General features: G+C 37.3%; 1 protein-coding gene across 1 annotated transcript; it reads right to left on the bottom strand.

Annotated features, from left to right (window-relative positions):
• Positions 1 to 25,265: 25,265 nt before the first annotated feature.
• RFX3 (regulatory factor X3) lies at positions 25,266 to 100,037 on the bottom strand. Its single transcript, XM_058826902.1, has 17 exons — positions 99,947 to 100,037; positions 82,850 to 82,974; positions 74,768 to 74,865; positions 64,782 to 65,040; positions 53,145 to 53,219; positions 48,792 to 48,973; positions 48,137 to 48,256; positions 45,524 to 45,645; positions 44,228 to 44,340; positions 43,349 to 43,464; positions 42,619 to 42,773; positions 38,335 to 38,432; positions 37,932 to 38,081; positions 36,250 to 36,458; positions 35,130 to 35,283; positions 33,014 to 33,056; positions 25,266 to 32,110 (listed from the first exon to the last, which is right to left on the bottom strand). Exons 1-17 carry the CDS (start codon positions 100,014 to 100,016, stop codon positions 31,872 to 31,874), a joined length of 2,328 nt encoding a protein of 775 aa, XP_058682885.1. The 5' UTR covers positions 100,017 to 100,037; the 3' UTR covers positions 25,266 to 31,871.
• Between the last annotated feature and the right edge of the window lie 23,907 nt (positions 100,038 to 123,944).

Below are 123,944 nucleotides of genomic sequence, written 5' to 3'. Positions count from 1 at the left end.
GTCGGAATAGACCTTTGAGATCATCGAGTCCAACCTATGATTAAACACTACTTTGTCCACTACACAATAGTACTAATTGCCATATCCAGTCTTTCCTTAAACACCTCCATGGATGGTGACTCCCCCATGTCCCTGGGCAGCCCATTTTGATGCCCAATCATCCTTTCTGTGAAGAAATGCCTCCTAATATCCTCCCTCCATAAACTAAACCTCCCCGGCACAGCGTAACACTGTGTCCTCTTATCCTGTCACTGTTTGCTTCGGAGAAGAGCCCAACACTCACCTGGCTACACACTCCCTTCAGGGAATTGTTGAGAGGGATGAGGTCTCCCCTCAGTCTCCTGAACAACCTCAGCTCCCTCAGCTTTGCATAGCACTCATGCTCCAGACCCTTCACCAGCCCTGTCTGACCTTCTGTGGACATGCTCCAGCACTTCAATGTCCTTCTTAAATTGAGGGGCCCAGAACTGAACACAGGATTTGAGGCACAGCTTTACCAATGGCAAGTACAGGGGGACAGACAATCCCTGCCCTGCTCCTGCTGGCCACACTATTGCTGGCACAGGCCATGATGCCATTGGCCTTCTTGGCCACCTGGGCACTGCTGGCTCATGTTCAGCTGCTGTCACCAGCAGATTTGGTTCATCAATCCAACCTGTCCAGGTCCTTCTGCAGAGCCCTACTATGCTCCAGCAGATCAACACTCCACTCCAACTTGGTGTCATCTGAAAATTTGCCAGTAGCAGACTTAACAATTAACAATTCAGCAGCTATGATCCTTGTCTTGTATCCTTACAGAGGAGCTGTGATGATACCTTGTAATATTGTCAAGGGGGAATCCCTTTAAACCAAAACAGAGTAGGTCTAGATTAGACATTAGGAAGAAGTTCTTTACTGTGAAGGTGGTGAAGCACTGGAACAGGTTGCCAACAGAAGCTGTGGATGTCCCAACCCTGAAAGCATTAAAGGCCCCGACGGATGAGCCTTTGAGCAACCTGGTCTAGTGGGAGTGGGGGTGGACTAGATGGCTCCCTTCCAACCCAAGTAATTTTATGATTCTGTGAATCATAATTGTGACTAAAACTTTCAACAGTTCTCATTTCCTCCTATCTAAATAGTAATAAATATTAACATATTAAAAAAAAAAAAATCTTTTCTAGCCAAATTTCTAGCCAATTTCTAGCCAAAGGGAATGACATTATGGAATGACATCAGGGAAGCAGAATATTTTGAGATTGTTGTGATCTCAAAAGGTAATTTAGGTAATTTAGATAATTTAATCTTTCCTACTTTTACTAATTCTTTTCCAGAAGGGAAATCTTGGCAACAAGATAGAGAAGGATGTGGGTGTTGGGGCTTAGGAGGTGCAGGGAAAGGAGCAGGTAGGAAGTCCAGGTGCTGCAGAGTGATTTCAGACAATGATGGATTCTCTTTGGGGACACAAACCAAAGTGAAAGCAAACGCCAGCAAACTGAAAAACAGGCTACCTAGGGAATGGGTCTTTGGGTGGCAGCTGGACAAGCTGCCTCCTGAGTGTCTTGGAATGGCATTGACTCAGCAGGGAGCTGAGGAAGTTGCAGGGAGGACAGGCACACCAAGGATGACTGAAGCAGTTGGCACTGGGAGGGTGCTTGCCTGGGACAGAAGGGGGAACCCTCATGCTAAGGACCTGCATCCCTTTCAGGGACAGGGTGACCACATCTATTGAGGGGACAGGGTTGACAGGAGTGCTGGAGTCCCATGGCCCTGAGGGTCCCACCAGGCCCTGTTTCCCCAAAAGTGGAGGTTGTCACAGCCCTGGGGCTCCAGCAAAGCTCAGGAGTCCCCTCTCTGGTCCCAAAGAGGATATCCCAGAGAGAAGGATGAGGAGTCACAGACCTGAGGGTCCTGATGAGCCCAGCCATCCCCCTTAAAAGACGTCATTACCCTGGTTGTCCCATGGAGAGAGGGTGTCACCACAGCACAGTGTGCGGCAATGTGGGTTAGTCATTGTTCCCGAAGTCCCACCAAACCCAGTATCCACAGGAAGACAGTTCTCATGGAGTGGCGTGTTCAGGGACATGCTGCTGCCATCCCACCACACGAAGGCAGCAGTCAGTGGACCAACACTTGCAACACCTGTCCCTGCCTCAGACACCATCCCCTGAAGGTGTCTCCAGGTCTGCAGGGAAGTAATCACTCCAGCCCTCTCCCAGGCCAACTGGTCTCCCATCTCTCAAGCCTGCACATCCTTCCAGCCCAGCCTGGCATCTACCTTACAACCCTAGATCAGAGAGCACCCACCCCCAGCAGCCAGCATTGTGTTGTAGTACAGCATTGTGTTGTAGTACAGGTCAGGATCCAGGCTTGTTCTCTCTCCAGAAGGAGTTCCACTTACCTTTTTACTTTACTTTTATGTAAAAAAACCAATCATAATAAACAAGACAAAACCAAGATGCATTCCCATACTGAGGAAACACTTCCCACCCTCCAAGCTTCAGGGTTAAGATAGTCCCTCCTGTCCCCTGAGGTCAGCCATAGTGGGAGGTAGAACAGTTCCCCCCATAACCTCAGCAGTCCTTGAGGTGGCTGTAAAAATCCCACTTGCTGAGCTTGCCCTCACAGCTGAAGCTCTTAAAGTGGAACTTGCACAGCTCCTCCTTGAAGTCCATGCGGTCCATGGGCTGTAGTCTTGGGGTCTGCAGCAAGACACCCATGGCCCTGTCAGTATCTGCAGCACAGCCCTCAGCCCCAACCCACCTGGGGCACCTGTTGTGTTCCACTGTAGGGAACTGCGAGGAGTTCTAGTAATGGATGATCAGGAATGAAATTAAGCCAAACAAGGCAAATGTTATGCCTGTGAACTGTATATTGGAAGGAAAAGGAAAAAGGAAAAAGGAAAAAGGAAAAAGGAAAAAGGAAAAAGGAAAAAGGAAAAAGGAAAAAGGAAAAAGGAAAAAGGAAAAAGGAAAAGGAGTTGCCCAAAAGAAAGAGGGCTAGAAGAGACAGAAAAGGAGGAAACAAAGTGGAGCAGGAATGGGGGAGAGGGGAGAGAGTGAAAGAAGACAGGAAAAGAGTGCGTTACCACCGGCAAGCCAGGGAAGTGCTGTCCAAGTGGCGGGGGTGTGCTGGCTGCCTGCCCCTGCACGGCCCAGGTCTGAACGAGCCCGCGCAGCTCTCGGACAGGCGCAGCTCCCCCGGCCATCGACTGCATCGGGGCGGCACGGTTGGACGCAGGGATGCAGAGAAGCAGGAAGGGCAGGACATTGGTCAGGGACACAGGGAGGCAGCATAGGTGTGGGGGTGAGCAAAAGCCGTCGAGAGCAGAACCAAAAGGCAGGCTGGGGCAAAAGGCATAAGACTCAAAAAGCCCCGACTCAAAAGCAAGTTTCGAAAAGCAAGTCTCAAAAAGCCAAGCCGCAAAAGCACACTCAAAAAGCCACAAGCCAAAGACCCACACTCAAAGGGCAAGTTTTGAAAAGCCGCGGGCGATGGTTACGAAGTTGCTGTTTACACCCCGGTTCCCCCCAAAGCCTTTCTGCTGACAAGCGACCACTGGCCCAATCCAACCTTTCACCATTGGATTGGAGAAGCCCCTCCAGGGAGTTCAGCGTCTCTTTCTGCCGGTCCCATGCAAGGTGTTGTCACAGAAAGTTCAGACAAGGTTTCTTCTAAATGCCTGCTGCACGTGGCACATGTGCAACCTCTCCCCCATGTGCCTTTGACATCCATTGTTGAGGCGTAACAAAACTAAATTGGCTCCTCACAGCACCCTTGATGTCTTATTCTGTCTTCCGTCTTTCGATTACAGGGCAACAGCTCTCAATATGTGTATGCCTTTTTGCCTGTTCATTCAGAGCCTTTGTGACCTCTGCTCTGGGTTAGGACTTCACTAGTGTTACTGTGCAACTAACAGCTTCAGCAATGGAGTAAATTTACAATGTAGGTTGCATTATAAGACTTAATTTTTAGTTGCTTGAAAAATATTAAACTTTTTGTTCTGGAAAGTTCTTTGTTTTTTGTTCTCTGGCTGTGTACACAGACTGGGGATTCCAAATGCTCTCTATTCTTCTTCTCATAAATATCTTTAAACCCCATAGATAAAATATCCCTTCCCACTCATATTCTGCTCCAACACGGTATGGCAGTGGCCTACTGCCTTCCAATCTGTATCCAGTTCTGGCAAAGATGATCACGAACTATTTTCCTTGCTGTGATTTTTTTAGGCTTCTTTAAGCAGTGAGATGGATTTTTCTTCCAGTGTTTTTCTTGAATGCAAACTTTCACTGCACAAATTTCAAGATGCCTTCAAATTCTCAGAAGCTGACTTTGCAATTTGAAATGATATTATTTTAGTGTAGGGGCTGAACATAATCAAATGTTTGCAGTAAAACAGATAAAATGTCCAATAGAGATGGCTTTCCTCATACATCACCTTTAAACTTTACTTGCTGCACTGTTTTACAGAGCCATTAAGAAGTGTGGTTAAAAATGGCTTTCTGTTCCCACTCTGTTAGTTGTGAGTATTTATCCTTTATTTTTCTACTCATAATGGTGATAAATAAATGTAATGACAGATTTATAAAGACAATAGTTAACTAAATTACACTAAGGTATCACAGGTGCAATAACAGAAAATTCACATAACTGAAGCAAAAGCACCAACAGAAATAAGATCTGTGCAGTCCAGTGGTGCATACTAATGAATAAAGGAAAAAAATGGCACGATTTCAACAGAATTATTTGAAATATTGATTAAGATGCTAAACAGTATTGATTTAAAGCTAATGGACAATTCCAAATTCCAATTTGGAATTTCAAATGTGTTCCTCAGAAACAAAACCTGCTGTTGTGATTTTTTACATTTCATAAAATAAACGACAGTGTCATTATGCTTTATTTTCAAGTGGGATGGTCAACTCTTGGGGAAAGTCTATTCTCCTTTTGTCACCAGGAACATCATGACATAGTTATATTCCTTCCACCAGCTGGATTCCATGGCACTTTTATTAATGTCATGCACACATGGCCATGAAAACACTAAGCAGTCCAACAATTTAAAGAGTTGTATTTAATAAATGATTTATAAATTGTTTACAGGTTGAAGGTGAGAATTAAACCTTTTTGAGGCTGGTAGCATTTTGACCACTGACCTCAAGTAGAGCCAAAATGTCACTGAGACCATTTTCAAGCACCATTCTCTGCTGTAAGTCTGCCTACGACAAATGGACCTGCAGCAGACAGGTCACCAACAGGATGTTCAATAAGTTGGGTACATACCAACTTCTTCTCTGGCACTTAAGGATGTTTCGTCATGTTGCTCTTTTCCCTGCTGGCAATTTGTCTAAACTAAGAAGCCTTGCCTGTAACAGACGTCCAGGTGAGAGTTTTGCTTCTGCTCCTTTACGATGTGGTGTGCAGGTATGTCGCTGCTTCTTCCTCTGCAGGCCTGATAAACTCCTCCTGACTTCCCTTGTCTTTCTGTCTTGTTGCTCATCCAACTTATGTCTCTTTTTTCCAGAGAGAATGTATGACCACACATCAGCTTGGCCACTGGAAATGTCCTGCACAGAGATTACCAAAGAGTCAAGTTCTTTATCGACAAGCACTTACTGCCTACCTTTTGATTCTTGCTCCTGGGAGGTAGAAAACCTGAAACAGTGTATATTGTACACTAGCTAGTTTGGGGTTTGTAAATGTCTTAATTCAAATACAGAATATAGATTAAATAATGTTTCCAGTGCAATACTATGACTGCCTCATGAAAAAACAAAAAAAATACCTGAATGTTTTATGTTCTTAGGTATCTAGGTTTTCTAAACTTGGCAAGTTTGGCAACAGTTTTCTGGCCACACCAGTTGTTTTTTATAATCTCTCACTAGTATTTTCCTTTTCCTTAAGCTAGATTTTCAGCTTTTTGTAAAGAAATAATTGGAACTGCAACAGTTGATGGCACCAAAGAACAATCCCTTTCTTTTAAAATATAGACTAATGTCTCAGAGTTTTTCTTCCTTGCCCCTGCATTTTGTCAGAAGTTTCTTGAGATGGTACAGTATGCTTTTACAGGACTTCAGTGTGCTGGAATAATGCTGTTAGTGATGGAGAAAAGATGGAGAAAACATTCTATTCATTCTTCCATCCATCCATCCATCCATCCATCCATCCATCCATCCATCCATCCATCCCTTGGGTTATTTACCTATTAGCCTACTTTTAGATCTGCAGGGTTTTTTTAGATCTCTAGTTTGAGGGTACACTATTACTCAGAAGTAGCTGACCTTTAAGAAGCTGAAAGTAATTTAAATCAGCCAACAAAACTTGAATTTGGCACTGAATGAGCCGTTGTGCGTCTGCTTCTCAGTATCTTCATAGATCAGTGGCAAACACGACTTTTTATGCCACACAGATGCCATGCTGTTTGACTTAGCAGCGGTATAAATACATCACAATATGCAGTGAGAAGTACTATGTGGGATCTCATTATGTGGAACAAGAGGCAGGGACATTGCATCATCCCTAAGCAACTTGGTTCCACAGTAGGTGACAGGCCAAAGTGAACTCTGCTCACTCTGCTGTATTACAGGGACTCGATGAATCAAAGACAGGAATGTCACAGCACTGACAGTGACATTGGCTTCAGGAAAAGAGGCACACCATACGTGGCAGATAGTGAGAGCAGAACTTTTGTTGGATAGTTGCAGTCCTAGACACAGTGTAGGGCCACCAATGTATCTTTACATTTATTTTCAATTCAGATAAGCATTTCATCTTGTATGTGTCTGATTTGCCTCAATTTTTAGAAGATGCTTTCCTTCCCAGTCTTCTGGTGTTTTTGGAGCCTGGCCATTGTATTTACCCCTCTTCTAGCACTGGCTGTGCTCATTCTATTGTGCCTGTTGTCATGTCATGATGCTTCTGCCCACTAATCAGACAGCGAAGGTGTTTCCTGTGGCTGTAAGCCGTCCCCTACACAGTGGGCTTCCAAGATTCACTGATAATATTACACTTAAAATCTTCTGAGAGACTAGTGGTTTTTATTTTTAAACACGCTTCTACTTGCCAGTTGCTGTTCCCACTTGCAGCATGAAGTAAGATGATATGTATTAGGTGAGATGACAGTATGCAGCATTTGTCATTTTGCATTTTTCTTTAGACAACTCTCTTTTGTGTGCTTTTTAAAAGATTGAGAAACCCTCCCATTCCTTCACTTTCTCTCTACTTTAGAAAATATGTTTGCATTAACTATAATTAAGACCTGAGTGACTCCCCCAAAAGAGTCTTTAAGAATGCAGTTTAAATGCTTCACCATGTCAGAGGCATGTTAACTGTGGTTCACGATAATTTCATTAATTATTCTTCTTCATGCAGGGAGTTTGCCATGGGTACTCAAGATAAAATGCAGAAAGAATAGACAGACAGTGTTGGTCAGAAATTTTTCATTTATGTCCACTATGAGGACATTGGGGGAAAAAACCCCAAAACAAGTCAGTAACTTACAACCAATGAACTGTATGTTGAAACAACTAGACGTCTAAATCTGTATTTAAAAAACCTCATATGATTTTTGGCTCTGGTTCAGAGGAGCTGAGCCCAGAAACCAGCGTTATGCTCATCTAATCTGAAACCCAGAATCGCAAAAGCCATAGAATCTCCTCTTAAAGTATCTGCCCTGAAGACATTAAGTTTTACACAAGTTGCTCCAGCTTTTCTTTCCACATATGGCACAGCAACTGTGAGATCTGAAGGGCCCATGGTATTCCTAGGTAGCATCAGGACTCTGTGATTTGCAACAGTAAACTCAGGACAACTCAGGCTGTGAATTAGGTCCCTGCTTGGGTAGTGTACTTAAACTTCTAAAAAAGCCTTGCAGGTTTGAGGTGCTGTGTCTTTATTTCTCTTAGTTTCATTTGCTCCTCACCATTATAAAATGGTTTTACAGGAGAGAAATGACAACCCAGACTGAAGATTTGGGTAGGAACTGTCTATTCATGTGGAGCAGAGAGCATTGAGGCAGCACTGGCCACAGCCAGTCTGTACACATTACAGAGAAATAGCTTCCTTCATTATGTGAATCAGACACAGCCTTTTGCACAAGCTTTACAAAAATTAGGCTCTCTGAGCTCATTCCCATTCCAAAATTAGGATGATCTGGATTAGCTCATTTGTTTCCCCTTGTGCTAATGCAGGGCACGAACTGTCACATTGGTCTCGGCTGGGCTGCACGATCAGTATCCTGCCCATCCTCAGCCATCCCAGTTTTGGTCCAGGTAATTGTGCTACTGTTTGAGATACCCTGGGCTGGGGAACTTTTCTTTGGAAGAAAGGTGAAAAAGGTCTTTCAGATATCTAAGGCAGGCCTCAGGTTAGCACATATTAGTGTTATCAGAAAATCAACATGGCCAAGAGCTATGCAATGTGAGTGATGTGAAATAAGATCAGAAGCTAATTTCAAACAAAATAAACAAAAAAGAGAGAGCCTGATGAAATATTTTTTGTAGGAAATGATAAGATTTTGAAGTTTATGCAGTATCCATGCATATATTTTCAGTTCATGTGAATGAGTGTTACTTAACAATACATATTTTAGAAAACTATGATTTGTGTATATGCTGAATAATAGCTCTTAGCATACTGCATCAAGCAACATTTTACTGAGATAACTGACTTTTCTATTAACTTTTTTCCTGAACTTGAGTACATTGAAAATTACTCAATTTGTGTGTGCCTAAAGCAGATCTCAAAGTCTTCCTTTCTCCTTTCCACTCTTCTCTATGTTGTATACGGTTTCCCACAGCTGAAAATAACAAGATGCAAAAAGCAGAACTAGAACTGCTGCAGTATTTTCTTTTGACTGGCCTCTTCATTTTCAAAGCACACTGAACTTGTGTTTTGGGCACCTTTTTTTTTTATTATGAAGATTTTAAACATACCGAAGGATGCATGTTACACCTTTTATCTATGGACAATTTGGCATGTTTATTAGTTTTAGGTCCTTGCTAGCAGTCTACAGGCACACTGAAACACATACAGACCATGTCATTCATTGTAGATAATCAAAGCAGGAGCTGTGAGTTACACAGTGAGAGGTATATAGATATTCAAATACATATACTGATATTTGTGTATTTATATATAGGCAGCACGGTCGTAGCAGTCTGCAATTACATTCCCTGTGAAGACAGCAGATCTACCTTCCCGAAGAACAACCCTTTTCTTACACCGTGTGAACAGAGCAGACACCAGCAAGGGCAGGTGACTCACTGCCCCCCAGGGCGGTGCCAATTTTCTAAGCCCATGCCACCCGCAACCCGCCCGTCTCACCGGTCCTTCCGACCTCGCCGAGGGACATGGGCGAGAGCAGCAAATCCCCTTCCAGAAATGTGCTGCAAGTCGTCGGGCAGGCGGCTGGTCACCTCGAGGCCAGCGTCCAGCTTCTCCTTGTTGGCCTTGGTCAGTCTCTTGATCTTTACGAGGAGGTCGGGGCGGCCGTAGCGAAAAAGCGGGTTCCAGAAGTGGTGCAGGGGCCCATCGGCGTAGCTGGTATCACCCCCTGATGTGGCCGGCCTCGGCCTGGACTGGACCGCGCTGCTGGCCGGACTCACCGTCAGCTTGTGGAACCCGTATAGGTTGAGCTGGCGGACGATGCTGCCGAAGTTTTTGGTTTTGAAAAGCTCCTCCTCCCCGGCGGCGCTGGGTCCCAAGCTCAGCAGCTCCTGCTCGAAGAGGCCCTGGTCGATGAATAGCCCTTCGCCGCGGGCGTCCCAGCGCACCGAGTGCACGCACGGGCTATTGACCAGCAGCCAGAGCTTCATGGGGAAGGTGCGGGGCCGGGGGATGACAGGGTGGGAGCGGGGCCAGGGGGCGGCGGAGGAGGGCCGGAAACCAGCCGGCAGCGGTAGCTTCGCCATCGCGCCGGGCGGCAACTGTCGCGACACGTGGCGGCGCGCGCCCAACGCCCCGGCACAGACAACGAGCGCCGCGCGAGGGCGGTGCCGCCCCCGCCGTGCCCCGGCACCTGCCCGACGCGCGACGCTCAGCTCGTGCCGGTGTCGGGCCGACCCCGCGGGCTCCCTCAGCCTCGCGTCCCTCGGCACCCGGACCGCGCCTCGCACCCCCGGTGCCCTCAGACTCACTGCCCTCAGCGTCCCTGAAAGGTCGGGAAGAATACAACTCTCTAACACTGTAATTTCAGTATTAGAAATCAGGCGTTACTTTATTTCAGTGCTGGGTGAACGGGGCACCACCCCTCCTAACACATGCCAGCACAGTTCCAGAATTCTCATTCCTTTTCTCAGAACTCATTTACATATACAAGCTGTGCACGTTATAGTTGGGCATGTGTATACGACCCAACCGTCTCAAAAGGGTCTCTGGTGGTTATCTGGGGGATGGCCCCCACAGCACTTTATCCTTTCATGGCCACAAGTCTACCTGAGGACATCACTTACAAGTTGGCTCAGCCCCGCTGTCTTGGTTAAGCAATGTCTCTCCTTGGTAAGAAAACTTTTTTATGTTTCAAGAAACTTTAAACAATGACTTGTCACAACTGAGATACTGCAAACAATATGCTTTTTGATTTATGTCATCAGTTTAATCGTGTCCTCTCAGTGCCCCCAGCCCACATCCTAATGTCCTCGGGTCTCTGCCCCTGCCATCCCTCAGCCTTTCAACCCTTCAGCCTCTGCCATCCCTGGCTACCGCAGATGCCTCATCCCCACCACTTCCTCTCAGTTCCCTCAGTCCCACCATCCCCTCAGCTGCCCCCGGCCCCCACAGCCTCCTGTCCCTTCAGCAGGGTTCCTTCAGACCTGACGTCCTGAGGAAGACTGTGTCCTGGTGCCACTAGCAGCTCCCATTCCTGTGAGTTACCTGGCTGAGGGGAGCCAGGCGGGAAGGGGTTCAGAGCTGATGGGACATGGAAAACAACCCTGGTGCCAGTGAGAGGGCATCCCTGCCTGGCCATGGACCATGGGCATGACAGACTGGCTGTGCTCACTCCAGAGAGGTGCTGGGTGTTGCCTGGATCAATGGTAGCACAGACCATGAACCACGCCTCAGACCCAAACGTCACCTATGCCATGTGCATCAGAGCATCACCTCTGTCTGGGGAACCCATAATGAGCAGTGCAGAGCAGTGACTCCAGATCCTCAGTAGCAGCAGGGAAAAAAAAAAGAGGAATGCTACATGGCAGAACAAAGGGAATAAGAGTGATGTAGTCTCCCTAAAATGGGGTAAGGGACTTTTGCAAAAGCCTCAGACACTTATGCTCTTGACTCAAAATGTGAGAGCGAAGTGGTGAAACATAAACCAGAATCTGGTTGCAATGTCCTGGGCACAATTATGTTAATAAAAAGCAGCACAATTGCTGGAATGTGATATAGTGACCACCTGTCACCATGTGGTATATACTTGCTAGGTGCTGCACATTTAACTATCAAAAACTACACAGGACCCACAATTATGAAATGCTGTAGAAAGGCTCATAGACGCAATTTTTAATGCAATTGCTGTGGGTTGATAATCAGAATCTGTTTGGGGTTTTTTTTGCCTTTATCCCCCATAGGGTCCTTAAATGATTTTCTTTTGTAGTTGGTTTTTTTGGGGTTTTTTTGCATGCATGCATGCATGCTGACTATGGGATTGAAGGTAAATTCCTTCTATAATGGGGTATGAAGGAGACTGGTTTTCAGTCAGCAGTACATCAGAGAGAGACAGCTCAGCCATTATTTGTCAAAAGAGAAACAGTCTTGTAATATGTGGGCAATCTCTGGCTGAAATCCTATAGAACCAGATTATCCAGCCAAGAAGGTACTGAGGAGTAAAGGGATTAATCCTCTGGTGCAGTATTGTATAGACTTTGGGATCACTGTCATTGCAAATAGGTTGCTTTTCCAGCAAAAGAGGCCTGTGTGCAAAATAGCATGAGTAGTGGAGGCAGTACTCCATCACCTGCAAATATTGTGGCTGTCTACTCCATTTAACCTTAGCTATGGATACCTGTGCTGGCTGTGTGATTAAAGCTTACAGAGAAATACTTACCAGTCTGCCTGGGCCAGCACTTTGACTCTTGCCGTGAAAAAAACTAATTGTTCCTTGGATTCACAGCACGAAAATCAGACAAACCTGAATAAACACTACTGACTGCTGACTTTGGTCAAGGTTGCAGCCAGAGAGAGAGAGGGTGGAGGCTGAATAAACTCACAGACCGATGCTGGGAAAACTGTGTATGATGATTTTGCCTGCATGTGGAACAGGAAGTACAATGGCTCTGCAGTTGGCAGGAGTGAAGTGGAGCAGCAGCCAAGACTAGATCTGGCAATTAAATTTTACTAGGAGTAGTTACTCCTAGGATACAAAGCAGGTGGCCTGTCACTGGGCCAGCAGAGATACAGCTTTGCTGTCCTCGCCCTAAGAGACGTTCACAATTCAGAGTCCAGCCAGTGATCTCCGTGAAGTCGATCAGAGAGAGGAGTTCAACTTGCTTTGTAAGAAATAGGCCCAACAAATTGTCAGAGGTCAAAAACCACAATTTTGTCATGCTGGAGTTCTCACATATGAGGGGCTTTTTATCTTTAATAAAATACTCAAATAAAATAAGTGAACCATGTAAGCTCAGTCTGCTCAGGCACAAGCTCATATTTTCCAATGTATTGAAGCATCCAGTGCAATAGTCTGGAAGCAATGTCTGAGACTTTTTCTACTGGCTAATCAAAAAATCTCTGATTTGCAAACTATCTCAGACAAATTGCTGTTTACTCAGGCAAAAGGTTGAAAACTGATTGCACATTCCTGTGGTATAGCTATATTCAGATTTACCTGTGGGGGTCATTTATCTCCTCAACTAAAGCTGCAGAATCAGAACAGATGTCTGGAATTCTAAAGTCATATTAACTTTACCTATACCGTATTTCACAGCCTTTCAACAGTTCTTTCATCCCATGTGCCCTGGTGCCCTTTCTTTGACATTTCACAAGCAAAATCAGAGTCACTGGTCTAGTGGCAGAAGGGTCCCAAAACCAACCTTCTTATTATATGAGTAGTAACTCAGAGCTGTACCACCCCTCAGTTTCTTCTATAAGACAGGTGTGGTGGCATTTTCTTATTTCTTAAGGCAGTTGAGTACAGGAAGAGGTAGAAATACTCAGATGTTGTTACAAGACTGCACAAGACAAATATTTTATTGCTGCTATACCAGACAAAGTCTACATTTCAGAAATCTGCAAAACTCTGAAAATCCCCTACTTCCATGAAGAACTTCCACCCGGAAAATCTCTGTGGTTAGCCACATTTGCTCTAGATGAGATAACATCTCTTTAAAGATATGATATTTACAAACTTCAAGAGGTCAAGTTAATGCCTAGAGGAATCTGGAGGATCTAGATAAGGCTTTGATTTATCTAACTTTAATCATGGATTGCAAGATGTGGTTACTCACAAGCCACAAGTCCACAGTTTTCCACAGGCAGTTAAAGAATCTCCAAATAACCAGATTGAAGTTACCCACTCTGAGAGCCCACTCTGAGAGCAAAGCAAGCAAACGTTATATATATTCCCTGATAGGTCAAAAGGCAAATGCTGCACTGTCTGTGATAAGGGGTAGTCATTTACCTGAAACACAGTTTTGGAAGAAGTAGAAATAGCCCAAAAACTCAATGATCTGATGCTTGAATAGAAAAGAAGAATAGAAGCAAGCAGAATTCTGTCTAGCTGCTTTGGTGAGCAATATTTGTTTATAAAAGCCTTTTTTTTTTCAGGCCACAGTAAGAGAAGAGAGTAATTAATGAGATGATTTCTGGTACTTTCTCCACTGTGAGCATCTGATTCATTGTACAGCTATCAATGCTTCATTGAGCACCAGAAAACACATTTCTGAAGGTGGGGGAGGGCAGTATCTACTGTCAAAGATGTAATTTCAAGTGCCACCTGTTCCAACTGTATGCACTAGAAATGCTTCCTTGCAGTACTGCAAGAGGGCCTTAATCTTTCACTAATCATTCTAGTGTGATTTAGAGCAGGATTTTTCCTTTTCTTCTATTTTGAATAATTTGTTTGCCATGTAGTAGTATACTTACTTGTCTTGCTTGCTTCTTGGTAAAATTGGAAATTTCACCCTTCCAGTGAATTTTTAATATTGAGAGACCCTTGAAGCCCAATGTAAGCTAAAACTGCTCTGGCAACAACAAGAAGCTCTGCACCTCAGCCAATTTATTGTATACAATTATAACTTCTGCAAAACCTCATACTGCTATTTGAAAATTGATTTTATGCTGTTCCTGTCTACTTGAGTTGGCATTTAATGAGTCAGCGCACTTCCTTCTGTATACAAAAAATCTTGGAGAGCATGAGCCTGGTGTAAAGTTACCAGATTTGCAGAAAGAGAAGGCCACACTCCTTTTCTGATTACAGGTATATTTATTTTTACTTTATTTTTGCTAATTCTATGTCCACACCCCTCTGAGAATATAATTACATTTCAACTATAGTTTTATGTGAATAAGACTTAAAGAGAATGAGCTACATAAATAAAACAGTGAAGAAAAGGTTGTGATGATACATGAATTCTGATCCTTTAGATTTCAACCATAACAACAAGAAGACTGAAATGAACAGATCATCATAACCTCAGCACATATAGTTTGCTTTCCAGATATCTGTATTAAAAAGCTGCAATTTGCTTTCAGCACAAAAGAACCTAATCCTATAAACACATGCAAGTGTAATGCCACCCATGCACCGTCCAGGTATAAACTTGAAGTCAGCTGAAGCTGACTGAAGTCAATGGCAATAGAGTTAACTGATGATGTTGTTGGACACAAAAAATTCAATATATCCGCACTATACCATCGAACATTTCACTTGCATCCTATGTGAGCGCTTCCATTAATATTAAAAAAATCCCCAGACTAAGAAATTTTTAATTTTGAATTTTTCTCTGCTTCCAGAAGGTCTTTCACGTGCAAGAATGTGTGGATAAAAGGAAACACCAAGAGAACAGTAGCTACAGATCAGTCTTCTAAGTAATACAATGCAAGACAGAAGCCCATATCAGCTGTGATTAGTGGTCAGTTTATGTCACTCATGCCTTCTTAAATGACATGTTAGATGACTGAAAACACAAGTCCATATGCCAACACTAATATTGATTCATTTACATTGCTGACCAAAAACCAAGCACAACTGTAAAACATCTATTCCATCAATCCTTTCAGAAGTTACTGAGATCCATTTTGAAAAACCAAAGAAAGCAACAACAGGCACTGTATGTCTAGAACAGCTCCAGATTGGTGTCATTCATTCACCTCACTAAGTACTTTCTATACATACACCAATTTCAGTTGGGTTTTTTTTTTCACCATCTTCTGCTCACCTAGATTCAAGCAGTTGGTTTTATTTTAAAATTTCAGCTGTGCTGTTGCCCTGTAAAGGCACGAATTTGAAAGATAGATTGCTTTCAAGAAAGTCAGTAAAGGTGTCCATGCAGACATCACTTGAGCATCTTAATCCAGTCTACCTAAAAATAGCAAAGCCAGAGAGAATTTCTTCAGGGCTAACCAGTACCCTTCTGGACAAATTTGGATTTTCTCAGCAGCACAGTACATCCGAAGGCACTGCTGTGCTCTGCTGCGGTCTCAGAACAGCAGCCCAACTAGCAGCAGCAGGAAAACAAACGTATAATGTTCGTGCAACTACAGATTGGCTTCCGTTACTTCCCTTCCAGATGGTTATTTTGTCTCTCCTATTTGGCTTCATAGCAAGAACAGACCCTGTCCTTCAGGTAAGGGGGAAAGAGCTCTTCTGATGATCCCTGCCTGAAGTTGCGAACTCAAGAACAGGGAAGAGAAACGACCCTGACACGCCAGTCTGCGTTTCCCTGACGGAGCAGCTTCCGACAGCCGAGAAGCGCTTCCCCGCTGCTGGACTCGCTGGTAGCCGAGACACCTGTGCCGGGGCAGCGCTCCCAGCGGCTGCCGGCTGACCCTCCCCTGGAGTGCCAGAAGATCCTCCAGGATGTTCGCCAGCATCACCAACGTCCTCGCACAGCCAGTGCTCCAAGGGCTGAAGTGACCGCGGCCTGGCCAGGGCTGCCGCTGCCGAGCCCGGCATCCTCCGGCGCAGCGTCGAGCTCCAAGCCACCGCACACCGGGAGAAACGCGACCCCGGCGCCCGCCGGCCCCACTTCACAGCCACCGCCAGCACTTGGGGAAGGCGAGGGAAGACGGCGGGAGCCTCTCGCACCGCACCGGGGCTGCGTGCAGTGCTGACAGCCCCTGAGCCACAGCACCTCTGCCAGCCGAGCCGTCAGCAGGAAGTGCCCAGTGACCGAAGGGACCAGCTGCTTCCCAGCGGAGTGGGATGCGGAGTCCGCCCTGAGAGGCGATTCGTGGGAGAAAAAGCTGAGAGGCTTCGGTACCTACCTACCGAATGTTACAGTCACGTCCGCGCCCCCCTCTCTCTAGCTGCAGGACGTTCTGGCCGGGGCTGGCGAACTGCAGTTCCGTCGGCAGCTCCCCCCTAGCGCGGAGCATCCTCACGCTTCAAGGCTGCTGCTGCGGAGACAGCACAGCCGCGATCCCGCGCCTCCCGCCCGTCACCCCTGTCCGTGTCGCTGCGCCCAGGGGAGGAAGCGGGGCACGCGAGGCGAGGAGGCGGTGACACCGTGAGACCCCTCCTCCCTCCCTCCGTGTATCCCTGCTGAATGAGCACTGCCCTTGCGGGCAGCCCTGTGTTAAGACCGGAACTTGAGGTTCGCAGCACCCCTTGGGAGCTCGGCTTCCCTCTCCCTGGCGTTTTTCCCTTTGCTTTATTTTCGAGGAGCGTAAGGGTGCAACTGTGACGTCCAGCAGTGGATGTCGCTGTTTTGCTATAAAGTTTTTCCTGGATTATGTGGGGTTTTTTTGGAGTTCGGTAGTGCCACCCCCGCCCCGTCGTGGCAAAAGCAGGAAAAAACCAAACAAACAAAACCCCAGTTAATTAATTTCGTTTACACGCCTCTGTGTCAAAAATACACTAGGAAGGTTAATTAATCAATATTTGAGAAGTGCTCTTGGGTTTAAAATTACCGTGTGAATTCTGAGTTGGCCTCAGCTCACTGTATTTCCAGACATTTGTAGCATGCATGTCAGTAATGTCTGGGCCCAAATGGTTACTTGGGCTATCCTGTCTGGAAAGGAAGCAGATATACCCATCCTGACTGCATTCAAAGGACTGTGTGGTTGTACGAAGTGATGATATGCAGCTACATAGAGAACTGTTCATCAGAGAATTGTTCCTCTGAGCTTCTTTAGCCACAAAATGTACAGAAGTGGCACACACGTTGCTGAACCTCTGTTGCACTAATTACTGAGAGGTTTCATCTATAACAATTACCTCTTGATTGTTCTGTGAGGGAATTTGATGTTAGCCCTGTATGGAGGAGGAACCAGGCTGTCTGCATGTGCCATCAGGTGCATAGTGCACTACACACAGTACTTCAGCACTCAGCAGGATTATTTACACCCAAAGCCAATTTCACAGCCTCTTAATTAACATCTAGTCCAAATAACAGAGATTTCTGGGCTGTCAAATTTATTATTGCAGTGAAAGGTTGAATAAAGACAGGTAAGGCAACACTGCATTTGTTTAGCACAGAAGAAGGCATCTACAGGTAGCTGAAAAACAGGGCAAATGCCAGCTAAGAGTTGTAGAATTCCAGTGGATAAGCAGGAAAGTGACATGCAGAGAGATTTTACCTCTCCTAGATGTGAGAACTTAATGACACACCAGTAATAAAATGGAGCAACAGGCAAGATGTTTTTATTGCTCACAGTGCTCTGAAAAAGATGGTGGCAAGGCTGTTTTGGAGTTTTTTCACACGTACAAGGAGACAGAAGAGTATCTTTTCTTACTAGGATCTTTACTGGATGACTACCTCACCTCAGCAGAAATGTGACATTGATCACCTAGTCCTTGGCAGCTTCTCACACACCTTAAAGATAACCAGTGTCCCGCAGAAGAGGCCAACTTCTGGCAATGGCTGTCACTGCTTTTACTGCCTCAGCTTCAGCTTGCAGCCTCGGTTCCAGCTTCAGGCACCACCACTAAACCACTGAACAGCTATATGCCTGTAGCTCCAGTACACTAGTTTTTAGCTTCAGGAGTGAGTGTAACGTAACAAACTTGCTTCCTGAACCAAATATATGTGTTTTTGAGGAAGGAAGTGGGGAACGGGGACATGTGGGGAAGAGTTACAAGATAATTTCTGTATTGCAGCCCTTTATCAAACATACAGTGGGCAAATGTGTTTTCTGAAGGCATAAATTATTTTTAATTATCAAACAAATTATGAGGGCAACGTGTCTGAAAAACCCTCCTGTATTCCTAAAATTTTGAAGAACACCACCTAGGGTGAACTTGGACTACTGAAGAGAGGAAATTTTGATCATTCCTTTTAGCCTTTAACGCACATGTTGAATTCTTTGGCAAATCAGAAAAAAACCAAACCAAAACAACACTAGTGATAATCAATTAATGTTCTGCCTTTTTAATTTATTATCATTTTCCTATCCAGATTTACATCAGTCTCTTTAAACTATGGAGTTATTCAAAATTGTGAGGGAATAACTTCAAGCGTTATTGCTCAAACAAGTCACTACAATATCCTTCATATGGTGAATTCCATCACAATTTGCCTGTAAACACTATACAAGATGTTGCTCACCTGAAACTGCTACCTTGTTGTGAATGCTTTTTTTGTGTGTGCACCATTTTGGTTTCAAAACTGATCTGTGGAAGTAATAGGAAAACAGTTTTTAATTCAGTTTTGTCTTTCATTGGCCATCAACAAAGTCAGCAGTATCTGTAGTATCAAATTAATGCTACCAACAAGCTCATCACTAATCCTATAAACACTAGATTTTTAGTGTCTCTTGCTAAATCAAATATTTTGTACTTAAAACCAAATACAGGTCCAGAGGTGCAACAATATGTTCTATTAAACATTATTGTTGACCTGCTGCTTTGACATTGAAGGCTAGAACAGATCAACCAGCATTTGTTCTGTAGGCATACTCTGTGCTGTAACAAAGAACTGGGTTTGAATGTCATAGTCTTTCCCATCTGGACTGTTGTCCACAGAGACCCACTGCTTTTAAAGTTGAGAGCAACTGCAGTTACAATCATGTTTAGTGGGTTTAAAGGTATCAGATCTGGTGGTACTAAATGAGACCAGTTATTTCCCCTTCAGGCACCACAACAGGATTTGGATTACCTGTTTGACCACTTTTTAATTTTTAACAGAAAGAGAAGTCCACACACACTTTAAGGACATTTAAATCAATTAAATTCTCTTTAACAGGATTGATTGATCAGTAAAGCTTGATTGGGGTATGTTATTCAGCATGGATGTTGTTAGTTATTCTGTCAGGTTTGTTAGCAGAAACCAAGGCTTTTTTTGTCTACTTGTTGGTGTAGTAAAGCATGGATTTGAATTTGCCATAATAAATGAAATGAGGTAAAGTGTGTAGATAGAAGAATTATGCTTCCCAAAGACACACAAAATAGTCCAAGTTCACAGGAAGGGAATGTGGTAATTTATGTGGTGATGATTACAGCTGTCCCATTTTCTCGCAGTTTTAATTATTGCACCTTTTGATTTTGGCTATTTGTCTTTCTTGGGTGAAACTGGAGGAAGAAGGGAAGACTAAATTTTTCTTTGGCATTGGAAACCTGTTCCTAAAGGACACAAAATTATTCACATGAACACTTTTCAGTGTTAGAACAGGAAAGAAGTAACCTTTATTCTCTGACTCCAGTATTTATAGATTCTCAATAATGACCAGGGATTGGATAATTAAGTTACCGCCTTCCCAAGCACACTGGTCATGCGAAACATCCATCAAAAGACATTTCTTAGAAGGAATGTGATCAACAACCTATGTTTATAAAACTTTCATGGGAAAGTAACTAAAACTATGAAAACATTATCAGAAGGCTTTAGTTTTCAGGGCAACAGGAAACCATGTAAGACCCGGGAAATAAATTGGTGAAGTGATTGCTACTGTTCTGAGCAAGTCACCTTGTCACTCACATGGACCAGTAAATTCAGTGCCTGTGTTGCAATGACACAATTTGTGATCCTAACTTCAACATGTTATTGCAGCTTTTTTAGCTGTTTCTGACACACTCTGCCAGGACACCATTTATTGGGGGGAAAGGTAACATCCAACTGCAGATCATTGTGACAGCAGTCTTGTAATATCTCTTCCATCTAGATCTCTGAAAATATGTCTGTTTTACTAACAAGTAGGTTACTAAGTAAGTACTGACCAACTACATCTGCCATAAACTCTAAGCATAAAAGCAGCGGCAACTCTTGTGTACAGTGTGCCTGTGGCAAATACATAGAGTTACTCTTACTAGAACAGTTCTGCTTATAAAACATTTCAAATAAAATGTAAGCAGTAGCACACTTGGGTCAAGAAGGGATTGTTTAGGTTTTTGCACAGGAAAGTCCTACATGTTAGGTTAGTTAATGTATTGGAAAGTACATGTACAATGCAATTTAGCAAAATTTGAAATGAGACCAGTAGAACCAAGTCAGAATAAAAACTCTCTAGTATTCTGTTAACAGTGCCAAAAATAGATCTAGGTTTCTGCTTCTTCCATGCCTTGGTCAGATGCTTTTGTGGAAAAATAACTAGCTCACATTTCATGTGGTTTTTGGCACCTTGATACAGGATTAAACAACTGATGCACACTGGATTGCTGCAGGCTTTATGTGATTTTACATAATAAAGTGAATGTTTTAGGTAAGTCAAATTATAAATATATGTTATAAAATAACTCGATGTAGAATGTATCTTACTTATTTGACAATAACATTGTGCAGAAAATTACCATTCAGAAGTAATAGAAAAAATTTATTACCTTTCTTACACTTCTGTTTTCTTACAGTACTCAGTATTTTCAAGTGTCTCCTACATTTTACCTGTACTTCATGCTTAGAGGTATGGATCTGTGGATCTGTGTTACTGTGAGCAAAACTTACATAGTAAAATCAGTTCAATTATTATGAATAGCAGAGGTTGAATTTTGCAAGCTCTTCCTGGTAGCATTATCAGTGGAAAAGAGCTGAGCAATGTAGGTTGTTGGCTATATCAAGAGTTGGTTGGTGTGTAGATGATCTAGGTCCCTCTACAGATTGTTTTCCCATGTATGTGTTAGAGAAGAACCTATTTAGTCTAAGCAAGGCACCTGCTAGAAAAGAAAGCCTCATCTCAATTAGCAAACCAATTAGGAGTATTCTGTAAACATAGAATAACATGAGGTAGCACTCTTAAGAAGTGATTTGATTGTTCTGAAATTGATGATTATGATGAAGATGACAAGGTTGAGTGCCTACAGTAAGACAGGGGGAAGATCAGTGGGGTGAAGTCATGGTGGGAGTCTATTAGAGACAGCCCAACCAGGAGGAACAGGCATGATGAAATGTTCTTCAAGTGGCTGGCAGAAGTCTTGTGGTTGCTCTTTTATGTGTATATAACTTCAGCTTGCCCAGTGTCTGCCAGAATTAGAACACAGCAGGGAGGAAGCAGACCAGGGTGTTCTTGGAGTGTGTGGAAGGTAACTTCTTGACACAGTTGGTGAAAGAGCCTACCAGAAGAGATGCCTTTCTAGACCTGCTTTTTTGTGTTTATGCTCTTTCTGGCAGGGGTAGAGTTAACTTTCTTTATAATGGCTGGTAGGGGCTGTGTTTCGGATTTGTGCTGAACACAGGGTTGGTAACACAGAGATATTTTTGTTATTGCTGAGCAGGGTTTGCTCAGAGCCAAGGCCTTTTCTGCTTTCAGAACTGGTGTGGGGACTGGGGGTGCTTGGAAGGCTGTGAGGAGACAGAGCCAGGAGAGGTGACCCCAACTGACCAAAGGGAGATTCCAGGCCATGTGGCGCCATGTTTAAATGCAAGTGGTTCTTATTGGATTGTGTGCATGGCTTTTGCTTTCCCTATTAAATTGCCTTTATCTCCACAAGTTTTCTTACCCTGGAAAAGGCATTTACTCTTCCAGTTCTCTCCCTGATCCTGCTAGTGGGGGAGTGAGCAAGTGGCTGCCCAGGTTTGGCTGATGGCTGGGCTTAAACCATGACAATGAGCAAAGAAGGACTGGTGGGTGATGCAGTGGTTAGTGGCTGTCTTGGGCAGAGAGACCATGAAATACTAGAATTTTCAGTTCTGGGTGGAGTAAGGAGGAGCACCAGCAGAATTTCCACCTTGGACTTCCATCTAGCAGACCTTGGCCTGTTTAGGACATTCACAGAGTCTCTTTCGAGTCAGTCCTGAAGGACAGAGGAGTCCAGAAAGGCTGGATGTGCTTTAAAGATGAATTATTAAATATGCAGGATCAGGCTGTCCCCTTGTCTAGAAAGACAAAACATCAGGAAAAAAGACCAGCCTGGTTGAAGAGAACTTGGGGAAAAAATAAAGAGAATCTATCATTTCTGGAAGGAGAGTCAAATAACTTGGGAGGACTGCAAGGATGTTGCAAGATCATGTAGGGAGAAAATTACAGGGGCCAAAGCCCTACTAGAACTTGATTTGGCCAGATCAGTTAAAGACAGCAAAAAAAGTTTGTATAAATACAGTGATAGCAAAAGGAGTGTCAAGGAGTGTCTTCATTATTTGTGGAATGCAGAGGGTATAGTGAGTGACAGGGCATAAGAAGGCTTTTTTTGCCTTGGTCTTTAATATAATTCTCAGTTGTCCCTGGGATACCCAGCTTGAGAAATTACCAGAGCTGGAAATTTGTTGATAGGAAGACGAGTGATGTCCCCATTATCCGGGAAGAAATGGTTAGTAACCTGCTGTGCCAATTAGACACTCACAAGTCTATGGGCCCTGGTGAGATCCACCCCAGAGTAATGAGGGAACTGGTAAAACAACTTGCCAAACCACTCTCAATCATCTATCAGCAGTCCTCGTTACTGTAAAAGTTCTAGGAGACTGGAAATTAGCAAATGTAATGCCCATCTGCAAGAAGGCTTGGAAGGATGATTCTGGGAACTACAGGGCTGTCACTGTCAGTCTTACCTCAGTTCTGGGCAAGACTATGGAAGAGATCCATGAAGACCATTACATGGCACATGCAGGGCAACTAGGGCATCAAGCCCAGCAAACATGGATTTACAAAAGGCAGGTCCTTGACCAACCCATCTCCTTCTATGACACAGCGATCTGCTTAGTAGATGAGGGGAAGACTCATCTACTAAGATGGGTGTTATCTATCTAGATTTCAGTAAAGCATTTGATACCATTTCCCACAGAATCCTAGAAAAAATGCTTGTGGCTTGGATAAGTGGACTATTTGATGGGTGAAAAACTGCCAGGACAGCTGGGCCCAGAGAATGGTGGTGAATGGAATTAAATCAAGCTGATGACCTTTCACCAATGATGTTTCCCAGGGCTCTTTTTGGGGATGATTTAAAGATGTTTAACATCTTCATCAATTATCTGGGTGTTGCAATTGAGTGCCCCCTCAGTCTGTTCACAGACAACACCAAGCTGCATGGGAGTGTTGATCAGCTGGAGGGCAGGCAGGCTCTGCAGAGGGATCTGGACAGGATGGATCATGGGCCAAGGCCGTGCTGTGAGGTTCAACAAGGCCCAGAGCTGGGTCCTGCCCTTGGGTCACAAAAGCCCCAGGCAGTGCCACAGGCTGGGGCAGAGTGGCTGGAAAGCTGCCCAGAGGAAAAGGACCTGGGGGTGCTGGTGACAGCAGCTGAACATGAGCCAGCAGTGCCCAGGTGGCCAAGGAGGCCAGTGGCATCCTGGCCTGTGCCAGCAATGGTGTGGCCAGCAGGAGCAGGGCAGGGATTGTCCCCTGTACTCAGCACTGGTGAGGCTTGAATCCTGTGTTCAGTTTTTGGTCCCTCACCTTAAAAAGGACATTGAGGTGCTGAAGCTTGTTCACAGAAGGGCAACACAGTTCATGAGAGCTTTAGAACACATCATATGAGGAACACTTTTGAGAGCTGGGTTTGATTAGACTTGAGGAGGCTCAGGGTGGACCTCGCTGCTCTCTACAGCTGCCTGAAAGGAGGCTGCAGTGAGGTGAGGGTTGGTCTCTTCTGCTGTGCTTGCAGTGAGGGGACAAGAAGAAATAACCTTAAGCAGAAAAAGGGGAGATTCAGATACTAGAAATAATTTTTTGCTGTTAGGGTTGTCAGAGATCAGACCAGTTTGCCCACAGAGGTGGTGGAGTGACTATCCCTAGAAGTGTTCAAGAGGCATCTGGGTGTGGTAATGTGGTTTGGTGGCTTATGGATCACAAGGATAGTGCAGAGTGAACGGTTGGACTGGATGATCTTGAAGGTTTTTTTCAACCTTGGCAATTCCATGACTCTTTAGTTGCAACTGGTCACTGGTGTAGTTGTAGTCTTGTAAGGTATGATGCAATGCAGGGATCGCTACTGTACTATACCAAGCTTTTGGCCCTTATTTGAAATTAAAGATTAGGCAATATGAGTGTACCATAATTGATGGCTGAACATCCTGAGGAAAGTAAGCTTTAAGGTGAATTCTTCTACTTTTACCACAGTTTTGTGTAAAATGCCTGTTTTAATCTTGGTAGCCAATAGTTATTTTGATGTTCTGGCTTCTATCACTTGGTGGGTCCTCCCTGTTAAAATAAAATTCAGCATTTCTTTACATGAAATATAATATGAAACATATATGGTGCCTGCAACACATACTAGAGATCCATAGAATATATGAACCGGTAAGATTAGGCCTTCAACTATATTTTTTGGAATTGTCAAAATATCTAACACATTAGCATATTGCAGAATATTTACAGCAAAAATCGCAGAAGTAGGTTCTGCTGGTGCCAAACTGACACCACTAATTCCTGGAGGCCAAAGTCTGCATGCCTCTCACTGTTAGCTGTTAACTACATAAATTTGTAATGAAAAATTACTGTTAACATTGAAATTAATAAATATATTACAGTCTCTATTTACTGGGAATATGACAGCAACTCAATTGAAATTGCACTTCATAGGTGATCCTGCCTTGGCAGGGTAGGATGGATTAGATGATCTTTACAAGGTTCCTTCCAACCCTAGCAGTTCTGTGATTCTGTGATTCAAAATTTTTGCCATCTGAGACACACTTGTTACTTAGTTTTGTTGTTGTTAAATAAAAAAAAGTGATCTTATTTCAAAGGTGTAAGTGAAATAATTTTTCTCTCAAAATCAACAGTACGACAGTCCAAAATATCTAGCTATATAAAAACTGAAGCCATTCAGATATGTTTGTAACAAGAAAACAAATTTATTGATTTTAAAAGACAAGACACAATTTTGTTTTGAAAAACACAAGAAAGCTAGCCTGAGTTCAAGTCTGAAATATTCAGAAAAATCCTACTGTCTTTAGTATGTTCCAGTCATTTTTTATACAACACACTAAAAGTTAATATATATTTTTATAATTATAAAAGGTCCCCAGTTATTGTACAGTACACAATACAAATTGCCAACAAACTATTATTTAGCTCCTGCCAGTTTTGAGAGGACATTATATACTAAAAGATTTAGCATTTGTCACAAAAATCACATCAGGAAATACGTATTTACAAAATCAAATACATTATACAAAAAAAACCATCACGTTATTCTGTAAAGATGTCTTCTTTAAATAATTAAAAAGTATATTCAACTGTAGCCCAAAAACTGGAAAAGAACATTACATTATCTCACACATACAATCTACAAAAAGTTGCTTACCTCATTTACATAATATATTCAGTCAACTGGAAAATAAGAGTTTGAATATGTCCTAGTGTTATGATGTTTCTGTGCTGTGGGACTGGATAATGTAATCTGCCACTTACTAAGTGAAATTTTAATGATGGCACTTAAAAAAAATACAGTATAAAATAAATGCAACAAGGGAAGTTTCCTAGAAGGTAAGAAAGCCCTGAGTGATGATAAAATTACTGATTGGTAGCTCTAGAATTAACCTAATTAAAGTTTACCACCTCAGGCACAATTTTCCAAGTTTTTAAAAGGCACTCGAAGTTTCTTTAACAGCCTCATTGGTTATTAACTGTAAATCCAAATTTTCAGTGGATATGAGTGGAAATGGGCAACTTGCTTTGGTACAAAGTGGTATTTTCCCAACATATTTTAAATTGCTTAACTGGGTTACTTTAAGATGGGTATTTAATGTTTAAATACAAGGCAGTCACTTTAATATTGTATGGAAAGAAACTTTACTTGGGGAACCCATTAAATATTCTTTGTGTAAAAAGCTTTTGCTGGTATCAGTGAGTCAAAAAGAATTGAACTGAGTTCCTGTTAAAAACCAATCCATTCAAGGTTGTTCCTCTGAAGTCTAAATTCCTCCTAAAATAACATTTATTATTTCAGAGCAATATTAATCTAGAACTGAAAATTCCTGTAAGATGTTTGCACCATAACCAAGAAAGTGCTTAAGAACATACAAAGAACTTCTTCCTGAATTAGTGTTAAGTGAGGCTCATTTGATGTCCACAGTTTTTTTCTGGGCCTTGTTTTCTACAGTGAATTTCAGCCTTAATGAGCAATCTCCAAGAACAATTCTTACCAAATATTTAACTACTCAGGGCTTCCAATCCCAAAATGCCAATTTATTTTTCTTTCAACAGGAAAAGGAGAAAAAAATCAGAATAAAACAAGAGTTAAAATGATCATTTTCAAACTAAGGCATATTTTACTTCAAACAAACACTAGGCAGTCACTTTGTAAGTGGCTTTTACTATTTCTTAGTTAAACTGGTAAATTAAACTCAGGTCTACTGGCACATAAAATCACTAGCAGCAATGATCAAGGCATGCAAACTCAGAAGCATTTACAGTAAATTATGAATAAAAAAAGTTGTTAAATTAAAACCCTTTGAGTATTGCATTTATGTTAATTAATTATGCATTAATTTGCATGAACTGACTAAAAATGTTTACAACTTACTTGCACTATACTACTGACGCAATTCCCTTAAATAACTTTAAATGATACCCTTTTTATTTGCCCTCAGCTAGACTTAAATAAGTACAGCTGCTTTAGTGTTTGCTGACTGATATTGCAAGAAACCAGTAGAAAATGTACTCTATTCTCATTTAGTAAGGTGGCATCAGTATCTCTAAGTTAAAAGAATCTTTACTTGCTAACACTTGTTCCCTTGTTCCTGTAAGCAGTCATTTTAAGAACAAAGGGGCTTTTAAAAATATTAGCTCGTGCAATTTCTAGGTTGCTTTTAAAATTCTGACATTCAATAAGGGCCATCCAAACTATACCCTTGTATGTGAAATTTAATTAAATACCTTCATCTTCTAGCTAGTCATTATTGCAGTGACTGAGTTTTAAAAGGAATATTAACATAATTGTGCACTTTTTGTTCCTGTTTCTCACAAACACTGCCAAAAATTTCAATGCAAACACATCAAATATTCTGCAAAATTTATTATTACTAAACCTTCTTTTAGTCCTAAAGATTTCTCTTTTACAGTACCAGAGTATTCCAACACTAATCTATCTCAGGAAATTTTCAAAATAGCTGAATATATTTTCTAAACCTTTATCTTCTAAAGGCATCTTAAAGTAGACAACTTCATATCTGTAGAATCATGTTTGATTTTCTTTGTATATATATGCAGTTACGAAAACCAGGGAGCTGAGGTACTGCTTTATATTACACAGTACGTATCAATGGCAATGAATATTTTGCCTACATCTACCGAGCCCCCTATTAATAAAAATCCCCATGTTGTATGCAAGTATTTACTTTAGACATAATAAAAAAAAATTTACAACACTATAAACTATTTCAGAGTATATGCTCAGTGGACTAGTTAAATTATCTAAAAATCTTTGTTCCCATCATGTTACTTACAATGCTCAAAGGGTTAATGCAAGGCATTATATCAAATTAATTTCCTAATTCTAGAACTAAGCACTGTGTGTTTATGCTTCCATTCCAGTTTTTATTGTCAGTGTTAAATCACCAAAGAAATTAGCAGAGATACTAGAATTCCATGTATCAATTTGCTTTAAACCGTATACAAAGAGCATGTCCTGTTAGTGTGACAAGGGCCCAATTTTCAGAAATTCATCTTGCTCTCTCAAATTTGTATTTTAAACTCTGAAATGATTATTGTATACTTATATTACTAATAAATCTGGGGTTTTTGTCAGCACATTTATGGCTCTCAGTGGTTGGTTTTGTTTCGTAAAAGCATTCTGAACTAAATTGGATTGCAGTGCATCTCTAACATGGATTTTTTTTCTAAACAGTGCAGATGTCAATGGTGAGAATGGTAAAGATATCAGATCATTTCTTCTAGGGAAAACAAGATAAAACAAAAAGTGTTACAGATATTTAAAAATACCTCGCTTTAACTTAAATTGGTATATAGACCTATGAATTCCTGAATGACAGAACATTATTTTCTTATTTTTTTGAACTAAAGGCAGTAATGCTGTAAATAATCATTTTATAGGTAAATTATTTAACATCTATTTCCCAAATTTTTATGGAACTTTTTAAAAATGAAGGTGCTTAGAGCATGCTACAGTACAAGCAAAAAAAAAACGGAAAAAAAAGAAAAAAATATGTTGAAAACTGATTTACCACAAGAAAGATGAAAATGTAACAAAACACTTTAACAAATACAAAACTTTTGAAAATTGGGCCCTATGCTTTGAAAAGGTAGTTCAACAAGACCTCTTCCCCCACACTGTTCACTGTGCTATTTTGTGCTAACGGGGGAAATGCCTCTAAAATAATTATTCTGGATTCCATTTCAAGGTTAGATAAAACACACAAATCATGTCAACTCTCATAATGCCTACCCTGTGGACACATGCTACACCGCTCCATAGCATTGACAACAGACTTCAGAGCTGGTGTGGCAATGCAGCCGCACGCTACACATTGCAGAATACACACTGAGGTATTCATATCTCTCTACTTCAACGATTACTAAAATCCAGCTATTAAACAGCAAGAGTGTGCAAAAGGTTTTATCTAAGTGTTTGATTGAAATTTCAGTAAAAACAAAACAAAAGACACCCAAATCTGTAAGTCTACAACATAATAAGATAGTCGCTCTAAAAATATCTGGTAAAATCTTTAGAATTTAAGCATAAGAATACAGACTCCAGTCAGTTTTCTGAACCTGTGAAAGTTTCAATTTGTCTTGATAATTCCTTGTTTTCAGAAGCTATGAAATACATTCCATTTCATGCATTCAGATCTTTGTTCAGTTTTGTTTTTTCACTTTATGACAGTTAACAACTGAGTGGAGTGGAGAGCTAAATAATGAAAGAAGACTTGAGTCCCAACATATTTAGCGATCTAATTTACCTTTTACAGTTGTACTCTTTTCTCAGCAACAACAAATTCAACATTAAAGCAAGAAACAATAAGAATAAGAGAACACAAACAAACACAAAAATTAAAACAACTACTACAGTATTAAAAAAAAGTTGAAAATTAAAAAAATGTTGAATTATTTTACTTTATTTTATGTGTAAACATCTTATAATGCACAATGAAGGGGAGTAAATATTTATCACAGCTTAGTTTTAGCATTTTTGGTGAAGGGTACAGATGTGCTGATTTCTAAGGAAAAATCAGGACACACTGAGCGATATATGTGACAACAAAATCTATAATGAGATTCAGTGCATTTATGAGTTTAGAAATAATGAATATAAACCTCACTTTTACTTTTTACTGAGGCAAAAGCCATCTACTGACATTAGTAGGAATTATGCCAACACAGAATGAGCTGGATGGGTTCACAATTCTGCAAAGGAATTAAAATTTATTTTTGTGCATCAATAGTGTTAGGACATTTTAGTTTATGTGCAGCTGTATTTGGAGCATATGTAAACTCTAGCAACAAACTTGTTTGCTATAAATACACTTCCATTTTACATGCTCTTCTCCCATTTGGTATATATGACTTTAAAGTCATTTTCAGACACACTAGATAAACCAGAATAAAAGAATCCTAATTTTTTTACAAAGTCTTTCCTGTAAAGTTGATCTTTTTGTGTTCTCATTCACTTTTTGGCTTTTTTTTTCTTATGTAATTTCACTACATTAGTGTAGCAAATTCATGTGTCTGCATAATGAAATGTTTGTGAAGAAAAACTTGAGTTCTTTTATGTTAATTAATATGGTTTCTATAAACTGATATTATTTAACCATTAAAATGTAATATCTGGCTGATACACCACAAAATATAGAAATTGAAAACATGCACTGCATTATGTACCTGCTCATTTATTTCTTTTTAGTTTTTAAAATTAAAAGTAGGCAAGGGTTTAGAAAATATATAATCATGCTTGGGACTATGGTCAATCTATTTTGACATTTGAAGTTGGTATTAAAGCTAGTTTTGCTTTCCAAATTCCCAAGCAAATTTTATTTCTATTAAAGTGAAATCCAGCTAGAAACGAGAAAAAAATAGGTCTATTGTCATTCTAAGAGGGATATTAAAATCATTTAATAATAAAAAAATCATTTTATTCTTTTGAAGGCTGTGTAACCTGTCCTTACTTCTTAGGGAATTTGAAAATGACAGGCACACCTTGTTGAATTAATTTAAGAGTTAAGAATAACAAAAAGTACTAAGTCTTAGCTTCAGTTCTGTTTAAGGCACCATGTAATAGCCGAGGTACAATGATCCCTGATGTACATTCTTAAATGGCAATGGTCCATCTAGCCACCTATTCAAATTCTACACAATTGGGAATAAGTACAAGTGAGGTGTGCCAGTTACACTGCCTTGTCTAATTTTTGTAAAAATTTAAATCCACTTTGACAACAAGGAAATGTTTTTGAAAGGAAAATGATGCAGGTTGCTACATTCCTTGCATTCTATAAATCATCTTTTCTAAGAGCAGCAGATTGAACCACTAGTAGGAAAAGACCTGGAATAGAAGAAAGTCATCCAAATGGAATGTTTTCCTGTATGTCCAGTTCAGCATAAGTAGCACATACACTTAAAATTAACAATAATCAAGTCACTTCTTTTTAGCTTCAGTTTCTAACAACTGCAGTGCCACTGAACAATCAAAAGTTCAGTGGCCTCACATACAGAATCAGTAGTCTTCAAAACAGAGGAACTGGTATGCAAATAATATCTGAAACTGTTGATTTTAAATGAAGCTTGCATTGTTTACATCATGTTCAGATAATTAGGTACATTTATGCCATTCAGATTACCACATTCTGATACAATTCTGTCTTTTAAACAGCTTCTTCCTCACAGGAAGAAACTAGGAGATCTTCTCAACCCTCCAGCATTATTACAAAAAAATCCCCCTGAATACTCACAATTTTATCAAAATAGTGTCTTCTCGTAGTACGATGAAAAGCACCTTTTATAACAAATTTGATACATCTGCTGTCAAATAAGTATGCCTCCAGTGTAAATCAAAGAAAATAGTTCTTTTGATATTTCACAGAAGTGCATCTAATTAAAAACCTATCTATATGAAATCAGCATAACTAATAATTAACATTAAAATATTTTTTAAACTATGAAAAAAATTAAATTATTATAAGAGGACAAAACATTAACATTAAACTTTGCAAAAATCTTCCTTGCATTTGATACAAAGAAACCTCTTCATATTGAGTGGCCAATGTAAAATGATTTCGTTTACAAAAATTTTTTCTAAATTTTTCTAAACAGACCTGGCAAAATACATACACCCATTCCATTTAACAACTCCAACAAAATAATGATCAGAACAGTTACATTTGACAACAGTCAACCTTCGGACTTATTCTCTTTTTTTTTCTTTTTCATATTAAACCTAAACAGCTAATGCAATGGGGCATGTGTTGGAGGCCAGGGGAAGTTTCACATTAGACTGCAGTATATGTATTTCCAGTAGCACTGCATTGTCTGATAGTCTGAGTAGTTGCAACAATGTGCTCATTATGAATTGGGTTCAGGAGGTTCTGCTGGACTCCACTCTCAAGCACTGGCTGCATGCAGCCCACCTGGAATGCCTGGTTTAGCTCAGTTTTCTCTCTCTTAGCTTGTGGCTCTCCACTTTCATCCAGCTCTTCATCTATTTCACTTTCAACTTCGCTGCCCTCATCTGCACAAACAAACCAGCATGTAACTACCACAAAGTGAGAAGTTTCTAATACAAGGCTCTTTATTTTAGAAATAATAGTTGAAATACAGGGGAGCAATCTGATAAAGCACGAACTAAAAATTAAAATTTTAATGGAAAAAAGTCAGCTGTTATCTCAAATAGACAAACAGATTCAGGTTTGATCACTTGAGCTACACACTTCTGATGTGAAAAAACCCCCTGCTATCTCAAAAGGTCTAACAAACAATGTTAACTTCATATTGGAAAATGCCTCATTTCCTAAACATGATGAGCAAGAGTTGTTACTTTTAGGGATAGATAGGGAAACTGAGGTGAGAAGAGTTGTGGTCACTTGACCCCAAATTTTGGCAAACATTCTTATACTCACTAGTTGAGTGTTCTGAGGTCAAATCACCGCAAATCACTCAAGCAGTAACTACAAGAATGCATGTCAAAATAGGGCATAGAGAGAATATAAGGAAATAATTTCCCTCTGACTACCTGCATACAATTCTGCTTCCTGACTTAGCGAAACATTCACTACAGTTCAACATCCATAAGCATACTCCTGTCTTTCTTTCCACAGCTGTTACCCTCCTCCATCCTATTAGATATAACAAAATCTGCATAAGAATTTGAATATTTCTTTGTTGCAACAATAAACATCTTTAAATTATTATTGTAGAACAAACGTACAGTATTCCAGTCATTATTACATGTGGCATATTCTATACGTAGCTACTGTATTATATCAGTGTATCCATAAATGATATATATGTACTTTAAAGAAGGATACAGCTCTAAATTCTGTTTGACTGTGTTTTTAAAACATAAGGATTTATTTTGTTCAGAGACACATTAGCTCTACACAGAATTATACCCTGGAGATACTAAAATGCTTACCTTTATCCATATTTCCAGGGGACACAGCATTTAAATCACCAAACTGTAAAATAAACAATAAAAAAAATGGACACAGTCTTAAGGAAATGAGGACTTAGAATAGCTATGATGTAGGGAATCTGTGCTCCACTGGTTTGAGGGTTGCATTCATTGAAATGCATGATCTTAGCTGCAGCCACATCCATAGCAGAGCAATTTCCCATTCCATTTCAGTCTTGTGCTTATTAAGACAATTATCACTAAGTAAACCCTCAAAAATTAGAATGGAGAAGACCAACCTTTTTTAAAGATTGCTTCCTCAGGGCCTTTGTTGTTTCAAGTGAACTATTTCTGTGTTTTATAAAGCCATAAATTATATTGGATATTCATTCTGAACTGCCAACATTACAACAAAAAACTCTCTTTGAAATTTCCCAGGCACCAGTTTAATTGTGCTGGAACAAAAACGAAGCATGTCACAGTGTTGTTAATTCACCTGTATAGCAGATGAATGGCACTGCTGAGAAGGGATTTGTAACTTGGTAACTGATTTACTTCAAAATTTTCTTTTAAAAGAAGCAGCATTAAGTTAGAAACCTTCTTCCCTTTCCTTCCTCCATTTTTTTTGTGTAAAATTTGGAAGAGTAAAATGCCACCAATGGATATTTAACATTGTTTAGACAGATCCATTTCTAACTTATAAATGATGATACCAGTCTTTTCCAGAAGAATTTTGTCAATACCTGTGTCCAAGGGTGGAAGAAGAGGAAGGGAGAAGTATGAGAATGCTTTTCTCAGCTGCAACCAGTTTATACTGTTTTACAGTGCTTGTTGGACAGTAATCATCCTCATTTTATTTCAGCCATTGAACACACAGATATGTAAGAAGACATGCATTTCATGCATTACTTCTATTCTGCCCCTCACCTCCAAAAAATTTTGCATTACTTACTTCCTCACAGTATTTCTACCTTCAGTCTCGTAAACCTTTTGGAAGGCCCTGTGCTACATTTATGCCTAACATATTAAAGTCTGCTGAGACAACAAGAATGTACTGCCTGCATACTTGTGTAGTACCTTCTGCAAATGTAAGGCAAGAAATGTAAGAGCATGTACACTGATGGTGGGTCCTTCTACTAAGTAGAAACATTATTTAATTTTTCTGAAACATGTCATGACACACGATATAAAAAATTTGACAAAGCAAGATGAGACATTTCCCAACTTCCCTTGAAAGTATATAATATCTTTATAGTATTTAGTAATATCAATATATCTTGTGGGAAGAATGACAACTTAACTGACAAAATTACCTGTAATTTATAGGTAACATAGAACATGATAGAGTGACTTGCAAGTGCAAAAATGTAACAAATCTGTCCTATTAACAATTTAGCATATTTTCAAATATATCCATTTTCCAGCACCTTTGAAGCATTATTCTTTGGGAACAGTTCATGCTTTCCTTACTTTCTCACTCAAAATAAAAGGTCAGATGAACTACTGAAAGGAAGAAGATAAGAGAAACTTTGCCCTGCAGATGCCATAGCTGAGTATAAAAAAAGAGTTATGAACTGAAACTCTAGATCTGCTTTTTAAACCAATTGTCTTTGAAACAACTGTATGAAAATGAAATGTGTTGCAAACCTCTATGTACGTCTGCACTGGTATGTGAACAGCTAAAATTCCGTACAGCCAAAATTCTGCATGTCAACCAGCCTTCATATGTCAAAGAGGGTATACATTTTGTGTGGGAATTATGTTTGCAAATGCATGTAAACATATCCACAGAAGTAACGTTTTCCTATTATTATGCTCTTTTTTATTTTCACATAAAATGTTTGGGTTTCAAAAAGTGGAAAATGGCTGTGGGTTGATCAACATTCTTCAAACTGTGCACATGAATCTGTGTGCAGATTCATAAAAGAGCAAGTTCATTTAGAAATAATTGATTTTAAGAATTCAGTGTGATTTTAGTATTCTTACAATGAACCAGTGAAACAAGTTTGAAAACACTGTATATATTTGTAACTTAGTCTATTGGCCTACCATTCCACAACACGCTTAAATATGTGCAGAAACACTTTCTCCAATTCATCACTAAATCTATCAGTCTAGTCTCTTACAATTATCTTACCTCTCCCATAACTGCAATAGGTGTCTCTCCTGTTGCCTGAGCAACACGATGTTCTACTAAGTAAAACATGTATTCATCGTATAGCAAGCGGATCAGATGAAAAGAGCCAAAGCTAGCAGCACTGCGCAAGGTTAAATCCCGAATCACCATTGAGCTATTCGAAAATAAAAAATATATATATGTTTATGTATTATATGTCACAGCCATTTTAACATTTAACCATGTAGACAGACATTTCACCTCAAAACCAATATTCTCAAAAGCAACATTATCCTCAAATGTCTGATTCAAAGGGATGACCAGGAAAGGACAATTGTTTGCTTCTCTCCTTTCTCTGAAGATAACTGTTGGACACCACATAAGAAATAACCAGACTGGTTTGGTTTTGGTATTGACCTATGCATAACTACCACTAATTCAGCAAGTGTATAACTTAACTTGAAAAAACTTCATTGAAAAACTAAACAACTAAAATGGTAAGAAAATGATTCGATTTTAAAGAAACTATTGCTTAAATAGTGTCTCTTGTGTCAAACTTTCCAGGGCAATGCTTTTAATTGCCAGAATTTAAAATTCTTTGAATCTTAGAATTCAAAAACAATAGGCTTGTGTGTTCGTATTATATCTTCGTATCTTCAGCAAGCAGTTGCTACAGTCAGGTTCAAAGAACAAGGTTTACTCTGATAACTGTTTCAATAAGCAGCTAACATGGAATGCTTGTCTTAATGTTCTTTTCATATATTAAAAACAGCTTTTGCCTTTCTTATCTAATAAACATTGATGCCACAATGTTTTAATAAGTAATACTAAAAACAGTGACTTGATGACTGTGTGGTTTTTTAACCAAAACAATTCATAATATGTTTCTAACTGGACAAAATTACACCTGTATTCATTTTCAGATGGCCTTTAAATCAATAAACAAGGGCCATTTAGGTCCCTGTTCATTTGCTGATAGCCTTGAGTTCAATGTTAGTAACAGAAGTCCACTGAAAAAAACCCCATGTTTTTCATGATGTACCAAGCCACTGTTTGATATTAGATTTGTCAACTTCAGTACAATGCACAATTCAGCAATTAATAGAATAGTTAGAATGTTTTAAAATCTATTAAATACTACCTGTAGAAAGACCATTTTAACAGAAATTGCCGTGCTGCTTTAGGAAAGCTGGGTCTTCCTTCATACGGTTTCAATGCTTGCATCATTACATTATCCAGCCAGGCAGCCCACTGCTCCAGAGTGCTCTGCTGTTGAAGAGTCATCTTGAAATCTGTTTCCAGTCTCTGAACCATGTTGTCATCACACTGGCACACCCAGGAAGCCTGCTCCTGTTACAGCACATGGCAACTCTTGAATTGAAAATACATAAGCCAAAGCACGCAATGTAATTGTATCTCAAAGGTTAAGCTTTTCAATGGCTGAAAGAGATTGGACGCACTTAATAGACACACTAAGAAGTGGTTTTTATTTTACATCTATTGTAATTTTGTTGAAAGCAAGTAGCTGGGAAAAGCATAGCAAAAAAACCAGACATCAAATAAAGTAATTAGAACAAACAATGAAAACAACAAAGGTTTCCTGTTTCCCACATTAATTTGTGAAAAAAGGGTTCTACTTTTGTAATTTTTCTGCTGAAATACTTATATCTTGTAATTTTTTTCTGGGATTTCAGGCAGGGCAAACAGGAAGAAGAGTCAAATGCAGGGGACTAAAGTAATAAAAGAAGTAGCAAGAAATCAAATGCAACATTCCTTTTGTTCTGAAGAAGTTAAGCTTAAAGACAAATCCTGTTACATCTTCATATAAAAGAAAGTTTGTATGCAAACAAGGATTGTTTGCTGATTCTACGCAGTAATAGATTACACATTACTTAAAGACAACATAAGCTGAACACAAGTGGAGAAACACATGCATATAGTAATCAGCAATTTAGTCAGTGTTACCAAGTTTAAATAAAGCTAACTTTTCAATTCAGAAAATGAGAAAAAATGACAGCTCACTAACTGCAAGCCATTTCCATTTAAACTCTAGCTGTCATGTGCCAAGTTAACATCTCATTCGCAGACTCTGTATCCATGTCAACATATTACTGTACTTAATATATTCTATCTTTGGTCAAGAACTTTTGACTAGATTCTTGTTAAGTGTGATAGCAAGTAAACACTTGTTCACAATGAAGAGAAACAGAGAACTACCAGGAATTGTAATTTTTCACTTTACTAGCTAAAAGGACAAAATTATTTTTCCTCAGACAAGCAAAAACACATAAAGAAATTAAGCTTAGTAAAAACATTAATTTATGCTCTATAGGTTCTAACCACACTAATCTAATCTATTATTCAGGAGTGTTCAGGAGATCTTGTAAATTCAGGCAGAGCAAGGTAGAAAAGACATACTGATGTATAGGGTTTTAAATAATGGAGACAGTCTTTACTGAAAACACAATGCATTCAGTAAGAGACATTCAGAAGATATGCTACTGCAATCAAATCCTAAAATACCATTTTTGCTATTAGTAAGCCACGATTCGTGGTGAATCCAAGAAAGTACCTGCTCTACATTTGCACAGAAGTCGGAAGAACATGTGCATTTCAAGAGAGTAAATGGAAACCAGGTAATGGTTCTGAGCTCTTATCTTCCTGAAGCGTAAGCTGTCACATTTGGACTGAACCACTACATATATGAATGAGCAAAATATTAGCACTTGACTTTCTTGATAGAATGACGCCTGACAATGATGTTCAAAAATCACAGACGAAGTAATACTTAAAAAACCCCTGCTATTCAAAACTAAATTTTACCTGAACATTGGCAAAATCAACACGGTTGAGATCATTGAGCATCTGGTTGATTTGTGAAGTATTTTGAAGCACAGCACGAGCTGCTTGAGCCAGGTGATTAAGAGATGTGTATCTTCGCAGAGTCTGGGCAAAGGCACTTACAGCGGCAACCTATGAAGAAATTTATTATTTTTAAATATTGTACTCCGCGGAGTAATTCTACAGATTGGCTTCCATCTCAATGGTGTATATTAATGGGTTGTCATATTTATATCATGTAGCAGATAAATAATGTTATTGCCTCTCCCATTATTTGATGATGCTAAACATGAAATTTAGAATTTAAGTTAAAATGCATCTCCTTGAAAATGCTATTGCCCATTTGGTTTGCCACTGCAAGAATAGTACTTCAAGTTTCATCTACCTTGGTTTGTATCATCCTCTGTGGAATATTGTTCATGGCATTTGAAAGCCAACCTTCAAGGCTTTTTGCAAAATTGCGAATGGCTTGGGTCAAGGCACCTGTGTATTGGAGAATAAAAACAGAATGAAAAGAAAGCCGTGCACCTGTCTTGAAATGTTTTACATCCTCAGAACTCTTGTACACAACTTTCAGGTCTGCTGCATTTACTTACTAGACAAATCTAGTCTAGGTTTGAAATGCCTAACTGAGATAAAGATTACACAATAATGATTTTAGTTTTGGTTTAATAAGCAGTTGTGACATCTTCGCCCAACAATCTTCCAAAGAAGTTTGCAAATTAGCAGTATTGTTTTGGGCACTCCTATACAAGAACAACACAAATTGCAGCAGTTGTGATGGAATTTTCCATCACAAACTTTCAGCTTTCCATTTTACCTAAGCACCTATTTTAAAAAACAAAAGTCTGGGGATAAATCCACTTACAGGAGAACTGCAGTTTTCCCATAAGTCCAAAGAAATCTTAAACTATGTTATAGTTTATAGCTGCTTAATTCAGTTTTAAAGAATAAATTCCATTCACATGCAGTGCTTAAGGATACCATCAATAAGCAAGATACAGGAGTGTGTTTCACTGACAGAAAGTGAAATTTTAATAATTTTAATAAGTGAAATTTTATAATTTCAAATTACCACAATTTCATGTTACAAAGTATCTGTGTTAGCTGAGCCCTCTTATGGTATCAGGTTTTTTTCTCCTTTAAGGTTTACACGTGAAGGAGCAGCTTTTTTTCTTCCACTGCCAATCCCCTAGCTCACTTGTGCTGCTTTGTAAATTATTTCTGTGCACTTACTGACTATGTATTCACCCACATTTTCTTAACTACCAGACAAGATGGAAGTAATATACGTAAATTCTGTATGCATGGTACTTAAACATTTAAGAAAAATATTACTGCTTTTTCACTTCTGGTGTTCTCATTACTCCTTTTTACCCAACTATATATAAGTTACAAAATTATTTGCATCACTGCAATGCTGATGTCTTTTAAAAATAAATATGGAAAAGCAGCTCAGGCCTTAAGAAAGGGCTTTAACTAGAAAGAAAAATAAACAAATCAAAAGAATTCCAAGCTCTGAAAAAATAAAATAGCTAAAGTAGCTAATCAGGCATCACTATTGTATAGAACCATCAGGAATTTCAAATGAACTTTGGAGATAGATTAAACATAGAATTTTTCTCATATCAATATGTATACATCTAGCCATTACCAAAACCGTAAGTACCTACATCCTCGAACTTCTTGAATTCCTTGAAGTTCATCCTTTCAGAGGATTGTTGCATGATAAGCATGATGCAAAGTAAATGGCCTAAATCATTAACTGTTACTAGTCACACACTAAATGATGTGGCAATGGCTGAAAGTTTGATTTGCATAAGTACCTAAAAAGCTTAATTTCTAAACCAAAACCCCTCTGACTTGTACAAAACTGAGCTCTACAGTCTTTCCAGTACTTTAATGTTTTGTCTGTCTGGAATTGTATAATATGGTGTGGAAGTCTATTTTGCAAAAATTCTCCACCTATCATGGAAACTAGCTCACAAGCAAATTTGTTACTGGCCATTCTGCCACGTGTGAAGATGCAAGGTGCCCATTCTAAAACATAATAGCTCTTGTCTATTGCCAAGGATGTTAGATAATTATGGTCTTTATTCCTGACTCAAATGGATGGCATTTCACTTTTGTCAGGAAAAGGAATTTTGTTGTTTTATACACAGCAATTCTTCACATTCTGTGGGTGAGAAATATTTCGGCTGACAAATTTAATACAGAGGTTAAAAATAAAACCATTTTTTTCCTCAACAGTCTCTTTTTTCTGCTCCAGTAATATGTATCAACAATAGGACTGGTCTAAAAGAAAAAACACTGAAGATCTAAACAACAAAAAAAAAAACCCTTTCAAAAATTATGCTTTCTTCAAGCCCCTTTCAAATTAATATTTTTCCCTGTTTTGAGCAGCAGCTGCTGCTATCTTTCCATTTATTTAAAAAAAACATAAACATGCCTTTAATGAAGCATTTACAGTCCCAGCTCCTCTACTAAGTCCAAACTTTCCTACAAACTACTATTTTCCCACAGAGGATGATGAATTTGTCTGCTTCATCCAGCTGCATTTTGGTTGTACTCAACCTTAATCAATTATCTCAGTCTCTTGTAATGACTGGAGATGCTTTTATTCAAAAGCAGGAATTAAATTGTAATATTTTAACCATTTAATAGTGAAGAAGAACCTCAGATGGCCCATCATTGAAGGAAAGCTGCTTAATAAAGCCATTTAGTTAGCTGTCCCTAAAGGATAAAGCAAGAAAATATGTTAGCGGTCTTCCAAAGGCAGATCAGTGAGTGCAATTCTAAGCAGAAAACCACTGGACTGTTCACAAAAAAGAGGCAGAAGTCTCTTGGGATGAATTTGTCCAGACAAATTACTAGACAAATCTAGTCTAGGTTCAAAATGTTCAAACACACAGATGATGTGTTTGAAGCAATAGTCTGATAATCATTTCCAATAACACAGTAGGTATTAATTATTTAAATATGACTGGTAGTTCTAGAAAGAAAGAAATAGCATGAAAACGACATGCATCTAGTTATTGATATTAATTGATTTTGTCCCATTTTCTTGAAATCCTGTACTGGCAATGTCCAATGCACCTTATGAAGCAAGGCAGGAAGACAGCATAATGTCATTTAAACACCTGTCTAGAGACTGCCAGGCTTTGCAGGAAAAGCAACTGAGAAGGAGAGGAGCAGGTTTGATGAAAAAATGTGTCTGCATTACCTTTTTATTCAGAAATTAACTTGCTTTTGCAAGTGAGAATTTTCATTCAACCTGTTAAATTTAATTTATAATTAATTATGTGGGTTTTTTTATTACTACCTAATTGTTTATGATACACTATATTACTCTAAAATCCCCTAAAATAAATAATGGTATTCTCGTTAGAGATGTAAAACCTGAAATATAAACCAATGGAAAACAAATTACACAAGTAATAATTGTCAATAATTGCATGTATTTGAGAGAACATTTTTCCTCTTTTCTGCTGTATAGATGCATAAATTATGTCAACTGCTACCAAGAACTTACTTGTTCCTAAAAAAAAAAAAAAAAAAAAAGGAAAATGTGCATTGTAAATGGCAAACATTCATATTTTATACATTTTCAGTTTCAGTTTTTTTTGGTATTATACGTAATTTGCTAAAACCTGGTTTTATTCCACTGGCAAGCAAGAAGTCAATAAAATTTTTTTGCAAGGCACTACCACCAAATATTCTTACTGAGTGCTTATTACTGCTGGAGTCACTATAGCAGAGGAAGTGTTCACAGCATGAAAATACAGCTTTGTTACCTGCAAAAGTACCTACAGCCCTAATTAAAAAAACCAAACAAACAACTTTTTAAAGTAAATACTGTTTTTCATTGGAAGAAGATAATACATAGGAAATATGAGGGTTGTAGTGGGTTGCTAGCATGATTTCTTTATAATATTTAGGACAGTATATGTGAGACAATAAATACTTCATGAAGGAGTTGAACGTTAATTTGTTTTCAACAAAAGATAGCCATAAAAATACACTGCTAGAGCAATGACAGGTTCCAGTAAAACTGAATTTGAAAAGAAAGCTCTACTCCTGGTAATGGTGGCATGACTGGACAATAACTCACTATTTCATGCTGGATGTATGACAGGAAAAGAGTAGATTGGAGTAATAAACTGGACTAGGAATTTCTCATTGCCTTAATAGAACTGACTTCAGCAGTCAGGGACAAAGGACCACCTCTCCAAACATGGAATCACAAAGACCACAGTTCTCTTCCAGACTAATCAAAGATTAATATGTGATGTTTGAACTGAAAACTACTGAATTTAGTGGAAGGATTGACTGACAATAGTGCACATTGCCACAGAACCACAGGACTTCCTCCTATCAGGCATCCTGGAGCCAGGGTAAAAGGAGAACATTTTTACCTGAAGACATAGCAGATATAGAGAAAGAAGTACATTTAGTATGAAATTTTATCCTAAAAACTGGATCTACCAACTTTTAAAATTCAAGGCATTTCCCAGCACAACTCCTCATACAACAAAACTAAGGATAAACTATACATTTACATGGTATTTTGTAATTTTCAAACTTTTTTCTTAAGCTGCCCTGTGAGGCACAAGTACACTACCATACGCATGCTTGCAGGAAAATGTAATAATTCAGGTGTTGAACTTACTAGGAATAGGTCTAAGGACGTCAGGAATGAGAATCTCCACCAAAGCCTGGTACATCACATGGTCACAGTTACACATCCATTTCAGAATAGACTCATTCTTGCACAGAGTAATCAGCTTTGCTTTAGGAAGTCGACTTTCTATTTCACTCAGATTGCTGGTGTTAGAAAAAATGTAGCAAATTATAAACGATAATGCAATTATGGCACCTAGGTACATGGTTTAGCGCTAACATGGCAGTGCTAGGTTAACAATTTGACTTCTCTGACCTAAAGTTTCTATGATTCCATGATTTACAGCAGGTAAAAACCTGGGTGTTAAAACATACTTTTTTACACAGGCGTCATGGATGTCTCAGCTGCACCCAATATAACTTATTTACATGTTGTCTCACACAGAAATAGATTTAAGAAATGTCTCCATAATTCTTCTACAGCTGATAAATGGTGCAGACATATGAATGATCCTTTTGGCTTAAAAGAAGTGGATCAAATATTGGGAAGAGACACCTTCACTATAGTTATCCATGGAACATACCCCCATGGATGACACAACTGTTTCATGACTGCCCTTTGGCATATGCCCAGACTATACAAAACTGCCAGACAACATAAATTTAATTTGGAAAATAATCATAGGAGAAAAAATTATTAGTTAAAGCTAATATGATTTTTTAAATTTCACACTTAGATTATCATGAGACACATTAAACAAAAAGAAACATTTACTGACCTTGGTTCATTAACAGGAGTGCCATCAGGTGGAGCAGAAGGAGAATAGCGCCAGAAAGTTTGCCACAATTTTTCTATCAGGCTGAATTGAAGATTAACAACCACATCCAGTATTGCCTGAAAAAATAAAACATGAGATCGTACTGCCTTTTACCCAGAATCCCTCGACTCCCAGTTCCAACTAGATCTACTGCTCTTTTCCTTCACCACATAGTGGAACCAAGGAAAACTGTACATTTTATAAATGGTATCTGTTTTAATACTGTTGATATCCATAAATTATCCAGCACTATAAATAGTTGTGCACAGAGACTTGCAGAAGACTTGCCCGGAAGCCTCCTGGAACTAGTATGGCCTATGTAAACATATCAGAGGAATTTAAGCACAGAAAATATTCACTGTTACTGCAAATAAAATAGTAAACCTGACATGTTACTCCTTTTCATAATGCCTTATAAGTTGGAAGCGCCTTCAAAAATAATTTTAAAGGACATATTGTTCAGTATCAAATGCAGCTTAAATGTCTCAATGTTTCTTTGATAAGAGAAAAAAGTTAGTGCTTATAATTTCAAAGAAAATAAAATTATAATCTATCTTGATTTACATTTCCTATTGACTAAACCAAAGATCTGCATGCACAATCTGAAGTTTAACATTCTGAAACATTTAATTCTCAGTATCTATTACATATTACTCTTTATCCTGTAAAGGGGATCCTCAAGGAAACCCTTTTTGTTATCCTTTTCAATGAGATAAATAAAATATAGTGGGGAAAGTCACACGCCACTACCATGGCTGCAATATATTTGGCACTATTCTCCTGTACTGACCTTTGGTAAAAGTCATGGAGCTTCAAAAATAAATGGTTTAATAGAAATACCTCACAGTGCTCTCTATAAAGACTCTGTAGTGATTTGATGTCCTCAAAGGTAGTACCATCTGGCAGAGAAGATATTTCAACGTCTCCAAACTCTGGCAGTACTCGAGAGGCATCTGTTGTCATGACAACATAATGACAGAGGTGCCAGTTACAGTATGGTTAAAAAAAAATTAAGGATTATACAAAGAAATAAATAAATTCCAAAAGGTCATAATATTAAAAGATTAAAGTATTTAGTATCTATTGTATGCCAAAAGACTAAATACATTAATAATTTTTGTGAAAAAAAATACGAAGTTATACTTGAATAGATTAAAATGCTATCATGTACATAGTATATCTATATAGAGAAGGTAACATGCTTTTCCAGATTATTACAGTGTGCAAGAAAATATCTAGAGTCAGTGCAGGAGAGACTAATTCTTGAGTAATTTTTTTGTTGTTCAGCTGAAGAGTTTCTATGCTGCCAGGTGTGAAGGGGCTTAATAAACTCAATATATATTTTTACTTGACATTTACTAGACTTTCAAGTAGAGCTAATGTGTGCTTTTACTATTTGCCACAAATGTTTCCGAGAGACAAGCTGGTAAGGTAAAAATACTGGACTGAAAGGTACCTGGAAAAGAAGACTCAAAACATTTTAATGTTACCCTTATGCTCCAAGTAGTTTTATTAAAAGCAAAATCCCAACCAAATGAGCCTACACTAATAGCAAACTCTATCAGCACAGCCAAAGACTCCTTTTACATGAACAATTAACTAAATTATGATTTGTTTCTATGACTGGAATACATGCTTAACTGGATAAACAAATCCACTATTTGGATATTTTTAAACATAACCTTTACGGTTTCAGTTGAAACTATTTGTCTCTTTCCACTTGCAACACTAAAACATCTGCTCAAAACAGCCAGGGGTGGCTAACCTGCATCGTAGTCCAATGCCATCCTCCTACCCCAACTTTCATGAAATAAAAGACATTGTAATGCATGTGAAGGAAACAACTTTCATAGCAGGAATTTCAATAAGCCCATTTAATATAATTATGCAAAGCAACTTCATTTATGCAATATGAAGTATATCTCACCCTATTTTTCCTTTTATACTTACATGATGCATATTAAATATTGCATAAAGCTCACATGTGTGAAAGTGCCTTTCTGCTCTGTTGAGAATAAAGATTTTAGAGAGAGCATGATAACTTCAGAAACAACTATTGTACTTGTCTGGCTTGATATTCACTGTGATAACAAAGTTCATCTTATTTATATAGCGGTATAAAACTTGCTTTCATACCTAGAAACTGCTGATGATGTTGACTTTGGGCAATTACAGTTTGTTCAACAGATGTGCCTGTCTGTTGACCACTTCCTGTGAAGCCATCTGCAACTCCATCCACTTTCTGCATAGGCTTATACCTGCAAAAATACCAAGTGCAAAATTATCCTTTCTATATACTACTTCGTAAATGGAACACAGAGTTTGCTTTTTCCATCTCAAAATAAAATTTTCAGGACAAGTGACAAAAGAATTTAGAGATTCTTACTTACTTTGTAAATAATAGAAGAAAAAAAACACTAGGGGAAGCTAGAGAGTTAAAAATGCATTACAGAATTGACAATGGTGGTATTCCAGCAGTACTCCAAATTTCTGGTAGAATTTAGCTTAGTAATAGCATATTGTAACACCAGAAAATTTATACCAAAAACAATCAAATCCTTCCCTTTCCACACAGCTTGACATAATTTTGTAATACAAAGGTAATGTTTCATTACTTTTAAGAAGAAACAACATTACTGTCCAAGGATAACGAAGACTTCAACATGGGCACTTTGGGATACTGAAGTTACGCAAATATAAAAGGCGCATGGTTCCCAAATTAAGAAAAGGAATTAAGAAAAATGATGTGTGGCACACAGTCAGTCTACAGCATTTGCTGAAGAGGACTAGAAATGTTTATTCAATTAGACATACCTGACAGAGATGGTAGAATTGGTATAACTACCCAGAAAAATTGACTGCAATCAATATTTACCACTAATTTAAAAGATAAAAGAACCACTAGAAATATTAATAAGCTGACAAAAGAGCAATATTACCATAATCATAAAAATTACAATATTCATTCTTTTAGTTCTCTCTCAATAAATCCTCCTAGAATTTTTCCATACACTTGGATAACAATGCTAAAAACACATACAGTCATACATGAAACACTGAAGTTAAATACTAAGCCTCCTATAGCACAGTATTTTTCATGTAACAGCTACATATTGTGCATAATGGTACCTTGCAGTTCCCACCCCTCATCAACACCTTTACAGGTTCTTGCAGCAGAGCTTAGGATTGGTGTGAATTGAGCCCTAATTGGGTGCATGTTGGTGCAGGTACATGTGTGCAAGTGCAAAACATGAGGCACAGGAGAAGTGTGCAGGAACTGCACACAGAGCCATATGTGTGATTTCAGATATAATTAAGGAACATACTGACACAAAGTTAAGAAAATGATGCCAAACAGACTTAGGTAAGGAAAATAAGGGAACTATGTAAGACATAGGGTGGTGTTAAGTAAAAGAATCAAGCAAATAATACAGAAAGAAATATGCAGCTATATAATGAAATTCCAAAATCACTTTTTCGTTGTGAATCATGAAGAAGACAAGAGATATGACAATGTTTAGCTGACTAGCATAATTTTTCCAGAAATAATTCTAGTTAGACCATTGTAGTAAATGTTTTGGTGCACATATGTAATTCTGAATGCAAGTGAATGAAATGTCTAAGTCAATGACATTGAGTGGGTAAAGTAAGCTTGCTGGGAGATTTTGTAAATATCTATTATCATTCCTTACTATATAATCCTGCCATGGTTTTTGTAACAAGCATTTTCTACATCATGTTATTATGAGACATCTCTTGCTCCTGCATTATGCTCAGCAAAAGACAGTTAAGACCGTATATCTTAGCATGAGCTTCCATTTAGTGTCGTAGCTACTCTGTACTGTCTGGAAATGACAGTAAAATAATTTCAGATCAAAGTGACCTTTGTGTTTGAAGTTAAAGTTTGAAGTTCCATATCTCAGTCGTGTACAAGGACGCAAAATATGCTTGGTACACTACACCAAACAGTTCATTCAACTGAATTTTTTTGAATGAATAAGTGTTCTAAAGGTGACTTGCCTGATATGGTGCTCTCCTATCTGTGAGTGTCATGAAATGATGCATCTAATATATTTTACTTTAAGGTAATATGGATGGCTAGTGACACCTGTCAAATCAAAATTAATTTCAAAAAAATTTACTCATTTCCATTTTTTCCCATAAAATTTTCTGTTTAACATAATTTTTAATATGCATATTCACACATTCTTTCACCACGGGTACAGCCCTGTGCCACTGCTTTCAGCTAGTTTTGAGCTTTCACAGGTTTCTCAGGAACAACAGATACTAAGGGAATATACTTACATGTACTTGGAGGCAAACCATTGTGGTCACATTAATTCTTCACAGGGAGATGAAATAAGTACCAAGCAACTTAATAATAAGTTCTCTGATACGAAGTGTGAACATAAAATGATACAGCAATGAAAAGAAACAGGAATGTTTGAAATTAAAGCTCTTACTGCTTTTATTCAGCTTGTGGGACAAGAATTCAGTATAGTTAAGAAGAATCTGCTCATACTATAGGTCATTTTATTATTATTTATTTTCTGAAAATTTATGACAATTTCTAAATAAATATTCTTTCACACTGATTGGTGCCTGACGTCACTGACATCAACTGGCTATCCAGCACACTTTTATTTTCACAGCAGAAAAGCTGAACAGGAATTCCAACTTGTCCATGTAAGGAAAAGTAAGGCTTGATGAACTAGAAATTGCAGTGAATAGCTGTGTTTCACACTTTACCTTTGTTTCTGCTGCATGGGCTGCTGTCTCATGGCCATATATTGCATGTCCTCTTGTAGTCGATTAAGAGGAGAGTCTGGCTTGACACGAATCCCATAGTAATGATATTTGGAGTTCCCCCTTTATGAAAGAGTACTAGTTTTACATATTTACATTACAATTACTTTATAATTTACATTGACTGGAAAATAACACACAAATCAGATCTGGCTCTCCTGTCACACCTGTTTTATATGAATGTCATTTTACTACCTTTGGGAAATTAATTTACTCTCTTAAATATTATCAGCATATTAACTTGCACTCCACTTGAGTAACAAAAATAAAATGCAAATAAATACAATTTATATAGTTATGGACAAACAGTATTCTTAGTGATTTCCAAATGGCAAGTTATGTTTTATTTGTAATGATAAAAATCTGAAATGTTGGTAGCAAAATATAAACACAAAAACTGTCAAAAGCAGAAGAAATAAAACTATAATAGCATCTTGAAAAAACATAAAACTCTTCAACATGAAGAAATATAATTGACAGAAAAACACTAATATTTTAATGCAGGTTTTGTGTATTCTCTTGCCTGGCAGACAAGTTTGTTATTCATAATTACTACCTTTTTTTTTTTATTATAATTCAGGATTTTAACTGCACAAACCTAGTTCCAAGTCTTCTGGTCCGCAGTCCCATGAAGATTGACCGTATGAGTTTTCCAAAGGAGGCAGCATTGACTGGATCCAACTTGTGCTCCTGACAGTGTCGTAAGTAATGGTTGTAAAGGGTACTTCTTGGAAGGCTCACTCCTTCTGCAGTTTCATAGTTGTCTAAAAGCCACTGAAGCTATATCATACACAAAACAGAAAAAAAAAAACCCTATTACATACTTTATTAAAAATATTGTAGCCATACAGCATTAACTTCTGACTATCGGAACCACTCTTCTGGTCTACTAAAAAATTACTTCCTTCCTCAGAGTGTCTTTAAATGTTAATTAAACAATAATGCTTTAATATCTTCAGAATTACCAGGAAATAGCAGAACTCATTGCACTTGTGACCTCAGGAAAGTGTCCTTTTCTTAAAATATTTTTGATTCAGTATCACACATCAGTACAAAGTGACAAAGGTATCTATGCTTTGAAGACAAATTGTTAGTACCACGAAGAAATAAAGTAGTCATGAATGTAATGCACATAAATTGCAGAAAACAAACTCCTTTTTATTAACTACACAATAGGTAGTCAATGTATTTTTAAACCCGGAATATGATACTGTTGGTCTGTTATTAAAAACCATTAAGACCCAAATAAGAGAAAAGCTACTGCATAAAAGTCAAAAAAGCTACCTAGGTAACATTGAAAATAACTGGTACATCTATGAATCATTAGGGATACAAACCCATTCAGCTGTAGCCTGCTTGCCTTTGACTTCCAAAAGGAACAGAATGAATTTCTTGGAAAAATAGTAATCTTTTCATGTAATTGTGGTAGATAATTAGAAACATGCAAGAAGAGACTTTATGTAACATCACAGCATGTTCTAAGTACAGCACACTCATGAAAAACCTCTAGCTATTGCTATTATACAAAAAATGTTAAAAGGACAATTTAATACTCCTAGATTAAATATTAAAGGAAAATGGCAAATTATATCAAAACCAATATAGTCTGAGAATACATTAAATTTCATTGTTTTAGTTTTTTCAGTAAGTCAATATTTTCCCTATATTTCCCAGTACTTGTCATGGATCCCTAGCATTTTCTAAGCTCTAGAAAAATACAGAAAGAAGATGCAAATGATTCCAAACCAAAACATTTTTAGCTTGGTTTGCAGGCAATTTTGCATTTCAAATAAAGAAAATGAAGTACAGTAAATTATCACTTATCATATTATTTTTTTATATGTCCTAACACTCACAAGTTCTTCCAAACTGAGCATCTTGTCATTTTGAAATAAAGCTGAAGAAAAGGTATAATTGTAAACATTTGAGTTTTGTGAGAATGTATTAAAGTTATTTCACTAGTAATCTGACATAAGCCTGTCTTGGCTTACAAACAAAGGTAATTATAACTTTCAACGGTTGCAATCTATCCATATTGAAAATCTATATTACATTTATATATAGTATATATATCCATATCTATATCTATATATTGTATAGATATATACTATATCTATATTTATTATATAAATCTGATATTGAAAATCTACTATTACATCTCTATTTTTATTAAAACATTTATATAACATTTTTTCATATATTATTGGATCTAGAACTGAATCAGAATGATACAGAACGTGAAGTATTTCTGCTTTCCCCAAGGGGGAAAACTCTGTCAATTCCCAAAGACTGACAAACAAAAAATAATTATTTTGTAATTATGTTCTGTATGTAGCATTAAAGATATTTTCCTCCAGATGGTTTCTAATATATTATTAATCACTTTGAGTGCACTTCATTAATTATATGAATTTATAACAGATGTTATTTCAAACATAACTTGCATTATTCAACACACAAAAAGCTCCAAATCGAAAGTTAAGTTCAATATAAGAATTTTTGGTCTTGGAAGGAGTTACTAAGTAGCAAGGGCTTGAAATCCTTATGATAGATTGTAGTCTGGAAAAAAAAAAGTGCAGTTAATTCATGATTTTAAGAGAAAATTGAATCCAAATATTATTGTAAACAACTTTTAAAAAAACCCAAACATTTTTCTACCAAGCTGAAATACAATTCTAAAGCTGTTCAGGTTCGAGTCTTGGCTTATAAATTTGTAGTACTGACCATAATGTATTGGTAAAATGGGGAAAGGTATGAAATATTTAGAGAGCCAGACCTGTTAAATTGAGCGTGACTTCAATTAAGCTTCAATGTTTATAAAACACTCAACTATCAATTAGTTGAATAAGTTGATCCCATGCAGAAATACACCAAGAAACAAAAGAAAACAGAGGAGAAATGACAAACTCCTTAAAATGAGAACTCATTTATTTAGGAAGAAAAATATCCTACAAAACCTCATTGAGATATCAAAGGACGAAAATTTAAACCTGAACTAAAATATTCCCACAAATTAATCATGTGCAAAGTGTATAAATTAATTAAAAACACAATTTAGAATTCTATTTTAAAATCTGTTAAGCCAATTATTTTAATAAGTGCCAAACCATTAGAAGACAAATTCAAGAAAAGTTTAAAGAGACAAAGTATACATCTACACTTAAACTTACTTTACAATGTCCTTGAGTTTAAAGAAAATAAGCATTGCTTTAAAAACAAGCAAAACATCCTGTAGGCTTGATCTAGATTTTAAACTTCTTTCAAAATGATGAAAACCAGGAAAGACTTATTGCCACAAAAATATGCACAAGGGTTGTTTTAAATTTTTCTTTCCCCACAGAATCAAAGATATATCCCTATCACACTATTTTTCACAAAGCGTTCACAGTCAAGAAATACCATTATAAGTCATTACAGCTGGAAGGACTGTGATCTTCTGTGAAAATCTTTTTATTACGAAGACACTGAATAGTGCCTAGAACTAGAAATGAGCGAAACACAGTTTACTGAGGCACTGCAGCTTATCTTGTGTTTTTCTTGGTTTTATACAAAGACTGGGCTTCGTAACGTGTTTAAGCAGAAACTTACAATAGTTCTAGTGTTTTAAGTCTTTCCAGAAAGTTCTAAAACATTACCAAAAAAGTTATGATCTGTTAAAAATTACATTTAAACAACGACTTTGATATTATCAGTCTAATAATATCTAGTATTATTTAAATAATAATTTTGATATTCTCTTATCTTCAAAATAATTGTTTTGTAAGCACACAGGAAATCTAAATGTCCTACTGTATATAATTTCCTGTAAATTTTTATAATACAGCTTTCCTCTTCCAATTTTAGATTTAAGAAAAAAAAAGTTTACCTAAATTCTCCACAAAACATTTTTAATTTTAACTTCAACAAAACCAGACTCCTACAGGAAAAAAAAAATAAAAAAATCAAACCCAAACCTAAAGCATACATTTTTAATTTGATTTCTAAATGACAATCTCTACCATCATATTCTACATTCAGACTGCAAACTAAATTTCAATTTCTTCTGTAAAGCAATAAGGGTATTTGAATTTTATATAATAAGTAAAGCTGAGAAGGAAAAAAAAAGTAATATGAATACAAACCAATCAACATGGCAAAAATACAAAATTCAAAACTGTAAGTACCAACAGAAAAAAAAACATTTCAGAAAGACTAACAAGTTACAAAGTAATAATATTATTTATATAATAAGTTTAAAATTAACATGGTCTTTTATTTTAAGGTTATATATAATGAACTTATTACTCTATTTGGAGATGATGTTTTTGCCCACATATATTTTAGTTTTGTCTATGAGAAGTTCTTAACTTTAAGACTTGCAGGGTAAGAACAAAGTAAAAGGCAGATGAATAAGACATTTCTGTGTACTCCAAATTAAGGCACTGCTTTCAATTTTTACCAGGTCATCATAAGGATCCTTAGGATTCTTAAATTTGTAATTTCAAAATAAACTCTCTAGTCAGAATAAATGAAGAAACACCTAGGAATAACCTAAATAATTATTTAGGTGTGCTGTTTGTTTCTTCTCTTCCTCTTCACATGCCCCAAAATTTGTATATGGTACACAGTTCTTACACTGTAGACAATTTCATTTAAAATGCCAAAAGCCAGCTAATTTAGAATTAATTGAACCTTAGCTTGACATTTACACTGTAACCCGCAAAACAGTCAAATGTGTTAACTCATCCTAACACAGGTGTTGAGCATAGGGAACAGGTAACACTCTGCAATATACCATAAAGACATTTAATCTGACAAAATAAAGCCATGGGAGGTGTAGTAGAAGATTACAAGCAACTAAGATGGGAAGATTAAGAGCAAAAAGTAATAATAAAATAAAACAAACATTTAGAGGCAGGCTAAGCATGCAGAACAAGCAAGAGAGAGTGTATGTGAAGAAGAGACAACTTACATGGCTGTTGAGAAGAGAGCTTCTGTGAGTGGACAGACCATCAGACTTTTGCAGTGTCTCAATCGCCATTTCAATCTGATAATAGATGTCATTAAAAAAAGGACTCAAGATGGGATAGTAAAAAAGCCTGATCAGAGAAGTTTTGACAGATTCCTTATAGATCAACAGAAATGCCTCCTTTATTCCTTGCTAGGGCATATATTTTATCAAAAGGCCTCATTCTAGTGTCCCAGTGAACACAAACCTCCTCAATGAGGTCAGAAAGTAATTTTGTTTTGCTTGTACATATACTGCAGGATCACAGCCTCAAAGTTCATTTTACCTTCCAAGCTGCTCAGAATGAGCTCAAAGAAGTAGAATTACTTGTGAGCTGCATTGAAATAAAAATAACCCAGACTGAACAAAAATATAATCACTAAAGTAAAAATAAAAATCAAATAAAAAAATCCCTAAATGATTTTCAGAAAGGCCTCCATATGTTTTCCCTTCAACTAGACCAGGAAGAAACATGCAGAGCTTGCAGTAAGAATGGAATTAGAAACAAAACTTTAACTATCTGAAATCACAGAATCAAATCCCAAACCAAAGTAATTCAATAGGTTTTACTCCATTAGCTTCACTGGGACAGGACATCAACCCTTACTCCTGCCAGCACCCTTTGAAGATCCCCAGCTGTCAAAGTAAATGGAAAATCAGGAGTTACACAGACTGCAGGATCCAGCCTTTAGAAAAGAGATTTGTTCACAATAATTTTGCTTTTAAAAAGGAAAAGAAAACACAGTATAACTAAAATACAAAGTAGATTTTTTTTAAAATGCAAATGTATGGTTACTCTCATGTCCATTTTCTTTCTTTTCCTTTTAAATAACAATGGGTATTTTGATTTTGATCAGTTTGGCAACAACATTAAAGAAAAAACCTAAGTGCAATTTATCTAGGGGGCCAGAAGAGCAAAAACCAACAATGAAAATGACAGAGACAATGGAATGCACAGTAAGAAAAGGCACACAATTATTAGCTACAATAAATGGCCAAAATGAAAGCAATGGTACCACCACTTACACTTTAAAAATTACTTATAATTATCTCTGTAAATATTTTTAATGAGCCCTCTCTTTCTTACTTCAAATACCACAGTACTAATTATAATTTTAGTGACATATTTATCAATATTGTCTGAATTTACTCTCTATATACTAGAAACAGAAAGCTGCTATAGCTGATATTTAAATTTACCTGTAAAATTACTTTCTATTTTTTTTCCAGGGCAATTGACAAGTATTTTAATGTATTAGCTGTGAGGAGTAATTTATTTTAATTGTATAATATTAGCTTTGCAAGTCTTTAAAGAAGGTACATTATTAAATATATACAATTATTATGTAAGAAAACTTTCTTGCTTGGCAATTATGTTCTTTCTTTTAACAGTCTGACATCTTCACTGACTTGCCTCAGTGGAAAATACTATGAGGTCAAATTATTCAACCACACAGGAAAGATCAAATTTTAACAACATGCCACAAGATAACAACTGCAAGCTGAAAAGATCATCATAAGGTCAGTTTACTATATATTGTAGCCAGAGTTTCCCTCCCTAACAAAATGTTACAATCAAACAATTGAGACTGTATAGACATTTAAATCTTAAATCTGAATGTTCGGTCACAAGTACCACAGAGCTTAATCCCCAGCAGCACTGTACACCAGGGTTACACGGCCTGCTACCCATTCCCACTACTGCCTTACTCTCATTTTGTTACTGCAACTTGTGGACTTCTTTGTTCAGGGAAACAATTTGTTAAAAAGATTGGCATCTCTAGTAATATCTCTTGAAAAGTGGCATTACAGATGACACTGACTCCTCACTGCCATGTTGATTCCAGGGCTTTTGGGGATTTGTTGGGCTTTTCATTATTTGGGAGATTTTTGTTGCTGGAGTGTCTTTCAGGAGATTTCATCAGTGTGACCACTGAAGATGAAGAATCTGTGTTCACATTTAGTACATCACATAAGTCAAGCAACACTGATTACCACTAAAACATGTTAATTACTTTATCAAGCTCAGACATGGGATTTATATTTAAAATGAGTCTTCAGGAAAAGCTTAGAGAAAAATTATTTTCACTACTAATTATTTTGTTCATAATTTTTAGATTATATTTTGATTAAATAAACTTTCAACTTTATCTGGTTTTTTAGACACTAAGTGATTCACTTACCCTTTCTAAAAACTTATGGTTGCTTCTTGTTTTACTCTATTGGTCCCCTGCAGGACTCAACTCTAGGGCCAGTTCTGTTTGTATTTTTATCAATGATCTGGATATAGCAGTTGAATGCACCATTAATAATTTAAGTGTTATTAAACTGGGAGGTGTTGCTGACTCCTGAAGGACAAGAGCCCTTGCAGAGAGAGGGATCTAAATAGTGGAGCACTGGGCCATCACCAGTGACATGAAAATGACAAGTCAAAATGCCAGTTTCTGCACCTGGGATAGGGAAATGCCAGATACAAATCTAAACTGGGAGAGGGGCAGCTCTGGGGTTGCAGGGAGGGCTCTGGGGGTGCTGGTTGGCAGCAGGCTCTGTGGCAGCCAGCAGGGTGCCCTGGCAGCCAGAAGGGCAGCAAACCCCATCCTGGGAGCACCAAACCCCATCCTGGGAGCACCAAACCCCATCCCAGGAGCACCAAACACCATCCCAGGTGCAGCAAACCCCATCCTGGGAGCACCAACCCAGGATGCACCAAACCCCATTCCAGGTGCACCAAACCCATCCTGGGAGCACCAACCCCATCCTGGGAGCACCAACCCCATCCTGGGAGCACCAACCCCATCCCAGGTGCACCAAACCCCATCCTGGGAGCACCAACCCCATCCCAGGTGCAGCAAGCCCCATCCTGGGAACACCAAACTTGGCATCTCTGGCCATCCAAAGAGGTGACTGTCCCTCTGTGTCCAGCACTAGGGCAGGGCCTCCCTAGTGCTGGGCCACCAGTGCTGGGTGCAGGTCTGGGCTCCACCATTTCAGAATGATGGGAAGGTCCTTGAAGGTGTCTGGAGAAGGGTAAGACAGCTGGTGGAAGGACTGGATACCACGGCCTGTGAGGAGCTGCTAAGGGCTTTGGGCTTTCTAGTTTGGAGAAAAGAAGGCTGAGGGGCAACCCCCTTGCTCTCTACAGCTTCCTGAAGAGGGGAAGTGGAGAGGGAGGTGCTGATCTCTTCTCCCTGGGATCCAGTGATAGGATGTGTGGGAAGGGTTCAAAGCTGTGCCGGGGAGGTTCAGACTTGCCATTAGGAAGCATTTTTTTATAGGCATCCTATATAGGATGGTCAAGCCTGATGATGCCCTGAGCCTGTCAGTGTGTAAGGGGAATTTGGACAGAGCCCTTAACAACCTGTTTTACTTTGGGTCGGCCTTGAACTGTAGCAGCTGGGCTAAATGATTCTTGTAGGTCCCCCACAACTGAAATGTTTTTTTTGTACTCCGTTATTCCAAGATTTTGCGTTTGCAAGAGATTCTATGTGGCACAGACTACCATGTGTACAGAAAATAGAAGCTACCCAAGTAAAAAGTTCTTTAAGTGAGGGATCTGTTCCTTCAAGCTTTTAGGTTCTAAGTTCTGGCCAGGGACTTTTATTTAGGCTCTAGAAAAACTGAACATTACATCTCTATTCAAAAAGCACTTAAGCAAAACCACAGAAGAACTACAGAGGTAATACAGTGCATATTATTATGATATTTTGTGGAAAGATGAAAGTAATTTTAACATTTAAAATTATATTCTGTGTAAATACAAAAGAAAGACTAATATCCTTCTATTTTTACACAATAAGCAGCAAGAGATTCCAGGCACAACTTTCTACATATTTATCTGATATATTAAAATAAGAATTTCACTTATTTGAATATGTGATCAGTCATACATCCCCCCTTTTCTTCTCTTAATAAGACTAAAAACATTTCTTTAGAAGTTCTGATAACCAAAATGTACACAATCACTCCCACTGCAATTCCAATTACACCATGTTAAAAGTTACACTACATGGAGGAACACTAACCAGTTTGTACAGTTACTAACATAGGCAGTCACTAAATTAAGAGCATTATACATGAGAAAACTATAATTGTGAATTCCTTAAATTTACTTTGTTTGCTAGCTAAAATACTGCCTTATATTCTGACACAATCATTAAGGAATAAGGATATTCTCCTGAGGTTAAAAAATTCAGCAGTTTGATCCCAGTATGTGCATGTATAATGTAATCCTTATATATCTACTGATTTGGAAGTTATTGACTGATTTTGCTAGGTTGTCTTAGTATTCATTAACATGTTACTTAGATAAACAAATTACACATAATAGTCTAAGATGCATATAGCACAGACATAGCAAACACCTATCCCAAACTAACTTTGCAAAAAACTCCCTGCCTCTTAGGAAGAAGAAAGAAATAGTGCTTTTCCATATGATTCAACTAACAATTTCCATGATTAACTAACAATTTAACTATTAGTACAAAATATTTATTGTAAGTTGCTCTGAGGAGGTCAAAAAAAACCCAAAACAATGTGCAAAAACTGAAGTCCTGAAGTTTAGTGAATAATCCAGGTATCCCACAATTAGTTTTTCTTTATCTGTTTGCATTTGCAAACCACCCTCCACCAGCAGCAAGGCAAGCAGGTGGTATCTTAGTATTCAATATATTGTTGCAACATGGTGAAAAAAAGATAGCTCCTGTCTCTTTTTCCCCCAGGCACCTCTCATTCACAATGCCCTTTATCCACTTCCAAAGGTTCACCCTTTTAGGCTTTAAAGGAAGTGAAATTCTAAAGTAGCTATCATCACAATGCTCCATTATGAAGGAATTACTAATTCGTCATATGTATACAAGAAAGACCGATTTGGTGGTACTGCTAGCTAACTCCTGAGTACTTGTGGCAATTGTGCCTACCTGAATAAGGCAGAACTAATCTGCAAATAGAGAATAAATGGACACAGGCCCTTTTGAAAATGTGGCACTTTCACCCTTTTAGGATGCCACAAACACACATGTTTTATGGTGGCTTTCAATTCTATTTCAGGACAGAGTATTCATGTATGTCATACTGTTCTCTGAAACCTGTGCCAGTGGGTTGTATTAGGCAGAGAAGCTTTCTCCCAAGAAAAGCTTGAAAATGAAATTGTATTGACCATGTGAGGAGAGCTCCAATCTAGACCATACAGCTGGGAGAATTAAATCTAAAAGATTTGCATTAATGTCAATAGAAAAAGCTGTAGCAACACCTGCAAAGAGGTTCTGTGAAATTTTGCTCAAAATATTGAAATGATACTATTAAGAGAGACAGAAAGATAGTTCTTTAAGTCTGTGGAATGAAAGAAATGTAAATACGCAGAAAAAGAAAAAAAAAAAAAAGATGTAAATTAAGTGCATTATTTTACATAAAGCTGGCCTTAAAGAAATACTGATAAACCTTAAAAACTTGGAAGAATAAGTGCTTTTTTTATTCCTAAAAAATCCCCCTGATTAAATTGTAAATATAAAAGTTTAATATACATAACATAGGGGTCTGCAGATACGTAAGGCATGCACCCTGACTAATGAATACAGCATGTTCTCTAGTAATTATAAAAGAATATATGGTGTTGTTTGGGAGAAAAAGCACCTCAGACTGGAAAAATTAAAAATGCTTGGAGGTAAATCCAATTACCTTTTCCTTCCCAAATTTTCAAAGCTAACGTTGCTGTCCAGGTCCCAAAGGATCATGACACACTTCAAGTGGGCTGATGCAAATCTCATAAATTCAATAAAGTGAAGTGCAAGGTCCTACACTTGGGTCATGGCAATCCCAGGCTACAGGCTGGGTGGAGAAGCATGAAAGCAGCCCTACTAAGAAAGATTGAGGGGTGATGGCTGAGGAAAAACTCAACAACAGCTGGCATTGTGCACTCCCAGCCCAGAAAGCCAAACGTGTCCTGGGCTGCATCCAGAGCAGCGTGGGCAGCAGGGCCAGGGAGGGGATTCTGCCCCTCTGCTCTGCTCTGCTGACACCCCACCTGCAGGGCTGCATCAGCTCTGGGGTCCCAGCACAGGAGGAACGTGAACCTGTTGGAGCAAGCCCAGAGAAGGGCATGAGGTTGATAAGAGGGCTGGAGCACCTTCCTTATGAAGACAGACTGAGGAATTTGGGTTTGTTCTGCCTGGAGAAGAGAAGGTTGTGTGGAGACATCACAGCAACTTCCAGTATCTGAAGGGGCCTACAGGAAAGTTGGAGAGGGACTCTTCATAAGGAACTGCAGTGATAGGAAAAGGAGTAATGGATACAAAACGAAAGGGGAGAAACAAAGGCTGGAAATTAGGAAGAAATTCTTTACTGTGAGGTGTGAGACACTGGAGCAGGTTGCCCAGAGAAGCTGTGGTTGCCCCATCCCTGGGGGTGTTCAAGACCAGGCTGGATGGGGCTTTGAGTAACCTGGTCTAGTGGGAGATGTCCCTGCCCATGGCAGAGAGGATTGCACTAGATGATCTTTAATGTCCCTTCCAACCCTTAACAATCTATGGTTCTATGCTTATCTTCTTTGCTAGAAGTTCTCAAACATGGGGTCAAACCAACCAATTTACCGTCTTTTCCCCAGATCATGCAATTATTTGTATAACTAATATCTCTTTCTTTAAACATATTTTAAATTTTTTTCTCTGTGGTCATTTTCCCCACATTTGGAAAAAAAACCAAAAAAATCCCATGTAAAAATCTGTTGTCAAGCTTGTCATAAAGACTTTTAAAATATATACATTCCATCTAACACTGAAAAACACATGTAAATACATCAGAGTTATTCACACCAGAAACCCAAAACAGAGAAACTAAAAAGAAAATTCAGTTCAGATTACTATTAAAATCAAATTTGAAAACATTCATAGCATGACAGCCTCAGTCTCAGAGAGTGGCCATATTAGGACAAATGTGTATTTAATCAAAAACAAAGACAACCCATAGTCCTTTAGAAAGGTGATGCATCTATGCCATTGATAACCAGACTGTTTTGAGAACATCATGGCAAGTCTCCTGGTATCAGCTTATCATGCATTTTCAACCAAAAAGAATTAATACAAATTCTTCCCATGGATTGAAAGATACCTATTTTTGACATCTTATAATTAAAATACTGTGTTTCTTAAAATCTTTTAAAAACCGAAACTGGAATACTACATTGGAATAAACAGAGTTTCCAACAACTTGTGGTTTTGATAAACAAATACCAGAATAAACATTAAACTGCCTAAATTGGAAACACTGTAGTTGCTACGGGGTTTTTATGCAGAAAACACAGTAAAAACCAATGAAGCTAGCTTGTGTCAAGGAGAAGCAAGGAGCATAGACAGATGAAGCCAGAATGCAGTTGGGATAGGTGTGTCTGACCTTAATAGCAATCATGCTCCCTTTTCCTCCCACATTCCTTGTTGTGTGAAGATGACATAGTCTCAATACAAGATTTTATAGTGTACTAGCAAGGTACTCAAAGGGACAGAGAAATACATAAATTATTCTGGTGACATTGCTACACTGAAACCTCTGGAAGAGAGGGGGAGAAGCCATGATGCTCCACAGCTTCGAAGAAGAAACCAAAGCAGGAGAATATCAAGACACAAGATGCACCTGTACCTTTTTTTTCACAAAAGAAGTTAATGTGCTCAGTTGCAGAAATTTGAAGTAGATATCTTGCCTGCATATGATGTTAGACAAAATGATCTAATAATCCCTTTTGCATAAAGATCTGTGCATCTTTGATTTGATCAGAAATGTTTTATTTTATGCTAAAATGGACTTAGGTACATCAAAATTACCAGAAAAGGGAAGAAATGGAGGAAAAAAAAAGCTCCTGTACTGAGAAAGAAATTAAATAAAATCCCACCTCAAACTTAAATCTAAATTATAACCTTTATGCCCTTATGTAAGACTTTCAAGTTTCTTTGAAATAGTTAAAATACTTCCACTGGGATTGTATTATCATGATATAGCATTTACATTGGGCTTTCTTACTTCTTGTTGTTTTCTCACCAATAATTACAACATATTTTCAGCAGGTATCATCCTTCCTTTAAAGTAAGCAACGACTTTTGCATGCTGTGTTTACTAGAAGAACTAATGGTTTGTGGTGATACATTATTTGCATATTAATTTTGATTATATTTTCATGCAGATTTAGATTTGTACTGAAATAGGATGAATTTCTATAACAGCGTGAGCGGAGACCTCCTATGGTTGGTGATGACTGCTGAATGACAACCGTAAATTGAGGATCAGTCATAAAGCTTGCTAGAAAACAAGACTAATATATGGGAGCCTCTCACTGACTGACAAGTATAACAACACATTTATTACTAGAAACTATGAATTTTGTAACCTTGTGATACTATGAAATATGGTGATTAGAGCACCCTTTTCATAACAAGGACAATCCTTAGGTGTTTATATATCAGAAAAAAATGGAAGGTGATTTACATTTCATTATTAACATGGCAATCCAAGTTTTTGGAGAGTCCCTTAAATGTAGTGGTTCCTTATTTAATGAGAGCTGCCAGTAAACCAAACAGATGACTCTTTAATACAGGTTTCGAAATGCAAATTTGTTTCAAATAGACATCCAGCTAGGCTAAATCCGTTCTTCTTCAATGCAATCACAATACATGCTTGACCAAGCCACAAACATATTCACATGAAAATGATAATTTTGGAAAGCTGCTTCTCTACTGAGCAACTTATAGAGAAGCTTTTATAATGTGAATTTCTGGTTTTGTGGAAAAAAACCTTTTTACCATGTACAGAAGGTAGTTTAATAGGCCAGCAAGGGATATAATGGGAAGAAGCAGTGAAATCAATGGAAATGAAAAAAGGAAAGAAAAAGCTAACAAATGTTCTTCATGAATACCAAAAGAAACCACTACTGTATATATGTTGGAATGGTTTTGACAGAGCACAAGTCTTGATATTTTGGCTATAAAAGCAGTGCTACTGCATGCTATGGCTTACTAAGGAGTGCTTTCTTGTATGAATATTTGACAGTAAATTTAAACAAATTAAATATTACAACCAAAATATTATCTCTTTATATTAAAATTCTGAAGCAAAACTCAGAATTACATTAAACTATAAAGAAAAAAGTTGAAATAAACTTCAGTTACAAAGTCTATATTTTATTGAATTCTGCATAAAACAAATAGCTTACCTGCTAAAGAGTAAATCAGATTTTTAGTTTAATTTATCTAAAAGACAGTTAATAAAATTTACCTATTTTATATATTTGACTTTTAACCTGAAACTCTCTTATTTCTTTCTTTCTTTTAACTTAAGCTAGATGTATCAGAAAGAGATAATATCATTCATACAATAATTTGCTTATTACAGAATGTAATGATTTGATCAGCGAGGGTGATAAATGACAAAACGAGTGAAGTTATCAGCTGAAAAGAGTAAACAGAACTAGTACCTCTATGACAAAATAAAGAGAACTTGTAATGACCACATATATTAATAAGTAAATTCTTATTAATTTCTATATCCGTTTTCTCTATATGAAAATTCTCCAAACTAATTAAAAATTGGGGAAAAAAAATCTGCATATTACTCTAGAAAAACATAAAGGATAAAGGTTACTTTGATGGTTCCAATATATTCTCTACACAAGAATGAAAAAAGTTATGATGGTAAAGATCAAATGAGGATCACAAGTGAAACAAGCTCTACCTAAGGTGCAATCCAATTGAAGTATTACATTGCTCTATTTAACTCAGTTTAATTATGCCCCCTAGTAAAATCAGAACAGATTTGATGCTTCAAGTGAGTTTAAACTGAACCTTTAGTGATTCAATTAATTCTTTAATATTTCAGCTGAAACACATCTGGTCTAAAATTTTGATATAAAATCACGTTATGTCCCACTTCCTTAGAAAGAAATGTACTTCTGACGTACTCTAATGTATCATTCTTATAAAACTATATTATATAGAAGAAGTAACACCCTAAAAAACAGAGGAAATTACTTTAGTGCCAAGATGGAATTTAATTTTAATTGCTATGTAACCAGCAGTATTTTTTCCTATTCATAACAGTGAGTTGATACAGCAGTATAGAATTTCTTTTGGTCAGCTAAAACAGGCTGTTTTTCATTGACACATAAAGCAAGAGAAAAATTCTGCTGAAGACATGATCTTTAGCTTTTGTTCAATGTTGCCAAAAACTACTTTTAATTTTTGAAAAAAATCAAACAGTTTTTAATTTGCAAAATATAGTGTGGAGTTCTGACATTCAAATAATTCTAGGATTTTCAGCTTCAAAGTAATTCTACTACTCTTCATTTGTGTTTACTGGATACATTTAATGTGAGAACATTTCACTTGTTTTCACAGTCTGTTAAGTATCTGAAATCTGAAAGAGGAATGACACTTCTTTCAGAAACTCTGTTCTTCCATTAAGTCATGCAAAATACAGGAAAATGTTAATATACGCTCTTTTTTATAACTCAAATATAAAATTCTCTGTTGCTGTGAAAGCTCCCACTATGTTCAAGTGGGATAGTTATACTATTCATTAATTATGATTCTTCACAATTTTTGTTTTCAGGAAATAATACTGAAGGTTTTTTTTAGATAAAGTAATAATTTCTTGCCTAGTACCAAAAACTGTATTTATACATACCAATCACCTTAAGATTCGAAGTGGAGAGAATTTTCAGATTATCTATATTATCCAATGCTTTTACATTAGTTCCTAAAGATTAAGTCCCCTAACTTTATTGTCTTTTTGAATAGTAATGACTCTGTATTATTACTGATGCTTTATCTCCTTTCTGTATATTTAAACTGCTGCTACCCTATGTTTCACAATTCTCTTCCCCATTATATCCAAATCTCTACATGCAGAACAGAATAATCAGAAGAATTATGGTTTTGGTCCTTAGGGCAGCAAAGGTAAGATTAGTATAAACCCAGTTTCCTAACTGAAATATAGCCTGATTGAGTAAGCTCTCAGGTAAAACTCTCCATGCTCATGTTTATGTATCCACAGTATTCTATACCACAGTTGTAACAGAATGCATCTTCCCATAGCACTGTCAGACATTCCCACAATGAGCTTTTAATCTGGAACAGAATTTGGAGACATACCATAGATAAGTAAGAATGAAGTGTCATAACATATTACCTCAGTATTCTGAACAATTGAAATTTTTTTTAAATAAGCTACCAAAACTATACTAATATCAGGTAAACAAACTAATTAAATGCAGGGAAGTTACAGATACTAATCTATGACCTACATTATTTAACATTTACAACTAACATAGTTACACTCAACAACAATGTATTTTTCTTACTTTTTCCGAAAAATTATAGAATGTTAAAATTTAAGATATGAAATGTAATTATTCGCAAACTGTCAAGGGAAAGGTATGCCTTCATGTATTCTTACTCCTGTATCTTATATATATAGTGCTTTTTTTACAAAAAGTACTACGTAATCTTTACTATGTCAACATAAGACCGCAATGCATTCTGTCACAAAAACTGTGTCAGTCTGCAAGAACATCTGAGTGACTAAGAGACTGGTCTTAAAGGTTTTGCATCAGTCTGAAATACTTACTGTCGCTGGGGAGGCCCGCGTTGTGTGAGTCACTGTATGACCAGAATTTTCCATTGAATTGCCAATCAGATAGGTGCCTCCTGAGCTGCTAATGAGTTGTCCTCCTGTTACGCCCATCTGAATCCCTCCAGTGCCCACCATGCTATGAGACGAGACCACTGTTGTCACCTGTGCGGAACTTCCTTGAGTATCAAAATAATTTCCCCCAGTGTTTTGACTGTACATCTGGGTTTCTGTGTAAGGATAAGTTGTTGATCGGCTTCAAGAAAAGAAAACAAAAAAAAAAGAAAAATACATTATTTGTATTTCATTTAGCTGAGGGTGATGTTATAACTCTAGAAATTGATTTACAAAAACTAAAATCAAATCAATAAGATTCGCAAACAATCCCTGTCTCCTCAGAGAATAACAGTTAATCAAGTCAAAGCATTAAATAACTAACTCAGGGTCAATGATGTCAAGTATCCACCCAACATTATAGAAAAACTGTCAGTCCTACATGAAGAACAAGAGAGAAAGAAACAACAAAAACTGAAGGCGGGCACATAGAGCTAATCCAATAATTAATATATTGCAAAGTAATTTATAAAGTTCTGTCTGTATCAATATTTTTTTAAATTTGACAATAGAATTTCTATTTCTAGTCAGATGTTATATGTTTGCAGTTTGCAAAATTACAAACGATTCATACAAACGTCAGTTAACACAATGTTCAAGAATCCTCTGTTGTCTATTGTTTTTAAATCCATTGAAGCTCTTGACTGAAGCTTGAAATTCAGAGTCTGCTGGTATTTTGGGAAATGCAGTTATTTTTACAGGGCAAATGCAAAATTAGACATGAATACATGTAATGATAAAAAACGGAATTTAAAAATTAAAATCAAACAGTACTATAACTCATAAAACAGTTGCAAAGATTAAGAAGGTAAAGGAATGCAACAGTAACATTTTAGAAATAAAACATTCACATGTCATTAACTAGTTCACCCTAATAAACTACTCAGCTACTGAAAACTTCTGTCATGTGTTTCATGTTCTTATTCACTTATTTTCAATCATTATTCTTTATGTGTTAAAATCTACTTATAATTTTTGAATTTGTATTTGTTTCCACAAACTAAATTTTATATTTAACATATTTGAAATTGAAATTTTGACTCGAATTGAAATTTTTTGTATTTCAAAATGATGAAGTTTAATTCCTCATTTCGAGGACTGCATCTCTGTATGTTGACAAGCAAGATACCAAGTAAAAATCAGTTCACCCAACCATTGATTTTCTTATTTAAACATAAAAATCTGTAACATTTCTTGTAACCCATAGGCAGTATCAATTTATATGGCATGTAACTAAACAAGTTAAAAAACACCCGACAGCCAAACAACAAAACCCCAGACAATTTGGTACAGAAACAGAAGAGGTGGATGCAGCACTCATGTTTTATGCAGTAAACTGATGATTAAGACACCTATGCAAGAACCTGAAGTTAGGCTTTTCTTCTCCCTTTATCTATACAATATTTATTTTTTTTTTAGTAATGTAGAGAAAAAATCAAGGCAATTTACAGGTGTTATTTTTTTTAATTATGAAAACTTATATAAGATTACTTAATTAGTAAACAACAGACCCAGAAATTATAATTTCTTCTTTACCTTCAGAAAAGCATTAGTTCTACATAACTGAGGAACATAATAGTAAGCAACAACCAAAGCCAGAAATTTTGCTTTCTTAACTATGGCTACAACAGCTTCTCCCTTCTCCTGCAGAGGCTTCCACAATCCCTAAAACTTAAGTTTTAAAATCTGAAATGTTTCATAAGCCTCATACCTCCTTACTCCCTCTTACCCCTCTTTAAGCTACTTAAACACGTTCCACTTTATTTTGGATATTTCAAAAGCCTCAAGATCAGCTTGAGCTGATCAAGCAAAAAACCTTGAAGCTATTCCAAAAACGCAATGCCCTGCAGTCTGCTGAAAACATAGCAAAATAGTTCTTTCAGGGACTAACGCTCAAACACACATTTAATCTATTAACCTTTCTTTTGGAAGTTAAAATCAGTTGATCTTTACACTGCAATAACCTATGCATAAATTGAGGTATTGCACAGGTCCTGATTAATCTCTTCTCTCCAGCCAAGGTATCATGATGATACTTTATGATACCTCTGGGATGCTGTTTATCTTATAACCATAGAAAATATCTACTGAGTTACTAAGGTTGGAAAAAAACTTTGAGTCCCACCATTAACTGAATGCTGCTATCTTCATCCCTAAATTGTGTCCCCATGTGCCTAGATATTTTGTGAACATTTCCAGGAATGGTGGCTCCACCACCTCCCCAGTCACAAAGTGGCTGACACTGAAACTTCTCCCAGAAGAGGAAAGAAAAATCTTGGTATCAACTTTCAGTAACGAAAGTATAAGATCATTGTTGACAGCAAAAATAGACATGGCATACATTGTACAAAAGGTGCAAGGAGAAAAATCTCACTTGCAAAAGTGGAATTGAATAGTGGAAGCAATGCAAATCCTAGACAATGATTCAAATTTGGAAGAAAATTAAGTCACAGACTTGGCGTGGAATAGGAGACAAAATATTTGTTTGCTTTTACCTTGTTTAGGTATATTTGTATATCATATGTATCATCTGTAGACCTCTATATCTTATATACATAGTCTTGAAATGTACAGCATCTTGAAATGTAACAGCATCTTGAAATGTACAGCATCTTGAAATGTAACAGCACCTACTTATGCTTATAATAGCACTCTGTATCACTGCATCAACTGGACACATCAATGGGTTTGACTCCAAAATAAACACACTCTTCTGTTTGGTCCAACAACCAGCAGGCTGTTCTAGAACACCTAATCATTGGAGATGATTTAGCAAACTGTCATGGAGTGACTTTACCTTTAAGGTGGTTTTGAGAGCTAAGGAAGTTGAAGTTGCTGGTGACTGATGGGAGTCTTTTTTCCTGACCAATTATCGGTCATTACTGGGAATTGACAGCAGTTTTGACCATTGAAAAGTGGGATCAACTTGTGAACCCTACCTTAAGATGTAAAGCCAGCGCTCTCTTGTTCTCTTTGTTTTCCTGGCTGTGAAAGGTATCAGAGCTCCAGCTGGCCTCCCGTTCCCTGCCCAGTCCATGCGGCCCGGGCAGGGGCTGGGCTGGGCCCAGCGGCTCCCGGCCGGGAGATGGGGCCTGCGGGGCTTGCCCCGGGCTCTGGCCGGGCCAGGCCGGTCCCTGGCTCGGCTGCAGTTTTTGCTGTGACTGAATTCACCAGAGACTGCCGAGTGAAGAAAGGAAAAAAAGCTCCTGACCTGCGGTGTGCTGGGACAGTGACCACACTCTCCAGAGCAGCCATGAAGAATCTTCCATCACAGACAGCTCCAGCTGCTGCTCTGGCAGAGATCACAGAACCAGCTACAAAGCCTGGGCAAGATTTTAACCTTTTCATTACCCAGATGAGACTTACAGATTAATCCTTTTATCCACAGAGAAAAAAAGAGAGTAATCAACATGTAAAGAGACTTTATAAAACTATCAGAGACAGTAAAGAAGAGAATTAAGCTTCAGAAAAGGTAGAGAATAAGGAGATGCTTTATGAGCTGAAATACCTTTCTGTTGAGGCTATGGAAATGGACAATAAGGTCTTGAAAAGACTCCTTTAATTCATGGCAGAGTATATAGGGAGGAATAGAGTGTTCAAAGTGTAAATTTTGACTAAAAAGTAGAGTGATTGTGATGCAGTGAGGTGCTGGAACAGGGTGAAGTAGAAGATTTGAAGCCTTGGGGGGCAATGAGAAAACTGTTTTCCAGTGGAGCTCACAGAGACAGATAAAGAGGACTTTTGCCTTTGAATAACTCATCCTTAAAATGACATCTCTAAACTCATGGCCTATAACACACCTCAGAGTGATGTAAAATGGGAGGAGTGAGCTCTGATGACAGCATTTTCTGGGCAGCTGACATCAGAGAAATAGAAAACTATAACAGAAATAGTTTTCTTGTGAGAAACTCCATAAATTAACAGAAAGAGACTTCTGTTTCTCTACAAAGACTGATGAAAAGACTCTAGCAAGAATTAGGACTGTTTTAAGCACCAAAGTTCCAAAGTTTTTGTCTCTGTTGTCATGTGAACAAAGGAATGGTGGGTAGTAGGGGATAAAAAGGGTTTTCTGGAAGTTTATTCTGGTGCTCTTATTCTTGTAGTTAGTTAATAAACTTTCTTTATTCTTTTTAAGTTTTAAGCCTGTTTCGCTCTTGTTCTAATCCATATCTCACAGCAAAAAATATGTAATTTTTTTAGTTACTGGTTTCAAACCATGACACAAACCTTTCACAACAGACATCAACCGTGTACTTAAAAGTGCGATGAAACTAGTATTTTTATATGCAATAATAATTTCAACTTAGCAATGAGACGTTTAATTTAACCAAAATTATTAAATCTGGAAATTAAAAATGCAGCTGGATAAGATAATGTTTTAGAAAGCAGTTTTGAGAAATTATATTTTCAGAAAGCAGACTTGAATGTTTTGCGGTCACTGCACATAGTAACACGACCCTTAAAAATAAAATTGCAGCAAAGAGGAAAATAACTTCAAATAAGAAGTAATCTTCTATTTCTCCACATCACTTGTAGCACAAATACATTCTGCTTTCTCAAATAGCCTGACACATATCATAGTCAGTTCCTTCCCACTGCAAAGGTTGTAAAAGCATTCATAGCTCTTCTTTCCTTTAACAGCTGCATGTAAAATCACACAGGGAGTAACCTCAAAGATTTCTTGCTCTTATTGAGAGCACATTGATGATTAACTCTTGCTTGAGATAGCAGAAAGGCAACAGAATCTGATAGTTTCTGCCACTGAAACTATATGACGTTTGGTGCTTACTAGAATGTGGCACTAGAAAAGCTTATCAGTTACAAGTAAACTTAAAGTCTACTTAGTTAGGCTGCAGATTCCTAGTTTCCAGGAGGTTGTGCAACGTAGATCATGTCTACCCTGACAGCAAGCAACAAAAAGTCAGGCACTGTGTGAATTCAATTTAGATTAAGCAAGCCCAGAACAGATGACTGATGTTAAGGTCCCACACTGAAAATTAACAATACCAGCAAGAGTCGGACTAGCATTGCAAAGTACAATAATTCAAGGCATTTCCTACTATGCCTCATTGCTTGCTTACATACATCTTATAATGACTTTAAAAATAAAATGCTAGAAATAAGAGATGGAGTTGTAGTACAAAGTTTAAAACACTATTTTTTTTGCACATGAAAACAGAAATCTAATATAATGTTACTGAGCCAAATTTTTACAGATGTTTTTGTCTCTTCAAAGACACATTCTGAAAAAAAGGAGAAAAGTAAAAACTATGGCACAGAAAGAGTAAACTTGTTCTTATCCTCCCTTAGTCTTCAGTGTGCACTACTTCAATTATTGGAAATAATTTATTCCCATCTACACTTACGCAGATTCTACATAAATAACTAATGCATGACTACTATGTATCAGTGTTCAACATTAGAAATCCTCCAAACCAAGAAATTCTTTCATGCCAGAACAATATCCTCAAACTCCTTTAAGTTTTCAGAATAATTCTGTGGTCCTTAAGCTAACAGTGAACTTCACAGAAACTTTGTCTAATACTGAGGGAAGGCCTTACCACAGCCAGATTCTGGAGGTGAGGTATCCTAAGCAAAGGGAAGAAAAGGAAGTGCCATACACCCTGAGACTGTCACAACAGAACATGATACAGCCATTAAATTATAATAGTGAGGCATTTATTAGCCATAAAAAAGAACTGAGATCTTCAATGCTCAGTCCAAGACCATTTTCCACATGGAAAAAAAACAATAAAAGCACATACAATGCACAGCTATGGAATACCCTGCAAATCAGGGAACATAGTAAATTAAAACAAAGGTGCAATTCTATAAATTCTGTTCTTGGGATCTGTAATTTAGACAGTTAAGGAAACATTAATTACATACTTCTAAAATTCTGATGAAGTGCAGCAGACTTGTGGTCCAAGAAATATGGTATTGCCACTGCTAGGAATATGTCAAAGGATACATACTAAATCTGCAAGACTTCGGGAGTTGGGCTTGTCAGGCTTTCTTTGTCTAGGCTTCTCAGTGTTAATCTACAGTTTTGTTCTAGCAGTGATTACCGAACAATTAGATAAATGTTACTTAATCTGTTTCCTTTTAATCTTACCTTTCTATGATTGTGTGGTATGAAACCTATAATTAAATGCTGAGGCATTGTTCTGTCTAACAGACATAAATATCAAATAGCTATTCCGTACACAATAAACAATCCATGACCCTAGATCAAAAGTGTAGCAAAGAGGACCAGGAGCTGGTATAACAGTATTTAAGAAGTATTCATTCTGGCAAAAACAGACCACATAAAACAAATTCAGATGAACTGTGGAAATGAAAACCCATGAAGAACAGGTAAGATATAGACTGTTCTAGAACACAATAAAAACTGCTGCAAGTGAACACACTGTGGAGTGGCCCTCACCACCCATACATCCTCCATATATAACGCCCATATTGGTGGTAAAATGCTGTAATTCTGTGTACAGAGCTACAGGAAGACAGGAGCCTTCACCTTAGTATGCAAAAGAGTAATAAAAAGAAAAGGAGAATAATAAAGTGAGTAAGAAAAGGAAAACGAGAATGCCAGAGAAAAAGGGATAGATACTAGTAACTAGTAGAAAGATAACAACTTCAACTTTATTGATAATAATTACTTTATTTAACTGTGAAGATTTCAGTTAAGGTAGTACTAAATTTGCATAAATGGTGTGTTTTGCCAACATAAACACCACAAATTGCTGTACAAGTTGGTGAAGAATATGGCTTGGATCCAACAGCAATAGTAATCCTTGCATCATCCTAGGAATTCAAACCCTCTTTGCAGCATCAGAACTACCAGGTAAATGGCTACATTTTATTCACATGTTACAATTTGTAAGAAGAAAATTCACCTCTAGTATGTGAAACCAATTGACTTCCTAACATAGGCGCAGCAACAAATCTTAAAATATTCTGAACAGCCAGGTAAGCCTGTACATGCCATTGCAGCAACAATTCACTTCTGTTTCAAGATAGTGACATGCTTGACAAGCAAAACTGTTGTTAACCAGAGACAAATGTAGATAACATAGTTCAAATATTCTTATATCATACAATGTATGAAACATACAAAGTTGTGGGCTACATCCTCTGTATTATTATATTGCCTCCAATTATAATAAAACCAAATAACTTTAAAGTGTAGACAACTCATGCTATAAAATGAGTGGGAAGATTTGTAATAGAAGAATGCAACAGTTACACTTGACAAAAACTGTGAAACCTGACAAACTTTTATTTTTATAATGCAAAGAATTCGGTAACGTTTTCCTTATACATATTTTAACTGCGTCTTTTGTTGCTATCGTATATGTATTTAAATCAGTGCTAGTTTGTAAATGCATTTAAATGTATTTTAAAATAAAGGATAATTCTTTCACAGAGCTGTAGAATAGTTTGGGTCAGAATCGGCCTTAAGGATCTTCTAGTCCAATTCACCCTGCCATGGGCAGGGACACTTTCCATTAGTCCAGGATACTCAAAGTTCCATCCAGCCTGGTCTTGAACACTGCCAGGGATGGGACATTCACAGCTTCTCCAGACAACCTTCCTCACCACCTTCTGAGCCAAGAATTTCTTCATAATATCTGACCTATCTAATATTAATCTCTGCTCTTTTAGTTTAAAACATTGCCCCTTTAGTCTATCATTACCTGCCTGTACAAGAAATCCCTCTCCCACGTTTTTTGTAAGCCTTCTTTAAGTAATGGAAGGTCACAATAAAGCCTTTCAGCCTGTTCTCACCTGTCCCCATAAGAGAGGATGTCCAGCCCTCTGGACATCTTCATGGCCCTCCTCTGGACCTGCTCTGATAGGTCCATGTCTTTCTAATTGCTGAGGACTCTAGAACTGGACACAACACTTAAACTGGGGTCTTATGAGAGCAGAATGGAAGGCGATGTCTTTCAGCAGGCATGCTGTGACAATTTACTCCAGAGAACCCTGTATGAATTAATGTCTTCACCCTAACTATGGTTTGCAGACTTAATCTGTTGCTAGAGCAGTACTGTTTCTTGATAGATTATGGAACAATCCCATATCTGATTTTGAGTTAGAACTAAGATTTTGATTTATCATAAAGGATAACAAACACATAGGAAGACTACAGAAAATCTGGTGTACAAAAGCATATGGGAAATGTGCTTCTCTATCTAGAATCTTTAAAAAGTCTGAGTAGAAACACAGACTGGGTCCATTCTCTGTCAATGAAATTACAATTTTTAGAAAGGCTAATCTTCCTGCAAGGATTCAACAACAAATTGCCTGTCCACTACATTGCTGCTCACAACAACACAGGTAGAATCTTCTTTGTAGGATGCAAAAACAATCTAGACTTGGCCCACACGCTAAGAAGAACTTTCTTCTTTTATATCCTATTTGACTGATTTTGCAGCAACTCACAGAGGGATTCAGATATAGAAATACAATAAAACAATGGAAACCTGAAGATTCATACCAAGTAGTCAGTCACATCTGCTTCTGTTTTTCCCTTGGACTGTTATTAGTAGTGTAGTACATTTTTTATACACTGACAAAAGTCCCAACAGCACATGTAAGAGTTTAAAAGTAGTGAATGAAAAGAGAAACTTGAAAAACAGCTTATTTAAGAATGACCTCTTTTGGAAGCTAATAGAAGACTATCATGGTCACAATGACGTTATGCTGCTGTATGTGTGTGCTGGCTTTGGCTGGGGTAGTTACTTTTTTCACAGTAGATATTATCAACACCATTTGTAGCCTAAAACACAGATGCGTACTAGTTACTAGGAAGAAAATTAATCTATCCCAGACAAAATCAGTACAATAGAAATCTAATGCATATTTAAAATACATTGTTTAGGATTTACAAGAGAGAAAAAAACCACAGAAGACAGTAATAAATCAAAATTTGCTAGTAGAAAGAACCAAAAAACGCTGTTAGTGATAGCATCCTAAGTCTCTGAACTCAAATAATATTACTCTTTTGAACTGCTTTTGGATTACCATCAATATGTAAGTACCTCAGACAATCCAAAAACTCTAAATTGTACTTCCTCGTAAAGCCATTTAGAAAGCAAAAATAGTAAATGAAAAAATGATGTTGAGAAGCTCCTTTCCAAGCAACACAGTCTACTTTGGAGTTTGAGCCAATTTCAAAGGTGGTGTTGCTCCAAGCCTGTTATTAGACTAGGTAATGTCCAGAGGTCAGACCAAATCTAGATTTTTTTTTTTTGAGTCTTTCTTAGTTTGTGTATTGAAGAAAGAAACTTGATGAGAATGCTCATTCAGGAAAGCAGAACATGCAGAATCATGTTAAAGAAGCAGCAAAATGAGGCTGTTAATTTCCTTCCTCTGTTTTTCCTCATTCCTTCAGGAAAAAAAACCAAACCCTGATCTCATTTTGTGAAACACAGGAATGAAATTACATTACTACTTTCTTTAGATAGTTACTACAGCTGCTGCACCTTTCTATCATTTGCCACTAGGATTGCAGCCAGGAAGACAGAAGGCCCTGCCTTTTGTCCTGAGGACGTAAGTTATACAACATGTCTTTCAGACAGAACATACTCATTAACTAGAAGATATTTTTTTAAACAGCACTACGCCATACAGGGTGCAACTAAAATAATCACAAGAATTCTACTTACACAAAACTTCTGACTTAATAAAAACAAATAGTGTGAATTCACATTTTCATCAAACAAACTATTTTGACACTAGAAGAACTGTAATTGAGTAAGTTTTCTTTCCAATTTAATATACAGTAGTTGATAGAATATAACTGAAAATATGTATTTGACTTCATATTTTAATGAACATTAAAATTCTGACCATTTCCAACTTACATAGCTCCATTAGTGTAGACTGTGTCACTTCCCTCCACATACTGAACCTGGGCTGGGTAGACATGCTGTACCTGTTGCACAGTCTGTACTTGCTGTACCTGAAAACAAGAAAAACAGAAGTTTGGGATATCATAAAGAAGTACGAATGCTCCAATGCATCACGTGGCTTCTAAACAATTTGGGATATCTCTGTTCTCAAAATTGCTAAAGGTGTATCACAGCACTAGCAAAGAAAATTACTGTTCTTACATGATATTTGTGCTGTAAGTTTGATAAACTGAGCCCTAACACTGAAGATGCACACTCATGAAGCATACAGATCTTCAGTGCCAAAGACATAACTATCTGAAGACCACAAAGATGAGATGAACTGTAGCTTTGCTTTGCACCAAGCTGAAGAAGATTTTACTACAGAAGAAAGTGTTGTTTCATTACATTTATGCTTTTTCCATATAAGTCCTAAATAATACAAGCCCTAAAATCATAGCTCAAGTATCTTACAGTAAGTTCAGAAATAAATGTTCTCATTAAGATGCTTTAGCTCTTGTTTAACTGGAGTTAAATTACAGTGATACAAGAGGTTTTTCTTTGCGGTGTACAATTACAGGCCAAAACCCCCAGTCTGGGTAACCACTTTCCCAGAATATTATCAGCTATTAAAAACTCTGACACAACCTGGTTTTACTTCAAGAGATAAGCAACAAGAGGTAGTAAGGCAAGGATTATCTTCACATGTATAGCTAAGGACAGTTACTCATCAATTAGTTTGATTCATATGCTATTGCAGGAATGTTTCAGGTCATGGCAATTTTCTCTCCTGTCTCAATCTTTTGTCTTCTGCCACAGTAAAGATGAAGAATTTAATTTTTTAGACCTCCCATCTTACAGAGAAGCCATATTTTGGTCTAAGAGCAGTCCAGAACCTAAAATATGCTAAAGGAGTTACAGAGACTTCACAGACTGACAAAATTTTGCTCAAGAAATTGAATCAAGAAAGAATCAATGCTTATTTATTTAGTAAATAGATTTAACATTAGGTGACAATATTTTTTCTTGTATTTATTGTTATAAGGATACTTCAGTCTAATTTAGTTGGTTCTTAGGACTGCAAAGACCATAATCCTAGATCAGCCTGGGTTTCATGAATTTAATTAATCCCCTCCAACAGCTCTTTAAAAATATCATAATCTAATACTTTTACCTGTGTTTTAAAAAGTTTTTCAAATAAGCACATTTCCTACTTTTTCATAATGCTGACTGACTTTGAAACAAAAGTCTAGATTTTCAGATAAACCTTCCCTTAGGTTGACAATAAAACCCAAAGTCTGAAAAAGAGACAAAACAGCCAGTTTAGAAAGTTTAGAATACAGCTAAGCTACTATATATCTGATGAAAAATCAGATGCTTCTGCCCATTAAGAGCAATGAGACAGAACATGATGGCTAAGATATCTATTAAAATCTAGTTTTCTGATTTCCCACAGGAATTACATAAATTGAGAAATACACCTGAAATACAATTTTTCTACTTCAAAATGTGTACTTTGAAGATGTTTCCTTATTTATTAAGGTAAGGCAACAGTGTACATTTCTTCTCCTAACAATATTTAGTTATTTAACAGAAAGGTTAAATAACAAAAATCTCCAATCAAAATTATTCACATTACTAAGACCTTTGAAAATTCTTCAAATTAAAACACATAAATAGCTGTATTGTGCAAGCACCTTCCAAAATTAAAATATTCTATTTCCATCACTTTTGACTTAATAACTTAAATTAATTAAAATCATAATTTCATGTAATGGGCTTGATCCAAATCCACAGTAAGAAAGACCTGTAAGCTTGTTATTAATCTGTACCTCTCGATATTCAGATCATTGAAGCTCTGACAAAATGACCCACACACGCAATAATTGGCCAAAATATGTATGTGCTTTATTGTGAAACATATATGCAACTTACTGTGATATTTTTTAAGTTTAACTCTAGGCATATTTCTTCCTTTTGGGTGAGTGAATTGTATGACCTTCAATCAATGGGAGAAGGGGAGTCATTGTTAATCTGCCTATTGCAGAACACCAAACTGATCTACTTGACCTATGATGTGAGAAAACACCTTGAAAACGGGCTTTGTTCTTAAAACCAGTAGCTTGTCACCTGACATGTAATGGATATGCCCCATATTCTCTCTCAGTAGCACAGCTGGGGAAACACTGTGGAAATGACGCTGTTGTCAGTATCAATTCCATGTTCTCATCCAGCTACTCCCAAAATGCACTTTGTTCCCTATTCACACACACTGAATATGGCTTAGTTCCTATTGAGAATAACCCACATTATTTTGCTGTTAATAAAGGAGACATGATTTTCTCTCTGTAACCTGCATATATGGATAAGATGGACCTCTACATTGTATACAAACACAGCATTAGAACAGAAAGGTCACGTTCCCCTCCTATAGAAGGCATTATATCCTCCCATTATTCTTGAATACAAGCTGCTACCCATTTAAAAAACGTCAGATTCAGCACAGTGCAAGACCTTTCCGTCAGAAGCAAGATGATGCTGCAGGGACAAAGTGTGTATACAGTCCATCAACGTTTGCTGTCTATTGGACAGGAAACGGAAAAATTCCAAAATGTGTTTCTCTTCTAATATGGAGTAAGAACAACAAAAATTTAATTTTGAAATACCAACAAAATACCAAAATCTGTTAAAAATTTCATTGCTTAATTTCAATTTTCCAGCAATTTTTATATAAGTTCTTTACTAGCCTAATATGTAGTACTACTAGAAACTTCAGGACTGTTTATGCATAGAAAGTAACTTATTTTTTAGTTTTAAACTAAAGAATGGATATGCTATAGTGCTATTTAAACATTTTACCTACTTTTGAAAATCAAAACGTTTCTTGTTTAACACTGAAGTTCAATACAAAGAGGACCACTGATGTTTTTTTTTCAATACAGTAATTTGAAAGGTTTATAAAAAACTTACTTTACTTCAGCTTCTCTGAAACTCAGTACTGCTACAGTTAAATTTATTATCCTGCCAAAGGAAGCTGTAGTCACTACATGATATTGCAATATATTAAGAACTTTAGGGTAGGGAAGGCTATAGGCAAATATTTTTCCTGTCAAGCTATGGCAAATAAAGTAAGTAAGGAGCCGTTAGGATGGCCTTGTATATGAAACGTCTGCCATAATGAAAATCTTCCTTATATGGTATTTCCAGTACTAATTTTATTTCTTATTTCATTTTTAATGCTTTAATGAGAATTAAATCTAGTGCATCTGAATTTTCTTTTTAATGTTCAACAGAAAGAAATGAGACACATATATTTAGTCTCTCTGAGCGCAAAATTATTTGAGAGAAGTTAATTATAAGGAAACAAAACTCCATGAAAAAATATGGAAAATATGAAAAAAGGGTTTTTTTTCTTCACTTCTATTTATCATTATCCTTTTGCCTTTTAGTAAGCTGTTAAAGGAGTGGTATCAGCTGAGTCATGTAGTTTTTGGGGCAGAGCAGAAATTGTTGACTATCTTCCCAGGGCTTTCCAGAGACCTAAACATAAATGGCCTTTCCAATAATTAATTGAACTGGCTCAAAATAGAAAACACAATAAATAAAATATTTATTAAAGAGCAACAGTATTCAAATTCAAAAATTATGTTCTAGGGTGGACCAGTCAACTAGCCATGGTAATTTTCACTATTGTCTGGCTGGAAAACAGAAAATTAAAAGCAATCTTTGACTTAAATAAGGTCAGCCAGTAGAGCTTTCATTCCTCCTGCTTCAGTGACTCTAGCCTGAAATAAAAAACTGTAATAGGAATAGAAGCAAGCAGCTGAAATGTTGCAGGACAACAAGAGGTGAAAGTAAACTTAGTTTATTATACATGTGTAGTTATATTTACTAGCTGAAGAAGAAAAAAAAGGCAAAAAAATTTCTATTTTTAATTATACTACCTCAGAGGAATAAACAAGGGACTAAGTTATATTTTATCTATGAAAGTTTGTCAACAAAAATAAAGTATAAAAAGCATACTGAAACACTGAAGAGCATGAATCAAAATATAAGAGTGAAGTTTTATTTCCTACAAAGAGTGTGTCTGTTCAAAGTACTACTAAGCAAAGACTAGAACAACAGAGCAATATACAAGGATTTTTAAATTCCATTTTAAAAAGAACATATAATTATCCACTGTGTCTTTGCAAACAGCTTGGATATGCAACATTTTCTGTCCTTGGAGATAAAAATAATTTTTTTCCTTCATTAGTATGGATTACTTTAGGCAAGTAACATATAAATAGCACATGCTGTAATATTCTAAGCACATTCATATTTATATAATGGCTAATGTCAGCTCATGATTATGTGTTTCATATGCTAAACATGATTTTGCATTAAGAGCAATTTTGATTAGCAGAAGTCTGCATCTCCAGTTAATGAATGATAGAATGCTTTGTGAATGTGATGGCCACAGAATTCAGTGACTGTGAAGAAATGCTTTGCCCAACTTCAGATGCATGGATATATTTTTATAAAATAGTTTTTTAGTTTTATTTCTCCAATTCTTCCATATTGCATGGCATAAACTCAAAAGTGAGTTTAATTCTGAATCCTTAGATGCTTACTGCACTGAGCTGAACACTGCCTGTTGAAAAAAGAATAATATATTAAAGAAAAATCCTTGTATTTAAGAAAACAGAAGACTAAGAGAATTCCTCAGGCTATTTAAACAATTTAATTACATGCAAACATTTTTGCCTGTTGTTGTTTTTTGCTTCTTATTCTCCTCTATCCCATCTCAACAGTGACTTCTGTTGCTTTGCATGAAACCAGCTACCACTAGAGCCACTTTTGCAAGAAGAAAAATCCAGGTTTTCATAAATGGTACCTTCATTGTTCCTATTACTGGAGCATTATAGTAGACTCTCATGAGCTGCATATTAATAGCAGGTATATGGAAATTAGGGATTTGTTTTAGCTGAAAATATCAAGTTACTCTTTTGGTTATTGTTCAAAAGACAGAATGCCTGTGTACAAACACAGCTGAAGAGAAAAGGCTCTTAGTCTGCCCTTCTACTTATTCAGCTTGCCCTTTTTCAGGGCAAAAATATTTCATAGTGAAAAAAAAATGTGTATTTTGTATGCATATGAAATCAATCCCAAATTAATGCATTCAGGTGTTGTCATTTAAATATGGTGAAAATACATGAACAGAAATATAGGAAACAGAAACCTCCCTAGAAAAATGAAATACTATACATTGCTGCAATATTAATTAAAAACAAATTCATCTAAAATTGCATTATACACTAGAAAGCACTAATAAATTACTGCAAATCATAACATGGAAGTTTCAGCTTACACTGAATTGTTCAATATACATGGATACTCTTGTTACAGTATCCTTGAATTTAACAAAATCCCAGAAGTGTCCCATTCTTTTTAGCAATGTATATTTACAATATAATATAATCAAAATTTGAATATTCACATGTAATTTAGATACAGTTGAAATCGTTAAGCATGTCCATTATAACCATAAAAAAAAGAAACCATGTATTATATACTCTTGCCCAAAACCTTCTCTCCAGCTTTCATCACTGGTAACTTTGAATGTGCAGAAATAGTAAGTCCTCCCTCTGCCATCAAAAGAATGTCTTTATTAAAATAGCCATTATAATGGCTCTTTCTCCTAATTTTCTTTAGGCAAATTGGCCCATTCCTACCAAAGGTCCACAGAGACAATATTAACTTTAGGCCAATGCAATCTATACACAGGTAATTCCTCAGGACAGATCATACCTGCTATTTCCTCAACACAGCAATTGTTTTTATATTTGCTATTCCTTTTTTTTCTCCCAACCCTGCAACTGAAATTACCTATCCCACCTACATTCCTCATCACATCTTCTACTGGCATACCATATTCACATATTCACTGTTCCCTTTCTCCTCACTACTTCCATAATCTAATCACCTCTCTCTATACATATCTCCCATACATATGTGCTTCAATCACCGTCTGCATTGGATTTCCCAACAATCTTGCTGGATCTTCAATCCCCAATCCTTTAGATTTCTTTTCTCAAACATTATGCTGATTATACAGTCAGTATTAAGAGTCATTCAGAAAATATAATTTACTATGTCCACAGGAAGAAACAATCCAAAATAATGATGGTGTACTCAATACAAGGTGATACTCAGAAGTAACAGTACTAAAGGAAAGGTACATAAAGGTGATCAGGAACAGTTTTACACACTCAGGGCAACAAAAAAATACTATTTGCTGCTCTTATTAAGGTATAATCAAAGAAGGAAAAAATCCATCTGATCCTTGGCTTCTATGCTTTGACACAAGCGTAACATTATTAATGGACAACTAGCATTACTTTAGAAAAGATATAGACAGTTGGTGACAAAGATTAATATATTATTTATGTGGGAAAATACATTGAGGAAACTTCCCAGTCTGACCACTCATGAGCCTCTCTGGAAGTCACACTCCCGATGCAGAGACTTCAGCTGCTGGGTTTGAGGGCCCCTTCACAGCAGGGGGCTCCAGTCAACAAACGAGGAGACAGTTCTATCCTAGAAGTTTTGGAAAAAGTAGAAACTTCGCACAAACAAAGTTTACAAATACCAAAGTCCTGCTCATTCTTCATTTTGCTGTAAGAGTAGAACACAAATGCATAGAACATGACCTTACACCAGGACTGATATAAAGTATCCTATATGGCACTAACTGGTTACCAGTTTTCAGTCCTTCACACTGAGCAGTACTTCACAAATTCAGTATGTAATATTAGACTATTGTATGTGTATCTGATATGCTGAAAACAAGCAACCATGTAGCACTACCAAACTGCCATCTTGTATCTGAAAAAGTGAAAATACAGGAATAGAAATACAGGAAAAAGAATAAGTCATATAAACTACATGTATTAAACATCTGTCATCATGAACGAAGACATAAATCAAACAAATTATCCCAGAAAAGAAGTCTTTCACTCACAAATCTTACAAAAGAGTTACAGACAAATCTCCTAAAAAGTCTAGCTAAGTTCAAGCATCATATGATAGTAATGGAACTACTACTCACTAAAAACAGTCTACACAACAGGAAAAAAATATAAATTAAATGTATGAGACTGTGAAATACATATATAAAAATGCACTGGAATTTAAGAACTTAAGAAATAATGAAGAGTTTAATTTAGAGGTAAGCACTCCACCAGAAATGAATGGCACTATTTAATAAAATATGTCTAGTTCTCATATTACTGATTTGGAAAACAGGAAGTCAGATTTTGATGAAAAACATCAGATGTCATCCAAAATACCCATCACATGGACAGCTAATTTCTGTGTTTTCTGGAAAAGTCCTGGACAGCCATCATGGCTTTCATACTGAGTCCCCATTTTCTACCTCCATACTTTTCTTTTTTGGCTCCCCATTTTCTTCCACCTCAATTTCTTCTAAAGCTTATGGGTGCTGCACAGGAGTAACCACCTCATTTAAAAGAACAGTGCACTGTGCTGGCTGCTACACCAATCTTCTTCCTTCCCTGGCAAATTTACATTATGAGTTATTGATCTGCATACAACAAAATCTTTCATGACATTGTGCATATATCTGCAAGCAGTCAAGCCTAGATGCGCAATGAACAATGTTTTTAATATTTACATTTGTATTGCACTTGGACATCCAAACAGATGAAGAAACAATATCATCAATAATTTCAGAAACATGCAGTATTCAAAGGAAAAAATGTAAATATTCAGTAACACAGAGCAAACTTCTGTGAGCTACTGCATTAATTATATAATAAATAACAGTTAGAATCATGTAAGAGTACTACCAGAGCTTGTCAGATGCTCTAGTTAAGGAACAGATCCTGAAAATAGCTTGCTTTTCTCTGGTTATTTTAATTCCAGCAAACGAAAATTGATAAATGCAGAGCAAAAGTTCCTTTAGCAGTCTTGCACAAAATCAAATTCTTCACTATATTGTAAAGAACCACAATTAAAAATTTTTTTTTAATCTCAAAATTAACAGCCACGTACCTGTTGCTGAACTGGTACTTGCTGTACTACCTGTGTGGGCACTGCTGCCTGGCCAGCCACGGATGTCTGTAAAGTCACAGTCGAACCTGTATCCGCCCCAGTCTCTGATGTCTGCATTGTGATCTCTGAATAAAATTAAAGCATAAAATCAAAAAGTTAGTGTATAAATGTTTTTATTTTGCCACTTACATTAGCACACTAATTTGTCCCTTATTTCTATTAATATTTTAAAATCAACTAATACCAATCTTTTTGAGTCAAAAGATTTTTTTTCCCCCTCTACTAGGACACAAGTAGTATAAATGGGGTTTTATGTTATTTTTATCTTACTTATATTTGAAATATATTTTTCTCACATATAAAGAAACATGTCACTTATCTGAGCTTTGTTTTGCTTTAGGAATAACTCAGAAAAATCAACAGCAGATCTTCTCTCAGCTTGTAAATAACTGGTCAGCATTCAAAACCATTTTTTCTCTGTCTTACTGAATGACACTGAAATCTCTATACATTCAAATTCAAGTTGAAGCAGGCCACAGAATGAAGGTCTCTGCTCCAGAAAGCAAACTCTGAAAAGCATCTAATGAGTCACAGTGAAAAAAACACTCAAATAACCTTCTTCAGTAGAAAGCATTAAAGCAATTAGTAAGAAACTTTTTGACACTAAAACCACTGAGAAATACATAAATGGTAGACAAGTGCCTATGATCGTGGCCCTGATGATTAAAGGGAACAACAAAATTTGGGTAGAATGAATAAATGGTTCAAGAATCAAGGAAAATGCCTGACAAAGAAAACTTATCAGAAAGATAACCAAGACTGACATGCCTTCACATGAAACACAGATTGTGAGCTGCAGATTCCTCAATTTTGCATAGCCAAAATGACAATACAATTGATTGGTGATAAACCAAAATTAATTCAAAATTGTTAATCAGCCCTTTATTTCCCTTTCTTCTTAAATTAGCTACAAAATACTTTGGCAGTTTGAGAACCACTGTCAGTAAAAATGAGTAGCCTTACCATGCATAATAAAAGAGATTCATATGAAAAAAAAAATCTATCTATACTTAGAATTACGTATGCAAGTGATTTTTTTTACTCATGAGACCCAGATGGCTGACAGTAAAGAAAATGGACTTTAATCCCTACCACCAAACAACAAGCTCCCCCAAAAACCCTACAGTTTTGTTTTTTTAGACAAAACTATAATAAAAAAACTGAGGGACATACCACTAGATAGCAGGAGGAATTCATTACTGAACCAAAAAAATTTCAGTGTTCTCCTTGCTTGACAACAGAACCACCTGTCAACAGCAAACTTTCCTGTCAAAGCTGGGTTCCACAGCAGTTTAAGCTGATTTAAAGCTGGGTTTCTGAAGTTCCACCCTCAAACTATCTCTAGCTCACTTTGCATTCAAATGCAGCCACTGCAAAGCAGGAAACAGGTATATAAATATGGTGTGAGGTCAGGCGATAGGGCCAGGACCTTGCCAATTGTGACCATTCTAGGTTTAAACTCCAGGAAACCATGCCTATGGTACACCTGATAGATTTAAATTCTTCTTCTGAAATATTCAGAAAGACTGACAAATTCTTAATCAAATTAATTTCAGATTAATCAACAGACTCTCAGAGTTTCACGTTAACTGAACCCTCTAATTTTTAGCCGTGGATGCACTTCAGGACTCAGCACACCCAACAAAAATCAGCATACAAAATAAAAAGAAGAAAGAACCAGAACTTCAGATTACATTTATGTATTAAAATCCTAACAATAAAAATGGATGTCCACATGATAAATATGGAGGATAAATATGGAAGCCTCCATTCTGCTAGAAAGTTACGACCTAGTTGTCATTATTCAAAGTTGGTGAGATGCATCCCATGGCTAGAGTGAAGCTGTCAATGGTTACAGGCTGTTCAGAAAAGAGAGGTAAGGAAGGGGCGATGGGTGTATTGTGTTCGTCTGGCAAGGTTTCGGTAGCAAATGAGGGGGGACTACATGGGTTGCTTCTCTGAGAAGCTTCCCCTATGTCTGATGAAGACAGTGCCAGCTAGATCCAAGAAGGACCCAGCCCTGGAAAGCTGAGCCTTGAGCCCATCAGTGACAGTGGTACTGCCTCTGAGATAACATATCTAAGAAGAGGGGAAAAAAAAGGGTTATTGGGCAGAAGCAAATTGCAATTGCAGAAGAAAGGAGTGAAAATACGTGAGACAACCTGCAGACGTGTCAGTGGAAGAGCAGGAGATGGTGTCTGAGCTGAGACTAGAGCAAGTTTGCTGGCAGGACTTATGACCTGTTGTAGTTTAAGGGCTTGTGATCTGAAGAACTCGGGATGTAACGGACAGCTAGTAACCCACCCCTCTCTGTTAGGATAGTAAAGTCTTCTGCAATTAGCCAATAGCATCTAGGTGTGATGTAAGCAGATGGGAGTAAAACAGTGACCCCAGGCTATAAAATGTTAAGTTTCCCTGCAATAAATCACCATATTTGCCATCCATCACATTGATGCAGTGGGATATGGACCGAGCAGCTGGGGAGAGCTGTCGTGCTGGCTCCAGCCAGGGTACCAGCCTTGCTTGAACCCCAACAATGACCCCAGGGGAAAGCCATGCTGGAGCAGTCTGGTCCTGAAGGTCTGTACCCCATATAAGGGACCCATGCTGGAGCAGTTTGTGAAGAACTGTAGTCCACAGGAATGACTCACACAGAAATGCATGGAGGATTATGTCCTGTGGGAGGGACCCTAGACAGAAGCTGAGGAAGAGTTTGAGGAGATCACCCCCTGAGAAGGAAACAGCCACAGAAACAATGTGTGACAAACTGATGTTAATCCCCATTCTGAATTCTCCTGCGCTGCAGGAAGGGAGAAGGTAGAGAATCAGGATAAAGTTATAAGCCAGGGAGGAAGTGGAGGGTAAGGGGAAGGTGTTTTGAAGATTTAGGTTTATTTCTTACTATCCTATGCTGGATCTGACTTATAATTATAAATAAAATAAAAATAATTTTAATAATAATTAATATTTTATATAAATTAAAATAATTTCCCTCAAATCAAATCTGTTTTGCCTGTCATGATAACTGGTCTTTGGTAATAGATCTTTCAGTTGAAAGATGAATTAATTGGTACTCGATCTTTCCCTGTTGTTATCTTTATCAATGAGCTTTTAGTTACATTTTCTCTCCTTTGTCCAGCTGAGGACTGGAGTGATAGAGTGGTTTTGGTGAGCACCAGGCATTCAGCCAAGGACTACTTCCATTGTTCTGGCTTAAATCCTAAATGCAGAATTTTATCATAGCTCAGTACACTGAACAGATTTTTCCCTCTAGGTGCCATACAATATGGTTTGACAGTCAACCTTAAGTATCTTCCTATTTACTGGAAGTTTTTCTAGCATCATGTCAGTGATGAAGTCAGTGTAATTCCTTTACATTGCATTAATACTGAGAACACACTTCTGGTTTTGCCTAGGGTAAATTTAACCTTCTTCACAGTGACTGGCATGGGGCTGTGTTTTGGATTTGAACCCTGAACACAGGGTTGATAATACAAAGATGTTTTTGTTATTGCTGAGCAGGGCTTGCACAGTGCCAAGGCCTTTTCTGCTTTTTGTACTGCCACAGTGGGGAGCGGACTGGGGGTGCTTGGGAGGAGACAGAGCCAGGAAAGGTGACCCCAACTTACCAAAGAGATATTCCAAGCCATGTGGCAGCAAGCTAAGTTAAGCTCACTATAAAGTGAGAGGAAGAAAGAGAAAGGAGGGGACATTTGGAGCAATGGTGTTTGTCTTCCCAAGTCACTGCTACGTGTGATGGGGCCCTGATCTCCTGGAGCTGGCTGAACACCTGCTTGCCCATGGGAAGCACTGAATTAATTCCATGTTTTACTTTGCTTGTGTGTGTGGCTTCTGTTTTCCCTTTTAAACTTTAAATTTTACCCTGAGCTTTTCAGCTTTTGCCCTTCTGATTCTTTCCCCAGCCCCACTGGTGGGAGAGTGAGTGGCTGTGGGGGCTTAGCTGTTGGCTAGGATTAAAGCCACAACAATAATCTAAATGAACACTCTCCCAATTTTCCTCTAACACTCCATGTAAGTAAAGGAAGTGAATCGTCATCCTTGCCTAATTGGACTGTCAGGTGTATGACAAACAACAGATGAATGTTTGACAAGGTCCTTTTTATTCTGCCTAATTAAGCAGTTGGACACACCCATCTGTTAATGGTATATACTATTGCTTTGTATAGCCAGCGCTTGTTGCACGATGTGAATGTAAGCTAAACAGGCCACATTCTGAAAGAAGACTAATTAACCCTTCCAAGTGGGAAAAGATAACTGTTGGGACCCAGCTGCTGAATGCAACAAGGTTAGTATTTCCTCAGTATAATGGGCAGAACTTAGGCAAAGCTACTATGCTGAAAATTATTCATTTCCTATACATTCTGTGCAGTTCCATGTTGTCTGTTAAATTCCCTAAAGATTTTTTAATATACCCAAATTCTCAGTTGGAATCCTTCTGTTTTCTAGACTTGAAATGTGAAGACAGATTGATTTAAGAGCATAACTTGCTCTATTACTTATCAAAATAAATGGTTAAAATGTGTCAGATTACGGTTTATTTTGTTCCTGGACTACTTCACACTGAACTATTTCACTTTTTTAACCGACCAGAGTTTGCAAAGTTTTGTTCAGCGAGGTATGCTTTATTGTCTAGATCAAATAATGTAGCAGGCTTTAATTCAATGCAAAAAATGAAAGCCTGTAATTTAGCCTTTCAAGTGCAGCAGGAACTTTCTTTTTTCTCCTCTAGAAGCCTAAACAAAACATCACAGAAGATAAACTGAACTAGATCTCGTAATCACATGCAGTAATGGGAGGCTTTTAATAGTCAGAATAAAAGGCTAATCTTAAGATCTTATCTATTTACAATGATGAATAGCCAATATACTAATTAAGAATTTGCAGCAACATAATGTGTTTCACAATAAAGAAAAACTTCTCAGAACATTAAATTTCAACAATTAATACAGAATGCTTGGTTCCTGAACATGAGTATAAATGGAAATAGTTTTCAATAATACACTAGCTTCATGTAAGCATTCCTTTTCAATTTTTGTATAAACAAAAATTTTATGAATAATTGACTTCATAATTGTGTTGCGTTAGAGCAGAAGATAGATTACGCAAGCTATTCACAGAGGAAGAACAGAATATTACAATAGTTTCTAGATACTAATGTATTTTCATGTTAGAACCCCGGTTTCTTACTAAACACTGTATGATTGATTGTCTTCTCCCAAGGTTCTTGTGAATATCAAAGTAGGCAGCTGGACTCTGCCTAGTACTACTAGTAGTTGCTAAATATTGCAGTTAGTACTACAAATTTCCTTACTCTTTTTTCAGCCTTTCACAGATTTATGGAGGAGAAACAGTTAACTGAATAGCACAGAATGAAGTTTAGAAGCTGCCCCTTTGGACTTATATATATACACTTCAGAGTAATAAAACCCAGTAAAAGTGTAACAAACAGAAGGGTGAGGTACAGAGATGCACACTGGAAGGGACCTGTGTAAGTAGAATCTCCTGGTAACTCCTTCAAAGAAAGTTCATAATATAAAAAGCATAGTCTTAATGATCAGTTTACTAAGTACCTAAGAAGAGTCTTGGTCAGTAAGTCATTATGAAACTCCATATTGCCAGCAGATCACAGCACATGGGTGCTTAGATTGAATGACTATTTCAAGATGCTCTTGCTTTGATCTATTTAGTAATTTTACCTTCAAAACCATCAAAACTGCATTTACTCTTGCTGGCAAATAAACAGTATTACACAACAGCCCTACCCATTAGTACACACCAGCACCAAGATTATACAAACTATCCTTTGAGAAGGATAAACCTTGTCAAAATTTTTGTTGTGAGAATACTAGCAAACCATCGAACAATTACATTTATGCTACTCTAAAGGATTTGTTTGTCCACTAGAGATTCTGTGCGTACAAAAGTCCAAGTGGTATTTTCCTTCATCCTGGGTAAAAGGGTATTGGGAAGAGAGCACTGATACTGCATTTCAACACTTAGTTGTAGAACTGGCACTGGCAACAGGGCTTCGGTTTTTATGATCATAGGGCCTTCCCTAAGGTTAACAGCTTGGGAGAGAGGGGATGCACCTCATTAATTGGGGCAGAGTTATTTTTGCCAGCATGATAGCTGACCTGGTAAGAAGGGACTGGAACCAGGAGTGATACGGGGAGGGAAAGAGTTTCCAGCTGCTCTGTGGAGGAGTGGCGGACAGGTTCGACAAGCAAAGGCCTGGGGTGACATGAATGAAAGGCAACACATAATCAAAAAACGAGGCTTAAGGAGGGTCCTTATGCACATGCATATGAGCAAGGAGGCAGCTACAAAGCATCTTCATGAGAAAGCCACACAGACTTTCTTTCAGAAAGCTGAAGTGCCTGTCTGAAGAGCTCATATGTGAAAGGGTGTACAACGGACTCACACTCAGCATGGAGAATAAACTTCAGGAATAGAGACCTCTCTGCACTTGCAGGACTATCATCTTGTTGAGACGACACTGATGTGCTGGGATAGCAAACATCACTGAAGGGCAGCAATGGAGGGACATAAGCTATCTGACCTTACCATTTGTTTTTTTCAGAAATAAAAATATCTTCAGGAAAAAATCTACGATGAAGTTTACAGGAACTTCCTTGTTGGGATGGTATTTTGTAGCTTAACCAGAAACAAGTTTTGATAAAGAATTTTATTACTATTTAAGAATAATTTCTACAAGTTTAGTGTGCTCTCTAAATTGCTATTTACACCTCTAAGTCTAGTATATTATGGCTTTTAATTCACAGTTAGTCAAATATTATCTGTCTTTAATGGTACTCAGATACTTTTCAGATACTGAGGCATCTGTCTTTATTATATTAGCATATATATATTAGCATAACTGTCATGGGCTGGAATGAGCATGCTCACAATCTCCCAAAAATATGTCTATGCAAAAAGATAGTTACAATATCAAATGAAATTTCTAGCTTGAGCCAAGATCTTTTTCAAAGGCACTAATGATAACAGCAGAATTAATTATAAAGTCTAACATGTACAATGCCACTTCTTCACATCTTTCAAAGTTACTGACAACAAAATGTATTTTGATTACTTTCTGAGGAAGAATATGAAAGCAGGAGAACCATCTGGACAAAACAGCTTTTTTCCTTCTGCATCATTAATAGAGTTATGAAAGGAGATCTTTAGGTTGCTTCAGAAGTTAGTTATGTGTGTTTGGGTGTGATTTTTCCTCCTAGTATGATATTGTGCTGCAGTCCTTTCATCAAAAGACTGAATGCATACCTGATAATAATGAAATAAAGGGAGAAAAAGTGATGTCAAAATGGAGACTATTTATTTTGACTACTCAGTAGATCAAAACATAAAACGAAAATTCAAAATATTACAGCTGGAAAAATCTACTTTATTAACAGAAAGAGCAGTATTATAGGAAACAGCTTATGTTCTCCCTATGTCACCTCTGTGTCACAAATTTTCTGTTTGTGATTCTTATTGTTGGACTTCAGCCAAATGACAGTACAGTTCCAGAGACTGGAAGGGATCTGCTCAGGCAGTGCTGTCTAAAGGCTTCTACCCTTCTGCCCAGGACCACATCCAGGTGACTTTCAAATACAGCCAAGGATACAAACTCCACAGCCTCTATGGACAACCTGTGCCCATCCTTGGTCAGCCTCACACAAAAAGCTTTGGTCAAGGCTGAGAGAGGACCACCTGTTATTGCCCCTTGCACCTACACTGGGCACCACTGAGAAGAGTCAGCTCTGCCTTAGCCCATGTCATAATTTAACACTTAAAAGTTACGGTATTAGTAATACAATGACATCTTTCAAATGCTTCATTTAGCCATTTCCTCACCAGGTACAAGAAGGAAACAATTCATGCCAGAATTATTGCCCCATGGCTATGTTAATTTTCTTCCTTTACCCATCACCTTAGCAGTAGTTAAACAGATGGTGAGACAGGCGACAAACCATGGTTCCCCTTTGAATAGGGATGGGGGAAGCCAATTAAGAAAAAAAAAGAAAAAAAACAACAAAAAAGAAGAGAAATAAAAAGAGAATCTAGTGGGAGACATATAACATTGAATTACAACCTCACCACGTCATATTCAGGTTACCATCAATATCATTTGCCAAACTAGAATTTACAGTCACTGGAGAGGAGAAAAGGCTTAGTATAAAAACTGATGAAAGCTGATGAAAGGGCTATTTAGAGCTCTTTAGAAACCAAAATTGGTTCAATATTAAGATATCTTTAAATGTTGGAACATATACAGAATAAGAAGGTAAAGAGCATGATGCTGTCTTGCTACATCATATTAGAGAACAACAGTTATAATGCAAGATTGTGCATCTAAGGGAAAAAGAAAATTAAGAGAAACATATTTTCCGTTATTCTGAATTACAGCAAAGTTTGTTTCAAAATCCATGTATCACAAAACTATCCGATTCCAAATAGCTAAATTTTTGGGTTGTTTAAGTTAGAATGCATAAATCTTAATATTTCAGTTTTTGAGAAGTTGAAGCAGTTGAAAACATTGAAAACAGTGTTACAGGCTCACACATACTTCACATGATTTTCATGCGGACAGCATTGATACCGATATATAATCCTAATCCCCACAATATTAAACTGAAGTGCCTAGTACACATACTATAGTTAGTGTGTAACTGTGTGATGACACCTTGTGTACACAACACCTTTGAGTTAGATGAAATTCTCTATTTTTGCTAGAAGTACTACATTCAGTACAATTAAAATTTTAAATTCTTTTAAAATAAAGTGTTTTGGTAGTAGCACAAAAAACTAAGTTTATGCTAGAAAAATTTACTAGTAGGAGTATGTTAAGTAGATGTTTAAATAAAAAAGTATCACATTGCCTAACAGCATTATACCAAGTTTTGGACATTTACTCTCTGCAGTTCCTCTTCTACTATGAAGAGTAGAAGCTCTTCATAGCAGCTTCTCTGCAGCTCCTGCTTCTACTATGTCATGCTCTCTCTTGACTAAGATACAGAATACTGCTCTGAGATTTGAGGATATTAGTGAAAAATACTGTTGACACACTGAAAATTATTTGGAGACTAATACTGTAAACATCTCAGGTTTAGGCTGTGAAAACCAACGATAAATTACAACAGAATAGTAGAATCACTAATACTGGAAAAAACCTCCAAGATCAAGTCCAACCTTTGACCAAACACCACCACGGCCACTAAACCATAGCACAAAGCACCATGTCTGCTCATTGACTGAATACTCCAACAGATAGTGACTCTAATGTTCCCTGGGCAGCACATTCTAATGCTTAAATACAGCCAAAATTTTTTTCCCAATATCCAACCTGAACCTCTGCAGGCAACTTGAGGCCATTTCCCCTTGTCCAGTGACTTGCTGCCTGGGAGAAGATGCTGACCCCATCTTCCTACAATCTCCTTTCAGGCACTTGTAGTCAGTGTTAAGGTTCCCCTGACCCTCCTTTTCTCCAGGCTGAACACCCCCAGCTTCCTCAGCTGCTCCTCACAGGACTGGTGTTTCAGACCCTTCCCAAGCCCTTCTCTCGACATGCTCCAGCACTGCAGTGTTCTTGTAGTGAGGGGCCCAAAACTGAACACAGGATTTGATGTGTGGCCTCAGCAGTTCCAAGTATGGGGGGACAACCCCTGCCCTGCTCCTGTTGGCCACACTGTTGCTGATTCACATCAGGATGGCTTTCCTGGCTAATTGTAAAATCCTTTTGGTTAAATACAGAAGTACAAGCTGTAGAAGAATACAGCTGTCTTTTATCTATGAAAGTACAAGGAGGGAGACTTCAAGAAGAATATTATATCTGACACCAGTAAGGACTATATTGGCTGAAAACAAAGAAGCAAGCTAAGACAAATCCTTTCTATATTGACCTGGGAAACATGCAAATAGGCTTACAGCTGGGATATCTGCAGGCTTACTTCAGGGATAACTATATGCAATCTACTTAAACAATGAATAAAATCTCACCAGTTTCTCCCATTCCTTTCTTCCTCAACCTGCAATTTTATTTCGTAAGAGAAAGATGTGTATCTTGTATGTCAAGAGACAAATTAGTGACTATTTTACTTTGCTAATGACTGAGGCATCATCTGAGGCATATCTTTTCTTGGAGATCTCGTTCCTCTACTGAGAAGGTCTATTTGTGAAATGTATCTTTTTATTCTTCCTCTGAGACATTACACTACTTGCTTAAAACAGAAAAATAGAATAAATTCTTGTTCACCTTATACCCAGACACCAAAAAAGAATGAATTAGAATCAGAAGTACAGTATTTTATCATACTGGATTGTGTTCCACAGTCTGCAACTATTTGCAGGAAACAGATGAGTGGAAAGATGTCTGAAAAATAGGTATCAACCCTCTGAAGAAACCTGAAGACCAATGTATTTGATTAGTGCTTGATTCTTAGCATGTAACAGACTAACCAGCTGGTAGTAGAGCATAGAAAAATGCATGCCTGAAATTTGGAAATTTGATCAGTGTCTCTTAGAATATTACCATTACATTACATTACCATTACAACAGCCCCCAATTACCCAGTAATAATAGCTGCAATAATACACACTTAGCTCCAACCACTCTGGTGTGGTGTCAACTCACTTGAAAATGGAGAAGCAAGCACTGGGAATGCAAGATGATTCTGAAAAACAATGCAATTAGAAAAGAATTAAGATGTCAGGGCAGGGAATGTAGAAGGTGGTGAGGACATACTGTGTCTAGATAAACTTCATCATACTCATTTACATCTGTCATTTTGCACCTAGCAGATGTGTAGCCAAACAAGCCTTGTTTATCCTTACACCTTTCTCTCATATTACCCTCCTATCCTAAATTATTCTTACTCTTGCTTATGTTCCTAATGAAAGAGCATTAATTAAAGAAAAAAGAAAGAAAACAAGAAAAAAAGAAGTCTATAGTCATCATGTAATTTTGGCTGGAATAGAGTTAATTTTCTTCATGGTGGTTGGTGTGGGACTATGTGTTGGGTTTGTGCTGAACACAGGGTTGATAAAATAGAGCTGCTTTTGTTATTGTTGAGCAGGGCTTACTCAGAGCCAAGGCCTTTTTTGCTTTTTGACACTGTCATGCTGGTGAGGAGACTGGGGGTGCACAGGAGGCTGGGACGAGATACGGTTGGAACATCAGCACATGAAGTGAGAGGAAGAAGGAGGAAGAGAGAGACATTTGGAACAATGGTGTTTGCCTTGCCATGTCACCATTATGTGTGATGAGGCCCTGTTCTGGAGATGGCTGAAAACTGCCTGCCCATGGGATTCACTGATTTAATTCCCTGGGTATTATTCTGCTTGTGTGCGTGTGCCTTTTGGTTTCCCTATTAAATTGTTTTTATCTCAACCCAAGAGTTTTCTCACTTTTCCAATTCTCTTCCCAATCCCTATGGCAGGGAAGTGAGTGAATAGCTGCACGGGGCTTAGCTGGCAGCTGGGGTTAATTGATAACAGTCCTTTCTGGTGGCCTATGCAAAGCACAAAGGGTTCAAGATAAAAACAGATTTGACTCGAATGTACTAGATCAAATTTATAGCAAATGCCATTTAGCTAGTAATGAGCAGGCTCCTGTGCTTGCCATGGGGCTTGCTTGCCTGACTGAGTATTAGAGTCTAGTGCTCATTAGTAGCCACTTGTTGCCTTTGCTGCTCGCTTCAGTGCTGCGCTGCTGATCACCTCATTGTGTTGTGCCCAAGAGCATTTCGAAAACAGCCATGGCAAAGCGCCTGGGCTCGCAGGTGGCCAGGGTGTTGCTGCAGTTTTCTGCGCTGCTGTACTGGACAGGCTGGAACAACAGTGTGGACTCGAGTAGAAGGATGAGTCCATGCAGGAGCAGTTCTCATGGAGAACCCCATGGTGGAGTAACTGAAAGCAGCTGTGACCCTGTGATAGGCTCATGCTGGAGCAGATTCCCAGCATCTGTGGATGCATGGAGATAGGAGCCCATTCTGTAGCAGGTTTGCTGGCAGGACTTTTGACCCTATGAGGGACCGATGCTGGAGCATGCTGTTTCTGAAGGACTGCACCCTGCGGAATTGACTCAGGGCAGGTCATGAAGAGCTGCAGCCTGGACAAGGACCCACACTGAAAAAGTTTGTGGAGAACTGTCTCCTGTGGGTGGTACCCCATGATGGCAGGGAAGCAAGAGACTCCCCAGCGCCCTGTTTCAGTGAAGATCATGGTGAGGCACACTGTCTCTCTGCAGCCCATGGAGGTCAATGGTGGACCACAGCAAGAGCCCCTTGCTGCTAAGCAGGGTAGGAACAAGTGAAGGAGTTAACACTGCAATGTTAAACTATAAAACATGGCTCAAAAGGATGAGGGACAGAGTTGTAATGGATATACCTTTAAACTGTTGCTGTAAGCTATGATTCAAGTTGCATCTTATAGGAATTACCATGAGACCAATGGAGAAGAAGCCTTGCAAGAAGAAGTTTCAGTGCAGCAGTGACTTGAACTGAGCTGGCTTTGGTGCCCAGTCACTCCATGCAACACACCAGCTGCCCTGTTCCAAGTGAACACCAGAACAGATGGAGCCCAAAGTCATGGACTAAATAAACCCAATGGATATTCTGTGGACATTTGATGAACATTTTGCTGAGGTGGTCCTCAGACTAAAGGAATGCTATCTGTGTATTGTATCAAACAACGCAAAGGGGGCAGTGGTTAATGAGGTTTTACTGAGTAGTATGGGATCTGAGCATTATATAAATGACAGGAAATAAGGGCTGGAATGTGCTAGATTTAGCTGGGGTAGAGTTAATTTTCTTCACTGTGGCTGGTATCAGTTTGGGTTTTAAATTTACATTGAACACAGGGTTAATGACAAAGAGATATTTTTCTTATTGCTGAACAGCATTTGCACAGAACCAAGGCCTTTTATGCTTCTTGTACCACCCCACTAGTGAGTAGGCTGGGGGTGTGCAAGAAGTACAGCATTTTGTGTGGGAGGAGACACAGCCAGGACAGCTAACCCCAACTGACTACAGGGATAACCCTTCTGATTCTCTCCCTTATCCTGTTGATGAGAAGTGACTGCATGGGGTTTAGGTACTAGATGGATTTAAACCATATTTAAACCAAAAAATATTCCAAAGAATAAAATGCAGTGCTTCCGCATTCAGTCAGAAGCACTGATAATGAAGCCATAAATAATGAACCAAGTTTTGTGAACACATCAGTGCAAAGCTTCTTTACTGATCACATTCAGTCACGAATTATGCAGAATGCTCTGGGTAGAGCATGCAAACTCTCCCTTAGCACCAGAGTAATTAATTCTGCCTTGAAGCTTCAGTCAGCCCTGAACACTGACATAGCTTGCTCATCATGGTCTACACAACACCAGGCAGATGTATCCTCTGAACTCCCTAAACTGAAAAAAAATTCTAAAGTTATTTCAAGGAAATTAAACTTTCAGACCTAGAAACTGATCAAATAATTCACATGAACATGTGGAGCCTGAAAATATGGAACTTACAGTGGAAAAATTTTTAAAAATGTAGCATTTTGAATAATTTCAGGTCCTAGACCAACCACAAATTGGTAGCTTAGTATTCCTGACTTATCAGAAGGCTTGTTTGTTCTTAAACCATAATCTGATATACTTTATTTATCAATGGACAGCATTCCTCTCTCTTCCTAAGAGTACTTAAGACTGTTCCTCCCTTAACAGCACTTGTTATAGTAGAACATTAATCTTTCAAGATACTTTGACAACTTTATTTTATATTGCAAAGTGAATCTGCATGGACTAAATTGTTTAAAGAACACACAGTGGAGTGTATCTTAATTTATATCTGTGACTTTTAAAAGGTACAAATCTCAGCATATTATGTGCTCTCTATTTTAATAATAATAGTGTAAAAAATATTCTCATATGCTTTATTTTCTGCTGATAGTTTTAATTATGTCTGACTTTAACTTGCTTCAGATAAGTCTTTCTGATCTCCCTAAACAACAATACACTGTAATATGTATAAAGTGTTGACATTTCTAACTAGACACAACTGGGAACTGTAGAATGATATATCCTTGCAGTAAAGAGAACCAGCAGCAACCTTGACTGTAACAGGTAAGTGCCTCAGTTCCAGACTGTAGACTCCACCTGAAATGCTCTATCCATCTTTGGACTTCATGGAGGGGGGAGAAAAAAAGAAAAAGGAAAAAACAAAACAAAACAAACAAACAAAAAAAAAAAACCCAAAACAAAACAAAAAAGCACAAGTCTATTTGATGATTTGATGTGAAAGGCAGACCAGAAGACCAGGTTGGTAAGGTATTAAGGTTGATCTGTTCAACCTTAATACCTTAATAGAAGAAGCTTATATGCATATAATTTCATATATTTTCCTGAAGAAAGACTGACAAGTAAATTGCTTGCCTCCCAAATTTCATGGCATACCTTTATAACTTCAGAAACATCCAGGTATTTTTAGTGGTAAATATGATTATTGCATTACCAGCATTTCTCTGAGATAATCTCCCCACATACTCAATCTTAGAAGCAGCCAGTTTCCAGATGACTTGTGTTCTAAATGCTAAAGATGATGCTTATGCTGTAGCACAGTGACTATAATTCTCAAATAAATCAGTAAAACAGTAGGTTTTCTAAAACACCCTAAACCTTGATTAAAAAACCAACAAAACAGAGACTTAAGCAAAATGCTTAGATTTCTTAATTCAATCTAAAGAAAAACTAACAACCTTCTTCCCATAACTCATTTATCTCTTCTTAACCCATCTAACATCTTGGAGGAAAAAACAAGTAAATCAGTAGTTACCAAATTACTATCCTATATTCAGATTTACTAGACATTCTTGCTTACCTACTGGTATCTTCCAGGCATCAAAAGAGCAGAGATTTTTATTGGAAAACGGGAATGCTTTTAGTTTCTTACAGATAGGTTCTCTTAGATTTAAGATGCTTCTACAGAAAAGTGAAAAAAAACCCATACTGACTGGATGCAGCAACTCTCAAATTGGTTACAAAAAGAATGGACTCAAATCAACAGGTTATTGACAGTATGGCTCCAGACTCAACAGTCTGCATCTGATCCAGTGTGGTTGTACACAAAAGAATAGTGCGACCCAAAAACAATGCAAGCAGACTGGAAGATGAAGTTTAAACCACTACACATAAGAAAAAAGATGTAGGTTTTTGAGGTAAAAAATTTCCTGTTAAGAATGAGCTTGGATCTGTACATCATATTCACAAGCAAGAGACAAAAAGAAAGCTCTCAGATAAAAACAGAAATAAGAAGCAAATTTTTCCTCCATTTGACAAATGGAAATAGTAAGATTTAATTCAAATGGTTGCTCAGGTATAAGAAATAGCTTAGCATACTTCCTAGTTCACATAACTTTGCCTTACTTAGATGAATTTCAGCATACACAACAATATTATTTGCCTGGCCTGGACAGCATGATACCTTTCTATCTCCAGCTAAGAGACACAAAAATTATTTGTTCTTTCGCTGCTCGCATCCTTGCAGCATTACAGCAGTAGACTTGTTATCCTTACTGAAAAAAACTGTTTGATTCCTTCTACAGCTTTTATTATAGCTTTTGCTCCATAAGGCATCATCCTATACTGTGATTCTTTCTCACTTTGTAAAACTTAAATTGGTGCTACTGTGCTGGTTTCTTTTCACATGGAAAGAGAGCATCCTGATGCCAACATTTGGAACTTGCACTGTATAAACCAGCATGTACTGCCCTTCAGTACAAGGAAGTTTTATAGAAGTTTGCAAGGAAGTTTGTTATAGAGCTAATATTCCAAGACTGTCTACAATTTCAAAGCAAATAGTTCTTACCTTACCTAAAAAATAAATCAGTATGTTTGTGGCTTTTTTTTGTAACTTTAGGAGGACAACCGTAGCATGAAGAGTTGAAAGCCTGAGCTCCTCTCAACTATTCCCTCATTTAGCATATAGAAAGACAAATATTACCAGCAGTTCTCCTACAGTTCAACAAAGTAAGCAAAAACTATCAATCACTGTAAGGCAAGTTCCTTGACTGCAAAAGAAAACTTGCCTGACAGACCCCATATAATTACTTATGAGTTTTAAACAACTTTGCTGAAGTGTTACTGTTCACAGTGCATATGCCAATGCAGCTATTATATTTAAATTTAGTATTTTAGAACTGACAAGTATCACACTGGCTACATCATGCTTAGGCAAGTGCTGACTTTTTAGTTCTGTTAAATAGCAGCTCTCCTTTAATTCTGTGTATTGTAGTTCAAGTTCCTGGTACCAAGTAAAAAAAAATGTGCCAAGCTACTGCAAGATTTACCTTCACTACAAGTGAGTCAACATTGATTTGCTATGTCATATTGTGTTACTTCTATGTGAACAATACTGCCCACCTACCAAATATTTATTTTGTCTTCATTTTAAGAAAATAAACAAAAAGCCACAGAACTCTACAACCACAACTAAAATACTTAGTCAGCTAAAATGTCCAAATCCGGTATGTTCCCAAGTGATTCTCCATTTGGGGAATCAAGATAATGACACAACTACCTCAACTGCTTAGAGAAGGCAGGACAAAAAAAAATGTAGTTTAACTCACACCAAATACAAAATAAAATCACTGGCCATAGTTACAGGAGTTGAACAATGTAGAGATTTTATTCCAGTTTCTGCTGTATCCATTACATTTTCATAATATAAATGCAAATAAGCACAATGGTCTACTTGCATTTGAAATGTCAGGGCTGCTTAGTAATCAATGAAGCAGACAATCATATTTGTTACTTTTTTCAACTACAGTGTTTAAGCACTCCAGACAAGACAGAAATTTCCTATGTGAAGTACAAATTACACAAATCCGGAACAAACAAGGACAAACTGCACAGTTATCACACACCACACTTAACAAAATACTATTAAATATTCTTCCCTTCTTTCAATTTGTTTACTAGAAGAGAGATGGTGTATCTCCTAAAATAAGGGGAAGCCACAACAGTATCCTTACCTGGATATTTACAAGAATTGCTGGTTTTTTCTTCTTTCCCTTTCCATCTGTCCTCACACTTTCCCAACATCTTCACGCTTCTGGACAAAAGTTTTCTACACCGCAGAAGACTACCTGGACATTACTGCTACCTAACACAAACCTTTAAAAATGCATTAGTTTTGAACTTCGGAATGTGCCATATTTTATATCGACAGAAACAATTCAGCATTTGCATGGTTTTCACTTAAGAGATGGTGCACACAAAACACTATTATACAACTACCACCTAACAAGACACAGCACAATAAAAATAAAGGTGTCTGAAAGTTCTCAGTGCAAGGTGTATATGACAAAATTAAAATATTCCTATTAAGACTTTAGTCTAGAAACAGAAATTTGCTTTAATATATAAATAAATTGCATGTATTTTACATGCCATGAATATAATGAGCTGTTACACAAAATGCTAAAATATTAAAAAGAAATATCCAGGAAGTTCTGTGCAGATATAACAAAAATAAGTTCCTGACCTACAGGACAGAAGAAATAACTAGCAACCTTTACATACATGTATACATGTATACTTGCCTAGAAACAATACAAAAAAAATTATAAGGTTATTTTTAAAGTTGTTCTCTCTAACTTGTTCTAGGATAGGCCAGATATGCTCAATAGAACCATCTTCAAACCACCAAATACTTAAACTTAACCTTGCTATAGCTGGATGCCTTGTAACCTCAGAAATCTATGTGCCAAGGGAACACTTCCATGTTTAAACTTCCACCCTGAATTTTCCCCCTTGAAAGAAGCTAACTTGTATTTTGCTACAGAAACACCCAGCTGCATTACGCAAAGTACTGAAGACAAGATAAGGGAGATGATCATTGGCCTCTGCTTAGCACTGGTGAGGCCACACTTGGACTGCTGTGTCCAATTCTGGGCTCCCGTATCAGTTGGGTAGTAGAGGGGCTATAGGGTTGGCTTCTGTAAGCTTTCAGAAACTTCCCCCATGTCAGAGAGAGCCACTTCCACTTGGCTCCAAGATGGACTCACTGCTAACCAAAGCTGAGCTGAGCAGCAATGGTAGCAATGCCCCTGTGATAACATAATCAAGAGAGGGAAAAAAAAACCCCATCCAACAGCAGCTGAGAAAGACAAGCAGACATCAAGAAGAAGGAGGGGGAGAAGGCAATTCAGGTGCTGGAAGAGATTCTTGAACCTTGCAGAAGAACATGGTGACACAGTTTGTGCCCCCACAACCCAGAGAGGTCCACAATGGAGTAGATGTCCATTCTTCAGACTGTGACTGAAATACAGAAGGGTCCTTATTGAATATCAGGAGAAACATTTTTTTTTTCTGTGAGGTTGAAAAACCAGGAGAATAGTTTGCACTATCTTCATCCTGAGGATTTTCAAAAGCCGTCTGCATATGGTCCTGAGCAACTGACTCTTAAGTGGCCCTGTCTGAGCAGGGGTTTGGAAGAGATGACCTCCAGAATTTACTTACCACTGCTTAAGTTTTCTTACCACAGGTAAGATCTGTCTTCCCTGACAGATCTTTAAAGTGCCAAGAATGAGTGCTTCATATGCACCAAAAGTTCCCTGCCTGCACTGCTGCACTGCCTGTTAATGAGTCCTCACACTAAGGGGAAACAGTCAGTCATTACACGATCTGAGGAGACTCAGGCTTAGCTCAAAAAGCCAGCACAATATGACGAACATCCTACGATTCAAAGGTTTTCCCCCTTTCAGGGTGTTTACTGTCTTCCTCAGGTGCTGGTTGTGGTGCAGGCCCAGAGATTTGTGTTATCACTGTGGGACAGCCACAAATTCACTGCACTTCAGCAGCCAGTGCATTTGGTTCTGGCTCCTGTGAGTGCTCTGGGGCCCTCGGCACCACTGAGGGCTCCCAGCCAATTCCTCCTTCCCGACCGCCTCCTGCAGGCACCCTGTGCTGCGGGCACCCTGTGCTGCGGGCACCCTGTGCTGCGGGCACCCTGTGCTGCGGGCACCCTGTGCCAGCCGAGTCCCGCTGGCTGGGCGGGAGCCGTGTGGAAGGCAGATTTCTCCCGGAAAAAGGGGCACCGTGCCCGGGAGGAACGGAGGGGAAGGCACCTGCGGAAGGCAGCCGAGGGGCTGCTCGGTCACTTTCCACTAAGTCGGTCTCCTTCTCCCGCAAGGAGACCTTTCGAGAGGCCCCTGTCTCCCCTCTCTGCCCACGCTCTGGGGCCCGCTCTGCTGCCCGGCTCCTGGCGCCAGAGACGCTCCAGCCCCGGGCCCGTCTCTCGGCAGCACATGGCGCGCGGCGCCGAGGAGGCTCTGCAGGAGAGCGGCTCCGCCGCGCCGGCCGCCAGCAGCGGGGGGCAGCGGGAGGCAGCGCCGGCCGCGCTCTGCCCCATCTGCCTGGGCGACGTGGACAACGCGGCCCACGTGGACACCTGCCTGCACACCTTCTGCTTCGGCTGCATCCGCCAGTGGGCCGCCGTGCGCGCCGCCTGCCCGCTCTGCAGGCAGCGCTTCGCCCGCATCCTGCACACGGTCAGGGCGGACGACGACTACCAGGAGTACGCGGTCGGCCCGTCCGGCTGCCAGCAGAGCGCCGCGGCCGGGCACAGGGTGCGCGGCGCATCCCCGCACTGGCGCTACCAGCTGCGCCCGCGGCCCCGCCGCCATCCCGCTGCCGGGAGAAGGGAGCGGGCGGCAGGGGACCGAGGGACGGCTCCAAGCGTCTCTGGCACCTCTGCCCGATAGGCTGCAGAGCAGCGCTCGGCCGGCCCTGCCCGTGGCCCTGCCGTCCTCTTGCACATGTTGGGGGCGCGGCTCATGGCCCTCATGCACTTGGAATGAACATCAGAGGCTTTCCGGAGCACGCGTCTCTCACAAGCACTTGGTATATTGCACGCTCTTTTTCGTTACTACAAGCAATAAATTAAATTTTTTGTTTAAATTAATAAAGTGTTCATACCTGAACCGAAAAAGTTTACCTTTTCCCCTCCGCAGAGGGTGCATGGGGGGAGGCAGAAGTTGGGGGAGGGGAGAGTGCGAGAGGCTTCATAGTGCTTAGTTCCCAGCTGGGGTCAAACCATGACACTCTGCAACTTTTCAAAATAATCATGGTGGCTCCCAGCGGCAAAAAGGAAGGAGTGAGCTAAATCGACGCTAGTTTTAGGGGGCATATTAATATTTTCAAGAATTTCGGTGTATCTTCTTAAAGGAACTTACCAGATGATGCAGATACTGAAACAAATTGCTTTCCGAAAGTACAGTCCATCTTTTCCCCCTTTTTTTTTTTTTAACAAAAATGTTCCTTTCCTTGCATTAGAGTACCTTATACAGATAAATTGCATAGGTTAACAAGAAGATGGATTTTGTTGTTTTCTGTTTTTTATGAAATTTCCAACAAATGCTAACAAGTTTCTAGATATATCTAAGCGAGAAAGAAACTCAACAAAAAAACAAACAAGAAAATCCCAAGAGATCTCACTGAAGAAAAGGATGATTTTAACTGGAAGTATGTAAACAAGCAGTATACAAAGTGCAAAAGTACAATGTGACCTGAAGCAAGTAATTGTATACTTCCTTTAGCAAGCTGTCATAAATTGAACTGTTACTGTTACCAAACTCTGCAATAAATGTCAGATAAGAATACATTTAGAAATTAATGTTACATCAAAGTCACAATATATTAACATTTTACCATTTCAGTCTTAAAAATTACTAACTTTTGCATGAAGATTGATGTATCTTCATGGTAATCAAATTATTTTAAAATTCTGTGGTGTGTTAGTTTAGGATAAGCAGCACATTATTTGAAGCCCGATTTTATTAGAGCCAAAAAACACACTGGAAGGAGTAGGTAATAACAAATAACAAACACAGACTCTGAAACAAGTAGCAAATGTATCCTCTGCAACATGCTTCATGAACAAGAGAATGTAGTCTTTACAAAAGCCCAGTAAAACCTCAATAAAATATAATAGCTTAAGAAATTATTCTATTATCAAGTTTGTAGGATATTTGGTCACTACCAGCAGCTCATTGAGACTGATTGTTTTCAAAGTTAAACCCATGTAGATTTGCAATTTATTGCCACATTCTGTTGAGAGAGCTTTAAAATAAGGAAAGCTGAGCAGGATTTATGTAATTTCACTCATAACTTTAAGTAAATTAGAAAATTAGCTGATAAATTAATAACAGAATAAAAAAGAAAAGGAAAGAATACTAATACTGATGAAAGCACAAGGCAAGGAAAGTGAAAGTTAATGAAAGGTTTGTGTCTTATCTGTTTAAAAAATGGATTTGGATAATTACGATCTTGTGTGTCAAAAACCCCAAAGATTTAGTACCCTCTCCCTCTTTCCTTCTCAAAACCACAATACAGTTACTTTGGGATACACCTGAAATCTGGTACTATTTTGTCATCAGGAACATAGCCATCATTACCGGAAAATAAAAAAAAGTACTGCTAAAATACGAGATTTGCAAAAAAAACAGGAATTAAGATTATAATCAGCCTAACATATGTAGTAAGAATTTGACAGCAATGCCTGTCATGCAACCCTTATGAACCAGTCAGTGCACCAGGGCACACACAACTTCGAGAATGTCCTGTGATTGACTATTTTATGTAAGCATACAAGTGCAACATTGGCCCAAGTGAGAGCCTGCCCCACTAGTGACTTCTTAGGACTAGAATGCAAGCATATTGAAGTATCTGAAGTTCTGGAATTTTGTGGGTATTTACTGACACCTATATTTCAAAAGAACTCTGAATGGAATTTAGTAAGACAGTGTTGTCACCAGTGGCACAAAGTTCAGCAGGTGGCCAGTCATCAGTTCCAAGGATCAATACTGGGTACAGTACTGTTTAATGTCTTCATTAATGACCTAGAGGATGGAACACAGTGCACCTCAGCAAGCTTGTGGTTGATACATAGCTCAAGGACTGGTTTGTAGACAGTGGTTGGTAGTGACTAAATGCCATCAGGAAATCAATTTCCTTTTAAATTACTTTAGCAATTTGCATTCTTGCATTGACAAACAACAATAAGGATCAATTTTTGTGAAATAAATGGTAAGATTAAGAAAAAAGCACTTATACTTGAGTTCCAAAATATTTTTCTGGAGACTAATAGATGCTAAACAATTTTAGCCTTCAATTTAGCCTCACTTCTTTTCTGCTGATTAGGATATTGTCAAATTTATACCAGTACATTATTTTTCTCAGATAAAAGTTCTTCAATCTGATTGAAAAATACACCACATAAAAAGTACTGAAAAATTAAAAAAGTCAAGACTGGTATCTCCTAAATCCTAGCCATTTCCTCCTAATTTCCACAACAAATTCAAAGTGCTAAACCTCAGTATGTTAAAACAGCTTACACTTTTGAGAAAAAAAGAAGAAAAAATATCACAACCAAAAAAACCCCTAATACTTAGAAACTCTTACTAAGGACCAGCTAAGAGGAATTAGATTCCTGAACACCTTCAGGTATGTAGGCCTAAACAATTAATTCTGGATAACACACACAGAATTAGCAACACAGGGAACAGAGTGTGAATTTCCAGATTAATAGCCTTATTTCTAGATCTTCTTTCCTCTTCACGACAGATAATAAAGGTAAGCCTTCAATTTAGAAAAACACATTAGCTCATAACCACCTCTCACAAAATATAACCACACGTCCTACATTATTTCACATTAAAACAGTATGTTTTTAGCATATTAGTTTATTTCCCTGTGTCTTCCACTTTACCTATTTGGATTTGACAGTTTTGACATTGACTTATTTCAAATGGGGTAAAATGTTATTTCAGAGTATGAAATAAACTTTCTTTTCTCTGTAATTTCCATTACTGATACTGTTGTCAAAAATTAAAAAAAATATCAAAACCAAAAACAACAAAACAAAACCTTGTTTTCAAAGAAATATTTAAACAATTGTTTCCATACTAAAAGCAACCCAAACTAACAGTCATTTTTCAAAGCTAACTTCTGAAACCTGAAGTGTTAAGGTTTATACATTTAGGACATTCTTTAGGCTCTACCACACTTTTTTTTTTTTTTTTTTTCCGTAGAAAGGGATGTAGCTGTCAATCATGCTTTCTCTTGCAACACAAATGTTCTGCAACTTTTACTTATCACTTCCATTACATGTAAGTAGGAAGGTTAGCACCAAAAACAAGTGAAGAACCTGCAAAAGTTAAATACATAAATTATTATTATAGTGACATAAAAGGTAACAAGTGTCTTGTGACTCCATTTGCTTTGTTTGTTAAGGAAGAGAAAGCTAACTAACTGCAAATGCCAGCCATAAAGACCTGTTTATGTCAACATAAGCTTTGGAGAAGCTAAAATACATTTCACATTTCAACTTCATTCCCCCTGCCCTGTCTCCTTTATGGAAAGAAGGATGTTATTATTAAGATGTAGTAAGTATCTACAAAACAGTGAACACATCAGGCATAAAAATTAGAATAATTTAATTTTAATAAACAATTCCTTATATTATTTTAAATATATATATGCTATATGAAATATCTTCATTTTTTGATTATAATATTTCAAATTTTGTTGTAAAGAATTCTTTATATAAAAAATTTAATCCAAAAATCACAGCAAGAATACTGGTTGCAAATTTAAACTTTATGTGGCATTGTTCAACCTTTAGACTAAAAAGGTGGGATATTTCACAAAAAAATGGAAAATACTGCAATTTTTGTTTCATTTCGGATTTCAAAGAGAAACCTAAAGTCTTGTTAAAGTACATATTTTAAGGACACTTACGCAAAGTGAGAGCTTTAAAACGTTCTTCTTTCAGTGTGTTCTTCTATCAGTTTCTTGTCTGGCAAAGTATAAGAAAGGAAAAAAAGCAGAAAAGGGGAGAAAGAAAGGGTAAAGGAAGGGGAAGAGAAGAAGGAAGAGAAGGATGAAAAGTGTACTTTCTGTCCTTGATTTTCTAACTGTTTAAGGTACCAAAGTCATTGCCTCTAGAGCTTTCATGAAATCTTAGTTTTTACTACATATTTTTCAAAAACTAAAAATTACTATCTGTTCTGAGGTGACTTTATGATGTTTGTATCCCAAGTCGCCTTGTTTATGTTGCATATTAAATTCTGTACCTTTAAGACTGGTTCTGAGAGTGACGGGGAGAAAGAAGAAGCCACAGTTTGTGTTCAGAAAGAGCCCTCACTCCTCTGCATCCTGCTCCTGGACTGTGTTCTCTGCAACATGGACAGACAGCGGGACAGAGCTCTCCTTTGCTGTTAGTTTTTAGCTAGCTGAGGCAGAGGAGTTCGCTGGACTGGTTTTTTCCCCCTTTTTCTTGGATCTGTTCAAACCTGCTGTGGACTGAAAACCCAGCCAAACCCCAGGAGCTCACACTTGCGGCCCACTGGGCCTGCGCCTCAGCACTTTCCAGGGCCAGAGGGACTGGTAAGAGACTGAGTGAGCTGAGCTACACCACATGAAAAGGACGTTTTCTGGATGTGCCATCTCTTCGAACAGTGAGTTTTGTTGTTTAATATTATTCAATTTCTGTTAAATAAACAGTTTTTTCCACTTTTCTGCAAGGAAACCTTTTTCCAAAACCAGTTGGGGGAGGGACCGCTTGAAGTTGCTTTCTGGATGAACCCCATTCGGAGTTTATCTCCCAAATTTGCCCTAAACCAGGACAAATGCAATTATTGGCGCCCAACGTAGGGCGCAAGAAAGTGGAAAAAACCTGTACTGATTATATTTTGGTTGTACTTAGTCTGTATTGTGTATACACTACCTTTTATAGAAATCTATCTGTGCTACAATAGTTCTCAAACTTTTCCTTCCCTGTTCGTGTACTGAATGCCTTGATTCCTTTCCACCTCCATCTACAGCATGTGCTTACTACAACATGCTTTCTCAATCCTCCATGCTAAAGGCAAGGTCTCACCAGCTGGCCTCACCTTCCTTTGTGTCTGCTATCACAAACACATTGTGACATTGATTCCCCTACACAAAATTTGATTTTCCAAAAACATCTTCCATTTAGAAAGTGCTGTAACAGTCAACTGTCCATGGAGAAAGGTGTTCAAGTACAGAACATCAAATAAAGAGACCATGTCATCAATCTGAAAATTGAAACTTCTGGCTGTTTTTAACATCTTTATTCTTAAATTGACACCATGTGTTACAAAGTGAGCTGAATAAAAAACCACGTTGCTAGAATCTTTAGAAATTCCAGCCATTGCTAACAGAAACTGAAGCTATCAGGTTCCTAGGAGAGTTAATGCTGAATTTAAAACACTATGAGGAGTTTTGTTCAACTTCAGCTCAGAAAACAAAAAATTTGTAGAAAACAACTGCACCAAAAAACATGTAAGAAAATACACAATTGTTCCTGTCCAGGAAATAAAGGAAGAACTCATTCTAGAAAAAAATAAATTGGCCCACAGGGTGGCAGAAAAGACACATGCGCACACACACACACACACACACAAGTGAGTTGTAATAATGAGGTAAGGTACAAATTTATTCACGTGGCTCTCTTACACATTCATGATAGTATGGAAAACTAGGTAAGTAGTATATTATAATGTTGTAACTGCACAGTTTTAAGAATACTTCTTATGCATTTTCTACAAGAACTAGTATCTAGAGATGCAGTTTAGTCAGCATAGCTCTTCCCCAAAGTGTATTCTGTCTTGCCCTTAGATTAAAAAAAAGTTGTTCATGTAGTCTAGGGCTTCTGATAAATCTTTATTACAGAGAATGCTGTCTAGTTCTTGTTCCAGTTTAGCACTGGTATAGTAGTATTCCAGTTCAGCTTAAAAAAAATAATCAGGGCAGGGGTCTACATGTTTTCTAGCAAGGTCAAAAAAAACCCCAAACATAAGAAGTTAACATTTCCTAGCTAAAATGCCGATCACCACTACTATCATAGTATCTAAATTATATAACTACAATAAAGCAGTACAAAGAAAGCAAAATAGTTATTTAAATTACCATCCTTACAGTTAAAGTCTTTAAAGTCCCTGAAACCTTAAACACCAAGTGCATAAAAATAAAATTTGCTACTGTAGAGATATTTGAAAACAGGCTGAGACACCAATCCTTATTTTTATGACAACCACCTACTAGAAATACTACACACACCTGGTAGTTTTTAACTCCAAATGTATGCCTGCTTGAAATCTATCACCTAATTTCTTCCCACCTTCTAAGGATTACAGATACCTACAGAGAATTTGAAGCCATATGATATTTATTTAATTTTGCTTCTTTTTTGATCTTTCTTGTTGTAGTATGCAGAAATTTCTTTAAAACATGAAATTAATGAAATGGAAGATTAAAATATTGTCAGTGGCATGATCTTTCTTACCCACACGCCATTTTAAATGCCTTGAGTAGTTATCTCTCTCATACTAGACCATATGGATCTGACCATCAAGGTAACATACTACATTAAGTGTTCCCCTAAAGTGACTCAGCTTATGAAACTTACTTTTTAAAATTCAGTTAATGAAGATGTTATTAGGTCAACTCCAGTAGTATCATTGAAGATAAACTGATAAACCAATGCAGCTCTATTATGTTACAGTCATGAATGAACATAAACTTCAAAAATTACCCTAATTACAGTAGATTCTGAAAAACAATTATGAACATGTGGATCACACAGACCTTAATACACTAAGAATATTGCTCAGCTGCAGCTAATCCTAGAAGTTCTAGTCCATGGAAACTCTACTTTGGCTGCTTACTAACTTCATTTTAGTACAAATTGTGGTGGCTTATTATGCCGCTTGAATAGATTTGCTGATTTGGACAACTGCAAAATCATTACAGGAGGCGTGTGCTGTACAACGTGATAAAAATAAATCTCAGGTGATATTACAGTTTCTTCAAAATGCAAGTAATGTACTAATCCTCTTGCTTTTCTCACCCCTTTTTAGAATGTTTAGAATTTAACCCTCAAATAGGTAATATATGAGTGATTATGTTCATCTTATTAGAGGGTTGAACTTGAGCTAGCAGCAGAACTGAGTCTCTTCAGCTCGACTCTAATAATACACACAAAATCAACATCTATCTCCATATAGTCACTTACTGTTCTGCATGTCCTAAGTATTTCACCGACTTCAGCATAGAAAAAAATTGTCAATATATCCAGTAGATGCTTCATTCTCTATATAACCTCTAGGCTAGAAAAACAAAAAACAACTCTTAGGCATCCTGGCCCTTGCAGTGAAGATCCTTGTCTAAGAGCTGAAAATCTTTAAATTCAGTACTCTGTTTTCCCACACTCCTTTTCATGATCTTCGATACATCTCTTTGCCTTTTCTGCCATTCAATCCTCTTCATCAACCTTCCCATCTCTGAACGAGTAATACCCAGTAGCAAGGAAATGGCAATTTACAGCATAAAATGAATTATTGACACATATGTAGGACTGAAACTGTTGGCTGTAACAATTGACTACTGACAGATATTTCCTATGGAAATAAGATCTGCTTAATGTTTATGACCAATAAATCAATTCTGAAATACCTAATGGTTTTAATTCAAATATTCCCAGATGAACAATAGACACTGACAGCAATTGTATAACCTGCAAAGATTAGATTTCTCATTTAAAAGCAAATCATGAGGAATAAGCTCACTGCTGAGCAATAGGTCACATAGTAAGTTATGCAGTGACAAAGCCATGGGAACGTTGGCAAGGGATCTTTTTAATCACACCAGTGTAAATGAAAAGTAAGGAACAGTTCTATGCAGTTTACTTTAGCATCTGGACTTCCACTATGCTCTGGCATTTAGTTCAGATTTAACTCAACAGGTTTCTTAATTGATCAATGTATTTAGCAGACTAAATTAATGACATCCAACTCACCATGAACAATTCTACTCTTTAATTACTTCCTTAGATTAGTCTTTTACTAGCAGAGTCTCTACTATCCTAAAGCATCTTTAATAAACCAGATAGCAAAAAACCAGACAGCATTGAAAGCGTTCTTACTAAATTATATCATGTTGCATTCTGAATAAATATTCTGAAACTGGCAGTTGAATAGCTTGATTATCCAGTGCTAGTATGTTACTAGTCAGTATTGTACCAAAAAAGAAAATATAATCCTAAGCAAAAGTGTACACTACATAGATATCTATTACTTTGAAAAAAAAAAAAAAGATTTAATAAAAAGGAGTAAGACGTGGAAGAATGTGTAGTTATTTTTAATAAGAATATATACATGAAACAACTGCATGTCTGTGGTAATTGTCTACAGATAGAAGCATGGATCAAATATGTAGTGAAAACATATATCCCCAGCCCCACACCTGGAACATCCCCTGACCACCATGACCTTTCAAACAATCAAGAGTGATCTCCCAGTGCCATTGGTCAGTTCCCTCAGCATTCTTGTGTTCATTTTCCCTGAACCAATGGACTTTTTGTATATCATGTTTGTTTAAACAGTCATGACCTGACACTCCTCTACAGAGGGCAAACCTTCCATGATCCACAAGTTTTCCACTGGTACCTGCAACACCTGAAGACAGATCTTACCAATAAAGACCAAGGTGAAGATGGTACCTTGTCCTTTTCTACCAGATCTGCCCCAAATGGTATCTAGAGAACTCATCTTCAGTTAATATCTGGGCATTTCATTCCCTATCCTCCCTTCCACACACTTCTATATTTAAATAATCCCCAAAGACAGCATTGACAGCAACTTATTTTTCACCGTCATTAGCTGTTCCCTTGTGATCAAACTCACTGCAGGGTATGCAAGACTGTGACATCACAATTGTTTTAGTCATACAGCTCAGTTTGATGTTTTGTTGATTCAACTCAAAATTAGACTACATGCTTTTTTAATTATGCATTTGTCTCACATACTAAAGAAGAAATAGAAGTGAAAAGTGCAGGGAAAAACTGTAGTGTGCAGCCATAAGTGACTAATGGTACAAGCTGGGAGTCAAACTCTCCACATTTAAGAAATCATTGCCTGGTAGAAGATATCTTTCCAACACTACAGTGGTTTTGTTTCAGATATTAAAAGCAACAATATCAAAGAAGGATAAAATGGTACTAGAATTCATTTGGAAACATTCCCTTCACCCCTTCCCGCAAGCTCAAATACATGGCACAACTGACATGTTAATAAATTTTGATAAAATTACCTAGTCAAATGCATTAAGGAACTGAAACTTTTCAAAGAACTGATGTATGTCTGAACTCATAACATCATGTTTTTACAGTGAGAATTACTGGAGTTATAAATTATTATTTTGAAGTAACAACACCAGATACATCCTAAGTTTGCCACATTTATAAGAACGCTGGCATGCCAATTAATTATTCAAAGGAACTACAATGATTTTAATGTCACATTTGTCATGTCAAAGCAACCTTCAAGTTCCAAAAAGACTGTCTTCTACAGAAAAGGAAAAAACAGGCCTAGCTACTGAGACTTCAAATAATTACAGTATTATTTATTTAATGGTTAGAAGCTTAATATATTTTATTTCAGTGAGGTAATGACTGTAAGGTGGTATCACCACTATTCTCATATTCATGTAAAAACTTAATGGCATATTATCTCAAGGCATGAATAACTTAATGTTACTGACTGATTTGCGCTTAGTAGTTCTATTCCATGATCAAGTAAGAGAAAATTAAAATTAGGTTTGCTTTATAGGTCAGCACCTTCAATGATTGTAATAGAAAATTTCTGTGCTTCTATAAAGACCTAAAATTTCATGCTACTAGAAATTACCCAAGTTCCAAACACAAGGTTTTTGTTCAGTATGCTTCAAAAATTTTATCGTGAGCAATTCCCACTGTATCTGTAAAATTCTTACAAGAGAAGTCCTTAATGACAGCTTTTTCATCAACAACTAATACAAAATGGGTAGCCCCAAGGGCTACATCTAAGATTGCATGATCATAGTCATCATTTTCAAAATACTCAAAAATTCAATTAAAAACATGAGACAAATGAAACACAAAGAACTAGTACATGAAAGTATAAATGTGAAGCTGTATGTAATATTTAGCAACACATTTTTTTAGATACTCTATTTATTTCAACATAAAATGCATTTGGAAGAAAAATGGCACAAGAGTCTTTTTTCTCAGAATACCACAGAAATCTTAGACTCTCAATTGTCAGAAACACAGAAAAATACCTAAGAAAATCTGTCAATCTTAGGCAACTCAGAATTTTCCAGTAATGAAACCTTTGCAAAAAAAGAGTAAAGCATGAGCTTTCTGAAGAATTACTTCCCAGAAATATGAAAATACATAAATATCAAATAAACAGGCATAAACCTCATAACCTGAAAATTCTCTCTCTCTCTCTTCAAAAGGTCACCATCAAAGATTATTTTCATACGTCTTTGTCCTCTCTAGATAAAAGCAGGTCTGATTCACAGGAATACTGCACAGTAGCTTCCTACACCTACATTTCCTATACAAGTAACCTTAAAATCTTTAAGGGTGAATCAAAAAGAGAGATACTGATACAAGCTCAGGTCCAATGCACAAACAGCATTCTGTACTTACACGTGATTAACAGCTATATGATGTAGACCTATTAAGTTGGGTGTTAAGTATTTAATTAAGCAGAAAAACATCTCATTGACATTCTTCACTCTTCTTGGCAGATAAATGTGGCATAAATAACAGCATATGATCAAAGAATGAATATTGTACATAAATTTATGAAAGAAAAGTATCATATATGCTCCAGTAGCATATAAATAGCAGTTAAGTCCAAAAAATTAATTAGATCTTGTAGTTCAATCCACACAAAAATTACATTTAATGATAATATAGCTTTCTGCTTGGAAGCATCCACTACTTCAGCCTGTTTCTTTACCCATTTAAAAAACTCTGCATTTTTAAACATCTTGTAATTCTACACAGCATTTCATTAACACTACATAAACCAACATTTTGCTTGTATTTGTTATTTTAGTCATAGTTAGTGTATTGAGAAAAGGAAGACATCACTACAAAAAATAGACAGAAAGCATATGAGATGTTTGTTTCAGAATTGGTGTCTGGTCAATTACTCCAAACTACGCTTTTAAACTTATAGACGTTAAACAAAAAAATAATCATTTTGACTTACTAAATTTCAACTTACAATTACTAAATTGTAGTGTAATTGTTCTTACAATAAATCAATATGAGAATAGAATAAGTTTACATGAAATAGAAAGTTCTGAAAATAAAGTTGCATATCAACAGCACTAATTAAAAAAAAATAGGATTAAACACACAATGCCATGCCAGAACACATTACATTTCATGGTAGTTCAGTAGGAGGACAAAGGTACAGCCCAACAGACTACACAGATTTTTTGCCTAACTTTTTGTTCTCTATTGTCCTTCGAACTTCAGAGAGCTACTTCCTCACAGTCTTTCTTTCTACATTTCCAAACACCTGAATGAATTTCCTAAAATTACATATTCTTACAGTTAAAAATAAATAAACAAAATCAGAAGTATTCTTTTCTTTTTTGCTCACCTTCCAGTTTTGTTCCTCAAGATTTTCCATTGTTACATGCTACAAGACTCTTCAATCGGTTTTCTGTCCTCTCAGTTTTTAGTTATTGTATTAAATACTTTTTTTCCCTTTCATAAAAATTGTAAGCTCTAAGAAATGCAAAGTATCTTTTCCAGATATAAGTTTCACTTGAACTCCCCTAAAAGCACAGGAAGCAAAGAAACACTCATTACCATAATATCTGGCACAGAGTCATATATCCAACTTCTGCTCTTTTGATCTGAATGGAAAAAGGGGTTTTTGGGTTTTTTAAATTATGAGGCAAGCAGGTAAAAGCCTTAACCCACAAATCCAGTTATTTGTGTTTGCCCAACAACAACAACAATAATAAGTAACTATTCTAAGCAACATCTCTTGTCTAAAAGTAAAAGCAAGCACAAATACAACATATAAAAATCCAGTTATGTAGAAGGGGCACAGGGAGCTGAAAAAAGTTAATGATTGCACTTCTGGAAAGCAAAGTACATTCTTACAGGGATTCTGATTGTATTGTACATGATTCAAGAATGTGTATTTGCCATAATGAATACTAGATACTATTGTTACCATGTAAAGTAAAAATGCTTGAGATTTCCCAGAAAATATCACAACTGTACTATACAATTCTCAGTAAAAATACCTTTAACAGTCATAAATATGAATGCTGTAAAAGTTACATTCCTGTGTTAATATGTCTCTGTCACCATGCTAACACCCTCCACCATATGAATTCTAGTGTAAATGAGGAAAAACTTACTAAGAAATTCTTAACTGTGAGGTTGATGAGACACCGGAATAGGTTGCCCAGAGATACTGTGGATGCCCCAACCCTGGCAATGTTCAAGGCCAGGTTGAATAAGGCCTTAAACAACCTGGTCTAGTGGGAGATGTCCCTGCCCATGGCAAGGGAGTTGTAATTAGACAATCTTAAGGTCCCTTCAAATCCCTTAACATCTATGATTGTATGAAAACACCGAGAGGAACAGCTAAAATGAAGAATACTATCTGTAGTCAGACCTAAGAGGTCCACTGAAAAGAAAATCTTTTTTCAGAATTCAGTTTTTAAAATTCCTAAGATAAAACACTACTGATAAACAACCGAACATACTGAAACATCAAAATCCAGTGAAACATCTCAAGTCTGTAACTTCCAAATGTTTAATTTTATATTTTTTCTTCAATATTGTAGAGCCCCCAGAGTTGCCCCTGTTATTAGTAACTAAAGATGAATTTTTTATATTCTTATAACTGTTTTCTTCTATTCAGAAAACAAAGGGTGCCACATAAATGGCATATATCACATTAAAAATAATAATTTGTCCTTTTTGTTAAGGTAACTGGCCTTTACTATACTGATGCTTCAGCACCATCCCAAAAACAGACAAAGGAACTGAAAAGAGGTGTTAATCTAGTGTCAATATAAATATTTATTTAACAATCACTGTTAAAATTTTCAACTGTTAGCTAGGTCAAAATGTTTAAACTGAAATATAGTCATCCAGAATTACAACTACTATTTTGTGAGATTATTTCTGTCTCTCATTCCAAGTCACTTGTTTGTCCATGTATTTCTACCTTTCACAGTTAACAAATGTGAATATGAAATACTGACAAATTAGTGACATAAAACAAATCTGTTACTCAATTTTATTCATTACCTTTTAACAGTATACTGACAAGATATTTCCAAACTTTTCTAAATAATACGTATATTGGTACAGCTAGGGGTTTCTATGAAGATTCGGTACAGGTCAATTTATAAAAGAAGTTGAGATTTAAAAGCAATTTAAAGTGGTTACTAAACACTCTTTTTCATTAACAACTAATTCAATGTTTATTTGTTTTCCCCAATGTTCCAAACTACTAGATGTCAAAGTCATTAATTTTAAGTACCTTGTCAGTGTTTTGGTACCTCAATTTTCAAAATTACTTTAATCTTGCAAAGAGTTTCACCACACTGAGAAACAGAATCTCCCTAAATTCAACACTAGTTTACTGTGAAAAGAAAACCATGACAACTGTTTGTACTCTTGCTTTATTATTACATCCGGCCTGGTCACTATTGGAAATTCAATCTATTATTGTTGCTAGGAATCTGTTGCTAGGCAACCTAAAAGGGCTATGCAGCACTTTCAGGCTGAGAAGCCTTGAAAACACCACAGGCCTTTTCCTATGTCTCTAACCAGTTTATTTAAATAGATTAACACTCTCCTTAGTCAACCCCAATTCCAGGCATACCCTTAAGAAAAGTTACAATGACAGATTTGAATACTGTATACAAACACAAACCCCAAAAAATTACACAGAAGCAATATATCTGACTTATACTGCATGGTACAACAAAGCAGACAGCAGTATTTTCTCTAATCCTTCATTTAAATTAGCCAAGTTAAAATCTGTTAAAAACAAACCTCTTCAAAGTTTAACCTTCACATACTAATCAGCTATGAGTTGACAAACACACTCTGCAAAGATATTTTATAATAAACGTTAGTCAGAACAATACATTTTCATGCAATTTTCATACTCTAGATCATAAAAGGGGGAAAAATTAACTTAATTAACTCTAAAATGGCAGAATATTTCTTATTTATAATTTGTATCAAAAGATGTCCAACAAACCTCTAAGCAGATTTCAAGTGAGTTCTGTTTTTGTGTGTTTTTGTTTACCTTTACACATTCTACATATTAGATATCTATGTAAATCTCTGCAGATTAATTTCTTTCAGCAATATTTTTGTAAATCTGCTTTAGAATGTGTAAGACATGACATGCAAAAGAGCTGATAATTATGGCTTTTCTTTCTAATACTTTGAGGCAGTTCCCGTCTGCATCGAGGAACAAGTTGTTCTATGGCACCAGAATTGAGAAAACAGTTATTTCCTCCAGCTTGGTCCTTTATATGGATCCATACAACACTGTAGGATGGATTGTGAGTATTTGCTGCCTGACTATCCAGAATGCTGGGAGTGAAAAACAAGTTGAAATGCCTCTTCTTCAATGGTAGCACCTATTGTTGCTTACCTTTTCAAGCTAATTACTTTGTTAGTATGTTTTTCTGAAACTTATAATCTTCTTTTGAATAAGACAGGCATATCGGAAAAAAACCCAAAACTTATTTTCTTCAGAGTACAAATTTAAGAAACTAATGCACTGTCCCAAAAATTGCTGGAAATACTAAGATTAGTCATCTAGACAACAGATGTAAGAGATAATGCCACAAAATGGATTCCAGTAGTCATAGAAGGAAATGCTAGCGTTTATCCTTTCCAAAATGCTTTGTACTACTTAGTGGCAGTTGTGTTTTAGGGGAACCATGAAAACAATAATAAATATGAAATGTATTCTGAAGACAAAACTCTCAGATGCTTGGGGGTAAAACGGCAAGTATCAGCAGAATGCATTCATGAATTCAAACTTTTCCAACTACAACTTCATTGCTTTTCCAGAATTTTTAATTTTGTAAAATCTTTTTCGAAGGGAAAACTGAGCTTTTCACCTGTGTCAGAGTAACACTCAAACAACAAAAAAACTTGCCTTAGCCCCTGTACTTAAGGGATTTAGCCTGGAACAATTGACAGCCACCAATCTAGTAGAGTGTGCAACCAAATGCCGGAATGAAACACATTCTATTGACTTCTGCAGCCAAATCCATAAATCTGAAGAACTGCTGTGTATAACCAGCATTTACTTCAATGTACTTAAATGGTTGTATAATGTGGTACAACAATATATAATCGTATAACCACCATTCATTTTAATCAGTTTACTTTTTATGATTTTATAAAAAATGAATCTCTGTAATATGTTACCATAGACATCATGACCTCAAAGATGACAGGCTGCTTGGACGACACCAACAACTAGATACAGCTAGAGGTGTAACAGAAGCATGTCATGCTGTAAAACTACCTACAGGTTTAGAATTAAAAAGTAGGTACTGATTATCTGAATTAAGTTCTGCAGTCAACATTTTGTTTGAGCTTGTTACATACTTCTGTGTTGCCCAAGAATTTATTAGAGACAATGAGGACTTTGACAAAGACCACAGATGCAAAGCTACGTTCATCCACCATTTTTCCTTAAATGTTCTTCTGTAAGTATATTTACTTACATTATATTGTTACTGAATCAAATGAAATTTGTACACATCAGTGGTTTCTTTGCACAAAACAGAATAGGGCCTTGATGCCTTCAGTCTGGTGAGACACACTGGTTCTCTTCACTGACAGTTTAGTAAAAGAAATTTGACCATAATCTCACTATCATTAGCTTAAGGATGAGCCAAAGATCTCTTCATCCTTTATTACAAACGGTAACTTGCTTGTAAACTGGCCATTCAAATAAGCTGTACAAGCTGACCATTCCCTTGGCTCTAGGAGACAATTCCACATTAATAAGATGACTTACGGAGATAATGTTTCTCCGGTAAATCTAGAATCCTATTCTTAGGATAGAATTGACTACCACCACAATTAGACCAGACCAAATGCATGTACTCTCCTGACTTCCCTGAAACAACAACAAATCTACCCCCTCCACCAAAACCCCCAGATAACTCAAGATCTTAGTTTAAGATACTCTTCCAGCATTCCACTCCTCAGTAAGTGGGGTTATTTTCTGCAGAGTCTGGAGATTGACCTGTTCTCATGTAGCTGCTAAAACAAAGAGATTCTGAATTTCTCAGTTCAAGTTACTTCAAATTACATCAAACCGACTAAAATGCCATTCTTCCAAATATATTTTTATTTACCAATTTTGTATAGATTGCCATGAAGCAGGCTAAAACACCCCAAGAGAAAGCTAGAGATTACCAAACATGAAAGCAAAGTGGCTGCAGGCAAATAAAAAATCAGGCAGTCCCTGAAAGCCAATCTTGGCACCTGTAGGCTATTCCTACAACCAAAGAGGTATATGTCAGCACTGTGTGATGCTTAGCAGACTAGTCGCACCCCACTATCTCAGGTAAACTGTTAAATATTAAACCACATCCAAGCCGGGCTTGGAAACACATCTATTCCCCACCAGGAGAAAAAAACCAAAACAGCCAAACTGTGGATACTGACCTGCAGTACTTAGTAACTGAGTGCCACGAAAGTACTGAAGAAATAATTGTAATTGCAAAATATAAGTAAGCAGATATCACTGTCACCAATGACGATATAATAAACCAGCAAAAAGAGAACTAGATTATAAACAGCAAAGGAAGGAAAAAATGCTGACGTAAAAAAAATTCAAGACTGGCATATACTTTAATTTGAAAGAAGAAAAGAGAGAAAGGAACATGTACAAACTTAGAAATTTAGAAATCCATTTACAGAAAGCTGTCTCATTATAAAATACTGCTTTATGTCCTAAAGATATCCTTTACCCTGCCCTACCATCCCTATCATCTGGAGTTAAAGTATCTCTTTAGAAATCTACCACTTAGCTTTATAACCGTGTATTTGAAGAACTGTAACCATAACAAGGCAACTAATATTTCACTATGCTTAACATGGTCTTTTTTTTTATTTAAGAAATTTATACTCAATTTAAGAGCAAATTCAGCAGCAACAATCCTACAGGAAATATGCAAGAAATGCATTATGTTGAAAGCAATGACAGAAAAACTTCAGACTCTAAAAGTATTATTTTTCCGAACATTCTTGAAATTTACTCTCATACCTGACATTATTTAAGATATTAATTACAATTTTGTTTACCTTCCTGTGTGACCTTTCCCTATATCTTAGCTTTTACAAGCACATATTTATTCACAAGACACTGTTATGACCAGTGTTGATTTTGATGCCACATGAAATGAAATATATTTTAACATTTAAAATACATACAAATTCATACATAAAAAAAAACCCAAAAAATTCTGTAAACCAAACATACAAAACAACTTCCCACATGGCTTTTTGTTGACCTCACTGTAAAAGACACTCAGTTCCAAACAGCACATTCTGTTCTGTTTTTCTAACCTAAAAGTACTGAGCACCTGAAAAGACAGTGATTTGAACAAGTCACAGCTTGTATTTCCTGGATAGATACCAATATTTTATTTTTATTCCATGTGTGACTTAGAACAAACCACTTTAACTTATATTTTCAGCTTACTTAAGGCGTTCATTTATAAACAATATCCTAAAATTTTTAAATCCTCTTTACTCACCACTACCTTTCTCTCAAAGAATCAGTTCTCTTAAGTTCTTAGCTAAGATTGACTGTAGAAAACACTTGAAAACATGAAATTGTAAAATGAAAACATGCATAAGGATTCTTACTAGCTAGGCTTATCTAGGCATGGCTTTTTTGCCCTCAAAAAAAAAACCACTGAGTTAAAAAAAATGAAGTACAAAATAAAACTCATGTAAAGTAAAGAACAATGAAAAGCATACCAGCACAGAGAAATGCAAGTAAAAAATACTAAGAAAGTAAAAATTTAAGGGAAATTAATCAATTATAAAAAAAGAACAAAGAATATCATTAATCAAGCTGGCATTGTACAACAGTGAATACTTAACTCATCTCTATGTTTACAGTAATTGTACTTATAATACTAATGGAGTATTGAGAATTGCATAATTGGATCCAAGGCATATTTGTTTATTTATGTGTTTTCTGGCTTCTAATGTTAAAAAGCATTCCTAACAAAAATTTTCATATAACCTGACAAAAAGCTTGATGCCCAGGAAGTTTAACTAATATTACCTTCAAAACATTGTTTGACAAAAGGTAATGGTAACTGATTTTTATAATTATTTGGGTTTGGTTTGTTGTGTTTTTTGTTTTGTTTTTTTTTTAATTAGGCTCCAGCCTACTGCAGGACTTAACAGGAACATTCTAAAAGATATGTACCTTAGAACAGAGACACTCAAAAAAGGTACTGACTATGTCATGCTATTAGATCTTTTTGAGCACTTTGAGTTTCACTGTGCATTCATATACTTCGTTCAATCAGAAGAATGATTTTTCCTTGGAAAAAATTCACTGGAAACACTTTTTGGAAATCCTACATCCCTCTTTAACTTAAATTTTCAAATTTGACAGAGGTAAGTTTAACAAATTATGAATAAAATAAAAACATGTCCTACATAATGCATTTGCTTACCCAGGCCTTAATCATTCAATTCAACTCAGCTTATTAGCTGGTATGAAACATCTCCATTTAAATAAAGGGATTACTTTCTAATATTGTCATGATTATCAAGACTACCTTTATCATAATTAGTAATGTATATACATGTTTTTGCTTATCGCTCAAGCAGTGATAAAAAAGAGTAAGAGAAATGAGAGTACATTAATTTTGCTATGAATCTGAATGTCCCATCATGATAAACTCCAACCGAAACAAACAAAAAACTCCCAAAGAGAACCATTTCAGTCAACTGAATTATCGATTATTAACCTTTTTTTCTGATTTCACCAATAATAGTTACTGGACTACACACTTCCTTAGATCCTTGCTCTTGACCTCTACCATTGCTATTAATTTTATATATGGAGCTATATGATAAAGCAAACTTCTTTTTTAAAACAAACATTTGTTTACCTACATTTAAAAATCATTGTCCTTGCTGCTGAAATCCTTTTTTTTTGACACAAAAAATGTCTAGTTCTTGTCAAAATAAATACAGATATAGGCAAGTTACAGGAGAATATTTTAGATATCCTCATTACAAAAAAGACCCTTTCTTCATATTGCTGTTATGTACATTGAACACCATTTACAAATCATCACTCAAGCTAGCCAAATATAGAATGTTTCACCAACACCGCTGAACTTGTTTCAACAAAGAAAGGAAATGATCCAGTTTATTTTAAAATTCTAAAAATAATTAAAATTGGAAATTAAAAATAATTTCCAATAAAAATGTTGTTTGTAGTTCTTCCTTTTTTTCATCTCTTTTGCTACAACAAAAGAATTTAAAACTGCAGTTAAGGCTTTGGCACACAAATGTCCACAGAAATCAGCAACTGGGGTTTGGTTTTAGCAGGTATTCAAGCAAGGTGCCTCCTTATTTTATAAAACCCTTTGTTGATCACTGTTTTTTCCTGAAGAGACCTAAAAAAATTTGCTTTCCTGCTAGTGCAATTTTCTCCACTGCTTTTACTTTTTTTGCCTCTGCAGGACTCCAGTGCAAAGTTTCAAGGTTTTATTCTAAAATATTGTAAATAAATATGAGGAATCCAGTCTATGTCCAGACCTAAGTTTGCAAAATGCATAGAATGAAGCGTTCGACCAAAATAACAGAAATATAACACACTGAAGAAAAAATTAACCCAAGAGTTGGGTTGTTAGAGAGATCATCTCCTAGGCACCCAATCCAGGTCTTTGTGATACATATCAAGAGGACAACTTTGTGACTCTAGCTCTATCCTTCCACTTTTACCTCCACATACGAGGATGCAAATGCAGTCCTTGCAAACTGAACTGGCCAACAAGACTAGAAGGCAAGCTAGATCACATCTAGGATCTTCTGCTGTAGATCAAGAATCACAAGTAAAATCACAGTACAGGTTGGGCTGCCATGGATTTTGGGAGCTGCCATGCCCAACTTCCGTCCCAAAGCAGTTTCAGACTTGGCATTAGACTAGCTCCCCAGGGCTTTATCCAGTAAGAGCTTGAAAATCTCCAAAGATGGAGATGGCAAAACCTCACTTGATCTGCACTTTTGGGCTGTCCTCATGAGAAAAAAGGTTCTCCTTGTCCCCAGTCCAAACCTCTCTTGTTTCGACTCATGAAATTGTCTCTCATCCTTTCACCACGCACTTCCACAGAAAGTGCATTTCCAGGGAAGGCTGCTCTTGGGACCCTTGTAACTCTCTCTTCTCAAGACTCAACAAGTTCATATCCTTCAGTACCTACTCACAGACACGTGCACTCTAGTTCCTGACCATCTTAGTGGCCCTTTCCTGAACTTGCTCCGACCAACATCTTTTCCACAACTGCAGAAGAATAAGGGTAAAAGCAGAAATGCATGTGCATGTTGTATAATAAATACAGAAACTAGACGGTGTCCTGGTTTAGGGTAAATTTGCAAGAAAACTTCCAAAGGGGGTCCCTCTAGAAAGCAGATTCAAGTGGTGCCTCCCTCAACTGGTTTGGGAGAATATTTCCTTGGAGAAAACTGGAAAAAACTTGTTTATTTAACAAACAAACTACTTACAAGCATAAAAAAAAAATGAATCATATTAAACAATAAAACGTCTTGCTGTTCTTAAGAGATGGCAAATCCAGAAAAGTCCTGGTCGTGGAGTGTAGCTCAGCTCACTCAGTCTCTTTTCAGTCCCTCTGGTGCTGGAAAATGCCGTGTCCTGGGCCCCAGTGGGTGTGAACTCCTGGTGTTCTTCTGGGGTTTCAGTCCAGAGCAGGGCCAATCAGTCCCAAGAAAAAGAAAAGCCACCATCCAGGGAACTTCTCTGCCACAGCTAGCTAAAACCACTAAAAGCAAAAGAGAGCTCTCTCCCGCTGTCTCTGCTGCAGACAGCACAG

This window comes from Poecile atricapillus, chromosome Z (assembly GCF_030490865.1).
Source record: "Poecile atricapillus isolate bPoeAtr1 chromosome Z, bPoeAtr1.hap1, whole genome shotgun sequence".
NCBI lineage: Eukaryota > Metazoa > Chordata > Aves > Passeriformes > Paridae > Poecile > Poecile atricapillus.
The sequence above is the reverse complement of the archived record's forward strand: the minus strand, read 5'-3'. Positions and strand labels throughout refer to the sequence as shown.

Bases quoted from the DNA above. Each gene is read 5' to 3' on its own strand.
- RFX3 (XM_058826902.1), bottom strand. From the start codon at position 100,016: ATGTTGGGAAAGTGTGAGGACAGATGGAAAGGGAAAGAAGAAAAAACC. The intron at 74,866-82,849 runs GTACGTGGCTGT...TCTTGTTTTCAG, and splicing joins AAGTACCAGTTCAGCAACAG to GTACAGCAAGTACAGACTGT. The intron at 36,459-37,931 runs GTAAAATTTAGT...GTGCTGTAACAG, and splicing joins TTGATTTTGCCAATGTTCAG to GAGCAGGCTTCCTGGGTGTG.